Below are 144,179 nucleotides of genomic sequence, written 5' to 3'. Positions count from 1 at the left end.
GTACATGATTTTTCTATTGCTAGAATAATATTTTACGGCATATCTAAATATCAATTATTATATACAAGTTCTTTTGATGTATATGTAAAACCAAAATAAAAATAGCTTCAGGGTGCAATTTTCCTAGTCATAGCTTATTTTCACAAAGAATTGATATATAATGGCTTCAGGAGGGAGCGAAAGCCACATTTACACATTAACTGTGCTTTCCTAAACAAATATTTTCATATGTGTGTTAGCTGTACAAAAACTAGGGACACCGCCACATTTTTCCAGATATTTTCATTCTTTATTTTCTATTCCAATTCTACCTTCGCAGAAAGGCCTTCTCTGAACGGCCATCTAAAAGCATCCCACCATTATTGTTCTTCATAGTACTTGCTCCTAAGTGGCATTGTGCTATATAGTTTAGAGAAACTATCTCCTTCAATATATGCTTCATGAGGATGGGGCATTTGGTCACTGCTGTAACCCCGAAACCTAGAACAGAAAACAATCAATCTTTGTAGTGCAAGTGAATAAACAGGTGATTTAAGAGATCAATCTGTTAATTCAATGTTTTCCGAAGACAATTAAGTCAAACAACTAGAGATTTCAAGTGAAAATGCTGTCCTGAATATTTGTTTTCCATTTTTCTATTTTGTGTCTGAAAAAATAGGATATCAGATCTCCACGAACCCTAGAAATCCAACTTTATTCATTTTTCCATTTGAATGATGCCAGTGATCTGCTGCTTTTTATATCTGATTTTAATTCCTGTGCTTTTTTCCCCCCACAAAATTTGAAAAACAGTACTCAAAAATGGACTTCACTAAGAAGATAGGTATAAATGTGTGTGTGTGTGTGTGTGTGTGTGTGTGTGTGTGTGTGTGAAATAAAAAGAGTTTGAGATATAGAGAGAAGGAGAGAAAACACGGAGATTCAGGGGAGAATATTTGTGTAGAAATTCTGATGTGTTATTGAAAAGAGGAGAGTAAGTTCCTCGTAGATGAGCCAATCAAAGGGTAAGTGATAAAATCGATGGGATAAATGATAAAATGGATGAGATAAATGCAGAACCTGGATCCTACAGAATTCTTCACTTTCCTTTGTCACTTTCAGTTTTCAAGGCATAAGAAAATGTCTTCCCCAAACCACACGACGGTGACAGAATTCATTCTCTTGGGACTCACGGACGACCCAGCACTGGAGAAGATCCTGTTCGGGGTGTTTCTGGTGATCTACCTAATAACACTGGCAGGGAATCTGGGCATGATCGTGCTGATCAGGACCAGCCCCCACCTCCAAACTCCCATGTACTTCTTCCTTAGCCATCTCTCCTTTGTCGACATTTGCTACTCCTCCAACGTCACCCCAAATATGCTGCACAGTTTGCTCTGGGGCCACAAGGCCGTCTCCTACGCTGGGTGCTTCTCGCAGTGCCTCCTCTTCATCGCGCTGGTGATCACTGAGTTTTACCTCCTCGCTTCCATGGCCCTGGATCGCCACGCAGCCATCTGCAGCCCGTTGCACTACGGCACCAGGATGGCCAAGGACATTTGCGTCTCTCTGGTCGCCCTCTCTTACGCTTTTGGCTTCCTCAATGGACTGTCCCAGGCGCTGCTGACCTTTCGCTTGTCCTTCTGTGGCTCCCGTGAAATCAATCACTTCTACTGTGCCGACCCGCCTCTTATCATGCTCGCTTGCTCTGACGCCCACGTCAAGAAGGTGGCCATGTTCGCGGTGGCCGGGTTCACCCTCTCCAGCTCCCTCCTCCTCATTCTCCTCTCCTACCTTTCCATTCTTGCAGCCGTCTTGAGGATCCGCTCTACCCAGGGCAGGCGCAAAGCCTTCTCCACTTGCGGCTCCCACCTGACAACAGTCACTATCTTTTATGGGACCCTCTTCTGCATGTACTTGAAGGACCCATCCGAGAGGTTCATCGAGGAGTCCAAAATCCTTGCAGTCTTTTATACTTTCTTGAGCCCAATGCTGAACCCGTTGGTCTACAGTCTGAGGAACAAGCATGTGATCCACGCCATGCAGCGACTGGTCAAAGGGAATCTCTCCCATAAAAATGCGGTTGAGGCATCAGTTGATTTGAAATTAGCAGTGTCTGTGATAAAATAGTGATTAGAGCCTGGAAATGATTAAGAGAGGGATTCTAAATGTAATAGAGTTCCCCGTGCCAATTTCTTTATTTTAATTTTTATGGAATTTATTGGGGGTGACATTGGTTACTAAAACTATGCAGTTTTCGGGGGTACAATTCTATAACACATCATCTGTATATTATATTGTGTGTTCACCTCTCAAAGTCAAGTCTCCTTCAGTCACCATTTATCCCTCCTGTACCCTCTTCTACTTCCCTCCACTCTTCTTTCCCTCTGGGAATCACTAGACTCTTGTCTGTGTCTGAGTTTTGGGGTTTTTGTTTGTTTGTTTAATCCCTTCACCTTTTTCACCCAGCCCCAGCCCCCCAAACCCCTTCAGTGATTCCACTTCTGGAAATAAATCTGAAGAAAGCCACCTCAAAATTTCTTTAGAGATAGAGAGAACATAAATTAACATGTGTAAAAATAATATGTGACATCCTATTTTAGTTTAACGCTCATTTTTATATTACTACATTTGAATATTCACAAATGAGCTAGTAGGAAATTATCTTCATTTATGACACTTGGAGTCTTAGGCACAGAGAGATTAAATGACCACCCCAAAGTCCCCCTGCTGAGTGACTGAGGAGCACACGGGTGAATCCCTTGGTTCCCCCTGCTCTCTCTTTCCGACACACACTGCAGTGGTTAAACTTCTCAACACGCTGCAAATGCTGGATGGCATGTTGGGGACAGTGAGCTATACATGAAATCATGGTGATTATGGTGGCAGTAATGGAACTAATGCCTCTGATATTTCAGGTAAACATGATGATAATTTGTGTGCAATATAAGTAGGATGTAAATTAAAGCAGGCGATTTTGCTATATGGCAGACCTATTTAGATCGCATTTTATGAATAGATTGTCCAAATTGTAAAAGCACAGGGGTTGATTATAGATAACTAGAAAATATAGACAGGAAAAAAGAAGCAACATTTATCAATGGATAAGTTGTTTTCTTTTTTTGTACTTCTCAATAATTAATAAAACAAAATTGGAATCATTTGCCATATACATGTATGAACATTGATTTTCACTTGATAGTATATTGTTTGCATTTCATACAGACTAAATATTTTGATGAACACCATTTTAAATGTAGTGTAATTCTTAATAATTAATTCATATGGAGCTTAATTATAAAAATAATGCATATCAATTGTAGAAAATCAAACTGAAAAATACCAAAGGTTTAAGAAATGAAAGCAAAATTTACTTGTAATTTCCTACTTAGAGAGAGCGTCTCTCAGCATTTTGCTGTATTTTTTCTAGTTGGTTTATCTTGAGAAGTACTATTCCAACATGTTGACGTATCCTATTATTTTTAAGACTGACTAGAATCTACGTACATATCTCTCTGATAGTTCCTTTAGGATAGATTCCAAGGAGTGTAATTGCTGAGTTGAATATTTTGTACATTTTCAAAGCTCTTCCTACATTTTCCTATGGGTAAAATTTTCTCCAGAGAGTTTCTAACAATTTACACCTATGACTAGTAATATTTGAAAATAACCATTTAACTACACCATCATTTAAGATTATCTGCTCCTTTGTTGTCTCAACTGAAATTCTTCAGAAAGAATCCTGTTTTATTTTGACAGGAGAATTTTTGAAATGTATATTTGAAAATAAAGAAAATAATATGTTTTATGAGAGCCTTTCATGTTACTTCAGATGATTCTGCACATAAAAATATTTACACTTTTATTTAGAAAATGTTTATCAATTTTTTTGCTTTGTAGTTTTTCTCAATCCTCAATTTAACTAAACAAGCATCTATATTATGTTACTAATTTTTCAGCATATTTTGTAGGACTATCTTAAATTATTCTATGTACAATTTTGTTGTATATTGTAATGTTGTTTGTAACTTTTTAACATCACATTTTTAGCCCATTTCTTTCTATTGCTTATTAAGTAGCTCTTCGTTTACCGATTGATTTGTTATCTTCATTGTAGACGAAATAAATCTACTTCTGGACTAATTTTTCTATTCCTTTGAGTAATATATATATATTTTGTAAATCAAATTATTGCAAATAATGTAGATTTAAAATGTGTTAACTTCTATTAAAGAAATTCCATCTTCATTATTTTTCTTTCAAATTTATCTCAGAGGATGCATATTAGAAGCTTCTAGGTAGGCAAAGCTTCATTTGGTAGATTCTACCGTTACAGAGCCTGTTGTGTATTTATTCAGGTTCAGTGTTTTCCTCATTGATTACTTAGTCTCCAACAGCAACCAACCTCTCCCAGCCCCTTGGTGTTCTGTCCATCCCATCTCCTTTGTTCCAAATCAACAGCTGTCTTTTTAAGTTCATATGGTCACAGTGTTACATAACTACAAAGGAATATTTATTCACCTAATATACCCTTTGATCTCAGTAATCTCTTTTTATACCAATTGATTTCATCTTTCATTTATATATATTTCATATTCATATTTTAATTTATCTCATATCCTTGATTTCACACTTTATATTTAACCATCAAGAAGTCTTATCTGCTCTACTTTCAAATATTAAATATTGAATCTTACAAGAGCTTGTCAGCATTTCCTTTGCTACCAATAAGGTCTAAGACAATATTATATCTCACATCTTACCTCTTACACTACAATGAATTTCCTTCTTCCACAGCTGAAATCCTCTCTCTTCCAACACAAGCCAATGATCTTTTATAATCACATCACGTTACTGACTTGGTAAAACAGTCCAAGAATTTCCATCATACTTGTGCTAAAATTTAAACCTCTTACCAGAGTCTACAAGATCTTATGCGACAACTTCCTATCTCCTCTCTCCAAAGTCTTCAACCACTTTCTCTTCAGTCCTTCTTTTCCTACCACATTGACCTTGTAGATGTTTCTTGAACATTTTGAGAATGTCCTTACCTCAGGGCCTTTGCACATGCTGTTCCTTCTGCCTAAAATGTTTCTTCCACAGACCTTTAGGTGTCCCATTTTACCACTTCATTTAGATCTCTCTTATAATAACAACTACTTTGAAAAACACTGTCTGGCCACTTGTCTAAATTAGCTCCATTCCAAATAGCCTTTAATCATGAACCATGATTTATTTTTTTTCATATATTTTATTACTTCTGAGATTATTATTTCTTATGTGACTTTATTTATGATATATTTCTACTTCTAGTTCTGTATTGGCCAGGCAATGACAATTGTTACCAGAACCCAGTGAGAACTAGAACCAGGAAGAAAGTCCCTGTCCACCTCCTTCCCTGACACACATCAGAAATTTGCTTGGAACATAACTATATTACCTATGTATCCACAATGTTCCTGGGGCTATTTATTATTTTTCTATTAAGAAGGTAAATCACAAGGCTGAGAATCAGTAAATGACAAGGTCAACAAAAAGTTAGTTGATCTTCCAGTGGTTTTCCAGACTCCAAAACTTTTCTGCTATACTAAACACTATTTTATGTTACCTTTTGTAGACAAGAGAACTTAATATTTCCCCCAAGTCAAAAAATATTAACACTCAGGCATAAATTAAAATAAATAATGAATCCTATCACTTCATGTTTTGGGAGATTTGATTCTCTGATGATATCGGAGAGTGGGAAAAAAATTATGTCCTCACTGAGCTTAGGGTGTTCAAAGAAATAAAACCACAGTGATTGTTTATAGTCTGAATGACTTTCTGCTAGAAATAATTGAGCCATAGGGATTTGGTCCCTATATAACAATTCTGTTATAAACGCTTCAGGTTCTTTATGTCCATGCTGTCATTGGGAAATCACTCTTCTTTCACAGGTAAGATTAGCTATTGTAAAATATATTTTGGAACCTAGAAATATTTTATTCAATAAAATAAATTATGAGCTGAAACATATTCTGATGAATTAGTAGTTGTCTTGAATTAAATTCTACTATATCATACTATCCTCAGAATACAAGTATTTTAAATGTACACTGGAACATTACTTACAATGAGAAGATAACTAGACCAAAGAGAACATTTATTCCATCAGTAATCATTGATTGCCTCCATTTGGGAAAGCACTGGTCTAGGTGCCACTGAGGCTATAGCTAAAGAATAGATAAAGCCCTTGTTCTAAGGAGCTCACACTTTAATATTGAATCTTGTTTTAGAGCTGATCTGGATTTTTTTTCACCCAAAATTGTAGAGCTACAACATATTAAGTGCTTACTATATGTCAGACATATTTTTAGAGTTTTACCTTGATGAGCTCTCTGACATGGAGAAAGTTGCTATTAGTAAACCAAATTTTCTACCTGAGGAATCATGGGCTCAGAGAGATAAATAACTTGCTCCAGCCTCACTAGGAATTAGAGGAAAATGGACGTGCATGGCAGGGTGAGCACAACTTGAAAACAAACTTGAGTTTAGAGGGGCAGGTGGACAGATTCTCATTCTATAAAAATGTGTGCGATACATCAGTTCTACTTCCCTAAGGCCATTCAGCTGTGGAAAGCAGATGAGTTTCAATAACGATGCTTTAGATACTACAGAAGAAGGTAACTTGGGAAAAAAATGGAATTAAAATTTCCAAGAAAAGCAATGCTTAAAAATATCGTTTAAGAAAAATGTAAGTGAATAAATGTGATAAAGACTTACAGAAAAGAGAAAGGATTTTCAAATATGTCTAGACATGCAGAAAAGCATTTAACAATAAGATTTCCTTTCTATAGAAGTGCTCTGTGTTAATTTAGATATTCAAAAGATCAATCGCATGCTTACTAGGCTACTTCTTTATGCCACAGGTTTGAGAGAAGGGGAGGAAGTATCAGGTGGCACGATGGGGGGAGTGAATGGATGACAATAGACATGAATCTCCATTTCCTTTATTTAGACCTCACCTGAAGCCACGCAAACGCAATGTCAAGGAAGAACTACTCAGCGGTGACCGAGTTTATTCTGCTGGGACTGACGGACAGAGCAGAGCTGCAGTCTGTCCTTTTCGTGGTGTTCCTGGTCATCTACCTGATCACGGTGACCGGCAACGTGAGCATGATCTTGTTAATCAGGAGCTACTCAAAGCTTCACACCCCAATGTATTTCTTCCTCAGCCACCTCTCCTTCGTAGATCTCTGCTATGCCACCAACGTCACTCCTCAGATGCTGGTTAATTTCTTATCCAAGAGAAAAACCATTTCGGTCATTGGTTGCTTCGTACAGTTCCACTTTTTCATTGCCTTGGTGATCACAGATTATTATTTGCTCACAGTGATGGCTTACGACCGCTACATGGCCATCTGCAAACCCCTGCTCTATGCTAGCAAGATGTCCAGACGCGTGTGCATCTCGCTCGTTGTGATTCCTTATGCGTACGGCTTCGCCAATGGCCTGGGGCAGACCATCCTGATGCTTCGGCTCTCCTTCTGCGGCCCCAATGAAATCAACCACTTCTACTGCGCAGACCCTCCCCTCTTGGTCCTGGCCTGCTCGGACACTCATGTAAAAGAAACTGCCATGTTCGTGGTGGCCGGGTCCAACCTCACCTGCTCCCTCGCCATGATTTTCGTCTCCTACGTGCTCATCTTCACAGCCATTTTGCGTATTCGCTCAGCTGAGGGGAGGCGCAAGGCCTTCTCCACCTGCGGGGCCCACCTGACAGCTGTCACTGTCTTCTACGGGACGCTGTTTTGCATGTATCTGAGGCCCCCTTCGGAGGCGTCTGTAGAGCAGGGGAAAGTGGTAGCTGTGTTCTATATCTTCATGAGTCCTATGTTAAATCCTTTGATCTACAGTCTGAGGAACAAAGATGTGAAAGAAGCAATCAGGAAAGTTATCCGAAAGAAACTGTTTGCTAAATAAAGCAGACAGGTTGGTCACAGGTGTGCACTATAGCCTTATTATCTGACCAACCAGTGAGCACTTTCAATTAGCTAATCATTTTCTGTCACTGACTATGTTGTGTGTCCCATAATTAGCATCTGAAACTTGGAAGAAGGCTTGAAATTACTTGCTAGAGTTTATAGTATCATGTCAGTGAATTTCAAAAAACAAATGTGCATAGGAGTTCAAAGACCAGAAGGCACTATGATTACTCTTTAAAGTCAATAAAGAACAGATGATCCCATCCATGATACTCATACTGATACAAAGTTATAAGAAGCAGAATTAGCAAACGATGCTACGGCAATGACCGTCTGTTAAATTTTTATAGTGTTCAATAATTTTGAAACTATTTTCCAGAAACTTCTTAACCATGGCAGACGAGTTTTGTTTTCTTCTTCCCTTTATACAAATCATATAGAAACGAAGATCACTGGGTATCTGAAATTCTTCCTCTAAGATGAAAACGCCACATTTTCTTTAGAAGGTATTTTATTTTTATAATTTTATTTTATTTATTTTTTACCTACATGCATCCCCATCTGAAAACTGGTTTTGTGGTTTTACTTGTTAATTTTTTATTATGTTCTATTTCCAACATACAGTAAAAAAAATAATAATAATAGAAAGACCATCTGTGTGAGCCTAACTGATCATGATTAAGTCTTCACATGCTGCCTCTTCTGTTTCAAATATTTGAGATGCACATATTTTTAAAACTGAGTCTACATTATCTGATTCTGTTCTTCTCATTTGTTACATTAAACTCTAATATGAATTTAATGCTTCTTATTCTTATGTGAAGTTTTGTCATTTGTTCATACACAGAATTATGTTATTTTCTAGATTTAAAACTTGATATAAATAAAATCACTCTATGTATTCTTCTGCAATTTATTTTATTTTTCACTGCACATTGTTAGGCTTATCCGTGCTGAGTCATGCATTAGGCTTATCTGTGCTGAGTCATCAGCATTTTCCAAGTAGGGGCCAAAGTAGGTTTACAGTTGTGAGTACATGAAACACAGAGTTAATAAAGCTATTGTAATAGTCATAACCTACATGTCTTTCTCCATATGAACAACTGTAAACCTACTTTGCCTGTACTCTATGTCAATATATAAATTTGTCACAATATAAGTATCTACTCTACTATTGATGGACAATTACATTTTTCTATTTCATGATAATATGAAAATCTAGCAATAAATTTTCTTGTGAAATTCTGAATGTATTACAGTTCAAGAGTTAATCTCATGTATGTACCTAAGATGATAATTTCTAAGTCACGAGCATCTATAAATTTACTAGGTGTAGCCAAATTGTTTTATCGAATTACACCCCTGCCAATACTGTGTGAGGGTGCCCTTTACTCCACACGCTTGCCACACAATATATTGTCAGCCTTTTAAAATATTTTCCAGTTTGATGGTACAAACTGTATTCTTGTTCAAGTTTTTGAATTATGATTACAAGAGAAGTTAAGTATTTTTAAATGCTTGATGCTAATCGAATATTTTTTCTTTTTTTTAAAGTTGTATGTCCATATTCTTGTTCACTTTTGAGCTGGGTTATTTTATCTTTATTTTCTACATTTGTAATAACTCCTTATGTATTCTGTACTAGGTACTAATCTTTTAATGATCTATGCAATGCAAATATCTTCAACCTGTTTGTAGTTTGAATTTTATTTTTGTGCATGTTTGTATCTGGCAGCCCAGAAGTTTTTCATTTTAATGTAGTTCAGATTTACTGATCTTTTTTATGCTTGTGTTTTGAGTGTCTGGTCTAAACAATGCTTTCCTATTATAGAGATAGTCTTCTATAATTTTTTAAAGTTTTGCTTTTCCTTCTATCTTAAATATTGCAAAACGGACTCTAATCCTATTTTTAATAAAAACAATTTTCTAGGTTTTGAATACTTCATATTTTTCCATTAAATTTGTAGTGTAAACTCTGTCATATATCAAGTTTTTATTTATGTATCAGTCTATTTCTGGGTTCTTTATTCTAGGGCCAATTTATCAATCCCGTCATCACTACAAACTACTTTATAAGAATAAAGGGTTTACCAACCCCTATCTGGAAGATTGAAACATTAGAGTATTTTCTTAAAGGATCTATGACAGCAGATACCTTTAAAATGAATAGAAGTACCTATATTCTCTCCAGAGTCTATTTCCATCACTTCTTCAGAAGGCACGTGAAATCATCCTCATGGATGTAGTGTTGCCTGCGAGAATGAAAAATAAAAATATTTATAGTCTCTATTTAGTCCTCTATTTACCCTCTTATTTTGGTAGTCACTCTCACAAATATTCCTTAACTGTCATTTAACCTATTTTCCAAAGTGTTATTGGTTCTGAGTATCTCGATTATTCTGCCTTTCCTACCCAAACTGGGCCAATTCCCGAGCTGGAAGGTGCCATCTCCTGATTTGAGAATAGCTAAAGGAGCCCGGCGAGCATGGCTCAGCGGTTGAGCATTGGCCTAGGATCCAGGAGATCAAGGTTCAAATCCTGCTCAGGGCACATGCCCGGGTTGCGGGCTCCATCCCCAGTAGGGGGCGTGCAGGAGGCAGCCGATCAATGACCCTCTCATCATTGATGTTCCTATCTCTCTCTCTCCCTCTCCCTTCCTCTCTCTGAATCAATAAAGACATGTTTAAAGAAAAAAAAGAATAGCTAAAGAATATATATACATACTCCATGGACATGGACAATAATTCGGTAAAGACCAAGAGGGGGAGGAAGGGGAAGATGGAAGCAGGCAAAGGGGGAGGATGGGAACTCCTGCAATTATGTCAACATGAAAACTTTTTTTTTAAAATAAAAAAAAGAAAATTAAAAAAAAGAGTTCACAGGGGAAACAGCAGCAGCGAGGTGTTGCGGTGCTATTTTACTCTTCAGGCACTGCAGGTGGCACATTTCCTGCTGGGCAACTTGCACACCCATCCATGTCATGGCACCCTTCTGGTCATCTTTGGCATTTCCTCCTGAGACATGCACAATTCCCATCTTTAAAAGAAAAATAATAATTCTAACGACCCATGTTGCTGCGTGAGGATTAACTGAGCGAATGCTTGCAAAGTGCCAACTAAGCCTAACACCCGGTGTGTGTTAAGCACTCCATGCTCACTACCTTCAATAATTACCCACATTCTGTTTTCTTTGCTGTGGTTTCTTAAACATATTGCTCATCCCATTCATCTTCTTACATTTTGAGAGGTAAGGAAATGGACTCAATAAAATGCAAAGCTACCTGGGAGGGGGTAAGCAAGACTCGGTTTGTATTCACTGCATTAAGCACACACCGCACGCTGCATCCTCGAAGAAGAATTCAGCCGGGGCCCTTCCTACTGCCCAAAGCAGCTTGGTCCTGGTGAGAAGGAAAGCACTGCTGGGGGGAATCTAAGGGAATATTTAAAAATGACGAGGGAAGGGAGTGATAGGGGCACTTATAATGTCCAAAGATCGAGCACCTGAATTAACTTGAAATATAATTATATCATTTATAAAATTGTAGATCACATATACTCATGTGAACAGGGGTTTAAGTTTCTTTTTCCTTAAGTGTCTTTCTCCTAGGCCTTTACGCCCTGTACTCCCCTTGACTCTGGACAAAGCAATTAAGGGGGCGACGCAGCTGTGGCCAATGTGTCATTGAACCCGCGTGGTCAGGCCGATCCAACCAGGACTCAAGATATCATCATATTGAGACATCCCCAGGCGACCAAGATCAAAAGAATGACCTCCAGGACTGCTCGTAGCTGCATTCCGGTCCCAGCCCCCGTCTGCCCCATCCAGCCCTGTCCCTCAGGCCACTCCTGAGACAGGTTTTGGATGCTCACGTGCCCCGTCTTCTAGGTTGGTGGCCTTCTCAGTAAACGCCTTTCAGGATTCACCCCTGCCTCCTGAATTGGACACAGCGACGGGCAGCCCGAGCCCCACCGGGGTGTCCTGGTAACAGAAGGATAAACAGCTTGAGGAATGGCAACCACGTACAATTGATAAAGTAGTCAACTTAGTACGTGAAGGCAGGAATTCAAATCCTATCCTGCCACTTACTAGCTACGAGGCACTGGGTGAATTATTTTAATGGAGCCATTTATTTAGTCACTTATAGTGTTTATTTGGCTGAAAGTTCTAGATAGAGCCCCTACCTCTTAGGGTTATTTTGAGGACTCAATTAAATTACCTTGATGAAAGTTGTTCACATATAGCAAGTGCTCACCAAGGTGTTTGCCAAAGACCCTGTTTGTTTCATAATCCTGTTCACGGCAGACCCTACTCAAGATGTCAGTGTTCATGAGAGAGGATATTGCTCTGGATTTTAAGAAGAGACTGTTTGAAAAAAAAGACAAGAAAAAAAAACCATGTAAAATCAGACCATCTTCTACACCTTTGTAAACCCAGTGCTTGACCCATTCATCCACAGTCTTCGGAACAAAGATGTGAAGTGGGCACTGAAGAATGTCCTCAGACAAAATGTGGTCACTAAGATGGCAATGACTCCACTTTCCTCCAATAAACCATAACGCTAACCCTCTGGCCCCAGTGTCTTTGCGGACTGATGATGCGTTTGGGTCTCAAGTAGCTCATCTGTGAAGCTCGGTTGTGGGGAAAAATAGCTGAGCTACACCTGGTCTTCTAGGCTGTTGCCCTTCAAAGTGTGGTCTTTGGACCAGCAGCAACAGCGTTACCTTGGAGACGTTTAGAAATGCGGGGTCCCATTCTGCACCTCACATCTACCATATCCAGATCTGCGTTTTAACCAAACCTAGGTGATCTGTAAACACATTAAAGTCGAGGAGCAGAGCTCTAAGTGGAAATGCCCCCTGGGCCTGCCCTGGAATACTGGGCTTTTATTGTTTATAACGGTAGACAGGATAAACATGCTTTCAGTCCAGGTCCTTAAATTGATTCTGTTCTTATTACCATCTATTTTGAAGAAACACACCCTTCCACCCTGACTTGCTAAGTAAAATGATAAACGATGGTTCATAATAATGGTTCCTGTTTGTGTGCTTGTGAGCGGTCAGTACGTGCCTTGGCAGAGAGCAGGCTAGAATGAGCGTTCTTTCCTAGACGTGAGTTTGTGGGTCTAGTTTGTGGCCTCTGAGCTACAGGGTCCTGCTTCCTTCCTCTGACCTGCAACCCTGGATCCATAAACTCGGGAAGGAAAAGAATGAATGTTCTCTGCACCACTTGGATTTGAAAAAATGTAAAGCTTACCAAACTTTTCTTTTCTAGTTTTTTTTTAAATGAAAGTCTGGGTTATTGATTTCAGTCTCACTTTTTTTGTCACATAAGTTTTTGTACATTTCACCAAGACACTGTTTTAGCTGAAAGCCACTTTTTGTATAGTTCATTTTGCAATATTTTCTTATTTTTCCCAGTGACTTTTTCTTTAATCTACATGTTATTTAGCAGAGAGTGGTTGATGACCATACATTTTGGACTTCAAAAGATATATATCATTTTTATATATTTTTATTTTAGTCCTCTTGTCAAAGAACTAGCCTTATAATTTTATTCTAGAAAGTTTATTGACTAGTATTTTTTCCAGCTTTATTGAGATATAATTGACACATTGTTTAAGCTTATAAACATATATATTGGAAAATAATTATTACAATAAGGTTAGTTAACACACCTATCACCTCACATAATTACATTTTGTTATTATAGATAATTGGATACTTGGTAAATGAGAAGAAAAGGCAGATATACTATTTTCCCTTTACTCTGATTTCATGTGTGGCCAAATAAATCACATGTTGATAAATTACATGATCACCAGGTTTTTCATAATATATTACTTTCCAACTCCTGGACCTCGCACCTTGAACTAACTCTATTACAACTCATTATGATATCTTGTCCAAATGATTTTATTCACTGGGTTTTGTAATTTAACTACTTTATTCTAGAAATGAAAGTCTTTTCAGCAAACAGTAATTTTGTGGAAGGGACTGTACAAAACACTATTTCAACTGGGAAAACATCACAGAAGCATCAAAGGCAATGAATTATGTCAGTATTTTGAAACTTTATTAAAATTTTACTGATCTGATTGGAAAAAATGCTGATCCATAATGTAAGTATTTTATGAGAAGAAACTCCTGATCACCCATAGCAATCAGCTCAGAATGATTGCAAACTGGTGCAATCACATTGTGCATATCCCAAGACTAATGCGTGTGAGCTGACATAAATTACTGTTTCCCTGGGGTTTTCTCTTGTAGTAACATGGTAATTATTTTCTCAGGGTGTGTTGAAAAATACTTTAGGGATAAAGGTTCAAGTTGCAAGTGTATAAATCATTCCCAGCAACTCGTTCATTGGACCACTAGTGTCTCTGAGAAACTCTATCCTGGGTCAGGTAGGTATGAAAATTCTGACTTTTATGCTTGTACTTTCTCTTCATTTAGTTAATTTAAAAAATTTTAAATTGATTTTACAGAAAAGAAGGGAGAGAAAGAATTAGAAACATTGACCAGTTGCCTTCTGTAAGCACCCTGACCAGGGATAGAACCCACAACCTGATGGGGAGTTGAACCCACCGGTGTACAAGAGGATGCGCCAACCAGCTGAGCCACACAGGCCAGGCCTGTGCTTGCTCTTCTTGTTTCAGTTTTGAATCTTCATGAGTAGGAGTCCAGTGACAACAAAAGCAGTTTTGAATGTTAGCATAATTTCTCAGTATTTATTCTTTAGATTGGTCACTAGAAAATATAAAATTTTATTGGAATTATGTGTTTACATTAATCATTTTACTTTATAAATAGCTTTCCCTCCATTCATTTAATAATTTAGTGCACATTAAATAACCATATTGGAGTAAGCACTTGACAAACTAATAAATTTTTTAAGAATAATATCTATTGATGACAACAGTTTCCCCACCAATAAAACCTTGGCAAAATATTCCAAAGAGGGACAAATTCAAACATAATTATATTCATTCTAGCAAATATAAAACTTTCATAGGACTTTATAATTTTTTTAAATTATTGGAGAGAAACACTTTGGGGGCAAATTTAATATTAAAGAAAATACATGACTAGTAATGAGTGTGAGATTTGTGACTACATAAATGGTGAGTCAGAATGTTCCCAATGATGGACATTTTAGAAATTACTTAGTCAAAGTCTGATGCTGAGTAATGAGGACTCTGAAGTCTGTAGAAAGAAAGCCAGCATATTAAAGTAAAAGGACACCTTTCTAATGAGTTTTTCCTGACGTATGATTTACTAGTATGGCATGTGCAACATGATCTATAATTTAGGTTCATACATTGCAATCAGGCCCTTATATTTGTGAGACACTGGCCTGGAAAACTGGCAGAGCAGACAATGAAGATGCTTCACCCCGGGAAGCCGATATTCGCGTGAGATGCGTGACTCCACCAACTCCATGGCTCATTTGGCTTTTTCTTTATTTCCTACCTTAAAATATCATTCCTCTCAGCTATTCTTGAAAATTTATTTAAGTCTTAATGACTAGTTGTGGTAGTTTCTAGACTAAATTTCCCAAACTAAATTCAATAACCCTTATTTCTATATTCTGTGCTCCTTTCCTTGGCTTTAGTAGCTAGCCCCTGGTCTCTCACTCTGCCTGTCTTATGGGGCTACAGAAATGGTGACTTAGGGACACGAAACAGCAAATGTGACAGCAGTCCAATGTGGTCCTGCTCCCCTAGACATTTGCATTTTAACTGGAGCCTGAAGAGGACAAGCTTTTCCCTGGATCAATATTTCAACAGGTAGTATTTCAGGTACTAGTGACACTTGTAGAGGTGAGATTTGCACTTTTATTGATTGCTTTTCTTAAAGTGGCAGAATAGGAAACCCTTAGAACTCCAAATTTTCATCAAGTATTTATCACATTTACCAGTATACTACAAATGGCACCTGTGGCTTTTTTGTTTTTGTTTTTAATACTTTCTACTAAACTAGAAGTAATGCGTTTTGCCTCATATCTTTTCATAATAAATAGTAAACACATAGGTGTATCGACAGCCTTGCGGATCAAATTCACGGGCGTGAACAAATCCGTGTTGCCTCTGTTATCTAGTTTATTTGTGACCATTCCAATCAGGGGAAAACAATTTGACGTTATTGAGCCATTGAGACCGAATGTGGAGTTTTATTTCAGTTATATTTTTGGAGTTAAGGAACATAGACTTTAAAAACTCATTGCTACCTACACTTACTCTTGATGACCCAGCAATTTCAGAGTGGGTGCCAGTGTCATAAGGAAACCCATACTTAGCAGGATGTCTGGTTTCCCGCCTCACTGAAGTTTAATTAACTTTTGTGTGTGATGTTTCTTATACAGAAGCAAATTTTTCATGATTATTGTGAACTGGTTCAACAATCTCTCCAATAATTCAATATGAATTCCTTGGCATTCTATATTGGAACAGGAGTTGTTGGGAAATGATAAGAGTCACGGAGAATAAATTTTGCTCCTGCTTGCATAAATACCGCACAAATAATCTTTCTAACCACAGCGCACACTGGGTGCAGGAAAAATTAGATTGGAAACTGTCAAAGGTGGTTCCCACAGCCGTTAAGCATGAGCCTTTGGCATGTCCCGGCGGTGCAAGCTCTGTGAATTTGTTTACAAAAACTGAAATCCTCTTCAGTTGAGTTCCTATTAAGTATTCCAAAATCATTCAGATACTCACTTTCAGTGGAAAAAAGGCTTTAGCCTAAGGTGGCAAGTTTGAATTTATAAGAATTTACCAAAAATATTTTAAATTTGCCAACAGTATTTGCCACATGCACATCTCAGATCTCAAAGTAATTTTCTTTTGTTAGATTTTCTAAATGCTTATTTGTGCCCCATTTCCCCCATTTCTAATTGTACTCATTCTGTCAGGTGCAGGATTCTTCTAAAGGTGAAATAAAATAGACCAGCACAATTGCTTTGTAAAACTGAAGTGCCTGTGTATATGGGAGAAAATAGTATTATCAAAATATGGCCTTTTCTTCCTAAACTCTAGAGTGTGGATACTGAACCTATTTACAGGAAAAGGTAGGTGATAGGCAGATTAAATTTCAATTTAATTTTTAATATTTTTATTGTCTTTGCTTTTGTCTTTATTAGTTGTTTAATGTAATATAATGTCCCAACAGGTGCTACTATTTAGGATATGGTTGTACAGATTTAAAAATTAGATGAGTATCTTTATGTAAAAAAAAAATTAAAAGATTTATGTTACTAAGGTGAACATTTTCCAAATGGACTTATCCTTCTGCTGAGTGAGGAAAGAACACTTTTTCTATTGACATAAATTTTGACAGTCTAATTGCTGTAGTTTCCTCTCAAAAGCCAAAGTTGTATATTTAAGCCCTGCAAATTCTATTTCCAATTAACAGGGAATGTTGGTTCTAATTTAACTTGGGTGCACCCCCTGCCCCCCAACACATTCCAAAAAAGCATCAAAGACAGATTCAAAGACCTGCGGCCTTGTAGCTCTCAGGGTGTTCACCCCACGGCCTGCAACAGGGCCTCTCGGCTCGCTTGCGAGCTCGCACTGGAACTGCCTGGGGACACTCTCCAGGTCCCTTTGGCTCGCTCTAACCGACCACTCTCTTCATTCTTAGGATCTCAATGGCTCCCTCAGGCACTTGAGTTTTAATTCATTATCTTATTTAGTGTATCACTGATGCAATAATACATGAGGACATTAAGACTCTATAATGGAAATATATTCCCCAGACTCCTGACATTATAATTTCTCATTTCATTCTTGAATTGTAATTGACATTATCTGAACTGATATTGTCTGGATGTATAATTCTTTCATTATAATCAGCATCACCTAAACTCTGTGCTAAGAATAATAATAATTAGTAATTAGTTTTTGTTTTAGAACTTCTGGACATTATGGTTCTGTAATAAAGAAAGTTGAACTGTTTACATATGATTTTAGAAAGCTTAGAGTCATATTTGTGTCCCACCAGCAGCACAAATTTGCCAGATTTTGTTATTGGCTATCAACGCCTTAAACACTTTTCTTGTTAAATGAAAAAAGAGATGGGTAAGCAACCAAAACTGTGATCTAAGTTTTGACTACTTTTGTTTTCCCATCTATGCCTCTCTCTCTTTTATTCATTTAAACTCTCCTGAATGGAAATTTCTTCAACAGTAATTCATATAGGGCTTTATTTGCAAATTTGGGGTTCTTGTCTTAGACCTATTTGTGTATTTCATGGATAATGCAGGCAAACAGGGCCCGGAGAATTTGCCTCAAACCTCTATAATTTGGGGCTTTCTACTACAGCAGGGGGTGAGGTTCTCAGAGTACGAGCTTCTAAATACACACAGTTAATGACTGAAAAACCACTTTCAAACACGTCACCACGTTGTCCAGAACCATCGCTGGGTTCATTGACGAAGCCCCTGCTTTTACATTGAACTGCAAGTGGCAGTTGGTGGTTCAATCCATTTTTAGAAAAACTTTCGGTCATAATTCCCACATCGCCAAACCAACCTGGTGTCACAAGAGCCATTTTCCTTGGGAATCTTCTGAACATTATACACCTGGGTGACGGGGGCCATGACTTTCTTCTAAAAGTCTCCACTCCTACAGCCTCAGACCCCAATAATAGCTGTGTGAGGGTGACTGGGAGCAGAGGAGGAGCTGGAGGGAGAGAGAAAAGGAATCTATGACGGGCTTCTCATTCTCTTCTTAATTTATTTTCACTCATCTAAGCGAGCAATGCTGGCACCTAAGAAAATGGTCCGAGGAAATGCCACCTTGGTGAGCGAATTTATCCTTTTAGGATTAACGGATCGTCCAGAGCTTCAGCCCGTCCTCTTCGTGCTGTTCCTGGTGATCTACCTGATCACGGTTGGGGGGAACCTTGGCATGCTGGTGCTGATCAGGATAGATTCAGGCCTCCACACCCCTATGTACTTCTTTCTTGCCAGCCTGTCCTGCTTGGACTTGTGCTCTTCCACCAACGTGACTCCTAAGATGCTGGCCAACTTCTTATCAGAGAAGAAAACCATTTCCTACGCGGCTTGCTTAGCCCAGTGTTATTTTTTCATTGCCATGGTCATCACTGAATATCACATGCTAGCTGTGATGGCCTATGACAGGTACATGGCCATCTGCAGCCCTTTGCTTTACAGCAGCAGGATGTCCAGAGGCGTGTGCATCCGCCTGATTGCTGGTCCCTATGCCTATGGCTTCCTTAGTGGCCTGATGGAGACCCTGTGGACACACCGCTTGACCTTCTGCGGCTCCAACGTCATCAATCACTTCTACTGCGCCGACCCGCCCCTCATCCGCCTCTCCTGCTCCGACACGTTCATCAAGGAGACATCCATGTTTGTGGTGGCGGGGCTTAACCTCTCCAGCTCCCTCCTCCTCATCGGCGTCTCCTACACCTTCATCCTCGCCGCCATCCTGAGGATACGCTCTGCCCAGGGCAGGCAGAAGGCCTTCTCCACCTGTGGGGCCCATCTGGTGGCAGTGACCGTGTTTTACGGGACCCTGTTCTGCATGTACGTCAGGCCCCCCACGGACCAGTCAGTGGAGGAGTCCAAAATCGTCGCCGTGTTCTACACGTTTGTGAGCCCCATGTTGAACCCCATCATCTACAGCCTGCGGAACAAAGATGTGAAGCGAGCTCTGTGGAAACTGATGCGAAGGAATGTGCTTTTGAAGTAAAATTGCAGTGCGCCTTTCTTTATGAATTAAACGAGAGGGATATTTATAACAACTGGATCTTATTTTAATTGCATTTATAGTAACAAAATTTAAATTGACTCTGAAAAGCTCTAATCTAAGGACAAAACTTAAAATGCATGGGTATAGAAAATGTATAGTTTTCTATGAGACATGTGGGTGCATTGTGTGTGTAAAGGGGTGGGAGTTGCATTATATATCTAAGTGTGAGGCATACTTTCTTTTCCTTTACACATTTTATGCATTTTTACATTTATAAATTTAGATATTACTTTTAAATTATAAAATTACACATTCTTAGAGTTGTGATGTTTATCACAACTCTGGAAGAGTATAAAGTAAAAATAAAATGTTTTCTTTCTTTCTCTCTATTCTAGTATTCTATTCTCATTTCCTAAAATTCTCCTTAGTAAGTTTCTTATGTTTCCAGAAAAGTTCTCTATATCTACAAACCAATCTACGAACATACGTACACAAAATTGTTAATACCCATGTTGATTGTCATGAGCTAATTTTTAGTATTTTATAATTCTGTAGCATTTACAATGTAGGAGCTTTGATCCCATGGTTTAGAGAAAAGCGACCAAAATGCTGAGACTTGCTGTAACCTCTAGGAAAGAGAATTTACTATAACACCCCCACGTCCTTGTATGACATCATTTATTTCTCCCCACTTATGAGAGTTACTTTCAATAAAACACCTTCCTTCTTCTGCAATAACAGGAAACGAGAACCTCCAAACAATTATTTGTTTTAGATATAACTCCTGGACCAGGCTAAGAATGGCTCTTGCAAAAATATATGGCTTGTCTCAGAAGGAATTGTGATTTCTGTAGTTTATTAGTATCATTCTAGCCTCCTGGGGTCTGGGGTTTTATGCCTTCCCTCATCTCTGCTATTAATCTTTTTTTCATGAGGAGACAGATGTTTGCTATTTGTACCGTAGTTCAAATTTTACCCACAGTTGTCCTGTGCCACAATTAGTTTTATATATAACATATAATACATATTAGAAATTGTATATGATTACACATAACTTTAGAATGAAATGTTTACTGGTTTGTAAATATCAATGCTAAAGGATTCAAACTGCAAGGCAGTTCTTTGGAGATGTTAACATTTCAGGTGACTTTGCGACTACACAGCATAAGCAAAGTCGAGTGTTTACTGTGTATCTACAATAAGCCAAGTCCTGCTCTGAGGACCAAGGAGCGTTCGTGGGGTTCTAGGATTACAGAGTTTTCTAGAGTTCATGAAACTGTAAAGAGAAAAGTAAATACAATTTGTTAAGTGTTATTAGAAAATGGAAGTGCTGATGCAAAGGAGGAAAGAAGCCATTTATTCTGAGCAAGTTGAAGAGAGTCTCGTGGTTGTGAATGGTAAGAGCTTGTTCATCCTTGGTGCTCCTGTTACAACGTACCCCTAGCTCCTAATTCGACGTTAAGTCAGACCGGGCAGGTCTGAACAGTCAGTGTTAGATCCTCTCGGTGATCACATATATGAATGCTATTTCCAGTGACAAAGGATGTGTGGTTCTCTTCCAATGTCACCCCCAAAATGCTGGAGAACTTATTATCAGGGACAAAAACCATTTCCTACGTGGGGTGTTTGGTGCAGTGTTACTTTTTCATCGTCCTCGTCCACGTGGAGCTCTATGCCCTGGCCGGGATGGCCTTTGATCGGTGCATGGCCACCTGCAACCCGCTGCTTTATGGCGTCAAAATGTCCAAGAGTGTGCGCGACCCTCATCGCGGTGCCTTCTGTGTATGGAGCCCCCCCCCCGGGCTGGTGGAGACCATGTGGCCCCCCAGCCTAGTCTCCCGCGGCCCCACTTCCACTGTGCTGACCCAGCCCTCACTAAGCTGGCTTGTTCTGACACCAACATCAAAAAAGTCAATGTTTGTTGGTGCTGGAAGTGATCTTAACTTTTCCCTCCTCCTCATCTTGATTTCTTACCTTATATTTTTTCTGCCATCCTGAGGATTCGTTCAACAAAAGCAGGTGCAAAGCTTTCTCTCCCTGTGGCTCCCATTCGACAGCTGTCACCATAGTCTGTATAACTCTCTTCGCCGTGTATCTTAGACTCCCCTCAAAGGAAACTGTGGAACAGGGGAAAATAGTTGCTATGTTTTATACCACAGCACTACCCATGTTGAACTCCATGATTTATAGCCTTAGAAACAAAGATGTGAAAGAAGCATAACCAGACAGCTGTTAAGGAAAAAATATTTCCCTAAAATACATCAATATTCTTTTGGTTCCGAAACATTTTCTAGACATTTTCCCTAAGTTACAGGGCAAATTTTATAGTAAAATAAGAAATGTGGTATATCAATGGCAAACACTGCATTTTTAAAAAGTTTTAATGATTTTGTAAAATCCAAACACAAAAAGTAAAATTTTTATTACAAAAGTTTATTACTAGTTTTGTTACTAGTTCCGAGCAGTCTTTGTAACAGTGCATCGTCCTCGATATCCACTCATAATTATACATTACATTTGGGTAACAACTTAGAAGGATCTCCAATGCTGCTCAGGCAGAGAAGATGTTTGGTGGGAATCACAACAAAACAGGTATTTACTGAGGCCAGGAAGTTTGATTTGCAATATTGGAAAATGGTACACTCCTTTCATGTTCATTATATCCCTGTCTCACCAAGAAAGCGTGACTGTGGGCTTCTGGGCTTGGGGCCGCAGTTCATAAATTCCTTTAGATACAGTGAATAACAATTTTGTGTGATGCTCTTTTATTTCTAGCCACTTCAAGATTCATTCCACCTGTTAAAATATTCACTTCAACTTCTTGTTGCTGAAACAAACAAACAAATCATCTCTTCACATTGAGACAGACAGTGCGGTGGGAAAAGAAATGGTTTTGGGTTTTTCAGACCTGAGTCTAAAACTCATTTTTATTATTTACTTCTTAGTTGGGTAAGCTTAGAATAGCTACCCTGAAGGACCAGTCTATTCAACTGCAAACCCAGACAACAAGATTATTATGAATGTCAAATATTATTTTTAAGATACCTTTTCCTCAACTACATTTTGAGGCTACTGTGCTCTGACTTCAATTTTGGACTCACTTTTAGGAAACTTTTCCAAACATGGAAGGCATGATAGAAACAATAAATTAAATATAGCCCTTCATATATTTAACATATACTTATTAATTGTTGTTTATGTCAGGTACTGCTGTTGTCACTGGTAGTTACCAGTCTCTCACATTCCATGTTTTTCTTCTGGACACTAATCATTTGTACCTAGTATTATTTATTTGCGTATCCCATCAATGTGCAAACTCCTTTAGGGGATAAACATATTTTTCATATTTGCATTCTGAAGAGTGAGCACCACTGAAATTTGCACGAAGGACATATTTTGTGTGAGTTAGTTAATGGACAAACAATGTAGGAAATAAGTTAGAGAAGTTGAAATGATGAAGACAATGACCTGAATTCAGTTTTATGAGTTGTGTCCCCAGAGTATTGTAAATTCTTTTTCATTATTGTCATAAATATTGCCCTAGTACTCATAACAGACAAATTGTTTAAACTTCAATGAATTATAAAATGTAGATTTAAAAAATTTTTTAAGCTGAGAGAGTATAGTACTACCAATTAGTATTTCTCTCCATGGAAATGCTCTCCATTGGGATTTAATTTTTAATTGTTTCTTGAAACAGGGATTCTCCTGAGATAAATGCTGATGTCAATAAGTTGGGCATAAATCCTATAGCACTGGCAAGAATTTGACCTTTGTGGTCACTAAGAAGACACTCAAATTTTTACAGGTAGGAGAGGAAATGTGTTTGCATATTAGTTTTCAATATCTAGCAATTTATGTATTCGCTTCACTAAATTGCATACTTTTTAGATATTGGTATGTTGAAATAGAAAGTCTCACAGGAAATTTTCACAGACAATGCATTTTCTATGACAGGAAATCTATAAGGTGGTTACTCAGCTATCTTTCCCTTTATGTTACCAATGTTTTTGAATTATACGGGTAGAATTTCATACTATGGATCTCCAGCCAATGTTCCATTAAAATTAGATTCAAATAATATTTTTGGGGGGTTTTCCATTTACCTAATGTCTGGGTGTCTATTGTCATCAATTTCCACAAGAAAAAGAAAATTTGAGTTTAGATCCATGTAATTTATTAATGGTTTAAAATTTTTCTGACTTCTGAGAAGTATATGCTCTAATAGGCATTTTCTTGTGAGCATTAAACTTACAGAGAAGTTAGCTTCAGTACATGTAGCTATGAAGTTTAGACAAGAAGATCTCTAAGTCCTTTATGTTTCTCTTACTTATAAGGCTCTGGATTATTTCCCAATATCCTGTTTCTGTCTAAGGCAAGTTTTGTTTTGTTTTTTTACAAGCCATGCTTGTACTCCACAGAAGCTTTTTTATTTCCTAGAATTTTTTTTTCCCAACCAAGATACTTGAAATGTGAGTCAGTCTGATAATACTGAAAAAATTAAATTGGATCAAGGATCTTACAACAGGAAGCTGATGAGGGGAATTATCATTCTTTTTTGCCAGGTAGCACATGCAGTCGCTTGACTCACCATCAGAGTTTCTAACTGCATCTGAGTGTTTTCTGTGTTTCTTGATGTTTAGCAGCAGACTGAGAGATCTCTCCTGGGCTATGTCTTTATATTAGTTGTCTCTGCCATAGCCCCACAATTCTAAACTTAAAATATGGTTAGCAATAATGGTTTCTGCTAAAAAATGACATGTGCTTATGGCCAGTGAGATCTGAGCAAAATTGCAAAGTTCTTAGACACAAGTCAGCACTATAATCTAGATCTTGAACTGGAGAAGTTGCTCATGGACATAGAGTTAAAAGAAGAGCTCTTGGCTTCCTTCTTGCCAATTAAATCACAATACCTAGGCACTATCCTAGATTCTTGGAGCAAATTTCCTGTTTTTAAGTTAAGGCACTGATACATTAGCTGCCTGTCTTCTCACCCTTTCACCTCTTATCTTTGTTAGAATGTCTGGTCTGTCCCTATCATCTATACTAAAAAAAAAAAAAAAAAGCCAATTTTAGTTCAAGATCCTATTTTGTTCATATTTGATTTTTCCTGGTAGCCTACAGTGCAGTCATTGCTGCAGAATAAGGAGTAATAATATTAGACAGATTTGTTATCAGTGGAGTGCCCTCTGCATTCCCACCTGTTACAGGCGGAAGTGGAGTTCTTGCTGGATGGGAGGATGAATGATCTTTATTTCCATGGAATTAAAACCCTGGGTTTCCAATGTCCCATTCCCCTCCCTTCTGCCATGGAAAAAGTCCAATCTTGTCTTCAGCAGGGCAAGAATTAAGGCCACTACCCAGAGTCTCTGCTCCTTATTAAAGCACAGTCCAGTCTAGCATCCTGAGTGTCAAATCTGCACAGCCCTGGGCCATGCAGACCAGGTGGCGGACAAGTGCATGGGGCAAGTGAGGGTGAGGGAACAAGAGAGCGCAAGGGCAAGAGCAGAACAAGAGAGAGAACTCTTTGTCTAGGGGATTTTACCCTTCCAAGATATTGTGTACTTGCAGTGGTCTCACCCTTCTAGTCAGTTCATTGTTCCCCAGGCTAGACTGACAGGCAAGCACCTTCCCTACATCACCCCGCCTTCACTGCTCATGTGCTCATCTCCCCCTTTTTTTGGTCCCTTCCCCCAGTGATCTGCAGAGAATGGACCGGTGGTTCCCTGGGGAACATGAAGCTGAAGCTTCCTGGTGAAGCTGCTCAGATGACCTTGCTTACAATGTCTGGCCTCCCCTTTGCTTTCTTCCTAATATTAATATTAATAAGTGAGATAATTATGACAATAAATTGAATTTTAACATTTTGGGCAACAGTTATTATTGGTCCCCAAGCAGTCCATTCAGCTGAGAGGAAGTGATGGACTTTCTGGGGAAGAAGCATGGTGCAGAGGAAGAACACTAGACAGAGAACTCTAATATCTGACTCTTCCCCGGGTTTCTTCCATTTTTGAGCTGTGAGCCAGAATTGCTTACTATAAGCATGCATACATGAATAACTGGATGGCTTACAAGGTTTTATAAAGTGGCTGAAAGTGTTTTATGAACCAGAACACTGAATGCTAATAAGATGAGTACCATTATTGAAAGACCTCATAATATTTAATAGCTAAGAGTGTAAGATTTGAGATCAGAAGACACCGTCTGTGTTTCTGGACTGTAAAATGGTATGATATAGCATCTATTTCATTGGACTTTTAGAATTAAATAAAATAATAAATGGAAAGTGCTTTAATATGCTGCATGGATTGTAAGAACCCAACAATTATTACTGTTATTGTGTTGTTATGCCTTCAAGCAGCAAATTAACCACATCCATTAGGTTCACTTATAGACTGAGGGGAGGTGAGAAATGAAGCACTACTCACATAGATAGTCTAAGTCTGTCCAGAGTGTATGAGAAGTTTTACACAGCCTCGGACAAGTTCTCTGGTAATGACACTTACTAACGTCAATATTGTCCCGCAGAAAAGAATATTTAGGTATAAACTTCAACTTATGCAATTGCTAACATATAAAAATTTGTTTGTAAATTTGTATTTGGTGAGGTATATCGCCGAACTGGGAAATATGAGATGAAGGTCTGAAGGATAAGTCATCTCATCTCCCTACAATTCAATTTCTCAGTCTTCAGAATGAACTTTACTTTGTGGTCTTCAAAGTGCTTTCTAACCTTCCATGTATCTATGTATACATATGAAAGAATGCAGACAAGAATTCTAAGCCTTTCTAAATTTATATTATAGTATTTTCTTCTACAGATAAGTTATTTAGAGTTAAAAATTTTTTCAAAGTATCAGGATACTTAAATTTATAATATTATCTTTAGTTTCCAACTTAACTGCACAGTGTGATTACAAATACAACCTGAATGAAAGTCATTTGTTGAAAACTTTCAGACTTGCTTATGATATATCTGTTCATACTTAATTGCGGAAATGCTACTGAGATGACATAACTAAGGCCTTTTAAATCTTTTTACAATATTTAATCCGATACAGTATTCTGTGATTAAAAAACCCTTTTATATCTCTCCTTAGATAATCAAACCAATGCCTCTCTTATGAGACAAAAAATGTCCAGAAGAAACTACACTGAAGTGACAGAATTTATTCTCTTGGGCCTAACAAGCCGCCCAGAGCTGCAAGTTGCTTTCTTCGTGGTGTTCCTTGTGGTCTACATAGTCACTGTGATAGGCAACGTGGGCATGATTGTGTTAATCAAAATCGATTCTCGGCTCCACACTCCCATGTACTTCTTTCTCTCAAGTCTGTCTGTTCTAGATCTGTGTTTCTCCACAAATGTCACTCCCAAAATGCTAGAGAATTTCTTCTCGGAAAAGAAGGCCATCTCCTATGCAGGTTGCTTGGTGCAGTGCTATCTGGTCATCGCCGTGGTCCTCACAGAGCACTGCATGTTGGCGGTCATGGCATATGACCGCTACGTGGCTATCTGCACTCCACTGCTCTACGGCAGCAGGATGTCCAAGAGCGTCTGTGTCCGCCTGGTCATTGTCCCCTACGTCTACGGCTTCCTCCTTAGTGTGATGGAGACCTTGAGGACCTACAGCCTCTCCTTCTGCGGCGCTAATGAGATGAACCATTTCTATTGTGCCGATCCTCCCCTCATCAAGCCGGCGTGTTCTGACACCTACAGCAAGGAGCCGTCGATGTCCATTGTCGCTGGCTACAGAAACGCGCAGTCCCTGCTGATCATCCTCACGTCCTACATGCTCATCCTTGTCGCCATCCTTAGGAGCCGATCTGCGGAAGGAAGGAAAAGAGCCTTCTCCACATGTGGCTCCCACCTGACTGTGGTCACAATCTTCTACGGAACCCTCCTCTGCATGCACTTGAGACGCCCCACAGAGGAGTCTGTGGAGCAGGGGAAAGTGGTGGCTGTGTTTGACGCCACGGTGATCCCCATGCTGAACCCCATGATCTACGGCCTCAGGAACAAAGATGTGAAACAGGCACTGAGAAGAGCGATGGGGAGGCAAAAATTGGGGAAATAAAAGTGCCCAACTGTCATTAAAAATATTTGTAGACGTTGCAAGATACGATATTATTGGGTTAGACATCTCTTTTTAAGCTAGTTTTTCAGAATACATTTCTAACCTTTTGTGTCAGGTAGCTGCTGAGATTAAAACTCTCGAAATCAGTGGTTGAAAATGGTAACATTTAGGGAATTCATTCACAATCCTGAATCAGCTAGTGTCATTTCTTAAAAAAAATAATGGCTTGAACAAATCTGAATCTATTTGTTTCTTGTGTCTGTCAGAAAAAAGAAGCCTGGAGGTTAGCAGTCTCCAATTTGGGTGTCAGCTTTATTAGGCTTGGTCTCTGAGTCCCTTACAGCTTGGTTTACTTTAGCGACAGCTTACATTCCTAAGGTCACTTTATGATGCACAATGGCTGCTCAGAAGCCAGCCCACATGTGCAAATAATCTTCAAATGTTCTAAATGTTCCACATAACATGTTTTCTCATATGTCTTAGGCCAACTTAATCATATCTTCAAACCTCCCTGCAAAAGAGTTTAGGGAACTTTTATTCCAGGACACTGTGTCAGGCGAAAACATGAGGGTTCTGCCATCACCTCCTTGGTGAATAGCAATCTACCCTCCACTTTTAAAAATTACCTCACTTTCACTTATTACTCATTTAAGTAATGACTTTCTGACCCACTTCCAATGATTCCCAGGACTTTAAATTATTTCACGGGTGATGGGAAGATCTTAGATACCTGAAAAGGTCTGCACAAATGTTTTTGAGTGAAATCTCTTTTAAAATATTGTCACATAAACCTCCCCCTCCTCCAAAGTCTCAATATTACAACTAAGTAAGCTTTTTCTTGCAGCATCATAAAAATTCCTTATTGGATGTGTTTTCTAAGTGCATCTGGCTGTGTTAGAAATCAACATTTTATAGAAGATTGTGTTTCCTTTATGTAGGCTGATGGTACGTAGTATCTAATTTTTAAACTTCCTAACATTTTTATGCGTTCAGGGGCATTCTTTTAAAATCACAAACAAACCATTTTTAACAGTTATTTAACTGAAGTTGTTTTATAAATCATGATGCTCGGCTTAGTTTTGCTTAGATGTCAACATGGGCAGTGTGGCTGCCTCAGATGCACATGAGAGACTCACGCTCATTCTGACCTTCACCTCATTCCCTTCACCGTCCTAGTACATGGCATTTAAATTTTCAGCCAGATTACAATGTACCTTAATCCTTTGAGGTTGTCAGAGAATGGTCAAAGTTCCTAATATTTCATCAGTGAAGAGCTAGGGTGCACTATAATTTTCTTACTTAGCTCATTCATTGGTTAACACTATCCCTTAAAATGTCTTAGCAATAAAGGCAAAGAAGCAATTATCATCTGTGTCGGAGAAGAGTTCTTGTGGTTTTCATGGACCATTGTCATGACAGGATTTTTCATAAGTGTAAAACTATCTGGTGTCAATAAGTTCAAACTCAAGAAAGAGCTAGAATTGTGTTACTTGGCTGGTGTGAGATGCATATTCTCCAAACCTCTAAATATTGAAACATAACTTTTTGGGATCACAGGCTCAGTGAATTACTATGGGATGAGAGGAGTAATACCTAGCACAGGGATATGCCTGATATTCTAACTACTGGTCAAACATGATGGTGTTTCCTCTGACATCTAGCCCTGTTTTATAAAAGTTTAGGGAATGGGCACAACAGTAGTTTATATATAAAGATTATTATCATTTTGTTAACTTAATTTAATTAATAAAATCTAGCCATTAGTTCATTAAATAAGTCTTTGGCTTGAAAACAATTTTTCTGGTAGAGATAAAATTTATCAATATGCTGATTGTTATGCTTATGAGAAAATGAAAAATGGTTATCAGGGTTTTTGAACATTTATTAAAAACTTGTTGACTGGTAGATGGCCCAGTCTTGTTTTCTAGGTTATCACTGTTAAAAGTAATTCTATTCACTTAATGCTTAATGTTAGTTAATATTATACAATTATATATTACATACACATTAGGCAAGGAAAGGGGAACTCAGAAATAAATAATAAATGTGAATATTGAGTTTATTAAAACATCTAGAAAAATATTCTAATTTAGAGAAAGGGGAGAGACAAAGGGTAAGATAGAAGTTTTCAGATGTGTTTGCCTGAGAAACAGGGCAAGCTATGTCCTTTATCCAATTTCTCTGCATGAGATTTGGGAATAGAGGGTGTACATAACATTCTATTAGGTTTGTAGAACCAAGTACTAGCATGGCCTGTATTCTTTCTTTCCCAGTTGAACTACTGGGAGCTACAAGTTCCCTAAATAATAATGATGTGGCATGTGTCTAGAGAAGCAGGGCTTGTCTCCCAAGGCCTTCCATGGTCCAGCATAGTGTGGTAGCTACAAACGGTTCCCTGTTTACTGAAGGAGCAAAAAAGTATGTAAAACTGGCAAAAATTAAGACTTCACAGTGTTCTAAACATGGAAGACTCATCAGGCAGAATGAGGGTATTTCACTGGAACAGAAGCTCCCTGAGAGCAGGTATTATTTTTAACTGTATCCCAGGCACAGGGTAAATGGATAAATACATGAATAAATGAATACAAACATACAGAAAAAAGTCAATGTCAGTAGACAATGACACCAAGGTCAAGAATTGAGTTTCCCAATGTCTTGGAGTGCATTCATTTCCTAGAACTCAGGTGTAGCCCTATGGAAAGCAGAGAGAGAAATTAGTCAAGTTAAATGTCTTCTACTTTGAAAAATGGAGCCTCAAAATATTAATTAAGTTCAATTAGAGAGATAACATTTCATGCTTTATAATATAGAGATTGTGACCTGAAAATTATACTATCACATTTGTGAATAATTATCTTTAGCAATAAATTTTAAATCATATTTCTCAAACATGTTAATTTATTTTCTCTTTTATGTGGGTAGAAACTATAAATATGAGAATAGCTGTTAAAAGTCATCTTTTATCAACACAAATCATTTATTAAGAAATTTCTTTTTTTCACAGTGTTAAAAAATAAAACATACATAAACAACAATAAAAAACTATCTTGAGAATATTATGCTAAGTGAAATAAGTCTGTTCGAAGAAGCTAAGACCCATATGATTTCACTCATGTGTGGGATGTAAAACTGAAACTCATGGGCACAGACCATAGTGTGACGGTGACCAGAGGGAAGAGGGTGGGTGGTGGGTGGGGGTGGAGGGGTCCTAATATATGGCAGAAAAGAGTCTGTTTATTTTCACCAATGAAATGGAGTTTATCTTGTTACCTGCTCTTATCTTTCTTGGTCACTACCCAGTGACAACTATGGATAGTTTCCATCAAATTATAATTGACACCAAGGCCAATGGTAAAATCATGTTCATACTCTGAGTTTCCAAATTTTAAATTAATTTTCGAGTGACCTTGGAAAATTCCATTTTTATTAGTCATCTAGTTAATTTTTAGGTTTTAGTCTTTGATCTCCAAGGTCTCTTCTGGTTCATAATTTCCATGAGATGAACTTAAAGTAATTTTGCCATTAGCTGAAAATTCAGGATATTTCTGTAAAATATTTTTTAAAATAGATGTTATTGTTACATTTATTTCTATGTCTATCAACTTCATTATATTTAAGCATCTTCAATACTAAGTGTATTTTTTTCTCTGTGTCACTTCTCTTTCTTTAACACATGCACACACACACATACACACACACACACTTTCTTCTTTTCAAAGCTACATTTTCATAAAAAAGTGCTTATTGGTGCCAAAAGTTCATCTGCTGTATTTTCTTCATAATAAATGCCAAAGAACTCAGGAGTTCTGGGTACTTGGGCACTGAAAAATTCAGAAGAAAACTTTGCCTGAGCACAGTAATGTCCATGAATTTCCAGACTAAATTGAAACGGTATATAGTTTAGTTTGTGAATAGGCTAGGTTACCACTCTGGACTTTTAGCTTGCTAGCTATCTAAACTTGGTAGAAAAACTTAATCTCATAGTTACTTTCCACATTCATATTTTTATTCTACAACATAGGGATAATATTAGTCACAACTACAGAGGTGGTGAGATCAAACCTGTAAACTGTTTAGAGATGAAACCGCATAAGTAAGTTCAATTATTTGAGTGTGTCATGTAAGACAGGCATTGTGCTGAGAGTCATCCCTATGTCATCTGGGATCATCAAATCACACTACAAGATAGTTTCCCCACTCTACAGATGAGTATTGAGGCTGAGAAGTGTTACTTTTCCAAGGTCACATAGCTATAATGGTGGAGCCAAGGTATGATTCCTCATCTGTCTGACTTCAAAGTTGACGCTGTACTGACTCCCAGAATAGCTAAAACTCTATGAGTCAAATTGCTCTGCTCTAATTGACTGCTTCACCAGCACCTTTGCTTGTACCCATTCTCTCCAAATGTTTCCAAATGATCTATACTTTTGATGCAACTGACATCTGTAAAAACAACAACGATGAGATGCGTAGGGCATGAGATGCTGTAATCATGTATCCTGACAGACAGTATTTATTACTTATTAGACCTGTCACGCAACAGAAAAGAAAATGCTGGCTGAAATTTTGCAAGATGCAAACCAAGAATATTTTCCTGACATGCATAACTGCCAAGTGTGAATAAAAGAGGGCAGAACCCATGTGAAGGTGAGAGAAGTTTTACCATATCAAGAATTTTGATTTCTTAATTTTATTAAAATAATTATTCTTCCAATGAACACCCCTTCGCTTGTCCTACTCTTGAGATATTTCTAGAATTGGAATCATGATTCCTTTCACAATTACCTGGATGGTTCCTTGGGGAGATGCTCTCCATGTTCCAGATTCTATTATAAATAGTAAGACATTATCATCTGCTGATCTCGTCTGCTGAAGGTAGGTCTGCAAATTCGATACAGTATAGATGAATGCAACCAAATCTTTTATTTTTATCCATATTTTGAAGAGAAGATTGAGATCTTGTTTTTACGCTTTTTTGTTATTACAGTATTTAATTTTGTGAAATGATATTACTGGTAAATATTTTGATTTCTATTCAGAGTTTATTCTGAACTTCATAAGAATGACCTTGTTACAAGGAGGATTTAGAAAATGTTTATTACTTACTTTTTACCCATTCATTCTTCCCTGTAAGTTTCATTGATTTGTACATTGTTGTTTTAAAATATGTGTTACCGAAGTTTGAGGATATTGTGTCATTGAGGATGATTTGCACCATTTTTCTTCATGGAAAAATTTTAAAAGGTTAATAAAAGTGAATTTAGGTTTTGTGGGGGTTTTTTGTAAATTGCACATTCTATGCCCTCAGTTGTTTTTGTAGCTGGTGCACACTGTGTAACAAGTTGGCTCTACTTCAGAAGCGACTTGCTCCTCTGACCCTGGGTCATGGGATCCCCTAACGATGGAAAGGAGGGGGATCCAATAGATCCCCTACCTCTGTAGTTCAGCCTGCTCGAGCGTCACACAAAGCTCTGTCCATCAAGGATAAAATATTAAAATGATAAATTTGTTCCGTTTTGGAGGATACTCAAACAATTTAAAATGTGTAGAAACAGAATAATAGCTTATCCAAGAGTCAGCAGTATAAGGTTACTGAGGGCACCACACTGGAGTGAAATTAATTGGTTTGTACCCCAACCTGGTCAATCTGTAGATACTGAGGCTTTCCGAGCCTGTTAGTGCACCAGTGTCCTCATTTGCAAAGTGTCAGAGTTAATAGGTCCTAGTTCATAACCTCTGCATACAAAAGGCTTCATAAGCTTTCAGCAGAAGTTGACTATTCTTATTAATATTATAAAGTAGAGACACTTGTCGCTAGAACAATCTTTCTTAGAGAGTTTTAATAATATTGGAATATTGGAATATATTATATGAAGCGGATTGAGAGATTGGGATGCTTTTAAATAAATTTTATGTGTGACTATCTCTGAATATCTGTCCTATGTAACATCCAAGCTGGGCATTTTAAAGAATTCCAAGATGAGTGAGACAAACTGCTACCACAGAGCTAGGGATTATGGGGAAGAGAAATACACATATCACAGGGGGACTGAAACAAAATTGGACAAGTGGTATTTGTTCATGTTTTTAGACCGTTTGATGCTTTTCATATTTTTTATTGGAGGGGCCATGATATAATCATAGAGTTCATGCACTCATTTATATATATAGGAATGTCTCTAGTAACGCTCTTTTTCAACATGCCAAGCTAATATTCCCTCTTCTAAACTTTTGCATTTGCACCCACTCCTGCCTTCATATTTCTACACGGCTGGCTCCTTCTCACGGACTCAGAAGAGCCCTCCTCAGAGAGGTCCTTTTGATGGCCTGCCTGCACTCCTCCCATTATTTCTTATCTTACCAGCATGCTGTACTTTCGTCACAGCAATTTCACTCCCTAAGCGATCTCACTCCTATATTTATTACTATTCCTTTTCAACAGGAATGAAGTATAATGCAAGCCAGGATCTTGTATAGTTTGTTCACCCTCATATTTTCAGAATTAAATTCCTTCTAGGTGGATTAAATACATCTGACATGTAATTGGCTTTGATGTCTGTAAAATAATTTAATGTAAGCAATTACAAAGGCCCATTTATAGTTTAGTAATATACCCTTTAAATATTATTATGGAGACCTTAAATTCCCAGGAAAGTGCCAATCTTACAATTAGGTCCTCAAGAGCTCATGGCACACTTTTAGTTCTTAGAAGTAAACTGGAGAAGTGAAGTAAAACAGGAAAATAGTTTGGGAACCTTTCTCTGGCAGTGATGCCAAATTTGAATATGAATAAATAGGCACAGAATTGATTGGTTCTGAAAACTGGCGGAATCAGAAATGAGACATACAAGCTATTAAAACATGTTACCTAAACTTTACCTCATGGTATTTATCTATTGACATAATTTTGATAGTGAGTGCTGGGTGATTAAACCACTTGAAGTTTACTCTTCTGAGATAACTGTACAGCTGATAGAGTCCATGCTGCTTAGTTTCTCTCATCTCACCCCCTGCCAAGTAGTGGCAATCAAACAAGCACAATGTAAGTTAAACAAAATAAAATAAGACTAGAAAACTCATATGTTGAAAGCATATGGTATCATATGCTCCCATAGTGTAGGACAAATATGTTAATAGACTAGACTGTAACACCAGTGTGTTGAGACACTAGTTGAAGATCCTGAATACAATTTCATTTCCAGAAATCCATGTCCATAGGAATATAGGACACTTTTTGGTAAACCAGCCCATGTGGGATTGGACTTAGCCATTCTCTGACAACTCTCAGTCTGATTTTAGTCATATTTGTTCCCTCTGATCTTAACATTAGTGTCATAATCTAGCAAAATATAAATGTCTAATTTTAATAATATGTATTAGCAATGAACGTAATTTCCTCTTTTACAAATAAGAACCTGATAAATATTGATGGTAACTACTTATAATATCTATTAAACAATTACGCTTATATATTTTTATCTTGGACATTGTGTAAAATCTGCATTGATTTTTAAGTTACTGGAATTAGAATAAAAATAAATGTGACTCAAAATTTCAGGAATAAAAAATCCTTTTAAAAAAATTTCCCTATAGGCCATACAGGCTGGATCTACATAAAGACAATGCCAAATTTCACGGATGTGACAGAGTTTATTCTCCTGGGGCTGACCCGCCACCAGGAGCTCCAAGTCCTCTTGTTTGTGGTGTTCCTCGTAGTTTACATATTCACTCTGCTAGGGAACATTGGTATGATCATTTTAATCAGCGTCACTCCCCAGCTTCAGAGCCCTATGTACTTCTTCTTGAGTCATCTGTCTTTCGTGGATGTGTGGTTCTCTTCCAATGTCACCCCCAAAATGCTGGAGAACTTATTATCAGAGACAAAAACCATTTCCTACGTGGGGTGTTTGGTGCAGTGTTACTTTTTCATCGCCCTCGTCCACGTGGAGGTCTATATCTTGGCCGTGATGGCCTTTGATCGCTACATGGCCATCTGCAACCCTTTGCTCTATGGCAGTAAAATGTCCAGGGCTGCCTGTATTCGGCTCATTTCTGTGCCTTATGTCTACGGATTCTCTGTTAGTCTCATATGCACACTATGGACGTATGGCCTGTACTTCTGCGGAAACGTTGAAATCAACCACTTCTACTGTGCAGACCCTCCTCTCATCAAGATTGCCTGCGGGGGGGTCTACATCAAAGAATACACGATGATCGTGATTGCTGGGATCAACTTCACATACTCCCTCTCAGTGGTCACCCTCTCCTACACCCTCATTGTGGTCGCTGTGCTGCGCATGCCCTCTGCTGACGGGAGGAAGAAGGCCTTCTCCACATGCGGGTCCCACTTGACGGCTGTCACCATGTTTTATGGGACTCTCATATTCATGTATCTCAGGCGGCCCACTGAAGAGTCTGTGGAGCAGGGGAAAGTGGTGGCTGTGTTTTACACCACAGTGATCCCCATGCTGAACCCCATGATCTACAGCCTGAGAAACAAGGATGTGAAATTGGCAGTTAGCAAAGCAATCTCCAAGGCCAACCTGGGGCGGTGAAGCTGCCGTAGATGCGGGAGTGGGAGTAATACCACCGGAAAGATGGCCTAATTCCGAGACAGTATTGCTACTCAGGCTAATGTACCCGTTACCCAGGGGCCGCTTTCCCTCAGACTGGATCTGAGGAAGGCAGGTGGTGAAGGGAGGGGAGTTCTCCTTCATAACTTCATAGAGTCTGAGGAGGGGGAATGAGTACCATTGGTTGGCATTGAAAACTATGATAACAAAGGTTTCTAAAAAAATGTTTTTAGTCCAGCTGGTGTGGCTCAGTTGGCTGAGTGTCATCCCATGCACCAAGAGGTCATAGGTTCAGTTCAGACATGTTAGCCAATATACATCTTTAGCTATGGTTACTATGGGTTGAATTGTGTCCTCTAAAAAGATATGTTGAAGTCCTAAGCCCAAGTACCTCAGAATGACATGATTTGGAAATAGAGTTATTGTAGATGTGATTAGTTAAGATGAGGTCATATTGGAGCAGAGTGGGCCAGCCCTGCCCCGGTCCTACTTCTCGCTGGTCCTTGTGGTGTGGTGGATGGAAGGTGACCTTGTCTTCAAGCTGCCACTTCTTAGCATCTGTCTCCATCCCCCAAGCCTCCATGTTCCTCTGAGCCTCCAGGTCCTGATGTGTTAAGTAGGGTACTAGTAATAGTTTTGGAGTATCAAAAAAGGCATGCAGTGAAGGGTTAGGGATTATTAGGAATGTTTTGATCAGGAGCTATGAGAAGCATTTTTATGCCATGCCTAACCTTGTAAACCCACCCCAAAGGAGACAGCCAGCAGACTAGCCATCGAAGCTCCAGAGGGGCTCATGCTTCTGAAAGCTCTTGGTTCACCTCATTGTCAAACGTGGCCCACATTCCCCGTTGCCTTGAAAACACGAAGATTTGGAAGTTTCCATGGGTAGTAAAAACAAGTTGATGAAAATGCAATCTGTTTGTTTACATGGAATAAAAAGAAAATACAGCGAGAAAACTGTAACATGATAGAGAATAGTGTAGATTTCCATCCCACAACCAGTCTGATGAGCTGTAACTCCTGGGGACCTGGCTGTTATTGTGAAGCCTGCAGCTCATCATCAACAGAAAATGGATTTATAACACATTACCTAAATAAACTACTTTTAAGTCCAAGTGTTTCATATTCTTAGAGGTGATTTCCATTTTAAGAAATTTTCAACTTCTGACTTAATTCCTTTTCTCAAAGAGGTGTGATGTTCGTTTCCCACAGTTCCCCAGATGAAAGGGTGGTGACTGTGAGTGTGGAGGAGACAACCTGTGAGAAAGGCATTTGAATCCCCAGACCTGCTATAACTGAGACCCCCTGGGCCCTGGACCCTGGGTCGTGGCAGGTGCTGAGTATGTCAGTCCGAGTTAATTTGATAAAAAATATATTAAGCAAAAAATAAATGTAATATTCCAATGTAAGAGAAATCATAACAAAAGCCTGATGATAACCAGAGTTATAAAACAGCTAACTTTATGACAAGTCACCACAATCACACACACATCTATCATATATATGTATAAATAATATATATAGTTACTGTATATATATTACACAGTATTATATATATACAGCAACTCTGTGTATCAGACACTACTTTCCATGGGGTTTAAATATACCTCACTATTTTAATTTTTTTCAGTTCAATAATTTCTGCAGTGTTTAAGACAATGAAGTGGTTCTAGTAAGACAGAATCCAGTGTCTGTTGTGAGAGTCTCTGTTGTTATGACATTGGTTAATTTTAGTCATATAATACTCAAATAGAATTGGAGGGAACTTGGGGATCCAATGTGCTTCCCAGTGTTTAATGGATTGTAACTCTAGGACAGAGCCAGGCCTGAATCCTGAGCTTTATAAGCACCCCTTACCCAGAACTCAGTAAGGTTAAAGCAACTTTTCATCTTTTCCCACCACGAAGAGTAGGTTTTGAGGAGCCTGTTTGATAGACGCCAGAGATATTACCCAATGTCACTGAGCTAGACTTGCTAAAACTTAGGTTTGAACCCAAGACCATGAGATTCCAAGAACAAACTTCATTTTTTACTGAGATGCCATAGCTCGAATGCAGAAAGATTTTGGTTACTGATCATGCCTGGGTTTTAAGCATGAGCCTTTGGGGAGATGAAAGCAGGAATGACAATAAAAAGGTAATGCTGTTTTTAGGTATCTCGCTCCTTCACCCCTGGACACTTTCACAGAGGTGACATGTGAACGCAGGAGCTGGATTAGCTGCGTCCAGATTCTGGCTCTGCCCTATGTGCCATTACAGTACTTTGTCACATAATACCCTGTGTCTAGTTTCTACCATCTTTAAAATAAAAACAGGCACAGTAGCTGCCTCAAGTGCTGCTCTGAGGATTAAATGAGTTGAAGTGTGTAAAGATCTAGCATCATGTCTGGACTATCATGAGTGCTCTAAAGTATTAATTACTGTTATTGCTGCCTCTCTCCCTGGATTTCATTTTTGCCCTTCAATATCATTTACACGTATATTTTACTTGCTTAGTTTGTGATCTCTGTTTATTATTGTGTGGGCAAGGGTTTTAGTTTCTTCATAGTGGCTTTATCTGTTGACCATCCTGACACAAATTGGGGACTCAGTAAATCACTGTTAACAAGAAATGAATCTCTGAAGAAGCTTTTGGCAATTTACTTCCAACAGTGCTGCATGAGCTTTCCTTTTTCTGCATTAACTTTAATCACTATACATATTTCCCTTTGTCAAGCTCATTCTTTAAAAATGGTGTTTTCTCTTTTATATGTATTTATTTAATCATTAGTAAAATATATATTGTTAGTAGAATTTATATTTTATTAATGATTAAATATATACATAATTTATGTGTGTATACATATATGTACTATATTGTTTATATGTATACACACATATAATTTATATACATAAAAATAAAATTTTAAATTTATATTTTACTAATGATTAACTAAATATACATAAAAGAGGAAACCATTTAAAAATAATCGACATGGCACTGTTGGGAGTCAAATTACCAAAAACTTTCTGTGAGATTCACTTATTTTTCAACAATAATTTACTGAGTCCCCAGTCTGTGTCAGGAAACACAGATAAAGTGGCTAATGATAAATTTATATTTAGTTATTTTTCCTTTTATTTTGAATTCCTGACTCAATTTACATAAGGTTTTTTTTCTTTACTTAAATTTTGGTACCTAATTCCCAAGTCTATGCATGAAAAATCCTATGCAGATGCCTTCATTTGTATTCCTCTAGGTTTATTTACACACACACATGTGCAATTACTTCCTTGATGCTTTCAAATTGCAAATTTGATTTAATTCTTCAAGCAAGTTTATTTTATTTGTTTTTTGTGGAGTAACTTACATTGATATCTTTTAATATAATGCTTGTATTGTGATGAAACTTTTGTGTCCTAGCCTATTTCTAGAAAATGAACAAACCAGTCATAAGCACTCTATCATAGCTCAGTTCATAATCTGCATCCTGAAGGTTTTCAGAAACCAATACTTTGCCTAACTATTGCAAATCACAAACCATCACTTTCATGCAGACTGTGCACATGTGGCGTGTGCCACCTTTATTGCTAGGATATCTACCTCATATTTGAGTAGGACTTGAACTAGCTGACTCTTTTGGATTTCTTTTTCAGGGAAGAATTAAACATCCATTCGTATCCTTAGATATCTTAGAATGCATTAGCATTCTAGCAAGGCCTTGGGGTCATAGCATATGTAAAAAGTAGTAGTTTGACACTGTATTTGAAAAAAATTAATGGGTGATTATATTCTCCAGTTATTTGATACTGGCTTATATGCAGTATGTTGTCACAGAATTTAGAAGATTCCGAGTGCTTACTGCTTACCCATACTATATAACATGACAACATTTGGGTCAGTGTTTCCCTTACTAGTTCAGGCTGCAAAAGTTCAGAGTATCTGGGAAAATTAAGAAAAATGTCATTTCCCACAGCTACCATTCTTCATCTATTGACTTTAATTAAATAAAATGCTGATCATTAAGTAAAGAGAAACTGAAGTCAGAGTTGGCCTAAGCATTGATGATGAAACTGTCTCTCTGGGTCTTATTATAAAACTCTGTATTGCAAACAAGATTCCCTACCGTAATTGCTAAAAGTAGGTTTACTTGCTAATCGGTTTCAAAGGGCCTTATTAAAAAGACGTTTCTCAGTTTCTTCGTGGGGACATATTAACTGAAACCAATCTCAACAGACAAAAGTTTCAGCTGAAGATTAATGAATATGCAGCTTAGTTTGAGTGCTATGAGATAATTAGCTGATTCCTCAGGGCTCGCTGGGTCCTCTACTGTGAAGCACCTCCCTGTGGGAGGCAAAATAGTGGAGTGCGAAGAGAAGAGGGTTTGAAGCCAGGTCTAGGTCTGTGCTCTGGCTCTTCAACCATCTATCCATGTCCTCCTGGGAAAGTCATAAACTCTGAGCCTCAATTAAGAAATAAAACTATTACAGCCCAGAGCAGTTTTGAGGAGTAAATCTATAATGGACATGAAGTCACTTTGCAAACTGCAAACTGATGATACTCTCATGATTATGAGTAGAATGATAGTGAAAACAATAATAATAACAGTAACTAAAATGTACTGGTGATTATTATGTGCCAGGCCAGGTACTAAAAAGGTCTGTGTACATTATATTATTATACACTGTGGTGCAGGATAAGTTGTTCTCACCTTTTCCATAAGGGAGGCTCAGAGAATTTAAATAATTTGCCTCAAGTCCCACCTGATAAATGTGTATCTTTAAACTATATATCTGATAGGTGGTTAATGTCCGAAATATATGTGACTCCTATAACTCAGGGGCAACAGAGCCCATGTGATCCAATTAAGGACTTGAATAGCCATTTCTCCAAAGGCTGCAAATGGCAAACAGGTGGCCAATGAAAATGTGGCCAATATCACTAATCAGGGGGAAATGCAAGTCAAAGTCACAATGACACAGCTCCTCACACCAGTCAGTATGGCTGTTATTTTACAATTGGAAATGTAGATGAAGATGTGGAGAAACTGAAATTTTTGTAGTGTCGGTGGAACTATAAATTGGCATAACCACTACTGAAAACACTATGGAGTTTCCTCAAAACATTAAAAATAGAACTACCATGGCACCATCTTTCCACTCTCCACTTCTGAGCATAAACCCAGAAGCCCTGAACTCAGGGCCTGAGGGGCCCGCAGGCCCAGCGCCTGCAGCACCGCCCGGCAGCCAGAAACGCGAACAAGCGCCCGGCCACAGCGGCGGGGCCAGAACGCGCGGATTACCCGCCGCGGAATATCACTCAGCTCTGAAAAAGGAAGGAATTATGCTGTATGTGACAGCACGGGTAAATGCTAAGTAAAGGAAGCCAGTCACAGTAGATAAATACTGTATTATGCCGCTTATATGAAGTATCTAAAGTTGTCCAAGTCTTAGACCCAGAGTAGAACGGTGGTTGCCTGGGCCTGGGGGCCGGGAAGGGGCAAGAGAGTTGTTCATGGACAAAGGGGTCAGTTATATATGACGAGTAAGTTTGAGAGATCTGCTCTACAACATGTTGTCTGTGGTTAACAATACTTTATTTTGTACTTAAAATTTTATGAAACGGTAAATCTCATGTTAAAAGTTCTTACCACCATTTGAAAAAAAACAACCAAGAAAGAAAGCGTGGTATCACAAATGACAAGAGATGAGACAATGGACATTTTCAAGTTTCAGAGGAAATCTAACATTTTTAACATGCTCATTGTGTTTATCAATGGTGTAACAGTCAGACTAGCTATAAAGAACTGGCTTCGGTGGTGGAGGGAAACGTTGAATTGGAAAGAGCAAAATTGGAAGCAGTAGACAACTATTTAAAGAATGTTGTCTCTAGTATATATGATATATGTTATATTTTAAAATGGTTTTCTAGTCTGAAATTTAAGGAGAAACTGGATTTTACTATTAATAAACACACAGTTCCTTTTTTATGTAGATTCACCAAGACAGAATCTAAAACCATGGTAGAAACAGGTCTGTTTTTAGGTAGGTTTTTGACTTTATCTATGTTTCTGATTTGTCTTACTTTATTTTTTCTTTTTAATTTTTTAAAATAATATATCTTTATTAATTTCAGAGAGAGGAAGGAAGAGGGAGAGATAGAAACATCAATGATGAGAGAGTCATTGATCAGCTGCCTCCTGCACGCCCCCTACTGGGGATCAAGCCTGCAACCCGGGCGTGTGCCCTGACTGGAAATCGAACTGCGATCTTCTGGATCTTAGGTCGATGCTTAACCTCTGAGCCATGCCCAGCCGGGCTTGTCTTACTTTTTAAAGCAAATGTCTTTTGAAACTTACTATTTACCATAGAGTTTACAGAGTTCCTCACATCTATTAATTCATTTGATATTCCCCAAAACATAAAAGATGTACCATTTTTATGATACATAAAACTTGATTTTACAGTTGAGGAAACTGAGGCTTAGAAAAGTGCAGACACTGCCCATGGCCTCATAAGTATGTTACTCAGGATTTAAGCGCTAATCTTATCCTTTCACAAAGCTCAAGATCTTATTGAAGCGAACCAGGGTTTGTGGCCTTTTTATGTTGTTTCCAGTCCTGTAGCCTACCTTGGCCTTCATGGAAACAGTCTGATTGGTACACTTGAAGTACGGTGCCTTCAGAAATACAGATAATTAAAAGATTTTTGTAATCCTCAATATAATTTGTCCAGCTCATCACACTTAGAGAAAAACAGGAAAGAAAACACCACAATTTTCAGCTATCTCTAGAGGTTCAGTTTTAGACCCAAAGGAATCGAGGAACTAATAAATCACCCAGACAACTACAGAACGAGCTCACAGGGAGCCAGGGCCGCGGCTGAGCAGGTGAGTCTGTGTGCAGAGTTGGTACCCTGAGTGCATCGCCAGCCCTCCACCCTGACCGGCCTTCCCATTAGGAACCTCTCTCCTTGGTGAGCTGAGTTATTAAATGGAATCAGTCTGCTTTAGAGATAACACCTCTAATATCTTAACTACCTTTTTCACTCTCATCCTCTGCTTTTTAGTACTTTATAAAGGATATCTATTTGTATTTTTACTACTCCATCAGTCTTCATTTCTCTCAATTTCCAATGAATTGTTTTAGCTTATAGAGCATAAAGTACTTAATCTATATGTAAGTGGGAATGGGGTGTCGGAAATGGGGTATAGGAAGTGGGTAAGTCATAGTAGATTATTTTGATATATTTTAAAGCTGTGGAACATGCACAAAATTGAAATACAAGGAAATAACATAGTGTCATTTATGAATTACACATTTTTGTGCTCCATATTTACATACGCATAATAAAGATAGTGGCAACAAGAACACTGAAGTATTAGTGTTAGTTGCCTCAAGATATTTTTTGCAGATAATATTTAACTTTTAACAAACATCCTCCTTTCCTTTCTAAAATTACAAAGCGAAAGAGCTCTTAAGAAGACTATTTAGAGTGTAAAAGACTCCTCTCCCTGGGCAAGTATTGCATAGCATTAGAGAGCTCAGGTGCACCTTTTACCCTAAACAAGATGACGTGATTCAGGAGAGAAGACACCAGAGATCACCTGTCCCCAACCCTGGCAGGGGCCCTGAAAAGTGTCATTTTTATTCTTCAACTTGCAACAGAATCCACCAGAATAAATGGCTGGTGTCAATGTCACGTACGTCACTGAGTTTATTCTCAAGGGAATTACGGACCGGCCAGAGCTTCAGGCCCCGTGCTTTGTGGTGTTCCTAGTCATCTACCTGGTCACTGTGCTGGGTAACCTTGGACTGATAACCTTAATCAGGATCGATGGCCGACTCCACACGCCTATGTATTATTTCCTCAGCCACTTGGCCTTTGTTGACCTTTGCTACTCCTCTGCCATCACGCCCAAGATGATGGTGAATTTCGTGGTGGAACATAACACCATTGCTTTCCATGCCTGCGCAGTACAACTGGGGTGTTTTCTCACCTTCATGATCACCGAGTGCTTCCTTTTGGCTTCCATGGCCTATGACTGCTACGTGGCCATCTGCAGTCCCCTGCATTACTCAACCGTGATGTCAACGCGAGTCTGCGTTCAGCTGGTGGCAGTTCCATACACATACAGCTTTCTGGTTGCTCTGTTCCATACCATTATCACCTTCCGTCTCACTTACTGTGGCCCCAATGTCATCAACCATTTCTACTGTGATGACATCCCCCTCTTGGCCCTGTCCTGCTCAGACACACACATGAAGGAGATTCTGATCTTCGCCTTCGCCGGCTTTGATATGATCTGTTCCTCTTCCATTGTCCTTACCTCCTACATCTTTATCGTCGCCGCCATCCTCAGGATCCGCTCCACCCAGGGGCGGCGCAAGGCCATTTCCACCTGTGGCTCCCACATGGTGGCTGTTACTATTTTCTACGGCACCCTGATCTTTATGTACCTGCAGCCCAAGTCAAACCACTCCCTGGACACAGACAAAATGGCATCTGTATTTTACACAGTGGTGATCCCCATGTTGAACCCCCTCATCTATAGTCTAAGGAACAAAGAAGTGAAAGATGCATCCAAAAAAGTCTTGGATAAAGGTTTTGAGACCTTAAAGATCTTAAAATGAAGAAAATAATGATATTAAGCGCTTTATTAAATACAAAACTGAAAGAAATCAAGCTTTCTTTTCCATTTCATGCGATTCTTTCCTAATCAATTGAAAGTGTGACTGTTACTTCAACAGAACTTGACAATTTTTACAAGGACCTGGGCCAGTCCTGGAAAGTGAGTATGATCTAGGATCCTGTTCAGCTGTTAGAGACCACTGAAGTTATATTCAAGCATAAACACAAACACACTTGCACACTGAAGTTATATTCAAGCACAAACACAAACACACTTTCAAACATACACACATGTGTATCCCAAGCAAAGTCAGCAGCTTCCTTTTGTTAGGACGACTCTGGAAACAAGACTCCCTGAGTTTGAATTCCATCTCCTTCCTCTATTAGCTGCGCAGCCTTGGACAATTGGCCTCAACTCTGCAACTCTTCCCAATTTTAGAAAATAATAGGACCCGACTCACTGGTTTTTTTTGAAGGCTAAACAAGTTAACATTTATGAAATACTTAGAAAAATGTCCTGTGATAATAAGTGCTAAATAAATGCTTGTTATATAAATGTATGTTATATGTAATTAAAGATTAATCCATTGAGTACTCAAAAGCTTATCGGTCTTTAAGTAGAGACAAACCTGGTTAGGTTTTCATTACGCGCCAGGCACTTAATCAAGTAGTCTTACTTAATAAAATTAAACAAACCAAGAAGTGTGTGAGGTTTCACCTCTAAGTTTCAATTATTTATAAGTTGCCTAAGGTCACATAACTAGTTATATGAAAATTCTAAACGCAAATTCAAGGTTTTGTTTTCCTAACACTGTGGGTGTTAAAAATAAGAGTAATACAATATAGATTATATAGACTTAAATCTGATAGTCAGTATCAGATTTTTAAATAAAATTTGAAGAACATGGTTTATAATATATTGTGTTTTTAAATGAAAAAATTCAATGTATTTGAATATTTCTCCAAATAGAAATAACTTTAGGAGTCTGCTATTTAGTCAGTCACCCTTATAGGATCATGACATGAAATTTAAAAATCAGTGATTTGATACACTTTTATTTTAACATGTCATAAAAATGATTCAATTAGTGATTTAATATTGTGTTATTATTTTAGAAGGAGATTGCGGTAGTTGCAGTCATTGCATAGAGGATAGTTTGAGGTAATTATTTCCTCTTCTGCACTTACTTTGTAAATAACTCAGACATGCTGCCAGAAGGTACTTTTAGGACCTTGTGAATTGTATAAATTCTCAGGTTTTTAAAGAAGTTTTGACAGAGAAACATGATGCTTCTATGTGCCACAGTTTGTCTTTTGAATGTACATTCATATGGACAGATACACACGCCTAGTCTCACTTTTACATACAAGACACATAGAAGCATCATAGGCAGTCTCTCTCTTTTTTTTAAATCCTCACCCGAGGATATTTTTTTCATTGCTTTTCAGAGAGAGTGGAAGGGAGAGAGAGAGAGGGGGGGAGAGAGAGAGAGAGAGAGAGAGAGGGAGGGAGAGAAACATCGATGTGAGAGAGACACATCGATCGGTTGACTCCCGCATGCGCCTGACCAGGGCCGGGGATGGACCCTGCAACCAGGTACGTGCCTTTGGGAATCGAACCTGGGACCCTTCAGTCCACAGGCCGATGTTCTAACCACTCAGCAAAACGGCCAGGGCCAGTCTCTGTTTTTACAGGTAAAGAAATTCACGCCTGTGCATCTTGGATCCTCACCTGAAAAACATGACTCTTCTGGGGTTTCTCTGCGTCTTTCTGCTTCATAAAATGAATTACAACAGCAATGCTTAGACATTAATTAAATAGAAGTTTTCACATCTTCACTCTATTTTTTATTATAAGTCTTTTTTAAAAAAATATATCTTTATTGATTTTAGAGAGAGGAAGGGAGAGGGAGAGGAGAGAAACATCAATGATGAGAGTCATTGATGGGCTGCCTCCTGCACGCCCCCTGCTGGGGACCAAGCCCGCAACCCGGGCCTGTGCCCTGAGCCGGAATCGAACCCCGATCTCCTGGATCCTAGGTTGATGCTCAACCGCTGAGGCATGCCTGGCCAGGCTTCACTCAACTTTAATTCCTTAATATCAGCAATCACTTCTTAAGGTAAACCTAGCTTTTCTCAGGGACCCAAAAATTCAAGCGTCCTTGACAGCCATGCTGCTCAGCTTCTTCCCGGGCAGGTCACAGCCACCGCTCTAAGTGGCGGGGCTCCTCTCTTGAAACCAGTCCCTCAGTCAAAATGTCAAAATCAGCATCCTTTTGTCTGCAAGTATATTGAAATAAAATGATTGTATTTTCACCCCTCCTTCTGTGATCTCCATAATGTTTTTGTATCTGGATATAGAATCATCTTGAAGACATTTTCTTGTAAATGAAAGGGGTTTTTTTTGTACCTGCAACTAATTTGTGGTCTACTTTGGATAAAAATCCAAGCAGTTATTTTTGTTGATGCTAAAAGCTTCAGACTTTGTGTTATATTCTCTTTGATTTAGCTTCTCTTCAATTCTTTTCAGCTTGTTGAGTAAAGACTAAATTGTTCTTAAAAGAACAGCACCCTGTCTGTATAACTTGGGTTTTTGTTTTGTTTTGCTTTTTTCTTATTTATTTTTTATTCAAATTTATCTTTATTGTTGAAAGTATTACAGATGTCCCCTTTTCCCCCATTGACCCCCTCCACCCTGCACCCACCCGGTCCCCAGGCCTTCCCCACAGTATTGTCTGTGTCCAGGGGTTATGCGCATACGCATATTAAGTTCTTTGGTTAATCTCTTTTAAATATTTTATTTGAATAAAAGACCATCACCCAATACTAAGATTTCTGCACTACCGTTAACAATAAGAGAAAGAAGAAAAGTAGCTGAAATTTATTGAATATGGGCTATCATTTGGCTTAACTCTATATGTTTAGCATTTATTAACTCATTCAGTCCTCTCATCAATACTAGCAGATAAGTCACACTCAGTCAAGTTTAATGTGAAAATCAAGATTTACAAGATAGACAGATTAAGTGGTCTTTAACCCATTCTACCTTAGAAAAAAGATAATTTAAAAATCCATTCAATTAATATTCCTTGAAAACGTACTTTGATTTAATTTAAAATACCAATTGTTCTGGGGGCACAAGATTTTAAAAAATTCATCTAGAATGTAACTATTCTAATACATTTAATTTATACTTTTTTGTATGCCTACTTACAATTCCCTTATATTCTCTCAATTACATTTCTCATTTATGTACTAGTTGGAAGGAGCCCATATTTTTTCTTCTACATATTTTGACCTCAGCAAGTAAATTAGAGTGTAATCTATGAAGAACTACCAGTGATTATATATTTATAGAACTCTTTTTTTCCTCAGGTTTTCCTGGTACTAAATTTGGTCTGTAAGTAAGTAAATGAAACATAGGGTGTTGGCATTTTGTTATACAAATAATCACACAGGTTTAGGCTCATTCGAGATAATTTCTTCAACAGTCTCAACTTATGTGAGAAAATTATGTCCCCAGAGTTGGTAAGGTTTATTCCTTGGATTTTAAACTGAAACAATTATGTAATAGCAAAGGGGACCTGGTGACATGAAAGTGTCAAAGAGAAATATAGTTAAGCTTTATAGGAACAACTAAGAATCTGGCTTTGAGGGGAGAGGGGAGATTCTCAGAAACATTAGAAATTATTATCACTGATGGTCAAAGAGACGATAAAGGCAGAGGGGCCTCTGCCCCCATGTGGTACCTTTCCCTTTACTTTCTTTTTCAGAGTATAAAAGCAACGTGGGGGATCCATTTGTGTGTCAGACTCAGGCTCACAGATCTTTCTAATTATATTTATAACTTCTGAGAAATTCAGTTTAAATCTAGTGTTCAGGTGACAATTTGTGAATTGCCTTTCAGTTTCATTTTTTTTAAATCCCAGTGTTGTATATCTATAGTTGGAAATATAAGATAATCACTAAAATTTAAGCTTTATAACTGGACAAAATCAAACTCTTGTTTTTCCAGTTATTAGGTACCTGTGTGTTAATGAATTACATTAACTGTTTTGGGTTTCTGTATCCTAAAAATATTCACCTATGAAGGGTGTTAATAAAAATTAAGTGAGACAGTCCATTTAAAGCACTTCTTCCAGTATCTGACACACAAAAATATTTAATAGATCTTAGCTTTATTTTTACTTTGAAAAGTTTAGAACTAAATAAATTCATAATTTATTAAATACAATCTTTACTACAGGTAATAAAAGTGATTTCTTTTTTCAAGAAAAAAAAAATGATGCTTGTTTTAATAGCAGTAATGGAGGAAACTAAAAAGTTCAGTTTAAAATATGTTCAAAAATACACACACACATAAAAAGTTAAAAGAATTAAATTGCTTTAAAGATCGCCGTAAAAGAATTCCTTACCTCTATATTTTTAGTTTGTTAATTTTCAAACGAGGCATATCATGTTGCCAACTATTTTTTGAAAAGCTATTACCCAATTTCCTGAGACCAAAAAAGGATCATTGATACAATAACAAATCTCTGTACCTCTTTTTCAATTTTGTTGTAAACTAAGCAGCTCTAAAAAAATAAAGTCTTAGAAAAAATGTTCAATCATATCAGTAGGGACATTGTAAAGTGAAAAGCAAGGTCTCTTTCCTGGCATTTTAAAATCAAAACCCTTCAACTGAGCACCATGTTATTTTTTTCCCTGTTCAACCATGGAAGAAAATCTTTCCTGGTACTTGCGATATTATTTGCATAGTTCACCTCTCTCAAGACAGCTTAAAATTCTCGATATCACAGTGAAATCAGATAAAGGGATAATTTTAAGGTGCTTTATTCTTTATTTCTGTTGTTGAAACATCTCGCGGTCAAAAAGAGCAGATAATTCTTATATCTTTTTATTGTTCAGCAACTAAATGAACAAACATTGATTGCTTACTGTGTGTAAGCAAAACCAATAAAATACCTATTTTCAAGGAAACAGAGATCAGGAAACTAAGTCCCAGAGGACAAAGGCCCCTGGGCTTACTGGCACTGGACCACTGGACCGGCCTTGATGTAGAGTTTCCTTCCTCCATATCAAGCACTTCTATTAGTAACAACACAACTCAATCTTAATTACGAGAATACACCTTTTCAATCATTTTTTTCAAAGCGTGTTTCACCTCCTGATTCCTCAAGCTGGAGATCAATGGGTTGAGCATGGGAAACACCACGGCATAGCACACGGAGGCAAATTTGTCTTTATCTAGCGAGTGGCTTGACTTGGGCTGGGGGTACATAAAGCTGAGGGTCCCATGACACAGAGAAACAGAGAAGAGGCGAGAGGCACCGGCGGAGACGGCTTTCCTCCTCCTGGCAGCAGAGCGGACCCTTCCGACGGCCAAGGCGATGAGCACGTAGGGTACGAGGACCACGGCAAGAGAGCAGAGCACGCTGAACCCGGCAACGACGAGCGGCATCAGCTCTTTGGCCCGGGTGTCAGAGCAGGCGAGAGCAATCAGGGGAACGTCATCGCAGTACAACTGGTTGACCACGATGGAGTCACAGGAAGGCATGTGGAACGTGGCCGCTGCTTGTATGAGTCCCACGGGGAACCCATAGACGTCAGAGCCAGTGGCCATCTGAATGCAGAGGTTCCTGGGCGTGAGAGCTACATGGAGCAGGGGGCGGCAGACGACCCCGGAGCGCTCGCACGCCGTGGCTGAGCACGAACAGGTCCCAGACTGAGAACGTGATGAAGCAGCACCCTTGGGTGGCACGTGCGTAGAAGGACATGCTTTTATATTTCACGAAATGAGTTCACAAGGGTGTTCGGTGTGACGGCGGAGGTACCGTAGAAATCAACAAAAGCCAGGTGACAGAGGAAAAAACACATGGGTATGTGAAGCTGAGGACTGACCCGAATTAGCACAATCAAACCCAGGTTACCCAAGGCCGTCACTAAGTAAATCAGCAGGAATGCACAAAAGAGGATGGCTTGCAGCTCTGGATTATCGGTTAGGCCCAAGAGGATGAACTCTGTGACTGCTGAATGGTTGCCTTTTGCCATGAAATAAATAAGCAATTCCATGATAAACTCCTCCAGAGCACACGCCCTGAATAATCTTGACTCTGTGAGATATAATCAGTTAAATGTGTGAAGATGCTCTGGATCACGAGGGTGTTATGTTAAATTCAGTCAAAGCAGACTCCCAACAGGCACTCTGAATTATGTGTGGGTTTTACTTATGCTTTCATTGTGAAAGGATTTGGTCCCGGCAGAAATCCCAAGGTAGAAAATCTACTGTCAAAAAAGAAAAAAAGTATTTCTATTAAAATTTTACAATCAATACAGTAGTAATGACTGTGTTGTACTTTTCTTTAAATATAAAGGAAAAAGGAACACTAAGAATGTGTTTTTGACAGCATATATAAAAGTGATTTCTTAAGTTGTAAGCTTATCTCATAAAATTATCATTTCATCACTTCATAAGAACATTAAAAATTACCAAAATTAGGTGCGAAAGATGTAAAGTAAAAGTCATAATAAACAGTTCCAAGAAGGAGTTAATACCCAAAATATATAAAGAGCTCATACAGCTCAACACCAAACAAACAAGCAATCCAATTAAAAAAATAGGAAAAGGGCCTGAACAGATATACAAATGGCCAACAGATACACGAAAAGATGCTCAACTTGACTATCTATTCAAAACTACAATGTGATACCACCTCACACCTGTTAGAATGGCCATTGTCAACAAGACAGATGATAACAAGGGTTGGAGAGGCTGTGGAGGAAAATGAGCCCTCATTCACTGCTGGTGGGACTGCAAACTGGTACAGCCACTATGGAAAGCAGCAAGAGGTTCCTCAAAAATTAAGAATAGAGTTACCATATGACCCAGTAATGACTCTTCCAAAAAATTTGAAAACACTGATTCCAAAAGACATATGCATCCCTTATGTTCATTGCAACACCATTCACAGTGGTCAAGACACAGGAACAACCGAAGGCTCCTTCATTAGATGACTGGCTGAAGAAGGTGTGGTGCATGTACAATGGAACACTACTCAGCCACAGAAAAGACCAAACACTGTGACAACACGGATGGATCTTGAGAGTATCATACTAAACAAAATAAGTCAGACAGAAAAAGTAAAAAACCATATGCTTTCACTCACATGTGGGCTATAAAACTGAAAGCAACAAATGAACAAACAAAACAAACAAACAAACAAACAAAAACATAGACACAGACCACAGTGTGGTGGTTACCAGAGGGAAGGGGGGTGGGGGGTAGTAAAGGGCAAAGGGGGTCAAATATATGGTGACGGAAGAAGATTTGACTTTGGGTGGTGGACGCACAATACAATGTACAGGTGATGTACCATAGACTTGTGCACTTGAAACCTGTATAATCTTATTAACCAATGTCACCCCAATAGATTCAATGAAAAATGTTAGTACTATTTATCTTTAGGCATACTGTTTGTTATAATTTAATTTTTTTTATTTCTTGCTCATCTCCATTTTCTATTTTTTTTTTAATTCACATATACTATTGATACTGAAGAAAAATAGGATTGTGAATTTTCTGGCTATGTCTTTCGGCAAAATACACACCAGTGAATGATTTTTCATACTGTAAAACAACTTTAAATGACAAAGAGACATCATTTTAGCTTCTATCCTTAAGTATCTAAATGGTTCAAAGTGAATAGCATTTGGGCAACATTTAAAAGAACTAAATTTAGCAGAACATTTTTATAAATTCAAACTGGATTTGCAGTATTTAAAAGCTAGTGGAATTGAAACGATGCTCTCCTTTCCTAAACAGAGCAGAAGATGAGTTTACTTGATTTTCCTTTATCACTACATTGTCTCAGGTAACTTCACATGCACATTGTAGATGGTCAGGATGGTCAAGGTAAAACATAATAAAATATAAAAAGCACATCCCTTTTATTTTGATTGACATCTCTTTGGAAAGTTTATCTTGGTTATTCCTTTCTCTTTTCTCTCGCATTCACCACATTTTAACCAAACATCTCAGAACAGACATTGATCCCCAATTTCTCAATCATATTTATAACTTAACCAAGTACATTGCACTTTACTTTCCCATAGTTTACTATCAACTTGCCTATTCCCAAATCCAATAAGGCCTCTTTTTCTTTGGCAGCTCTGCAGCATTGGGCGCTATTGAATACACTTTTGGTTTCCAGAACATGGCAGCCTCTGAGTCTATTGCTTGACCACTTAATTCTCTACCTGGGGGGATCTGCTTTTATCGCCCATGCATTAGAGATGTTCTTCAAGCTCTTTCCAAGGCCCCCACTGCTTCTGCCTTACAACTTCTGGTTCAGTGATCTTATCCAGTCCTCAATAGGTACCTATATGCTGATTATGCATGAATATATATATTTCTACCCCAGATTTTTTATCTAGTCCAGATTTATACATCTAAATGCCTCCCAGAAATTACCACTTAGATATTCTACATGTCCATCAAAAGTATCACATTATCACATACACAAAAGAACTTGGTATCTCCACTGGACCTAATACAGAAGACCAGGAGTGTATGTTTTCTATCTCAATGAACAGTTTTTCAAGTCAGAGTCCAATGATCTTTTACTGTGTTTTCCTGTTTCTCATGCCAATATACAATTTGTTCCCAATTTCTAACAATTTTATACCTTATATACTTTTCAAATGTGTTCATTTTTATTGTTTCCTTGAACCAATCGCAAGGACTGTTTTGTTTTGTTTTGCAACTGACACTAACTTTCATTCCTGCCTCCAATCTTTCCTACTGCTCTCTGTTCCTTGTATTTATAAACTTCTACAGATGAAGACTTCATTCTTACATTCGTCTGATTAAATCCTTCTATGTCTTCCTATTATCCTTAAGATAAATACCAAGTTCTTTAACGAGGTTGACATAACTCCTGAAAATTTAGTTCCCTCATTTCAGATCAGGCCAGTCTCTTTTCATATTCTTCATATAGTTTCCATGTTGCAGAAATTTCAAATTACTGAAATTATTCAAATGTGAGCCAGAATTTTATGCATGTTTTATTCTCTGCCCAGAACACTTTTATTCTGCTATCGTGTCCTCTGCTGGACTCTCCTTCTGCCTAACTTTCTGTGATCTGTTCAATCACTCCCTCTTGGAGCCTTTCATTAACTGTCAGCCAGGTTAAGAGCCCCTCATATGAACATTTTTGTACCCCTGGTTCCTTTGCCATAGCACTTGCTACGCTATGTTGCAACCAATTAGCATGCCTGTAATACACTTGAAACTGGAAACTTATTGTTAAGCAATAATATTTCTATTGTATACCCAATTTAATCACCTACCTCTAATAGTATCCAGTACACAGAAGATGCTCAATAGCTCTCTGTTAGTTATTAAATGAATAAAATTAATAGTAATATACTATGTTATATATAATATTAGACATTTTAACTCAACTGAGGATTCAGACAATCATGATACTGACTGGAAAAGTTCACATGATAGCAAGTTAAAAAGAGCAGCATGGCCCTGCAGGGTGTGGCTCAGCGGTTGGGCATCGACCTAGGACCCAAGAGATCCCTGTTCGATTCCTGGTCAGGGCACAGGCCCTGGTTGCGGGCTCGATCCCCTTCGGGGGCGTGCAGGAGGCAGCCGATCAATGGCAACTCTCCCATCATTGATGTTTCTCTCTCTCTCCCTTCCTTTCTCTGAAATCAATAAAAATATATTTTTTTAAAAAAGAAATATTTTTATTTTGAATGTTATCTCTCTCCAGGCATTAGTAGAATATTTATACTCTTTTGTCATTAGCATTCAAATGACCTTTAGATAACAAATTATTAAATTTTATGAATGAGTCACAAACTCAAAACCATTTTATGGGAACTTGAAAATTGTAAAATTATCATTGCATTTATTTAAAACATATACTCAAATATCTGCAGCTATAACTCTATCTATATCACAATTATCAGTTGTGTATGGTAATTCTCATTTATCAATTGTTCCCTCAAGTTCATTTGGAGAGATGGGATGAAGAACTCAGGTCTTTAGGCTCATAGAAAGAAAAAAATGTTATGCAAGTGTTTATAATTTACTATTACCTTTTTCATGTTGTTTAACCTTTAAAAAGACTCCACGTTTAGTTACATTGTTATTTAATTGATAAATAAACTTGTGGGAGCCTACCCTCACTACAGAGCCATTCTTTGACAACAAACATATGTTCTTTTCACTAGGCTACATTGCCTGCTGGGTTCATTGTGTTATAAGCTATAACATAATCAACAGTAACCAACTTACCCAAGGTTTGCCCAGTGTAACTGCCTATGATCCTTGTTATTGGCAAAATATTTCAATTATTTCGAGTATATTTGTTTAGGATGTATGATGCCCCTCTGGGATTCTATCCTTGAATTAGATTATTATTATTTAAGATAACTAGAAAAAATATAATGAGGTCTCATAGGCATGAAAAAAAACAATTCTCTCAGAGTCTTTCGAGACCAAACCAGACTTCCAGGTAAGTAGAAAAGCATGTTAAATTAATGATATAAATAAAGTTAGGATGCAGTACTATTCCCTTTAATAAAGTGAACTTGGTAAGTGTATAAATATGAAAACATTTTATATTTTTAAAATTTTTTTAAGATATTAACAAATCAGGAAAAATTATTTAGGCTATGCATCTTTGCTTTTAATGTGGGATATTGTTAATGCAACCAGAGAATCTTGAACTGGGGGTTTTGGAGGGGTGAGGAGTCTGAACTTTAGTCTCCCTTTGACTTGTAACTATATATTTACGTAATGGCTTTCCAGGAATTTTTTAATTTGAGAAATGGGGAAATTGGTATACATTTTTATGAACGAAAGAATTATTTTTAGTACACTTTTCATTTGAAAAATGAGATAATGGTGGTAAATTCGTATGGTTACTTTTACTTTTAGAAATTTCATTCTAAGTGAACATATTTAGAAATTTTCATTATTCATTGAACAAATAAATAGAAATCCTCTATTAAGACTAGGCATGGACAACCAAATTGTCCCTTGATAAGTGATTGGATAAAAAAAATGTGGTACATGTACAATAGAATACTACTCAGACATAGAAAAGATGAAACACTGCCATTTGTGACAACATGGATGGATCTTGAGAGAATCATGCTAAAAAAAATAAGTCAGACAGAAAAAGTAAAAAAATCACATGATTGCACTTATATCTGGGTTATAAAATTTAAAGCAACAAATGAAAAAACAAGAAAAACAAACAAACAAAAATCTCATAGACACAGACAACATTGTGGTGGTTACCAGAGGGAAGGGGGTGGGGGGGTAGTAAAGGGCAAAGGGGTGAAATATATGGTGATGGGAGAAGATTTGACTTTGGGTGGTGGACACACAATACAATGTACAGATGCTGTATCATAGAAACGTGCACTTGAAACCTATATAACCTTACTAACCAATGTCATCCCAATAAACTTTTTAAAAAGACTAGGCATTCTGATAGTTTTTTAAGAGGGACAAAAATCAGACCATAAAGATAAAATCTATTTTATTTGTTTAAGTCACTTTCTTAATTTCAACAGAAAAACTCGGTTTCTAATGACAACTTTCTTCAGGGCGTCTTTCACCTGCTTGTTCCTAAGGCTGTAGATCAAGGGGTTCAGCATGGGAATGATCACTGTGTAGAAGACAGAGGCGGTCTTATCAGTGTCAAGGGAATGGTTAGAGCTTGGCTGTAAGTACATAAAGATCAGGGTCCCGTAGAATATGGTGACTGCCAGCATGTGGGAGCCACAGGTGGAGAAGGCCTTGCGCCTGCCCTCGGCTGAGCGCATCCTCAGGATGGCAGAAATAATGTGCACGTAGGAGACAAAGACAATCAGAACAGAGGAAATGAACGTGACACCAGCGCAGGCAAAGATCCACAGCTGTTTGGAGTGAGTGTCTGAGCAAGTCAGCCTGAGGAGAGGCATGTCGTCGCAGTAGAAATGATTGATGACATTAGAGTGGCAATAGGAGAGGCGAAAGGTGAGGATGGTGTGAAACAGTGCCATCAGGAAGCTATAGCAATAAGGGACAGCCACCAGCTGAATGCAGATCCCTGGGGACATTATGACCCTATAGAGAAGAGGGTTACAAATGGCCACGTATCGGTCATAGGCCATGGAAGCGAGCAGCAAGCACTCAGATACCATGAAAGTGAGGAAACAGCCTAATTGAGCGGCACAGGCATTGAAGGAGATAACATTCTGCTTGTACAAGAAATTCCCAAGCATTTTGGGTGTAATAACAGAAGCATAACAGAAATCGACAAAAGCCAGGTTGCTAAGAAAGAAGTACATTGGTGTGTTGAGTCTCGCATCCGCTCTAATGACCAGGATCAGACCCAGGTTGCCTCCTACTGTGAAGAGGTAGATGGATAAGAAAACCGCAAGGAGAGGCACCTTCAAGTCCTGGCGACCTGTGAGGCCCAGGAGAATGAACTCCTTCACCTGGGTGCGGTTAACCGGGGCCATGTCTCTTCAAGGCGTCTGCAGGAGGAAGCAGAGAACAGAGGGAAATTCAAGTTGTGATTCCCATAAGTGGTGTTTTTATACTTGAGTGTCTTGTAAAGAGGTTTCGTTGCTAAGAGAGGTTGTTAGATGCTGGGATACTGGGAACTGGATGGATCACAGGTAAGGGTAATGTAGTACAGGCGCATGTCTCTTCTCCCAAATCTATTGTGTATAAAAAGATGGGTGCTGGGGAACAGTCCACATTGCCTTGCTTTCTATTCAAAGGTCTTATTCATTAAGCTCTTTAAGACTAAGCTGCCTTGTTAAAATGGTTAAGCTATTTTTTTTTTATTGGAAAAAAATGTTAACATAAATAGCATAAAGGAAAACAAATCTGCTGTGTCATCACTGTGACTGATGTCACTGTACCTGTGCAGACACAGCTTCACATTGTCCCAATGCTGTCAGAAACATAGTTTAAAAAAATGTTTTATGGTAATAATTTATCACTTAAAGCTCACTACAGTTTGCAAAATAATCTTTATAGTTATGTTAATAATGCAAATACTAAAAATGGTAAGTATGGAAGGTGCAATAAAGCAATTATTTACATGACTTTATCTCACTGAACTTTAAGTAAAATCCACATTGTTATGCCCATTTTACAGATGAGGAGGAGATTGGAAAAGAAACACCTGAAACAAAATCAGAGGGCTGGTGTAAGTGCAGCTAGTTGTGATCCAAATGCATGTGTTTCTGACTCAAGGGCACAAGCCTCATCACTATGCTATCAGTGTCGCATATCTTGTTTATTCTGTTGTTAGAAACTTAAATTATTTCTAGGTCTTGATTGCTGTAGTATTGCACAAACATCTTTATCTCTAAAGGATGAACTTACATGATCAAAGAGAATAAATCCTCATGCAATTTTACAATATACTGTAATTTAGAATAAAATTAATATATTTTTTTCTAAAAATTTGGAAATTTATGTCTGTTTAAAGCCGATTTCTAAATTTCTTTCAACCTTTCATTAAAGAAATATTTCTGTGGTTTGTGGTAAAAACAGTTTGAGTCTGAAAGCATGGAGCTAGTAATATACCCAGAATAATACTCTCATTATCTGGCATACACTTATCTTGTATGTTCTTTTGTGCTCTACTACAATCTGTTCTATCTTATTCAAATAAAATAACACTGATCAAGGTTCTAAAAGGTGAATTTATGATCTACTGGTAATTACAAACACAGTTTCAAAAGCAACTCCTTACCCACAGAACACCATCAAGCTTTCACCAACACAAGGCGATCAGCAATTTACCTATAAACAGCTCCAAGAGACACTTCCCACTCTGACCTGCTTATTCTGTCCTTCACATTTGTCTTGATCATGTCTAGCTGAGGTCTCCTTAGGAACCTCTTTCAATTCACTTATTCCCTCAGTCATGACTGTATTTTGGGAACTATTAATTTCCAGACACTAGAGTCTGAAGACAGAGCATTGTAAAAACAGACAATATAGTAGACTGGAAAGAAAGAAAGCTTTATCTAAATTTTCTTGTCTCTTTTCCTCTCTTTTTTTTTCTTCTACTTCAAAACCAAAGAAACCCTGACATTTGTACATACAAACCATTTTACTTTATAAAAATAAAGTGTGAATTATATTTGGAAGCATATGTGACTTTTCACCATCTTTTCCTTAAAAAATGTTATAATCCCAACTCCATTCATCTCTTTCAACACTGGTGGCCATCCATAGGTACCATTAATATAACTGGTCTCCTTTTGTCAATAACAGCATTCCCTTCTGCGCTTCTCTACTTTTGTCCTTGCCATTCCTAGCCCCTTTCTCCACCAAAAAAATAAAAATGTGTGCACACTTTCACACCTGATTTCTATTACATTTTGAAAATGAAATCTATTTTATAAACACTGCCTTTATAATTATTCCAAGTGTGTATACATTTTTTGGGACACCCTATATATATGAGCAAATAAATCAGTATATAATTTTTGAAATTTTGTATGCATTAAAAATCTTGATTGACTGCCCATTATGTATTAAACATCTCTCTAGGTTTTGAGGTCATGACAAATAATGGTCAGAGTTCAGCAATCTGGGAGGTTAGGGTATAAAGACAGGAAGATAGTAATCGAGCAGATTGAGAACAGTGAGTTATAATCACCTGATGGAGTTAAGTGCTGGATACAAAGGGAATGTATGAGAGGAGACCCTGTTACTTGAAGACTTTAAGGGGAGGTGGTGGAGATAATGTTTCCCTGGGTAAATATTATAAAAAACATTAGGGAAAGAATTAAGGCAAAGAAGGTTTCAAGCAGAGGGCTTGCAAAAAATGGAATTAAGTACATGTATAATTTCCACAAATCCTAAATATATGAGCCATAATGCCTACTCAACCTTACCTTCTAGACATGGTTTTGATTTTAATGAACTACATGAGCTTGGGAAAATCACTTGAACATTTTGAAACTCAACTTACTCATCTATACATGTAAAAATAGTGATTCAAGTAGGTTATCCTTTCACTTCCCCCCAGCCCTTCTATTGCTCTTGTCCATTTCAAATGCAAATAATCTGTGTACTTTTATCAAAATGGATATAAAAGCAGAAAAAACATTGTTTATCTTTAGTTTACAAAATGTATTTCAAACTTTTTTATTCTAGCCCATTGTATTTACTCTTTAATTAAAAAAAACTTTTTATCTTGAGCTACTATAGCAATGTTATTACACATCAGTGAATTAAAACCACCATTTTAAGTTAGACTCACTAACCTACCTGGGTAAAGGGCGCTCCTATTTCTTCTCATAATGGTTCTGGCCAGCAGACGACTGCAGGGTTTTGTCAGTGTCTCCATCCCAGAGGACCTTATCTCAAAGCATGATGCAAGCAAAATTATCAGAAAAATTACCGTCCATGCTCAGTTGGGATGCTAAGGAAAGGTGAAGAGTTATGGATGTGATTCTCTGTTTTTGAAGTATTGCGTATCTAAAGCTCTGCCTTTGGTATATGATTGCTCTAAGGTTCTCTTAACTCTTAAAATGTTACGATTATTTTTATGTTTTTTTAAAATTATTTTTATTGTTGTAGATTATTAGTGTCAGTCTTCAAATTTCACTTTTAAAAGCAGGCAGGGATTTCCTTTTAAAATTTTTGACAAATAGCTCTCTGTGATGGGTGCATCCAGTTCCTCAAGGACCACCCCCCAGTACTGCACGCACAGGACAGTTGGTAACAGCTTTGTGCCTTAGCTGCCATCCTAGCCATTCTGAGCTGGGTGATGACTAGGAAAGATTGCCAAATTAGTGTGTGGGGAGAAGGAGTGGACTTGTGCTTTTATATACTGACGGTGAATTTAAAATTTGCCCTTAGTTTCCACTTAAATAAACCTTTCATTGTAATAGTGAATTCTTTGTCTCAAAGCTGTGGTCATGATAGATGATATAAAACTTTTCACTCTTAGCTTTTTTATTATCTTCCTGTTTTAGGAATTGTGATGACATTTGACCCCAGTTTAGAAATTGTTTCAACTTTGCTTTTCCGTGGTTCATAACCTTATCATTTTCCAAGTGAATTTACTGGGGTGACATTGGTTCACAAAACCATACAGGTTTCAAGTGTACAACTCAACAAAACATCATCTGCTCCCTGCATCGTGGGCCCATGCCTCCAAGCAAAGTTCCTTTCCTTCCCCAACTCCCCCTTTGCCCACCTCCACCAATCCCCACCCCCTTTCCCTCTGGCCACCACCACGCTGTTCTCTCTGTGTGTGTGTATGTGCATAGATAGATAGATAGATAGATAGATAGATAGATAGATAGATGATATGTTTGCTTTCTTTTGTTTAATCCCTTCACCTTCTTTCATCCAGCCCCCCAACTCCCCTGCCCTGATAGCTGTGAGTCTGCTCCATGCATCCATGCCTCTGTTTCTCTTTTCAGAAACAAAGATTAGGTTCAACATATAAGTGAGATCACACGGTATTTGTCTTTCTCTGGCTTATTTCACTTAGCGCGATAATCTCCAGGTCCACTTACCGGTAGTGTGTATTTCTTGATTCAAATGATATTAAGAAAGAGTTAGAAAGTTTTATTTCAAATACACTTGTAAGTTTAATTTTGTTAACTGTAAAAAGGTTTTTAGTCATCTGCAATCACAGTTCTTCAAGATGAAACAATCCATTATGCCCAAAGAAACATGGACATGAGAGAGAACATTGATCAGTTACCCCCCTTACACACCCCGACAGGGACTGAGCCTGCAACCTGGGTGTGTGCCCTGACCGGGAATCAAACAGGTGACCTTTCGGTGCAAGGGTCAACCTCAACCCACTGAACACGCTGGCCAGGGCAATAACGCTTAGTTTCTATATTAACCGCATACCTACAAGAGCCCCAGTTTGTTTTGTAATCCCTAATCCTAGCTCCTTGGGTTCCCAGGATTACTTGGCACCCTGCAGGCCGGCCGCCCGACCTTCGCTTTCCCTGACACACAGGCGCCCCCCTGCCCGGCTCTTCACTCACCGCAGTTGTGCAGTTATTTTGATTTAAAGGAACAGCACAGGCTTGTGAGCAACCTCTCCGAGGCCGCCCTCATGTCCCTACTCCTGAGGCTGTAGATCATGGGGTTCAGCATGGGGATCACCAGTGTATAAAACACAGAAGCCATTTTATCAGTGTCCAGCGAATGGCTGCCCCGAGGCTGCAAATACATGAAGAGCAGTGTCCCATAGAAAACGGTGACAGCCACCAGATGCGAAGCACACGTGGAGAAGGCCTTTTTCCTTCCTTCTGATGAACGTAGCCTTAAAACGGACAGAACGATGTTGAAATACGATACTAGCACTACAGTCATGGAGCAGACCAAATTTGTAGTTGCAGATACAAAAATGACTGTCTCGGGGAGGTAGGTGTCAGAGCAGGACAAGGCTAGCAGAGGGACACTGTCACAGTAGAAATGATCGATCACATTGCAAGAGCAGTAGGACACAGAGAATACAGACAATGACGTCACGAGAGCCGTGGACAAGCTATAGACGTAGGTGAGGGATACGAGCAGAAGGCACTTGTGGGGAGATAAAGCCACCAAGTAGAGCAGGGGGTTACAGATGGCCACGTAGCGGTCGTAGGCCATCGCGGCCAGCAGGGACACCTCAGCCACGATGCACACCAAAAACGCCCCCAGCTGGGCGGCGCATTCATAGTAGGAGATGCTTTTCTTCGCTACGAAAAAGTTGATCAGCATCTTAGGGGCAATGACAGTCGAGTTGCCGAGGTTGATGAGAGCCAAGTGCTGGAGGAAGAAGTACATGGGGGTGCGAAGCCGGGAGTCGACGCAGGTGAGCGTGATGATGCTGAGGTTCCCTGTCACCGTCAGCCCGTAGATGGCCAGGAAGACAAGGAACAGGGGCACCCGGAGCTCCGGGCGGCCCGAGACACCTGCGAGAACAAACTCGGTGACCAGGGAGAGGTTCGCAGGAGCCATGACTGGGTTTGGCAATTCATCTGCCTGGGAGAAAAGAAGTGGTTAGAAGGCTTAGGAGCTGTCTCCTGGGGCTGCCATTAGATGGCAGGGGCGACTCCTTGGCTGAGAGTCCCCGGACCATCTATTATTCTAGCTCAGTTATTAAAGTCCTGTGCTGGGTCTAACAAGTAAACTTTCCAGTCGTTTGAGACAGAGAAAAAACAGGCACGGCAATTTAAACAGGTGGTCCAGCGTCATGAATTTTGAGGATGTGCTTCCTACAAGCTTATTGAATTGTGACTATGTCATAGCTTGGAAGGGAACATTTGAAGCCATGATTCATCTGATGTCGCTTGTACTGAGTGGGGGAAAGACTTGAGGAACTATATGTCCCCAAATACTTGAATGTCTTCTTATGACAGTCATAGTAATAGTTTAGTCTTCTTATGACAGTCATAATAATAGTTTCTTAAAAATAGGTGTAGAAATACTTCCAAGTACTTAGAATATTTTTATTATAAAATTCTAGGGCTAAATATAAAAAAAAAAAAAGAATTTATTTTTGAATATTCTCTTTTAGGTTAGTGGATTTGAGGGCAACCCTGTAAATGAACATTTTCTTCCTGGGTTTTATTTTCTCCTTGTGAATAGTATAAAGGTTCTGTCCTATCGAGCAGAAATCTGGGGTCTGCAGTTTCTTCAAGTCTTGCTCCTGCTTATGTAGTGTCTCTCCTCAAATCAAAGTCCTTTTTGAGGTCTCTCATCTAAAATGTTTGCAGATTTATTTTACTATTAAATAGATGGTTTACCTAAATAGGTGTCATTATTGCATTAACTACATATTATGCTTCTCTAGATATAGTTGCCTGTGTGTTATCAGATTTCATGGAAAATTTTCTTGAGAAAAATTTGTGATGGATTGTTATAGTCTCAAAATGGAGTATCATTTGGCATCTGGGTAGTTGTATATCTAGTATTCTCACAGGTTATCCTGTGAAACATGCAGTTTTCATTTTAGCTAATACTACAGAAACAGGACTATGATATAAATCATCTCAGTGAACAAAAATCTATTGCTTTAGTAATGATATAATTTATCTAACTATGTAAGCCATAATGATGTCAGCTCTCATTTGGAAACATAAATAGCTAGATCATATTGCTTTCCCAAAACAAGCTTTTTGTAAATCTTGGAAACAAACCTTACTTTGAATATTGTATTACTTGATTATACATGATGTCCAGTTCTTTCCCAAATGAAAGTTGGGTGGCTCAGTTTGAGGAATAGTTGGGATCTTTTAAGGGCCATTATACAAAAATAAGATAAGTATTTTCTACCCACCTGTAATGCAGAGTCTGCTTCAGGTTCTTAGTGGAATCTCTGCCTGGCTGTGGCAGTAGGAACTTATGGGGCTCTCTAAACCTTTGAGACCCTAACTCTGAGGCACGGATGATTCTAGGATCCCCAAGTTGCCTTTTACCTCCTTGGGGAAGATGCCACTAGGGATTGGCTCCTTAACCAGATTTCCCTCTAAGAGTTCAAACAGGCACCCCTTGAATCTCCCTTGTGGCAGTCAGGACTTACGTCATTGAAGTTACTCATCTATTATTGCCATTTTGATATTTTGTCATCACACCATGAAAATGATGTCAGTAAATGTTAATATCCTTTCTTGGGAACAAAAAAGAAAATACTATGTTTAAAAAAGTCCCATTGCATAGCTCTTTCTTAGTGTTTTATTTTTTATTTCAAATTGCTATGCATGTGTGTAAAACATTTATCTAACAACACATTATTATTATGTGAAAAAACCCTTATTGTTTATTTTAGAAATAAAAAGTAATACTGCAATCATGCTATGAGCACAAGGCTACTGTTACAGCATTTCTTATAGTGGCAAAAGAAGGAAAAACCTACAAAAAACAAAATTATATCAATCAAAGGGTGGCTAAATACAAACTGACCTGCACTCCATAATTGAATGTTGATATTAACACTAAAACAATAAAATAATGTTCCTTGGCCAAGAAGGATGCTGATGATGAATTTTCAAATAAGAAAGGGTGGCAGGGAACAGGATGTATTACAGGTTGTTTGTGTGTGTTTTTCCTGAATAACAGAATTTTACTTGCTTGCTTAGCTGTTACCCATTTTGTTCAAGCCTGGCCCCTTTGCTTTCAGACAGAGCATGAATGCAGAGCTTGAGGTCCAAAGTTACACCACAGATGATTGTCCAAATATGTGCATATCTAAATCTCAAATCAAACACTCATGGAATATTTGGTACAAAATAACCCAAATGCCATTCAATTTTGTGAATGAGAAATCCTGCAATATCTCACTTTCTCCCAGGTTTAAATGTGCATTATTTTCAAGCATATTTACAGCTCTGCTATTTTCCTGTGACAACCATATCTCGCGAACCTATTTGCAGTTGACATTCTCATTGATACAAGTTCAAACAAGCTAGAAGAATGTAAGCTAAGCAGTGAAAGTGCACCCTCACCTCCACTGTTCCCCCGTCCCCAAAGGTCACTGCCATTATCAGTTTGGTATTTGCTCTTCCAGGCTTCGTTCTTATGTGTATTGCAAGTTTTTAAAGCCCTTTCTTTATGGATGATACTGGAGAATGCTATTAATATTATTTAACTTTACCCTTAGATTGTGAAAAGTAACGGAAATAATAGAATTTGGAAATATATATGTGACAAAGTTTTTGCTGTATGGTATAACATGTTGCTCTAAAAAATAAAATTCATTCAAAACAATAAATATGCTTGGGGACAGGATCTGTAGCCAACATGGTAACACAATTGATGTGATTTTGTATTTCTTTTTGTTTGTTCAGTTTGCTTTATTTAATTTTTTTATTTTTAAAAATTAAAAAATTTAAGCTTTATTGGTGTTACAACTGATAAATAAAAACTGTATATATTCCAGGTGTACAACGTAATATTTTGATATATGTATATATTACGAAATGATTACAGTAATCAAGCTATTTACCACACCCATCACCTCACATTTTTTATTTTATTTTTTGTGGCGAGAATACTTAAGATCAACTCTTAATAAAGTAAATTCCAGTTCATGAATAATGTGGCAAAATTAAACAAAACGCATGGGTCTGAGAGAAAGAGGCCCTGGTTCATGTGCTTAGTAAAATTCCCCACAATTTTTACTTGGAACACGAGGGCAGATTGCAACAAGCTTTATTGGGTAGTGTGTGTATTTTAAAAATCTAAGAAATGCTGATTTGAAGAGGAGAATACTAAAGCATAAGGAATCTGTGCATTTACTGAGTGGGTCGCAATGCGAATGTAGCATTGTGTTAGCAGAGTCCACGCAAAACATTGTCTCCCCGAACACAAGCTCACGAAGGAGTAAAACCAGACAAGAGTGAAATGCAATTCACCCTGGGCTGCATCAGGCATCAACCTTTGTTGCCACTGCTATAGATTTTTCAAAATATTGGTGTCATTCCAGCAGATGACCGGTTAACTCATTTATCTTGAGTTTGCCAATCCAAAGTCAACTTGTTTATCATAAATCAAAGTTAACCACAGTGTGAGGATCTGTCAAGAGGGACCTGGAAATAGCCAGCCTTTGTATTTTTATTTTTATGGTTCCTAGTGAAAAATTCTTCCCATATGCCCACTCTATCCTTGAGAGAAAAATTAATCTGATTTGAAAATTTTATTCTGAGATGGCATGCTTTATTTCCTATATAGCCTAGAGTCCTTTTAAATTAAATGTATTGGAGTGAGAATAGTTAATAAGCCTAGATTCTTGAAACAGTTGGCTCATGCAGTGTTATCCTCAATCACACATTTACTTACTTTCTTGTCTCCTGCCTTGCCTACATATTCTTCCCGGTTTAACTTTATTTATCTTTAATACACAATAACTATTATAAAATTTATACTACTAATTTTCTAGTTAATTTTATAGCGTTTTAAATACTTAAGACTGTTTTTGTGATGTTTACGTCTGCATGCCTGAGTTCAACCAAAACTCTCGTGTGATTTGCCTTATTTCTAAATAACATAACTTCCAATCTGACCTTGAAAAATAACTCAGAACTTAGATGATCTGGCTACAATATTTATCTATCTAACTGAAGGAAGAAGACTACAGGGAGGTAGCAGAGAAAATGTTTTATCCAGAAGCAGGACACTTAGCCTGTAAAACGCTTCCACCCTTCGGTGCTGCAGTGGGACCGCCAGAGTATTAAACAAAGGCCCACGTCTGCAACCGACTATCCGGATGTTAAGCAGAGCTTCTGCAGCGCTTAGTTAAAGTCCTTTTCAGCGCATCTTTGACTTCTCTGTTCCTCAGGCTGTAGATAAACGGGTTCAGCATGGGGATCACCAGCGTGTAAAACACAGAGGCCGCTTGGTCGGCGTGGGCAGCCCGGCTGGCCCTGGGCCGCAGGTAGATGGACAGCAGGGTCCCGTAGAACACGACCACCACCGTCAGGTGCGCGCTGCACGTGGAGAAGGCCCTGCGCCTCCCCTCCGGGGACTTCATCCTGACAAGGGCCACGACGATGAAGCCGTAGGACACGAGCACCACCGAGAGGGAAGAGAGCAGGTTACAGCCCGAAAAGATGAACACGATCAGCTCCAGCTCGCGCGCGTCGGAGCAGAGCAGGGACAGCAGGGGCAGGCAGTCACAGTAAAAGTAGCTGATGGCGTTAGGGCCACAGAAGGGCAGGCGAAACAACTTGACAGTGAGAAAGAGCGACACGAATGTGCCGTAGGCATAGGGGGCGAGAACCAGCGCCCAGCGCACCCTCTGGGCCATGATGACCGCGTAGACGAGGGGCTTGCAGATGGCAGCGTGGCGGTCGTAGGCCATCGCCGACAGGATGAAGAACTCGGCGATGATGAAAACCTCCAGCGAGGCCAGCTGCGCCGCGCAGCAGCCGGAGGAAATGGTGTTTCTCTGCACCACAAAGCCGGCCAGCATTTTGGGGCCGATGGCGGTGGAGTAGCCAAGATCCGTGATTGCCAGATGTCTAAGGAAAAAGTACATGGGAGTATGCAGCTTGGCGTCCAAATGGGTCAAGATGACCGTGCCCAGGTTGCCCATCACTGTGACCAAGTATAGGACCAGGAACACTCCAAAGAGAGGCGCCTGCAGCTTAGGGTTGTCGGTGATCCCCATGAGAATAAATTCAGTCACCGTGGTCACTGCGCTATGATTGTGTGTCTCCATGTGGTTCTTCTAGGGGACTTGTGTAAGGTATAAAAGCAATACTTACGTTTGAGATGCTGTGTTCTAAGAGAATGGGATACGTAATGGATGAGATACAAAGACATTTTCTTTGTCTTAAATTATAAATAGAGACTCCTCTTCCCATCAGGCCAGAGCTATACATACCTACATTCACATTGTAGGGTCGGTGCCTGGAAACTAGCCATTTTGATTGTACTATAAGTTTCTGACAATAATTTTTTGATTGTGGAGGCATACATTTTAATGACACCCATCTTGAATAAATGTGGCGCAGCTACACGATTAGAGAAAGAGCCAGGCTGCCTCACCTCTAAAGTTCCCTTTTAAAAAGCTGGGCATCTGTATTGTTTTGAACAACAAAAAAGCCGTGGGGGACGTAGGTAACTGACTGTTTGAATAACTCTGCTTTGGCCTTCCTGCACTTTGCCACAACATTGGCTTTGGTAGGGAACTGTTGGGTGGCGGGAGGGGGCTGCAATAAGTATCAAGGCCCAGGTGTGTGTCCTCAAGCATTCCTAGCTGATAACATCCCTATTGATAGTCTGAGACCAATACAACACACACATTCATTGAAACTTCGGTAAAGTATGCTTTAAAGGGGCAAGATATTTTGAAGTGGTTGCTTTGATACAGCTATTATGACCTCCTTTTTTGATCCAAAGTCATCTGAAGTATGCCAAAAGACCTATTTTATTTCAGCTTTTTCAATATTTGAAGTAATTTGTGAACAAACATAGACACCTAAACTATATACCTTACATTATTGACAATCATCATGTCTGTTTAAAGTAGCAAGACAAAAGACTTTCTAAACTGTTGGTAGAGTGATCAAGAAAAATCAATATATATATCAGTACTTCTCACTGTAAGTTCATCTTGTTTACCCAATACAAAATCTAAGGCCATGATACGTTAATTTTAGGATTTTGTTATTAATATCTCAGTCCTTATTTGGCACATCTGTTGTTTCTGCCTATGGAGTCAGTTCTCCTAATGATTTTCCAATCATACATCCCTCTTCTGCATAAAGAACACTTGGCCATTCTGATTATTCATGAATTCTTAGTGGAGAGGCTTGGAAAAAAGAATACAAATGACTGTCGAGCACCGATAAAGAACGCCAGTCATTGTTCTGAGCACTTTACATATATTAACTCATATGATCCACACAATAGCTGTAGGAAGTAGAGAGTATAATCATATTCATTTGAGAGTCAAGGAAACTGAAGCACAGGGAGTGAAATAAATTAACCATGGTCACACAGGGAATAGATAGTGGAGTCAGGATTCAAATAAAATCATTATGTCTTCGGAATATAGTTTTATAAACACAGTGCTTCCTTTATATTAAGGTCTTCCTGGATAGATAGGAAATTGAAAGCAAGATTGAAGGGACCCTTTGTAAATAGAGATAGACAAAAACCCTTGTTACCATAGATGATTAAAGCAGTAAGTTCATTTGAAAACCAAGATGGTCTAAATGTATAGAGCAGAGTGTCAGGTCTGTCTTACCCATTGATTCTATTGATGACAGTAATGTATATTGCAAAGGAAAACAACAGTTTTGCAGAGCATAATGCTCTTCAAGATCTTTGGTGATAATCCAGTTTAAGCTGTCTACCCTGAGAAATTTTCAAACCAGTATTTTCTACTCACCTGAGTGGAGAACCCACTTTGACTTCCTACTGTCTTAATCGCTGGTTGTTGGAGAATGTATTTAAGGGTTTTTTTTCTACCCTCTTGACACTCATTTTGTTAAAGTTTTAATCTGATAAAAGGATTGCATGTACTTACCCAGGGGAGAGAGTGCCCTGGATTTCTGTTAATTATTCTCAGAACGTCCCATTAGGAAAAGGTAAAAATATTTCTTATGTGGGTCTAACTGAAAAAATAAAATTCTACAATATTACTAAACACTGGAATTATAAATATGCTTTTATCACTATCTCAGTTACACAATAATCATGTAATTATTAAGTACATCATACACACATACACACAATGTGTGAGTAAATGAAACTGACCTCTTAAAAAAATTATGCAACTTTCAGTTGACCTAAAGCAATGTCTTCTGACTTGTATTATATCTGCCAATAAATCAGTAGTAAGTCTTCATCTTTTTATAAAGTACCTTTCATCTCTATCTGTTTTTAAGGATTTTTCTTTATCATTGGTTTTCAAAATTTAATTGTGACATGCTTTGGTTTAATTTCTTTTCTGTTTATTTTTCTTAGAATTACCTTAGTTCCTTATATTTTTGGGAGTATAGGGGTTTTTGTTCATTTTGTTTTAAAAAAAATAAATTTGGAAGAAATGTTGGCCACATTTCTTCCAATGGCTTTTCTGTACCATGTAGTTCATTTTCTCAACTTGGACACACATATAAATGTACAGCATGTAGCTTGTTAATCTACAGATCACTGCCACTATTTTCATGGTGTTTATTTAGTATTTTGCTTTCTCTGTGGCTTCATTTTGAGTAGTGTCTGTTGTGATATGTTTAACTTATCATGTCTTTTTCAGTGTATAATCTGCTATTACTCTCGTTCAATAAATATTTGTTCATATCTAATATTGTATAACCTCTAGAAGTTGCATTTGGTTACTTTTTAATCTTTCCTTTGTCTCCTCAAAAGGTTAGTGTTATTCTTAAATCATTCAATTATATTGAACATTGTTTTGTACTGGTCTCAGCCTATCAATATTCAGTGTTGTGATGGATGAGCCCTTGTAGTTCTAATTATGATCACAAGATTCCCTTCAGCAATAACCACCACGAAACTTTAAAGAGATACAGGTTTATTACTTACAAGACCTGGAAATTACACAGCATATCTGAGCCAAACATCAGTGGGAGGAGGTAATCTGGCTCTTTATCTAGTTCTGTGGACCTCCTCCCCTCTGGCAACCATCAGCTTGATCTCTGTATCTATGAGCCTGTTTCTATTTTGTTTGATCGTTTATTTTGCTCTTTAGATTCTACATATAAGTGAAATAATATAGTATTTGTTTTTGTCTGACTTATTTTACTTAGCATAATAATCCCTAGGTCCATCCATGCTGTTGCAAATGGTAAGATTCCATTCTTTTTTATGGCTGAGTACTATTCCATTGTGTATATAAACCACAGCTGTTTTATCCACTTGTCTGTTGATGGGCACTTGGGTTGCTTCCATAGTTTGACTATTGGAAATAACACTGCAATGAACATAGAGGTGCATATAATTTTTTGAATTGTTTTGGGTTTCTTTTGATATATACCCAGAAGTGGAATTGCTGGATCATAGGCAGTTCCAGTTTTAAGTTTTTGAAGAACCTCCATACTGTTTTCCATCATGACAGCACCAATCTACATTCTCACCAACAGTGCACAAGGCTTCCATGAAAAAGGTGGAAGGCGTAAGAAGCACAAATTGGTAGTCACAAAATAGTCACCATGATGCAAAGTACAGCATAGGCTCTACAGTCAATAATATTGCAGTAACTATGTATGGTGCCAAGTGGGTGCTTGAAATATCAGGGGGACCACTTTGTAAAGTATATGATTATCTAATCACTATGCTCTACACCTGAAACTAAACTGTATTTGAAAAAAGAAGGTAGTCTTTGAAGAGGTGCCCCTTTGAAATTGATGCCTGGGCATCCAAAACCTAAGCCAGGAACTTGCATTACAAAAAGAAGACAAAAAAACAAACACAAAAGTCAGGACTTACACCACAAACATATATATGCTTTAAAGTCTTTGTCTGATAGTTCTATCATCACTGTTATTTCAAGATCTATGTTAATCATCTCCTGGGTGTGGTCACATGTTCCTGCTTTCACATATATCTAGTATTTGTGATTGCATGGTGAATTTTGAAAGTTTTATGTTAATGAGTGCTTTAATATTCTCCTGTCTTCCTAAAAAAAAAACTTCAATGTTTTAAACAAGGATTGGATAGCTCTTTTTGAGGCTTATTTTCAAACTATATGCGTGGTAGTCTTAAGGAACATTTGTTTCTGAGATCTCTACTGGATGCCTGGGTGTTGAACAAGGACTCTATTCTTTGGATTTTGGAACTTTAATGTCTACCTGTGCTGTGTGATCTCTGGAATTGTTCACCTTACAATTCCCCGATAATTCTTTCAACAGCCTTGTGGATTTTCACTGTAGGTAGGCCCCATTTAGTGTTCAGCCACAAACTCAAGGAGACCTTGCAATGGAGGAAAAGATGAACTAGAGAGAGAGATGATGGATGGGGAACAAAGAGCAACATGCCAGAAGTATGTCACCATTATCTGTAATTAATTTAAATGTAAATGGATTAAATTCTACAAAGGCAGAGATCGGCAGAATAGATTTTTTAAAAAAATCATGATCCAACTATATTCTATCTGCAAGAGACTTACTGTATTTACACTGCTGTATTTGGTTAAGAAAACAGAATAAAAACACAAGTGAAACGATCCCTGACCTAAAAAATAATAACAATGAAAAGACAGAAAGAAACACATAGCTTACTGAGGTAGAATTTGGTGTTTCAACTGGGAAAAATGTCAGGTTCTATGGAATTACTAAAAGAAACACTGATTCTCAAAAGCAAAAAATGCTGAGGAGGATGTGTCATTTAATTGAGATCTAAAGTATGAAGATTAATTTGGCTGAATATTAGGGAAACAATCTATTAGTGCATTATAATTAGGTTTTGCTCAAAAGTAAAAAAGAATGTAATTATATCTATTAGACATATTAAGTGACATTTGCTTTTATCAGAGTTTATTAGAACAATATTCCAAATTGATTATTAAATACAAAGTTTGCATGGATTCTTAAAAACCCTATGGAAGGCATTTTTTACCTCTTTGTTCCTTAAGCTGTATATCAAGGGATTAAGCATAGGGATCACTAAAGTGTAGAACACAGAGGCGATTTTATCAGTATCAAAGGAGTGAGCGGATTTGGGCTGTGTGTACATAAATAATAGGGACCCATAGAATATAACCACCACTGTCAGGTGAGAACCACATGTGGAAAAAGCTTTTCTCCTGCCCTCTGCAGAATGCATGCGAAATATGGTGATCAGAATCAGAGTGTAGGATACCAAAACTACCAGCAGGGAGGAGAGCAAATTAAATGCTGAAAATAGTATGATCAAGAATTCTATTTCTTGTGCATTTGAGCAGAGCAAAAGTATCAAGGGAACATCATCACAGTAGAAATGATTTATGACATTAGAGCCACAAAAGGTCAATGTAAAAATCTTAATAGTGAACAGAAGAGCCTGAAAGGTACCGTAGAGGTACGGAATGCCCACCAACACATGACAGCGTCTCTGGGACATAATCACATTGTAGAGCAAAGGGTTACAGATGGCGGAACAGCGGTCATAGGCCATGGCAGACAAGATGAAAAATTCACTGATAATAAACATAAGGAAGAAAGCCAACTGGGTGGCACATGCGTAATATGAAATGACATTTTGATTCACAATAAAATTTACCAGCATCTTCGGACAAATAACAGTAGAATTACCAAGATCAATGAGAGCTAGGTGTTTGATAAAAAAATACATAGGTGTGTGTAGGTGGGAGTCCACCTGGGTTAAAAGGATCATGCCCAGGTTGCCTACCACTGTGACGGTGTAGATGGTGAGGAAGACCAGGAAAAGTGGAACCTGCAGCTCAGGCTGCCTTGTGACTCCCATCAGAATGAATTCAGACAATTCTGTTAGATTCTGTTGGCCCACTGAGTCCAGATAGCTCTGGAAAGAAACAGAGGGGTTATTTTTAGCTTTCATGTAGTGCCATTTAAACAATCTTTGTAGACAGGTTGAAGAAAAGCCTTTTTCATAATAGGGGATAGAAAATAATTCACACATCTGATTTTAAAATTACATTGAGTGATATAATCTTTTACTTCCCAAGAGAAGAGATACAGATGAAACACAAGCACTGTTATGACAGATTAAACTCTGACTGGAGTTAACAACGTCTGGAACATAGCCATTAATTTTTTAAAGCCATATAAATATATATATATTTTTAAAATATATCTTTATTCATTTCAGGGAGAGGAAGGGAGAGGAAGAGACAGAGATAGAAACATCAATGATGAGAGAGTCATTGATTGGCTGCAGCCCGCAACCCGGGCATGTGCCCTGACCGGGAATCGAACCCTGATCTCCTGGATCCTAGGTCGATGCTCAACCGCTGAGCCACACCCGGCTGGGCTAAAGCCATGTAAATATTAGAAATATTTATTTCATCTACACAATGGCATCATAATTTTTCTTTAGTACACTTACATTTCTGTCTGAGAATTCTTGTGGCATTTTGATTTTCTAGAAGAGAGACAGATAATATAATGTTAATGAAGTTTAAGATGTTGGGTCCCTCATTCTCACAAGGTGGGGCCTTATCCATACACTCATGAAGTGATAGATCTTTGTAAAAGTTGCAAATGTAGGCTATTTTACCCTCAGTCAAACCCTCTCTCTTACTCTGAGTCCACCATATTCAACTAGTATCATAGCACATCGGCACGTGCACAGACGTTTGTGGGGTCCAGCTAAGGAGACAGAGCTAATAATACTTAGATGTTTAGTGGGTATATTTATAAGAGTCAAGTTCATTGTTGAGAAATGCTATCCTGGAGCTGGAGTGGCTTCTAAGAACTCTCTTACCACCCAATATGCTGAGATGTGTCTGAAATTTCAGTAATTAAAATATTACACTTATAATTTTATGGTATTTGTGACTAATTGTTCATTGACAGCTGAAATTTTAAAAATTCTTTTTCCATTCTAAATAAATATTCATATTAATGCCTTAATTTATATGTATAACCTTTGGTCTTTTTTATAAAAAGAAAATCTTCAAATTAGTATAAGCTTCAAGAGGCATAAGAGCTGGATCCATTTCTACTAAAATATGTGGTTTATATCAATATTGAGGCATTTTAAACATTCAATTTTATATGCTTTCTTTCCTCTAATGTGCTATTTATATGCATTAATTTATTCCCCCATTGTGAACATGATAAAGCATTTAAAATATTTATTTGAGCATTTATTATATCTCATATTACTGTCAATTTATTTCTTGAATTGTACAATGGAGTAGATATAGAGTATAACACTGTGATTTTAAAATGTTTCAGTGATAAGTCCTGACCTCTTCATTTCACAAAATTTACATGGGGAGTCAGGAAAACAAAGTGGAACTGCTCTGCTTGAAGACAGTGAAGCTGCTTTAGCTCCGTGCCCCCGTGTGCCCTTCCTCTCATATTGAGGGTCTCCTCAGTGCAAATCTTGAACTCGTAAGTATGATTTTCAATTGCAGGAGTAATTGGAATTCAAAATTTTCAGCCAGTTAAAATACAAAATAGAATTATGTAATGTAATGCTCAGCTTTAGACTGGACAACTATCAGGTAGAAACTTCTGGGAGCCCAGCCCAAAGTCCAAACCTAGTTTTGAGCAGCTGAGTCAGGAGCCACCCTATGGCTGCTGGCAGAATTCTAGGGATAATTTTCTGCTATCCATGCAGCCGGTCTGATCCAAGGAATAGGGGATGGCAGGGGCGGGAGAGCAGGGTGGTGGTGGCAACGTGGACACTCATGAGCCACTTCTATCCCTCTTCCCTACATGAAATTGTCTGCGGTTTCTCCCTTGATCCCACTCTGCGTTCAGGTTCTTTCCTCTTTCACAAATAAGAACAAGTGTTGCAGGGCCTGCTATGGTGGGTTTTCCTATAGACTGGGAGATGCACTGGACTAAGCAAAGGATCCAGAATTCCAGTACCAATCCTACCATGTTGAAGTCTTCGATGCTTTGCTAAGAATTAGTCCAGTGTTATTTGAATTTTTCCCCATGTCTAGATTCTTTTACCCTGCTCATTTTTTTTTTGACATTTACATTTTAATTTTATTGCAGTAAAAATACTTAATGTGAAATATACCCCTGTTAAAGATTTTTAGTGTACAATACAGTTTGTAAAGCCTATTCTGAAAAAAACAAACCGAGTAGTAAGCAGCCAATAGGGGGAAAAAAGCAAAGAACTAAAAACATATGCAAGTTCATCATGGGAGTTTATCCTTATATATAAGATATATATCCTTATAGTAAAATTATTTGCAGTTTCTAAAATATTGTATGGGTAATATATATATCAAAATATTTTTTCCAAAATCACATTGAATATTTTTATATAAAATAATATTTATAAAATATTACATACCATATTAAAATTATTTGTTGTTTATCTGAAAAGCAAGTGTAATTGGGAACCCTGTATTTTATTTGGAAATCCTAACCCCCTCCTCACTAGCAATATCCAAATGCCCCTAGTGACTTTCATAAATCAAATGAATCTCTGATATCTAGTTAATTCATAGAATGTAATGCCCTAAAAATGCCATTCCACATCAGAGAACGCCAGCTAACAAAGGAGATAATGAATTTCTGTGGTATTTTAGAATCAGCTGTCAGTGACCACGAGAGTGTCCATAGTCAGAAGGCAGGCGTAAAGGTGGCAATCAAAACACAGCTTCTATCCACTCACCTTTAATGAAGAATTGAACTTTCTTCTCCTAAATTCCTCTCACTTTTTCTTTAGGTAGGGAGAATTTATGATGCTTGTGCCTGAAGAAGTCGCATGTAATTTATGTTCAAATCATCTGAGAGATTTTTAAAAATTGCTTCCCGGTGCCTGTTAATTACCCAGGACACCCTACACATTCCCCAGTGAAAAAACCTGGGGCAATTCAAGGAAAGAAAGGAAACAATGGAAATGATCTGCAGAGTCCCTGCAGACCTGCGCGATATAAAGGCACTCACAGAGTCAGTGATTGAAGCAACTGTGGAAAATCCTTGGACATCAACTTAATCCGCGTAAAACCGGCACAGTTCCCAAAATCGTGATAAACTTATAAATGACATTACATAAGATTCCTTTTTTAATTCATTATCGAAGTAAAAATATGTAGCAGCACTAGGTGAAAAATATGTCACTGACGTGTGTGAGAGAGATATACTATTCTCACATTCAGAGGACGGGGAGCTCAGATAAACCATGTAATTTGCCCAAAGCCACATGGCTGATAGCCAGGAGATTTGAAAATAATGCCTTATCTTTAAATGAGTCATATATGTGCTTTGTCCTTTCTCGTGACAAATCTGTAACAATTACTGTAATGCAGTGAGTTCCCACAATGATTACCTCCATTGTGGTGTTTCCCGAGTTGAGAGCTCATGACTCTCGGGTAATGGTCAGTCCAGCCCCTGAGATCAAGATCTAATGGGATAGTATGACCGTCTCTCCTAAATGCCACTCGCGCCTTCCTCCCCGTGACTTTCGCGTGTGTAAGAACCGAGGGCAGTCTGCGTGCAGTTGAGCGCAGATCTAACTGTGGAAGCGTCTGGCTCCCTAACAATATATCCCGGCTTCCAGGGTGTCCCAGCTGCGGCCCTCCGTGCCTTAGGCTTCCCGTGATCAACAGTCAGCTGCGTCCCCTGTGACTCTCATAGCATCCACGTAGGCGACCACGAAAATATGGGAAAGCTTTTATTACCTTCTTCCTTCAGACATTTCCTTTTCCCCCTCTTCTTTTTAGGTTGCATTTTTAAAATGTTTGCGAATCACAGCACTTCCCCTGTGCGTGGTGGGAGCTGGGCTGGCCACACTCGGTGTCGGAGTCGGGGCGGTGAAGTGGGCGATGGCACTGCCAGGAGGACTGAGAGAAACGCGCCTGCCCGCCGGCACTGAGCCCAAGTTCACGAGCCCGGCAGGCCCAGGGCGTACCTCACGAGGCAGGAAAACGAGCTGGGGGGAACCGAGGCTGGGAGCCAATTTAAAGAATGAGGTGAGGAAGGGCCGTGCAAACCCTCCAAGCCTAATTCGGGGGTCCGGTGGGGCAGCCTTGGAACTAAGCAGCGTAGGGGAGGGAGTGAGAAGGAGGCCTAGAGGGGGCGAAGGAATTCAGCCCCGGTTTCATGGGTCAGTCCTATGTGGGCCCACGTTTGCTCTGGGCACTGGTTCTTCCTGATTAGTGGCAGACCTCCTTCGTGGCAGGCAGACCTCCTTCATGGCAGGCAGACCTCCTTCGTGGCAGACCTCCTTCGTGGCAGGCCTCCTTAGTGGCAGGCAGACCTCCTTCGTGGCAGACCTCCTTCATGGCAGACCTCCTTCGTGGCAGGCAGACCTCCTTCGTGGCAGACCTCCTTAGTGGCAGGCAGACCTCCTTCGTGGCAGGCCTCCTTAGTGGCAGGCAGACCTCCTTCGTGGCAGACCTCCTTCATGGCAGACCTCCTTCGTGGCAGGCAGACCTCCTTCGTGGCAGACCTCCTTAGTGGCAGGCAGACCTCCTTCGTGGCAGACCTCCTTCGTGGCAGACCTCCTTCGTGGCAGGCAGACCTCCTTCGTGGCAGGCCTCCTTAGTGGCAGGCAGACCTCCTTCGTGGCAGGCCTCCTTAGTGGCAGGCAGACCTCCTTCGTGGCAGACCTCCTTCGTGGCAGACCTCCTTCGTGGCAGGCAGACCTCCTTCGTGGCAGGCCTCCTTAGTGGCAGGCAGACCTCCTTCGTGGCAGACCTCCTTCGTGGCAGACCTCCTTCGTGGCAGGCCTCCTTAGCGGCAGGCAGGCCTCCTTAGCAGCAGGCCTCTCGCTTTCTCCCAGGCCCCAGATGGCAGCAGCCGCACCTCTTTTACTTGAGTTCCGTGGCTCCCTGCGCTCTGGAGGCAGCTGAGGTTCATCTGGCTGCCACTCACAGGCTCGGGTCCCACAGGTGCCAGCTGCTGGTGGGCACTTGCAGGGGTGGAGAACCCTTCCTGTGCTCTGCAGGCTACTTAGAGAAATGCAGTAGCTGGCTGCAACGTGACTTCCTCAGAATTGTTCCTTGTTATGACCTCACCCCCCTGCAACAGTGGGTTCTATCTGTTTCCCACACGAAGACACAACTTCTTTGTGACTAGCTAGATTTTTTCACAGGTATTTTCATTCATTCATTCATTCATTCATTCATTCATTCATTCATTCTTCCTGACTCCTTGCTTAGGCCACTGTCAGTAAGTCAGCCTATAACCTTGGTCTTTGGGGTAAAGGTTTACCCATTTTGCCTTTTTCCCTTTTATTCGTTTGACTTTTATGTTTAAAAACATTTTAAATGTATTTATTGCCTTCTAGAGTCTTGATTATGGAGATGCTCTTTCTCATTATGGTTTGCATTTCTAACAGGACTTCTCTGTGACAATCCTGGAAGGTGACTTCTGGTAGCCACAGTGCTACAGACTCAGACCATTGTATGTTAATTTTTCAGCTTGAAGCTTCCTCATTTGTGCAGACGGCAAAATCCAAATTTCAACCCCTGTGAGGAAAGGCTGCGCTTACTAATTGTCAGAGGAGGCTTCTTTTTTTCCTAACAAGATGCCTGATCATGGTGGGCAAGTGTGTTTATAATGCTTGCTGATAAGCAAATGTTTTTAGTTAGAATTTTAGTGAGAATGCCAGTTTTTTCAGGTAGCAGATTTATCTGTGGGCTTTAGTGGAACTCTGTGCTGCTCCAGGGAGCAAAGGCTTAGTACTTTTTTGAACAATTTGAATCTCACTTCTAAAGTTTTTGCAGATGCTCCTAGGAGAGCCATGGTGTCAGAGTTCATGTTTACTTTTCATTTTCTTCCTTTTCAGAACAATAACAGATTTATTTATTTATGTGTTATCTACAATTGTTATAGTATGTTTTACTTTATTATTCAATATTTCAATGTATTCTGTTTTAAAATATTTTTGGGGGGAAGATGGAGTTACATCTAGTCTTCCATTGGCTAGAGATCCTTCCCTTTCTAGTGCAGAGCACGGTGTCTAGCTTGGCCTTGCTCTTCAAGGGGTATTCACTGAGTGAATGAAAATGTTAGCGCTGAATATGATATCTGGCAGAAGGAACACATGGCTGCTCTTCTTACTCCAAATCACTCCCAAGCTCCACACCCATGTACTTTTTCCTCAGCTGCCTTCCTTTTGTGGATTCCTGCTTTGCATCTGCCATTGCACCCCAAATGCGGATAGGCCTCCTGGCTGTGCAGGCAACCATCTCTTTTTTGGCTTGCATGGCACAGCATTTGTGTTTTGGGGTGTTTGTCACCACAGATAGATAGATATAGATGATATAGATAGATATACAGGTATATAAATATATAGGTATAGATACACTCTCTGGGGAATGCAATGGTTCCTTTCTCTAATAACAAACCACAGACACAATTTTACACTTGGGAATATTATGGTAATTGTGAATCATTAAAAATTTAATGAATCACAGATCATTTTTTATTCTAAAGATAATAATACTTTACTTTCATACTCATACTTCTCAATTAGCATTCTCTTGTATTTCAGGAGCTCTTTCAATGACAAACTGTATATGTTGATTAGTGAAGACTTGCCTCATAGGATTGGTGTATGTTCCTGAGAGGTCTGTTCTTCCCTTTATCAGTCTAACCACGGTAATGGGCCGTTGTTGAGTGTGTACACGAATCAGGACAATACTCTATAAATTGTACATCTTTGGGTAGGAGTTTTTCCCATCTTCATCCATATGAATGGCACCCCCCTAAATAACATAGTTTTCAACCTTCACAACTGCATGTGGTGCTCCACTGTTTTCATTATATCGTCTAGGAATGTTTTTCCCGTGCATGTAATAGGTCAGGAAACAAACACTGGCTCAAGCAAGAGGGCTTAATTAAAATTTTTAAATGATGACATGTTGGGCCTCAGGGCTTTTTTGGTTCAGTAGCTTAACAATATCAGGGTCAATATATTCTATTGTCCTTAAATTAATTTCCCAATCGTAGGGAGTGCTCATAGTAAAGAATAAATATTCCCCTCATAGGCCTCTTTTTTGGGAAAGAACGTTTATCTTTTATATTGTCCCTGGAAGAATTCCTTCTACAAATCATTAGCAAGAACCATTTGGCTTTTTTGGAATTCTGCTTCTCAATCTTCATGTCTCAGACTATGTCCTGCTGGTAGTGTTGTAATAACCTGGTTATTAACTAATAACTGGGAAAGAGCATAGGGAAGCTGCAATTTAGACACATGCTCAGTAAGGTCTGGGTGACATGCATAGCCCCCCTCCCCATTAACAAATGTAAGTACTACATTTGCTATAACCCATGAACCTACACTGGCACATCATGTCCACCCAAACTCCACGGTTTACATTTGGCTCATTCTTGGCGTTGTACATTCTATGGGTTGAACATATATTTAATGACTTGTGTCCGTGGTTAGAGTTTCATGCAAAGTATTTTCCCTGCACTAAAAATCCAACAAGCTCCTCCTGTTCATCCCTCTCTGTGCCCTAACCCCTGGCAACCCCTGGAATTTTATTCCAACGAAAAACCAAAATTGTATCCCAACGAAATATTTTTATTAAATGCTAAACACAGAATTTTAATTGCATGATAGTGAACAAAGAAAATGCTACAGACAAAAAGCTTTAATAAAACCGTAGTAATATTAAAAAGAATGAAAGTAAACAATAGAAAAATAAAAAATAAAAGTAAGCACATGGGAAGATGTGGAGAGTGACATGGAGCAGCTGTATACAAAAGGCAAGATAAGTATGTCCTTGCCATGTCTCAGGCTTCACTTACATTAGAAACATGGCACCGTGCAGGCAACAGGGTTCTTCCCCTTTGATTCACCAGATAATCAATCAGTGCAGTGAAACACGGCGCATAATCGGTATTGATCACAATGGGGAAATAACCCGAGCGAAGAGAGGCAGCACAGTCGGTTTTTCACAGGATAGGTCTCTTCCCCAAGGACACTAAAAATAGCTTTTGAACATGGAAAATTACTTTCTTTTTTCAGAGAGGCAAGGAAATACCACAACCTCAAAAACCAAGCAGCCAGTTATTAAGCAAGAACAACTCGTCGGGGGGGAACAGGACAGACCTAGAAATGTATGTGAATTTGAAGGTCACCCGATATCAACCAGAGGGACTGATGGAGAAAAACTCAGGTGCCAGCCGGAACCTACGGGCAGCTGAGTTGCAAAGTGTGTTCGGAGAAGAGGCTCAGATGCGGAGCAGAGGCCGCGACGGGGGACAGTGGGATCCCGATGTCCGGGAGGGGCATCTGAGCAAAGCCATGTGGCTGAGCGCTCCAGATCACCAGGTGACACAGGCACAGCCATCAGTAAACACGACCCTAACACACCAGGGGAGATTACTAGGGCTGAAACCAAAGGAAAGGAGAGGGCACATGCACATGCACACACATGCACACATACACACAGACACACACAGGCACATGCTCACACACACATATGCATACACACAGATACACTCACACACACACACACACACACACTCATACACATTCAAACACACTCACAGACACACACACACACAAGCTGTGATTTTATTCTAATAGATGAAACACCAGAATCCTTGACAGCTTTTTTCTATATCCACATAACACATGCCACTGTAACACAGCATTTATGTAATTTAAGTATACAATCCCTCTTCCCCCTCAAGAACGGCAAATATTTTTACTCTTTTGTTCATTAATCTATTTGTAGGAGTCAGAAGTGCCTGGAGTCTATAAGACAGGCCATACAAAACCTTGAACTCATCTGTGCTTGCTGTTTCTCTAGGAGGCACATAGAGCAAAATTTGAAGTCCACAGCCTAGTTTATAAGGATCGCACTGTATGTAAACCTTAAGAAAAAGTATGACATAGTTTCCCCCACACCCTTTGTAGCGCACATTTTACATCTTTGTTCCTCAAGCTATAGATCAAGGGATTCAGCATTGGGATCACCAGGGTGTAAAGGATGGAAGCCACTTTATCACTGTCGAAGGAGTGGCTGGACTCAGGCTGCACGTACATAAATATCAAAGTCCCGTAGAACACGGTGACCACCGTCAGGTGGGACCCGCAGGTAGAAAAAGCCTTGTGCCTGCCCTCGGCAGAGCGCATCCTGAGAATGGACCCAAGAATGAAGAGGTAGGACACAAGGACTACCAGCAGGGAGGAAAGCAAATCGAAACCCGCCAAAATCAGAATAATCATTTCAACTTCACGAGTATCCGAGCAGAGCAAAGATAACAAGGGGAGGCTGTCACAGTAGAAATGACTGACAACGTTGTAGCCACAGAAGGACAAACTGAAGATCTTTATGGTGACGAGAAGCGAGACAAATGTGCTGTAGAGGTAGGGGACAGCCACCAGCAGCTGGCAGAGCCTGTGTGACATGATGACTGGGTAGAGCAGAGGCTGACAGATGGCCACGTAGCGGTCGTACGACATTGCGGAGAGAATAAAAATCTCACTAACGATAAACACAAGGAAAAAAGCCAGCTGCACGGCGCAAAAATGATAGGAGATTGTGTTTTGATCCACAACAAAACTCACTAGCATTTTGGGCCCGACAGTCGTTGAATAGCCAAGATCAGTGACAGCCAGGTGCCTGAGGAAGAAGTACATGGGCGTGTGGAGCCTGGAGTCCACCTTGGTGAGGATGACCAAGCCCAGGTTGGCCACCACGGAGACCCCGTAGATGAGCAGGAAGAGCCCGAATAACGGCGCCTGCAGCCCAGGGCGGCCTGTGAGCCCCGTGAGGATGAACTCGCTCAGCACGGTCAGGTTTCCTGTGTCCATGCAGGGTTCCAGGAAACCTATTCTGCAAAGACACATCAGCATAGTCAACAGGTCGCATACGGTATGCCTGGGAGGTCTTTAGTATGAAGAGCTCGTATAAATAAGATACGTCAGCCTTCCCAGTTTATAACACGTGCTTCTCAGTGGGGGTGAGCGATGCAGGCCGGGACACAACACAACTGGCAGAAACTAGACAGGTGCATACATAAGAAAACGGCAACAGGCTGAAGTGAGAATTACTTGCCTTTACATGGAGAAGCATGATATATAGATATACAAAAATTTGGTCAAAAATTTAACTTATCCAAAACTCTTTATTCTCATATACGAAACCAATACTTTGGATCATTTAATCTTCACTTATCTCTCCCAGCAACCCTGTAAGCAAGTATTGGCATTGTTTTCACATAATGAAGATGTATAAAAATTCCCTTTGAATAGAGAAATACTATAGTCTTTAATATAAAGACTATAATACTATAGTCTTTAAAGGTGTGTGCAATCGAATATAGTAGTTTAAAGTCACTGTGTTACACAGTACTATGGAGGTGAAATAAAATACACTGAAGATGAGATATCCATGGATTATTGTATATTACTTTAAATTCTACCTTAAGGCCACAGGCATGCCCCCTAACTGTGATATAATACAAAACACAGATAAACATGTTGTATAATCAAATAAAAATGTATTTGAATACCCCTAATAATACACAGATTAAGGATATACCAGGTAAGTGGTAAATGGCAGGTTAAGGTAAAATAATTATTAGATTTAAAATATTGTGAGTGCCCGGCCGGCCGTGCCTCAGCGGTTGAGCATCGACCTAGGATCCAGGCGATCGGGGTTCGATTCCCGGTCAGGGCACATGCCCGGGTTGTGGGCTCGATCAATGACTCTCTCATCATTGATGTTTCTATCTCTCTCTCTCCCTCTCGTTTCCTCTCTCGGAAATCAATAAAGATATATTTTTTAAAAATAAATAAATAAATAAAAAATAAAAATAAAATATTGTGAGCATGAATGCTGCCTTTAAACAATAGAAATAATACTGATTACAATAAAAATCACCAGTCTCTGAGTGGTCAAAAAAATAAATAAAAACATAATTTCATAACATGAAATATACAATGATGACATTAAATTTGCATTTAAATCACTTAAGATTTTGCTTATAATTTTGTGACCTCCAGATAGTCTACCCTGCTTTGATGACCATACCTTTCTCACATCAGAAATGGGGAAATATGCATTAGTAGATAGTAATTTTAGAAAAATATCTTCAGTAAATTTAATGAGAAGCAGTATAAATCTTGTTCTTGTGTGTTTTGTTCTGTTTTGCAAACGTGAAAGACTGAGGAAAATTGTATTTGCTAAATTCCAATTTTTATGTGTGGTAAGGAAACATAAGAGTGTTTGTGTGTTTTTTCTCACAAGCCTAGTGTTGCAGGGAAAGAACCAAATTGCTTCTTCGTAGTTTAACATCTTTGTTAAATACTGACTTACTTTTTTTTAAGCTATACTCTGAGATAATTACATGTGCTTGCCGTCAGATTCCACTTGAAATTTGAAAAAGTGCTGAATATTTTGCTATTATCTTAAAACAGGGTACTTAAAAGTCTTCTAATACCCACATAATGCTTTTCACATCTCAATGTGACATGGAAAGAATCCTATTTATGTATTTATTTAAACAATGATTTAATATTAAATTATATCGAGGGTGTCACAAAAAAGAGCCTACAGCCATTAAATAACCAAGTCTGAAAGGACATCAAAATTATAGATTTAAAGAATGATAGACTGAATATGTGCAGCTTCATAATTTTGCCAGTTTTTAAAAATTCATGTCTCTTTAGTTACACTTCATCTACACTCGGTTTTGGCCTTCATTACAGATATAATTATTCATATAAAACAATATGTTATAAGAAATAGCATGATGATATTTCAGAGATGCTTTTGAACATGTAGTCCATCAACTCGGGAAAATACTCAAAAACACTAACATGAGATAAGGAGAGGGGTCCCACTCCTGCTCAGGCATCATGGAGCAGGAGAAAGCAGAAACAACGAAATCAGAAATGGAAACCTTTTTCTAGAACTTTGACATTGAATTAAAGTGAAACTTTGCAACTATCGATCCCTGAAACATTGTCAGTATTGGCAGCAGAAGACACCACATGAAATGTTCTGTCTTTTTACCTGTAATGAAGCCTCTCTCTTGACTCCCTCATGTGTTTCCAACATGGCTCAGTGAGAACAATTTATGGATTTTTTTTCACCCTTTGAGACTGTCCCTGAGGAGATACCAAGCAATTTATCGATTGTCCCTATAGCATTTAATAGCACAATTAAATGCCTGGAGGTTGTCTTTTAATTGTCATGGACAATTTGTATTTGCCATGTTTTCCCTCCCTCCCTCCCACCCTTCCTTTCTTCCTTCCATTTGTACCACACAGGATTCTTGACGAAAATATTGCATCAGCAGACATGCCCATCAAGAGTCTGCATTTACACAGTGGTCTCCTCAAATGAGTGACAATGTAGAAATGTTTAAATACTGTTCTACTATTTTAAATAGATCTTTATTGATTTCAGAGACAGAAAGGGAGAGGGAGAGAGAGAGAGAAACACCAGTGATGAGAGAGTCACTGATCGGCTGCCTCCTGCAAGCCCTCCCCACTGGGGATCGAGCCCGAGACCCAGGCATGTGCCCTGACTGGGAATTGAACCCTGATCTCCTGGATCCTAGGTCCATGCTCAACAGCTGAGCCATGCCAGCTGGGCTAATATGTTGCCTTCTTGATTTGTTGCTCATGTTGTTACTGGTCCAAAGTCCATGTGTCCAACACTTCAAAAAGCCAAAACTCAAAACATCAGAGTTTGGAGTAAGGGAAGTTTTATTATTGAGAAGGTGCCAACTGAGAAGATAGGTGCCCTAATCCTCAAGTCCATCTTAAGAAAATACAGAGTTCAGTCTTCTTTTATGTCAAGGGATGGGGGGAAATGGGAGGGGCTGTTTTTGGAAAACTCCAGCTTCAAGCAGGATTCCTCTAATGATTAGCATGTCCATATGCAAGACAAAGCAGGAGCAATTAGCCTGAAGGCCTTGGGAACAAAGCAGGCTTGGATAAGATTAAGTCACAGAGACTGCATTTCACAGTAATCAGTAGTTTAAAATTTTATTTTAATATGTTTCTTTACTAGTATATAGGAAATTGACATTTTATATGTTGACCTTACATCCACCAACCTGGCAAAATTCACTTATTGTTTCTAATGTTTCAGGTTGAGAATTTTTTTGGATTTTTAATGTACACAGTAATGCGACTTGAAAATAATTACACTATTATTCCTACTTCCCCAAGCAGATACCTGTTTGCATTTGCTTTCAAAGGAATCTGAAGTGCCACCCAGCAAAAAGAAGACAGCGGAAAAGTGTCATTGAGGCAAATTTTTTTAATGTATTATTCATTGCTGTATATATGTAACTGGCGTTTCTACATGTCGCTAAGCCAGTACGATGGGCACCTGTATTTTCATGGTGTGCAAGACACAAGTTACTAAGGACTTGGCAATGTAAGAACAGTTATCAGGGCTTCAGTCTCTTACAGTAAAATCTGAGGACAAATCAGAGGATAATCACTACTTGAACACCTATAAGTTGAAAACAAGAAAAATATTTCTAGTTTCCCATGCCTTTTACACATCACTGCTTTCTAAGGCCTATCATAAATCATAAACAGCTTCTATAACCTAATTTATGGCATATAAATTCTATATTAACCTTTTTCTGGGGCGTTTGCTCAGATTTTCCCATACCCTATGCAGGGCACCTTTCACTTCTTTGTTTCTCAAGCTGTAGATCAAGGGATTCAGCATGGGGATGATCAAAGTATAAAACACAGAGGCCATTTTATCACTGTCGAAGGAGTGACTGGACTTGGGCTGCACATACATGAAGAACAGCGTCGCATACAGCACAAGCACCACTGTCAGGTGAGAGCCGCAGGTGGAGAAGGCCTTGTGCCTGCCCTCTGCAGAGTTCATCCTGAGGACGGCCAGGAGGATCAGCGTGTAGGACACAAGGACCACCAGGAGAGACGAAACCAGGTTAAACACCGAAAAGATCAGTATTATCAACTCAATCTCACGGGAGCTCGAGCAGAGCAATGTCAACAAGGGAAGACTGTCACAGTAGAAATGATTAATGACATTATGGCCACAGAAAGATGAAATAAAAATCTTTACGGTGGTTATCAGAGAGAGAAAGGCACTGTAGAGATAGGGGACTGCTACCAGCACCCAGCACACCCTTGGCGACATGATGACCGTGTAGAGCAGAGGGTTACAGATGGCCACATAGCGGTCATAGGCCATGGCCGACAGGAGGAAGAGCTCGCTGATGATGAACAAGATGAAGAACGCCAGCTGGGCCGCACACCAGTCGTAGGGGATAGTCTTTTGTTTAGTTACAATGTTTACCAACGTTTTGGGTCCCACGGCTGTTGAATACCCAAGATCAGTGACAGCCAGGTGCCTGAGGAAGAAGTACATGGGCGTGTGGAACCTGGAGTCCACCTTGGTGAGGATGACCATGCCCAGGTTGGCCACCACGGAGACCCCGTAGACGAAGAGCAACACCCCGCAGAAGGTGGCCTGCAGCTCAGGCTTGTCTGTGACTCCTGTCAGAATGAATTCTTTTAGCGCTGTTAGGTTTTGTGTGTCCATCCGGCTTTATCAGAAAACCTATCCTGAATGGAGACATTCACGTGTTCAATAGCTTGTATGTGGTATCATCTAGTAATTTTTTAGTATACAAAGTTGGTATAAATAAAATCAATCCAAATATAGCAGTTAGGCTATGTTAAAACAACCCACTTCCCACAAATAGAACATATATATTTAGTAATAAGAACAGAGTCAAGGATTGAGTTGGAGATAGAAAGAGATTTGTGGTTTCCACTGGGGAAAATTTGTCCCTTCCAAACATCCGATAAAATTGGAAGCATTTTGATTGTGACACTGGAGGAGATGTGCTCCGGGCGCACAGGGGTGGGGTCCAGCGAGGCCACTGATTACTCTGCTGTGCTGGTGCTTACCCAGTAAAGAAGTGTTCAGCCCCGAATGCCAGGAAGCCCAATGCTGGCAGACGCTGTTATATGGAACAATATCGGTATAAACAGAAACAAACATAGAAAAAGGAAGTAAAACGGTGAAAACTTTAGGCATTAGTTTTGTAGGTCATTGTTAAACATTTCTGTTGTCTTTATACAATGACAATTATGCGATTGTTCTTGCAAAATTGCAATCACATTTTGTGACATAATTCATCTGTTAATTACATAATAGAATTTTTAAAATCCAAATTCCAATTATGTGTAGAAACATTTAGAATGTCCTCCTTTAAAACATATTCCTTTGATTTAGTTTACTAAAACTCATCTTTGACTTGTCCTACTAAAGTAATGCCTGCAATAATTTCAGATGCCATTTATTAATGTTTGTTTCAGAATCTTATATTCAAATATTTGTAAGTATTCTGTAATATAGATATTGCAATTTCATTTATAATACACAGCTGTTAATTTTAAAGGGTTCAAAATAAATATTATTAAACTTTGTGGTCAAATTTTTAAAAAAAATTCTTTGAAAGTTGTTATGCCTGCAGGTGGTACAGGAAGACAAATTAGCACACCACTGATATTGGACAAATGTGTACCTTATGGAAACTCTAAAAGGTCATAGTTGATATTATTTATCTGTGTATAAAAATGTACATACGTAGATATAGTCTCTGTTATACTTATATTTGTGGCATATACAAAGGAGTACTTTGGGCAAATGATGTAAGTTTTCTAAATTTCTATACACATCAGCAACATCAACTGTTCCTTATAGTACTGTTGGGAAGGTAAGTGAGAATTAAATGTTTCAATAGGTTTATAGTACTTGGAAATTTTCCTCTAATATAAGTATATATGGCTTATTTTATGGGTATTTTTATTTTTAAGTGTAGACAGTATGTTGCTAAAATGGATTATATTTAGTATATATAAATTCTTTATGTGTGACTTAACTTCTTTGTCTGGAGTGTGCTAATAAAGAGACTGAGCAGTCTGTTATCCAGGTAACTGTCCCCAGCGAGCCCCTGTCCCCTTCCACCATGTCCCATCTCCATGACTACAACTGGAACATAAATGTGTTATTAGGATATTCTACCTTACTTAAAACATTTTTTAAATTTACTTTATTGTTGAAAGTATTACAGATGTCTCCAATTTTCTCCCCTTTACATAAAAATTCACCTAAAACCTAACACGTTTCCTTTTTCCCAGGTGCATTATAATTGGCATACATTATGTTGTTTGTAACATAAAAGGTACATTTTGTCGCGGTGAAACCTAGGCTAGTATGAGGAACCTGAGGAAACAGCAAACTGAGAGACAGGAAGGTCACTGAAATTGGTTTTATGTAATGAACTTTTATAAACACTTCTTTTGGATGAAGACATTCTCTACTGAAAAAACATGTAAATTCACTATATCACACAACAGTATATTGGCAAGATAAATTTCAAAATATAAATATAGATTCCCTAATGTTAGTTTAAGTCTGCGTGCACATTAAGGCCACAAGGGAGTCCCTCATAGTATAAAAAAGCTTTTAATGCAGACATAAATAATTATAATGAAACAAAGACGTAGAGAAATAGCCCTGATAAGCCATCAATTTAAAAATATCAGAGTAATGCCAGAGTAAAATGAGGATGGCTTCTACGGTTAAATAAATAATAGTTCAAAAAATGGTATATATGCTTTCTTTAAAAAAAAAAGAAATACAATTGATCATGGCTACAATAAAAATAGGATCAGGGGTCACTGAACTAGGTATAAAAAAGCCAATAGAAAAATACAGAATTTAAAGCATGAAATTTTAAGTGTGTTTACAGGATATCCATATTTCCCCCCCATAAAACATTGCTTATAAGGTTGTGAGCCTCTGACATCCTATCCTGTTCCCATGTACATTCCATTTTATGTCAGAAATACTGAACTACTGTTAAGAAAAAATTTTAAATAAATAGACTAAGAAGCAAAATAAGTTTTACTAAAGTGCAATGAAAGCTAAAGAAAACATATTACATTGGTAGGTGCTGATTTTCCTGTAAGATAAGGGAAGGTAGAAGGGCTTCCTCTCACGAGTTTTAGACTTCTATAGAAAGCACCAAATTAGTTTTTTATAGTTTTCTGTCTGTGTTATCAGATTATTATTTTTTGAAGCTATACTTGGTGAGAAAATTATATGTGATTTCTGACCAGTTTCGCTGGAAATGGAACACATTGTACCATCACCATAAAACATAAAAAACTTCTACCATCCAAAAATTGCTTTTCAGATCTCAATATAAGGTGGAAACACCCTTTTTGCTCATCAAGATTATCAGAAAAAATTTACATTTAGGCATTGATTTGTATATTCATAAATTATTACTGTATCTTTGAGAACAAGAGCCTAGAGTCACTAAATGACTAAGGATTTAGAAGGACATCAAACTAGACACTGAAGACCTTCGGGCCTGTAATTCTGCCAGAGTTTTTAGCTTTCCATTCCTGACTCTTCTGTCAGGTTTCTTGTCTCTGGGTTTTGTCTTCTGTTTTTCATATGATTAAGTATTTACATGAAACATAAATTGTATGTAAGCAGTATGGCACTAGCATTTCAAAGATATTTTTTTAGCATCTGTGAAAATATTTGAAGAATTAATCTGAGTTGAAAGGAGAGCGGTTCTAGTTTGCTCGTGCATTCAGAACAGCAAAATATGCACAGAAGCGAATCAGAAACCCCGATATTTTGGTTTTGTTTGCCATAGAGTGAAGGCGTTATCTTGCAAATGTCACCCACACTATTTGGATATTGGTATAATCTGGCACCACATAAAATATTCTATTTACCTGCAACGAAACCACTCTCTTGCTTTCCTCGTGCGTGCTTCATGACATGAAATAGTGAGTGAGATTTATAGATTTTTCTCCACTCTCTGATCCGCTCCCTGAAGGTATGCCGAGCAATTTCTTAGTTGTCCCTGAAGAATTGGAAAGTTTAACAGAAATACTAGGGTGGGGACTTACTAATTGTGTTCATCAGGGAGCCGGATTTACTTGTTTGTTTTTCTGTTACATTCTTACCCTTTACTCTTGACTCGATTTCTCTTTTTTGTCTGATTTGATGGTTAATTTTCATGTCTAGTGGCTAGGTTAGGGTGTCCAGTTCTTTGGTCAAAAATCAGTCTAGATGTTGTTGAGAAGATTTTTTTAGGCATGGTTAACACTTAAAATCAATAGCCTTTGACTACAGCCAGTTACCCTCCAGAAGGTGGGTGGGCCTCACTCAATCAGCTGAAGGTCTTTCAAGAGCAAAGACTGGGGTTATTTTCCTCTACTAGAGTAAGACCTTCTTGTTTACTCTACATAAAACCCCAAGAACTAGGAGTTTTTCTACTCTCTGTGTAACAGGTTGGCTCAATTCCTGCCTCTGTTTGAGTTCTGGGCACTCCTGTCTTTAATCCCTTTGTTTGATTCTTTCTTTAGCCTTAGGTGGTTCCCACTTTCCTGGGCTGATCTGTCCTCGATTGAGTAACTGAGGATTACCTGCAGATGCCCACTTTCCTTCCTCTGTGAAGCTCCTTGTCATTGGTACCCTGTCTTGTGAGCTCTAGCTCCCTGGTTTTACTCAACTGTCAAATCTCCCTCTTCTAGGTATTGCCCGTTTGGCGGTGTGGCCTAGCAACTCCCTTCAGACAGGAAGGATGGGTCATCGTAGTTCACCTGGCTTGTTTATCTCTCAGGGAAACAGTCCTTCGTTTATATATTCTAAATACAGGTTTCCTATTGGATAGCTGTTGAAGCAAATATGTTGTACAAGTCTGTGTGCTTTTTTTAATTCATAAAGATGGGCTGGGGCTCAGGTGTGGAAATAGCTCAACCTGCCCACCAAGTACCGACTCTCTGAATTGTGCTTGTCTTTTGTCATTTTGGAGTGTAAGTGTCATCTTCATAAGTGCCAATGCATAGTCTCTATTCTGTGAGCGATTAAAGAATGGGTTTTGTATTCATGCTCTGGATGAAATAATGAAAGGGAGAGAAATAAATCAGCATAGTGATGACACCAGAAATTTAAGCGCACCTGTGGTCTCTGAGCTACACATTGCTGCCAAGACATAGATCCAAGGATGGAGCACAGTGCTTTCAACTGGAGTCTAAACCAATGATTCCATGGAAAGCGGTCTGGAAAGTCTATCTTATACATTTTAAAGCAAAGATTAAGTGCATCAGTGACTGTGTGTGTAAATACATATGTACTGTATACCAATATTCATGTTAATATTCTGACCTCAAAATGTGACTGTATTTGGTGATAGGCTCTTTGTAAAAATGATTAAATTAACATGAGGTTTTTAGTTTGGCCCTTAATCCAATATGATTGGTGTCTTTATAAGAACAGGAGCAAAGTCACAGAAATACTCAGGGAAAAGATGATGTGAAGGGAGAGGGAGAAGGTGGCTGCCTACAAGGGACGGAAAAGGGCCTCAGAAAAATCAGCCCTGCCTTTAATTTTATCTAAGATTCCTAGATTCCAGAATGGTGAAGAATAAATTTCTGCTGTTTAAGCCACCAGTCTGTGGTGCTTTGCTATGGCAGCCCTGACAAGATCATACCATCAGTATCAGTGTGTGTGTGTGTGTGTGTGTGTGCGCGCGCATCTGAGAATGAATTGAGAAGCAAACGGATGTCATAGTTTTCCTGCATGTGTGGAAACGGCACAGGTGGAGGTGTGACTATGATCTTTATATAGAAAGGTCTGAGAAGAATAGAAGGACATTAACATACTAAAATTAATAAATTTTCTCATTTTTTGCTATTAAGACAATGAACATTAGTCTTAATTTGTTTTAATTTAGTGTTTAGGGTGAAACTATCCTTTACTCACACACCCGCTTCTCCCCAGCACTCGCTTCATTGCCTCTTTCACGTCTCTGTTCCTCAGGCTGTAGATGACGGGGTTCAGCATGGGAATCACCACGGTATAAAACAACGACACTATCATGTCGTGGTCCAAAGCGTAGCTGGAGCTGGGCCTCACGTACATGAAGAGGATGGTCCCGTGATAAATGGCCACTCCGGCGAGGTGGGAGCCGCACGTAGAGAAGACTTTCCTCCTGCCTTCGCCGGAATGCACCCTCAGAATGGCCAGCAGGATGAAGCCGTAGGACACCAGCACGACCAGGATGGTGACCGTCTCAATAGAGCCCACGAAGTAGAAGAGCAGCAGCTGGTTGGTGTGGGTGTCGGAACAAGAGATGGCAAGGAGGGGGGGGATGTCACAGAAGACGTGCCTAATTTCATTGGAAGCGCAGAAGGACAGGCTAAATGTGGCCGCCGTGTGCACAGAGGCATGCAAAAGGCCACCAACATAGGAAGCGGCGACGAGGGACACGCAGACCCTGGGTGACATGCTCACTGGATACAGGAGGGGGCTGTAGATGGCTACGTAGCGATCATAGGCCATCGCGGCCAGGAGGAAGCATTCCGTGGTCCCAAAAGCAACAAAGAGAAACATTTGTGCCGCGCACCCAACGTACGAAATGGCCTTTTTCTCTTCCAGGAAACTGACCAACATCTTTGGGGTGACAACGGAAGAATAACAGGCGTCCAAGAACGATAACACACTAATAAAATAGTACATAGGGTTGTGGAGCCGGGAGTCCCTACTGACCAACAAAACCATCCCCAAATTTCCTACCAGAGTAAACAGATAGATTTCTAGAAATAGCAAAAACAGGAAGACTTGCATCTCAAAATTATTTGTGAAGCCCATCAGTATAAACACAGTGACCTCAGTCACATTTTTCGTCTGAATCCCGTGTACGTCTAAGTCTGAGGTCGACTGTGACATTTTCATTTTTATTTATAGATTTTAAAGCAGTATTTTTGGAAATAGAATCCACCCTATCATATCTTCTTACTTATTTCTTAGAAGGGCATATTGAAATCCTTGGCTATGAACAACTAAGCAGTAATGAAGAAGCTGGAGCCAATGAATGCATTACCCTGTTAAATTAAAGAAAATTTTATTAAATGGTTGGCTAAATTCGTCGTGTTAAAAAATATGTCAATTCATGTGGTTTAATTTCTAATTTATTCTCTGTTAAATTTACTACCACCTAGTTTCATATCCCATTATCTTAAAATTTACAAAGACAAATAAATATAGAAATGTTTGTCCTCAAATATCATAATAGAAAGTACACATCTGAATACTAATTCTAAGTTTTCTGCAGTGTGCATGAAATGCCCTTCCTTAATGCTTACAACTGTTAAAACGAAAGCAACCATGCTTATATGACAAGATTGTGTATAAGTGAGACTTGTATTTAAATGAGAAAAACAATGTAAAAGTTATTTAGTTTTAAATTGCCCTCAGATGACTAGAAAATGGGCTAAGTGAGATTTACATTTCACCTTGTTACATGGGGCAACTTTTCCCAAGCAAACCCTTGATGACCTCCCGTGGCTAGTCCCCCTGCCACCAGCACTTCCAGAACGCTGGTGAACAGAGTCAACAGATATAATTCTGGATGTACCTTGTATGCAAATTATAAGAGTATTTATTTTGTTTTTCAGTTTTCTTTCTTGATACACCTATCATTAAGTTTTCTGTTTAAGCCTACACAATGTATTATACTGTTAATGTTTTTCCAAATCTAATTTAATGTCGATGTAAAATTTTTTTTCTATTTATATACTTATTATACTTGCAAAATCCTCTGGTGTATTTTTAAGACTTAAGTACGTCAAAATAAATAGTGGTCATTTCTTTAATATATTGTAGTTTCTTAAGGAGTCACTAAAATTATTATAAAAGAAAAATTACCCAATAATAGATGTATATAATTTAGAGAAACTGTTGTTAAAAGAGTATACTTACAATATAAGCCACCAAGTGGCATTTTATTTCTGGTATTATTTTCCTATGCCTCCAGACTGTTTCTCACTCAGTGAAGTATGAAAAAAGGAAAGTATATAAAAAAGTTGAAGAGTCACCTGTATCTAGACTGAGAGGCTTCATGATTTAAACAAAATGAAATATTGCATCTACCGTACTTAGGAGCAAGATTTCAGGACTGTGATTCTTGTTTTTCCTTCAGTGTGTCACAGACTGGAGGAGTGAAAAATCTGCAATGCATAGGGCAAAGGACATATCAAGGATTTACATTTGTGACATGAAAAACACTACATGTTTGTCATATTGAGATGTTCATACATCAGGAAGAAATGAGAACATCTGCTTAAGCCTATTCTTATAAGAAGAAGAAAGCTATATGTCTTTATTTTCCCAGAATTGTCTTCCCAGACATATGTGGAAGACTTTTTAAATACAGAGAATAAACAGCTTTTCAAATGTGGGGATACCAATGCTCACGAACAAAATGCTCACTTAATCCTTGAGTTAAAAAAATAGGATTAAGACATTTACACCACGGAATACTATGCAGCTGTAACGAAGGATCTCGTACCCTTTGGGACAGCATGGATGGACCTGGAGAGTATTCTGCTAAGTGAAATAAGCCAGGCAGCGAAAGACAAATATCACATGATCTCACTTATATGTGGAATCTAAAGAACTTAATAAACTGATGGCAGAAATGATTCAGTGACATGGAAGCATAGATGAGACTAACAAATGTCAGAAGGATGGAGGGGGCAGGTAGGTGGAGGGGGAGAGAGTAACCAAAGAACTTATATGCACATATGCACAACCCAAGGACATGGACAACGGTGGGGAGAGGGACTGGGAGGGGGTGGGACGGGGTGGAACGGTCATTGGGGAGAAAAAGGGACATCTGTAATATTTTGAAGAAGAAAAAATATATGTGATTAAGCTAAATTTCAACTTCTGTGTAAATACAGTCAACTCACAGTACTCCTGAGAACACACAAATGTCTTATAATAATTTTCAGTTTAGTTTGAGTAGTTACATTAATAAAATAACATAAAATAATCAATTGATAATATAAATATGTATTGATGTATTTTGGGGGCATCACAAGGAATTTATTTCTGTTTAACAATTTTCTCATTCTCTGTGTCCCTCCATTCTCTCTCTCTCTCTCTCATCCACGGGTTACACACAAAAAAATACTTATGAAAGCGACTCAGGGACAAAACAGGAATTAGGCAGATCAGAAGAAGCACAGCGAAAACAACAAAAACATATGCAAGCAACTTTAGAAAATTACACTAATCTGTAGTCTACTAAAGGTGTCCACTACAAGATACATGTTGACTGTAATACACAGGAGAAATTTCAGCAACATTATAGCTCTAATTTTTACTCAGTAGATGTGTCTGAAATAATACAATTGTGGAAGATTAAGAACATTATATTTGTACTCTAAAACCCTGTATTAAAATCTCAGATTTAGCACCTCATGACAGTGTAACCTTGAAAAAGTAACTTTTTCTTTTCAAGCCATAGAAGAACTCAGAATAACCAAATTTTCAGGCATATCTTGTTCAACTACGTGAACATGGTGTGACTGCAGAGCGCTTATTTATGAAATGGATTAAAATGTTTATTAAAGTGTTTTACTTATATGTGAAGGATACATCTGTATGATATATGACTTCCAAATTTTATTAACTATAAAATATGAGTAGGGAGTTATAGAACAGTTTCTTCTTCAGAGCATTGATCAATGAATGAACATCAGAAGTATTATTCTTTTAATTATACATGTTTGTGATATGACTCTTAAGATATATTTAAATACCTTTCTCATGAGATTAAACCCAGTGAATCCAGATATTTACAGTATCAAGAACCTAACAAAAAGTCTTAAAAATACATTTCTGTCATTGCACTTTGACTCTGGGCATAACAGTAAAATAATAACATGCTTGTATAAATTCTTCTGATAATTTTGACCACAGTAATTTTCTCATAGCTCTTGATTTCTCTGATTTTATCTGTAGTGCAAGAAAGTAGTTTATGAATGAAGGTATATTTTAATTCAAATTATGTCCCATTAGAGCAATTATCTACTTTACTGTAGGGAACTGGAGGAGTGATAGACAAAATGCATGGGGTCCATCTACTTCATTTAAGATGCTCTTCTAACAAGCTTTCTATCAGCTAATATTTAAGGACGTTAGAACCGAATGTGTTTACATCTAACCAATTTCACTTTAAGAGACAGAAATTAGAAAGACACATATTAGATTTCAAAATTTACCCAAACATGATCATTCTGGAAAACTAAAATCCAATGACTTCCTCAAATCTCATACAGTCAGAGGACATAAAGCACCATACATCCCTGAAAACTGTAATACAAACACTAAGCTTGCCGTGAAGGAAAGCTATGATAGCAGCTAAGACGTGTTATTAATAGCTCCTAGGTGTTAGAAAATGTGTGTACATTATCATGTGAACCAGCCTGAACTGTAACTTGACCAAGGTCACCTAATTACTAGCAGAGCCAGGATTCAAGTCCAGGTTTCTCTGTCTCCAAACTAAGCTCTTTTCACTTGGCCGTATCACAGACTCACTGTGACATGCCATCAATTTGGAAATGTTATCCCTTAGAAACAACACAAAATAACATTCTCATGTAACTGAATTCTTTTACAAAGCCACAAACTTAATTGGACCATTATATATATTTTAAAAACAAATTAAAGTAGCTTCTAGATCTATTAGCTACCTAGTAAAATACATTTAAAAGTCGTTTATATGCTTTCATGAGAAAAAAGTTATGATTTCAAAATGGCATATACCCAATGGTTGGTTGGTAGTTAATTTTCTCTTCAGTTAATTTTCCTAAATTTGAAATATAGTCTCTTATTTCTACTACCTTTATTCTACTATCGTCCATCAAGGAAATTAAATCAAATTTTTATAAATCTATTAACGTAAATATGTTATCGTTGTTATTATTCCTGCTATTTCCCTTGAATTCTCTCATTCAATTGTTAATTCAAGTCTAAGTTAACTAGAAATTTCTATCTCAGATTTAAATATTAAAGCATATACTCTCATTCGAGATTCAAGATTATGATATCTGATACTTTTTAGTGATGAAAACCCTTTCCTCTTACCTGGGAAATGAACTGCTCTCTCAGTTAAGATATGCCATGACCAGAGCATTTGGACTCTTATACCAGGTGCTCGAGCTCTTCTTGAAGTCCACAGGGATACTCCAAGAAGAAAACACACTAATTCTCTTCTGGGACAGAAGAAGTAGCAAGATGACTGTTTTTCCGTAGCAAACAAGAGAATGATTCTGGAGCAATAAACAATAAGATAAAGTTGATTACACGAATGCACTTTGGCCTCTGGTTTAAAATGACATTTCAGTGGAAAAAGAATTTGAGCAAGACTAGAAAAGAAATTTAATGACACAGAACATAGATCTCTGACTCTAAATAACTATGTGCCATGGGTTGATAGGTTGAGTAAGAAATTTTCAAAAATCCAGTTTCCTCTTCCTGAGAATTTAACCTGTTTACATCTCTCAAAATCCTCTAACCATGTATATAGTGAAATAATATGAAAGCATAAGCTATGACAGAATTTGTAGTAATTTAATAAATATTACTCTACTTATTTAAATTTAAATGTACTACACTTTTCAGTGGTATGAGAGATATAGTTAAGCTCACTAAGTATTTAATAGAGGAGGTAAGATATGAATACTGAAGGGGAATTATTGACAGCAAGGATGGAACAGTGTACAGAAAATGGCAACATTCAATGTATTACATAGAATAACATTAGAATACCAGCCATCTGGCAGAAATAAAGGTCAAAATTTGAGTTGCCTAGGGTCTCGCCTGGTCTTGTCTTGGAGAACACATACAACAATCTATAGGTCAGTGTCTAGGTTCTTCACATCCTTTACTTCTAAGTATTTTATTCTTTTTGTTGCCATTGCAAACGGAATTTTTTTTCCATTTTTCCCCCTGAAATTTCATTGTTAGTTTATAGGAATGCAGTGGATTTTGTATATTGATTTTGTATCCTGCAACTTTATACTGTATTTGTTTATTGTTTCTAATAGTTTTTTGGTGGAGTCTTTAGGGTTTTCTATACAAAGAGTCATGTCATGTGCAAAAAGTGACAATTTTACTACTTGATTCACAATCCGGATGCCTTTTATTTATTTCTCTTTCCTGATTGCTCTGGCTGGGACTTCCAGTAAAATGTTGAATAAGAGTGGGGAGAGTGGACACGCTTGTCTTGTTCCTGATTTTGGAGGAAAAGCTCTGTTTTTCACCATTGAGTAAGATATTAGCTAAGGGTTTGTCATATATGGCCTTTATTATGATGAGGTACTTTCTTTCTCACTCATTTTATAGAGTGTCTTAATCATAAATGGATGTTGTATCTTGTCAAGTGCTTTTTCTGTATCTCTTAATGATCATGTGATTTTTTTACCCTTTATTTTGTTAATGTGGTGTATTACATAGAAATGGATCAAAGACCTAAATATAAGACCTGAAACATTTTATGAATTTGACCCCAAAGGCAAGGGAAGTAAAGGCAAAAGTAAATGAATGGGACTATATCAGACTAAAAAGCATCTGCACAACAAAAGAAACCACCAAACAAACAAAAAGGCAATCAGCTAAATGGGAGAAAATATATGCAAACAACAGCTCCGAAAAGGGGTTAATATCCAAAATATATAAAGACCTCATACAGCTCAACTCCAAACAAATAATCCTACATCTTCCAGAAGCTCCCTCCCTGCTGAAACTTTGCCTTCCTAGTGAGCCCGCCCTACTCAATCGATGTTCTTCTCAGCACTGTTTTTTCTTCAGGGGAAGCCCTCTCCTTTTTAAAGGGAGTACATGCTGCACGCGGCTGAGATCCTCAGTGACCCATAACACTGTATTAGTCTCTCACAGTCCTTCTGGGACACTGTGATTAAGCCTGGACTAGGGTAGGGAGATTCTGGAAAACTGACTAAAAAAAATGTTGACTGGGCCACCTTGTATACCAATACTAAATTTTTCTATTTTGGTCTTAGGTACACCTATCCCTTGCATGTGTTTTTTGTTTATGTGTATTGCTATTGATTGATAAAAATATGTTTTGTACTTAATCCAAGTAAACTACAGATAGTAGTCAGGATTCACAAAATTACATGACTTATAAAGTCCTACAGAGATTAAATTTTTTGGTGTTTCCTTCACATTTCTATGCCATTTGGGGGTCTTATCAATTTGAATAATAATTTTCTAATAAGCTCAATATAAACTTTATTCATCTAAATCATAGCACTGTATAATTTGAGCAGAGTAAAAGTGAAATGAATTTGATTGACTGTAAATCTACCTGCTAAATTCTGCAAGAGACATATAGAGGTTTTATATTATTATACTTTACCGTAAGTGCTGATTGTTGCAATAGAAAATGGCTTATTTTGCCAAGATAAGGACATTAGTTCTCAGAGAAGTTAGTGCTAACCCAGCGTCAGAGCTATGACGTGAGTATGCCTCATATCTTAAGGTTGCTTATCTAGTGTTAAAATATCTGGGTTTTTACTGTGCTGTTGTATGTGCCTATGAGTTTGTCCCCTCACCTTTTTCACCCAGGCCCCCAACCCCCCTCCCCTCTAAAGCTGTCAGTCTGTTCTCTGTATCTATGAGTCTGTTTCTATTTTGTTTATTTATTTTGTTCATTAGATTCCACATGTAAGTGAGATCATATGGTGTTTGTCTTTCTCTGACTGCCTTATTTCACTGAGCAGAATGCTCTTCAGGTCCATCTATGCTTTCGCCAAAGGTAAGATTGCCTTCTTTTGTATAGCATAGTCGTATTCCACTGTGTAAATGCACGGAAGGGGGATGGGGAGAGGGAGCAGAGGGGAAAGGGGGGATAGTAGAGGGGAAAGGTGATGGAAAGAGACTTGACTTTGGATGGTGAACACAATACAATATACAGATGATGTATTATGGAATTGCACACCTGAAACCTATATAATTTTATTAACCAATGTCACCCCAATAAATTCAATTAAAAATATATATATATATGTATGGGTGTTTTATAAAGCATCATTTTAAACCAGAGACCAAATAACTTTATTCATTTTCTAAATATCAACATTATTCCAGAACCGCTTACCTTTTGTTGTTCTCGAATAAGTCATCATGTTACTATTTTAAGCCAGAAGGTAATTGGGGCATATTCCCCTTGGGGCATCCCCTGTGGGCTTTATCAAAGTTGAATAAGTGGATATAAGCAATCTAAAGGAGCCATAATTGTAACGTACCTAGACATGCATTACAGGTAAGAGTGCATTTTCAGGTAATTTACAGGATATTTTAATAGGCGAGACCTAAAATACCAAGGTCAAATGTGTGTTATGAACCCTCCAGTCCTAACCCCTTTGGTTGCTGCCGGTTGCACAGGGGAATTCATCACAGTCCCTTCACCTTTTTATGCCCTGTGCCCAAGAACTGGGAAGCGATGCCTCCTGGAATAAGGGGCAGAAGGAATTACTGAATTTATGTTTCAAGGCAAAACGAGACAGCCCCAAATAGAGCGAACGTTTTCCTTTTCCTGATGGAAGGAGACAGAGCAGCCTAACTACAGCAATCGGGAGACCTGCTCACAGAGGGTGGGAAAGCGTGTGACCGACTCCGCTGGCTGGGGCTATGTTCATTTAAGTAGGAAAAGCTCTGTCAGGGTTATTTGGCTACCTATGGAACGCAGGAGCCGCTTCAGATTGCTATTTATTTCATAATGTTTCACTACTCTTAACAGCATAAAAAATCCAAATACATCCAAGCTGGTGTTTCGTTCGTGTCTGTGGGCGGGAGTGGGGGGGGGGAGTCCACTGAGGGCAACAGGAGGTGAAGGACCCTGGGCCCTGGAGCCTGCTGCAAGGTGACATGCAGCAACGTGTGCAGCTCAGGGGTGCTGCTGGTCTCCCCCGCCTCCTTTGCAAACCCACTGTTTCAATATCGGGCCCAAGGTTTGGGGGTATTCTGCCCACTGTTAAACATATTTTTGGAAGTGCGTTTACATTAATTATAACAGTCGATTCTATATTATTCTATATTGCTAATTTTTTAGCTACACAGTCATTTTCTCTTTATAGCGCTGAGTCCTTTCAGTATGTCCTAATAAAATTTAGTTATATCTATCTAACAGAAATGACGGTTTTAAGAGAAATTTAACCAAAGTGTTTAACACCATAATTTTTCATTATTTTATTTACTCAAAGCGAATTAAGCTCACTGCAATGTGGCAAATGAGATTGTGGTGATATGTGTGTGTGTGTGTGTGTGTGTGTGTGTGTGTGTGTGTGTGTGTGTGTGTGTATGTCTAACAACAGATTATACAACTCACAAAACTTCTTTATTTTCCAATCCAGACACATGAGGAGTGCACAGAGAAAAAACGAGGGTCATAACATAATACGATGGATTTAATCTGATAGAAAAATGTTTAAGTTCAAATTAATTATCACAAAATGAATATATTACATGTAGATAAAGAGTGAGATGCCTAGTTTAAGGCTCCGGTCAGCTATGTCTTTCAGTGACATAGTTGTAACGTTAGTGTTGTGGCCCAATATTTGCTATTTTTAAAAATATATACATGCAATGACAAAAGTTCACTTACGTGGGCAACTTAAATTTATAACAGAACGGACATATTTAAAAGAAGTTACTTTAAATATTGTTTTACATATTTAATGCCCAGCTGTGCCTTACTGTGTCTGCTTTGCCCTTTACATTTACTGCTCCTTGAAAGAAGAGCACACTTCGGAGGGCTCGCCTGATGTCACGCACGGCTTTAACCATGGAGCTGAGCACACGCTGTCAGATGCCAGACATTGCCATTTTCCTTTTCCAGGTGTATCATTGAACTAATGGCAAGAACTGGAGTGAGGCTGAGCTTTTTCCTGTGATTCCTAATTGCATTAAACCAGATTGATTTCGTCGTGTTTATCAAAGTTTGTTTCTCTCATTTTTGTTTGGACCTCATCGACATAAATTCTTTTGTCTGAGCCTCCCTTTAATTTATTGTCATGTCATGCTTCCCCACGGCATTTAAAAAATTATATGTATATATCAATTTAAGATTTTTTAAATGAAATGATATACATATTTAAAGCATTTTATTACGTTAGAGCAGCTCAAAAATGTGCAGTTAATGAGAATAAGTGGTTAAAGTGTCCAGACTTGTTTTGTTGGAACTTTTATTTCCAATACGTAGGATTCAACCTAATTCTGCCTTCTCCGACATGACATATGAGTAGTCTTGTTTTTTCTGCCTTTAATCTTCCCAATAATTCCATTAAATGTTTTCTCCTGATATTGGCAATTCTTCTAGGTAATCCTGACCTTGCCCTTCCCAGAAGATTGTTTTGTTCTTTATTTCTAATCCAATGGTTCTCTCTCACTGATGGAATCATGTTAATTATTGAAACTGGAGCTTGACTTGCATTATGAATTAAAATAATGTACAAAATATTATTTGCAGCAGATTATGTGCCCTTAAGACTGACTCAAATTTTCTATGGGTGGATATATATAAAAAATTAAATGACTGTGATGACTAACTTGAATAGAATCTATCCAACAAGTCTTATGTGACAGGCTCATGATGAAACTCTGAATGCAGGTTCACGTACCACTTTGATTCCTAATTTAAATGACCGTGGGGCTATGCAGGAAAGATGTTTTTCTATAACTGTTAATTGATTTATTGCTGGTTATTTATTCTTAAATGTTAAGTTTATGTTTAGGTGCAATGATTATTTCTTGCTCTTGTTATATTTTTAATGACAGTTTTTTATGCACTTGTCACTTTTTACCTAGTTGTTATCACAATGAATCCAAAATCAGCAATATATCATCAATTAAGTGTAATAATCTGAGAGAAAATTACTTTTCTTATCATTCTCCCTTTTTCACCACAGAATTTTGAGTAGAAACACATATATTATCAAGAATTTAGAATTCCAAAAATAAAACAAATGACCAAATATTAGCCCCAAAATACAATATATTGCTGAGCTTTTAAATAACAAATTGAATGGAACATAAACTGTCATACATTAATTTTATATTAATCCTAATGCATGTTCTTAAAAAAATCTCAATTAGCTTTTTTTCAATAACCTAATGGAGTTGGAAAATTTTTGGAGCGATTAACTCATAAATTATTACAACTCATTAGACTGTTAGTCTGTCAGACAAACCTGATTCAGCACATTCTATACAAAAAGCTATTTTAAAGGTTTAATTTTATTAATATATTTTCCCCTTCAATATTTTATTTTGTTTTGATATAAAAATTAATGCCTTAATTATATAAGGAAATGGTTTTTAGCTGTTTATTTGTGTTTAATGTGACTTAATAGGAAAACAACTAATAGAATTCAGTGGTAAATTAACTATTTGACTTCATGGTTTTGTAAATAACATGAGTTGAAACTGAAATTTTCCGTTTGGTTCTGCAGTGAGTGGCATCAACCTTTGACCCGTGGTCATGTTCCCGGCTCCTGAATTGCAGCTGACAAATCATTCATTGAAAAGGAATATAGGTGAAGACATAGTTTACTTTAACTGAATCACAATATTGCTCGTTTTGGTTAGGGAAATAGAAATTACTTTATGAATACCTTTAAGCTCGTGTCATGAGGTTTCAACATGGAGAACGTGACGGCAGTTACTGTGTTTGTACTGAAGGGCCTCACAGACGAGCTTGAACAGCAGAGCCTCTTATTTCTCCTGTTCCTAGCAATCTATCTGTTTACTCTGACGGGAAATTTAGGGCTGGTTCTACTGGTCATTGGGGACGCCCAGCTCCGCAACCCCATGTACTATTTTCTGAGTGTGTTGTCATCTGTGGATGCCTGCTTTTCCTCGGTAATTACACCAAATATGTTAGTAGATCTCCTTTCAAAGAATAAAGTCATTTCATTCCTTGAGTGTGCAACTCAGATGTTTTTCGCTGTTGCTTTTGGGACCACGGAATGCTTCCTCCTGGCCGCGATGGCCTATGATCGCTACGTAGCCATCTACAACCCCCTCCTGTATCCAGTGAGCATGTCACCCAGAGTCTACGTGTCCCTCATCGCTGCTTCCTATGTTGGTGGCCTTTTGCATGCCTCTGTGCACACGGCGGCCACATTTAGCCTGTCCTTCTGCGCTTCCAATGAAATTAGGCACGTCTTCTGTGACATCCCCCCCCTCCTTGCCATCTCTTGTTCCGACACCCACACCAACCAGCTGTTGCTCTTCTACTTTGTGGGCTCTATTGAGACGGTCACCATCCTGGTCGTGCTGGTGTCCTACGGCTTCATCCTGCTGGCCATTCTGAGGGTGCATTCCGGCGAAGGCAGGAGGAAAGTCTTCTCTACGTGCGGCTCCCACCTCGCCGGAGTGGCCATTTATCACGGGACCATCCTCTTCATGTACGTGAGGCCCAGCTCCAGCTACGCTTTGGACCACGACATGATAGTGTCGTTGTTTTACAGCGTCGTGATTCCCATGCTGAACCCCGTCATCTACAGCCTGAGGAACAGAGACGTGAAAGAGGCAATGAAACGAGTGCTGGGGAGAAGTGGGTGTGTGAGTAAAGGATAGTTTCACCCTAAACATTAAAGTAAGAAGAATGATGTTTGTGTCTCCATATCAAAAAGTTATAATAAAAACACTTCCTTTTAGTGTATTAGTGTCTTTCTATTCTTGTTAGACCTTTTGATGTAAAGATCATAGTCACACCTCCAACTGTGCCATTTCCACACATGCAGGAAAACTGTGTCTTCCATTTGCTTCTTACTTACTTCATTCTCAGATACATGCACCCACCCCTCCACACACATACATATATTTACATATATGCTGACAGTGATTGTATTAGTTTGTCAGGGCTGCCACAGCTCAGCGCAACAGAATAGTTCGTGGCTTATACAACAGAAATGTAGTTGTCAGTGTTCTGTAATCTGGAAGCCTGAGGTCAAGTTAATGACAGCGTTGATTTCTTGAGGCCTTTCTCCTTGGCTTGTAGATAGCAGCCTTCCCCCGTGTCTGCTTTTCTCTCTAAGTGTCTGTGTCCTAATATCTTCTTATAAAGATGTCGGTCATTGGATTAGGGCCCACCCAAAAGACCTCACTTTAACTTAATTACCTTCACAAAGCCCTTATTTCCAAATAGAGTCACATTCTGCAGTACAGGTGTCAGGATTTCAACAGGAATGCTATATTATATGTATATTAACACACACACATAGTCACATACACAGGTAATCTTTTCTTTACAACGAACAGTGTTCACCTTCATCTCAGTATGTCTAGAATTAGATAGGACTCCAGGTTGCAGTTACAAGCAACTTGATTATATCCGACAAGCTTGAGCAAATACTACTTAATTGATACCAAAAAACTATAGCTCACATCTTCCCATACTCCTTTCCATGGAATCACTAGCATCTGACTCCAGCTCAAAGCATTCTGCTCCTTCCTGAGGTCTACGCATTGGCAGCAATCTAAGTAACAGCTTGTGGTTTCGAGCCCACGACAATGTTTTCGAATTCATAGTGTCATTACAGTGCTGTCCATGAGGGTACATTTCACCCCCTTTTGTCACTTCATCCAGAACACAAATCCAAAATCCGTTCTTTCATTTCTCACAATACACAGAGAGTAGGCCTTAATGTTTATAAAGATCACGGTTAAACTCAAGAATGACAAAAGACAAGCACAATTTGGAGAGTGAGCTTGGCTGGCAGGTTGGGCTCCTCCCACAGCTGAGCCCCAGCCCATCTTTCCCCTTCCCCTGGAGGCTGGTCCTGACTCAGCTTTGATCCTGTTTTAGTTTGACCCCTCCTACCCTGTGATGCCCTTGCAGGTGCTACCACTCCTCAGTCCCCAGGCCCCCAAACCAAGGTACAGAAAAGCATGGCCACTATGCTCATGTTCAGCCCGCTTCCAGCACACCTCAGTTTCATTTCAGTACCTGTGTCTTTCAAGAATAATTTTAAGTGGCAATGGCCCTTCTTTCTTTCCTTCCTTACGTCTATTATCATTATTACTATTATTTTGTGAACACCTTTTTTATTCCAACCAAAAAACCTCCTTAGAACATAGAGTACTAAGAATATTTCCCTACAGTGGGATTATTAAGTTTAAATAACACCTCAGCAGTACAAACACAGAGCCTCTCTTATTACAATATATCCCCCCAACAATTTTTCTGCATTTCTTTTCCCCTGTTTTGAATTCTCTCCCCTCTGCCATTCACTTAATTTCTTCCTCAAAATGTCTATTCTTAGTGAGGTCTCATTTGCTACATTATGATTTTTTCCACAATTCTTTCTTTCTTTAACTTTTATTTTTTTTAATAACTACAGTTTACATTCAATATTATTCTGTGTTAGTTTCAGATGTACAGAAAAGGGGTTAGAAAATCATATACTTTACAGAGTGGTCCCCCAGCTGCTTCAAGTACCCACCTAGCCCCACACCTATTTCTCTTGATATTATTAATTGTATTTCCTCCACTGTAATCTATATCTCTGTGGCTGTTCAGCAGCTACACATTTCTACTGCTCAACTCATTCACCTTTTTCATCCAGACCCTCAACCTCCCTCCCCTCTGTCAACTGTCACTCTGTTTGCAAAGGCAGGTATGGTATGTTTTGAGGAAGCAGTTGCCTTTTCCCTAGATGCCACACAATGAAGAGCCTGCTTTGGTCTTCTTTTGTGATCCTCTAAATTTTTAAGTGGCTTGGTAGAGAAGTCATTATAGACATATACTTAAATTCTCTATGACTGAGACCATCAAGGACGGATTAATACATTTTTCACAGGGAAACATTTTTATGTTTAAAGTTTGATACTACCCAAGAACACATTCATCTCAGATTTTAATGACAAACATTATACTTGCAAGTATGCAGACAAAGCTGAAAAAAAGTAAATAGAAAAATATAAATTTTCCCTCTATATGTAATATATACACATACATACATAACCAGTGATCTAGAAGTATACATACAAAACTGTTAATAATTGTTTTATTTTTGTTAATTTTATTTTATTGTTCAAAATATTACAGATGTCCCCTTTTTCCCCATTGACTCCTTCTACCCCACACCCACACCCTGCCCCAGACACTCACCACACTATTGCCTGTGTCCATGGGTTATCCATCTATGCATATAAATTCTTGGTTATACTCTCCCCACCCACCCACCCCCACCTTCCCTCTGAGATTCATCAGCTTGTTCCATATTTCTATGTCATTGCACCTGTTCTGTTCATCACTTTATTTTAAGATTGCACATATAAGTGAGATCCTGTGATATTTGTCTTTCTCTGCCTGCTTATTTTACTTAGCATGATGTTGTCCAGGTCCTCCATGTGTCCCAAAAGGTAAGAGGTCCTTCTTCTTTACAGCTGTGTAGTATTCCATGGTGTAAATCTCCCACAGCTTTTTCATCCACTCATCTACTGATGGGCACTTGGGCTGTTTCCAGATCTTAGCTATTGTAAACTGTGCTGCTATGAACATAGGGGTGTATATATTCTTTCTGATTAGTTTCAGGATTCTTAGGGTATATTCCTAGAAGTGGGATCACTGGGTCAAAAGGCAGCTCCCTTTTTAATTTTTTGAGGAACCTCCATACTGTTTTCCATTGTGGCTGCACCAGTCTGCATTACCACCAGCACTGAACCAGGGTTTCCTTTTCTCCAGGTCCTTGCCAGCACTTGTGTTTTGATGATTTGTTGCTGGTAGTCATTCTGATAAGTATGAAGTGATACCTCACTGTGGGTTTAATTTGCATCTCTCTGATGATGAGTGACACTGAGCATTTTCTCATATGTCCCTTGGCCATCTGTGTGTCCACTTTGGAGAAGTGTCTATTCAGGTCCTTTGCCCATTTTTAAATTGGATCGACTGGTTTCCTCTTGTTGAGTTGTATAAGTTCTTTGTGTATTTTGGAAATTAGTCCCTTAGCAGATGGATCTTTAGCAAATACGTTCTCCCATAATGTAGGGTTTCTTTGTATATTTAAGATTATTTCTTTTTCAGTGCAGAAGTTTTTTAGTTCCATTTCTTTATTTTTTCAGTTTTATCCAAATTCTCTTCAATGTTAACATATACCATTCTAAATCCAAAATACTGAAATGCTGAACTTTTCATAGACAACCAATTGAATTAATGAAAAGTATTTACAAAACCCAAGTGGATATTCTGTAAGAGAAAGCCATTGTGCATTAAAACTTTGCAGAAATAGTTTAACGCTAATGGCTAGCATTTGTTAGTGTTGCCTTAAAGGCTTTGTATCCATCATCCGACTCAAGCTTCCTTGTATCTCTATGGATGGGGAATTATTAATTATCTTGAGCAGATGAGGAAACTGGACCTTTAAAGTTTCCATGACTTATTAGGGGTTATACAGCTAAAAGGGTAAGAGATCTAGAATCTAAATCTTAGAATGTTTTGTTGAAAAGCCAGTGCTCATAATCACTCTTCTACATTTCTTCTCTAAACAATAGATGAAATGATTTATAAAACGACTATCATTGTGCCAAAAATGGAGCTCTTTGCATAATAAAATTCTCTCTCATAGGAGTATGCATGGTAATTTGATTGGTATAGTTTAAAAGACAATATCCCTATTTTCTTATTTTGTTCATCAATTGCCCTTAAAAACACATATATATGGAACATGGTTTAACACATATTGTATGATTTGCTATGACAATGTGGATTTGAAAAGACAAATTCCTGCAAATGTCCAGCAGTACATCTGATTAATAAAGGATGGCTCAACAGAAACAAAAACAAATGAAAAAAAATCCCTGTTTTGGAGACAGCAAAGAAATACCCAACAGGCAAGAGAGCACAGAGAGGTGGACAGGTTAGCATCACAGTTACTGTAGCAGCCGGGAGCCCTCTCTCTGCAGGATTCTAATGAGAGCCTTTTTCACGTCCTGATTTCTCAGACTGTAGATGAGTGGATTCAGCATGGGGATCACAATAGTGTAAAATACAGACGCCACTTGATCCTTGCCAAAGGAGTAGGACTTTTGTGGTCTTAAGTAAGTAAAAATCAGAGTGCCATAAAAGACGGTGACTCCCAGGAGATGGGAGGCACACGTGGAAAAGGCTTTTCTCCTCCCTGAAGTGGAGGAAATTTTCAGCACAGTGGACAGAATGGACAGATAAGACCCACATATTATGGTAAGAGATCCCATTAGGTTGGAGACAGCAAAAACAAATATCATGATTTCTATGCTTTGTGTGTCAGTGCAGGACAGGGCTAGGATTGGGGAAATGTCACAGAAAAAGTGATGGATTATGTTGGAGTCACAGAAATGCAGTCTGCTCATGCAAAGCACATTGATAATCGAGTCCAAAAAGCCTTTCCCATAGGACCCAAAGATGAGGGAGCAGCAGAGTCTTGAGGACATGACAACTGGGTAGTGTAGAGGTTTGCAGATAGCTACATAGCGATCATAGGCCATTGAGGAGAGAAGTAAGCATTCAGTGGTACCCAAGAAGATAAAGAAGTACAGCTGGCTGAAGCAGCTCACGTATGAAATGTGCTTGGTGGAAGTCAGTAAGTTCTCTAAGGTTTTAGGTGTGATGATGTTGGAGTAACTGAGGTCAAGAAATGACAGGTGACTGAGGAAAAAGTACATGGGGGTGTGAAGCTGGAGATCCAGGCGGATTAGCAGGATCATGCCCGCGTTTCCCAGCACACTAGTCAGGTATATCAGGAGAAACAGGATGAAGAGGGCCCGCCCGAGCCCCTCAGAGCCCGTCAGCCCCACGAGCACGAAGTGAGACACGTCTGTGCTGTTCCTTCTATCCATTGAGGTCACTGCTCAGCCTGTTGGGAATCAAGGTGACACTTGGCAGGAGTGGGTTCAAAGGGGTTACTTATATTAGTTTAACATTTCTAAAAACTGATGATATGAGTGATTTACAGAATGTGATGGGAAAACTGAATTTGATTGCCAAATACAGAAGTAGACATAAATTGATACTTGGGAATGATGTAATAAAAATCAACATATTGCATAATTAGAATGAACCTTAGAGTGTTCTAAATGCTTCCCTTTATTCATATGTCTACTCCACATGATAATATTATACCACAGGTGCTACTATTAGCCACATTTTTTAAATGAGAAAAAGGGCACAGACAGTTTAAGTCACTTATTCAGTCAGAGCTATTAAATGCTGGCTCTGACATTCTACCAAGATAGACTGACTCCAGAGAACATGCTCATTATACTCTAGTCCTGTTAATAATTGGAGCAAACCTGGGGGAAAATACTAGATATATCATAAATAATGATAGAAAAATAGTTTCAATGAATCATTTACTGTCCTTTGGTTTTCAAAATTATTTAATAATAACCACCAATAAATTTTAAACTTGGGGATGAAAATTATAAACCAAAATTATTAATTTCCAAAACATATGATTTCCTAGGTTGACTTTTCAAACTCAGATTTCTCCCAAAAATCATATTTCTAAAAGATACACCTTGCTTGTAGACCATAAATCCATCAACTCTATACTTTGGGTTTCACAAACCCTGACCTTCCCTAGGTGAGGTCTTGGTGTGTGTGTGTGTGTATGCATACTTTTCTGAAAATGCCCCCATTATATTTGATGCTAACCAAAAGTCTCTCATTTTGAGAGTAATACTTACCAAGAGCCAAATGCAGTGGGAAAACAAAACAAAATCTTTCTTCCGATCTCATCTGTCTAGAAATTTGTCAACTTCAAGTTTTTCTCACAAAATATGAAAACCATTTGAGTCAAAACTTTCCGGAATGTGTTCTTTTCTTTGACATAATTTCTTTGAAAATGTATATCCTTTCATCTTGTTTTATTATCAGGTAAAAAAAGCAACAGAAATTCTGCTAAGATCCTGGTCCAAAGGAACAGTCGCAGGAAGGCAGGTCTAAAGGAGCAGCGGGGAGCTGCTGGAGCATGAGCGGGGCAGAGCGAGTCTCGTCTCTCTTCCAGGGCGCCTCATATCCTGGGACTGAGGATGATGCAACACCTACGGGTCATCCCTGGAGACAGGTTTCCAAGGAACGGTGTTTGGCTTGTTCCAAGGACAGACGCTCAGGGACTAAGGCAGGTATGTTTTGAGGAAGCAGTTGCCTTTTCCCCAAATGCCACAGGGAGAGAGCCTGCTTTGGCCTCCTTTCCTGACCCTGTATGGCTGGGCCATCCAGGATGGATTAATACAATTTCCACAAGAAAACATTTTTATGTTTGAAGTTTGATACTATCCAAGGAATACAGCACGTTCATTGAAAAGAAATCTTAGAATGCAACAAAATTCAACGAACAAAATGAGAACAAGTCAATAACGTTACAACATTTTGATGAATTTCTCCCAGTTATTTTCTTAGGCTCATTAATACTTATTTTTGTAGTTATACATTTGCATGATCATTATTTAGCATCCAATCCTCATTTATGACCAAAATTGCATAATACAGCATGACCAATGTTACGTTAGCCTTTGATAAAACCCACCAGTTTTTGCATTATGCATTGACTTCTGATCCATAACTAATTTCCCTCTAAATGTGTTTATCACCTCATGAATATTTTAAGGCATCACAAGAAACCATGGTATAGGCTTCCCTTTCTGATTTGACAATCACCTAATTCATCAATGTAGCAATAGTTTTGTAAATTGTTCTGCCACTTATATAAATATGTCAAGTATCTGCTTAAATATGAATGAAAAAAATTTAAATATGGAAAGAAAGCTGTAATATTTTATTGAGAATTATTTTTCTAAGATGAAGAATTAAAAGAATGATCTGAAAAGGGGTAGACTGAGAATAAAAGTGTCCTTGTGAATCTTGCATTAATTCATGCTAATAAAATCAATTTCCATTTCGATTTAAAAGTGACTCTTCCAGGAAAATCTGTTCATAACTCCATATTAACATAGAATGAAGTAAATCCAAAATTGTGAAATGTTCAGTTCTTCCTTAGTTGTTTGTATGTTGGTCAATTAAGTTAACCAAATGTAATTTATAAAAGACAAGTGGATATTCTATAAGAGAAAGCCATTGTGCATTAAAAATATTGCAGGAAAAGAAGTCATCCAATGATAATGTCCAGCATTTACTAAAACTACCTGAAATGTTTTACATCCATCATCTGAATTAATCTTCATTATAACTCTACTGACCTGGAATTATTAATTATCTTGTGCCACTGAAGAAACTAAAATTTTAAAGTTGCCATGACTTATTAGGGGTTACACAGCTAAAAGGATAAGAGATCTAGAATCTAAATCTTAGAATGTCTGGTTCCAAAGCCAGTGCTCAAAATCACTCTTCTACATTCCTTGTCTAAACAATAGATGAAATGATTTATAAACCACTATCATTGTGCCAAAAATGGAGTTATTTGCATATAAAATTCAGTCTTATTCGAGTATGCATGGTAATTTGTTTGGTATAGTTTAAAAGACAATATCCCTATTATCTTATTTTGTTCATCAGTTGTCCTTAAAAACACATATATATGGAACATAGTTTAACACATATTCTATGATTTACATTGCAATGTGGATTTGAAAAGACGAATTCCTGCAAATGTCCAAGAGTGCATCTGATTAATAAAGGATGGCTCAACAGAATCAAAAACAAATGAAAAGACTTCATTGTTTTTGGAGACAGCAAAGAAATACCCAACAGGCAAGAGAGCACAGAGAGGTGGACAGGTTAGCATCACAGTTACTGTAGCAGCCGGGAGCCCTCTCTCTGCAGGACTCTAACGAGAGCCTTTTTCACGTCCTGATTTCTCAGACTGTAGATGAGTGGATTCAGCATGGGGATCACAATAGTGTAAAACACAGACGCCACTTGATCCTTTCCCAAGGAGTAGGACTTTCGTGGTCTTAAGTAAGTAAAAATCAGAGTGCCATAAAAGACGGTAACTCCCAGGAGATGGGAGGCACACGTGGAGAAGGCTTTTCTCTTTCCTGAAGTGGAGGAAATTTTCAGGACAGTAGACAGAATGGACAGATAAGACACACATATTATGATAAGAGATCCCATTAGGGTGGAGCCAGCAAAAACCAATATCATGATTTCGATGTCATGTGTGTCAGTGCAGGACAGGGCTAGGATTGGGGAAGTGTCACAGAAAAAGTGATGGATTATGTTGGAGTCACAGAAATGCAGTCTGCTCATGCAAAGCACATTGATAACCGAGTCCAAAAAACCTTTCCCATAGGACCCAAAGATGAGGGAGCAGCAGAGTCTTGAGGACATGACAACTGGGTAGTGTAGAGGTTTGCAGATAGCTACGTAGCGATCATAGGCCATTGAGGAGAGAAGTAAGCATTCAGTGGTACCCAAGAAGATAAAGAAGTACATCTGGCTGAAGCAGCTCACGTATGAAATGTGCTTGGTAGAAGTCAGTAAGTTCTCTAAGGTTTTAGGTGTGATGACGTTGGAGTAACTGAGGTCAAGAAATGACAGGTGACTGAGGAAAAAGTACATGGGGGTGTGAAGCTGGAGATCCAGGCGGATTAGCAGGATCATGCCCGCGTTTCCCAGCACACTAGTCAGGTATATCAGGAGAAACAGGGTGAACAGGGCCCGCCCGAGCCCCTCAGAGCCCGTCAGCCCCACGAGCACGAAGTGAGACACGTCTGTGCTGTTCCTTCTATCCATTGAGGTCACTGCTCAGCCTGTTGGGAATCAAGGTGACACTTGGCAGGAGTGGGTTCAAAGGGGTTACTTATATTAGTTTAACATTTCTAAAAACTGATGATATGAGTGATTTACAGAATGTGATGGGAAAACTGAATTTGATTGCCAAATACAGAAGTAGGCATAAATTGATACATGGGAATGATGTAATAAAAATCAACATATTATATAATTAGAATGAACCTTAGAGTGTTCTAAATGCTTCCCTTTATTCACATGCCTAGTCCACGTGATAATATTATACCACACGTGCTACTATTAGCCACATTTTTTAAATGAGAAAAAGGGCACAGACAGTTTAAGTCACTTATTCAGTCAGAGCTATTAAATGTTAGCTCTGTCATTCTACCAAGATAGACTGACACTACAGGAGATGCTAATTATACTATATTCCTGATAATAATTAGCGCAAACGTAGGGGAAAATACTAGATATATCAAAAATAATGACAGAAAAACACTTTCTATTAATCATTTACTGTTCTTTTGTTTTGAAAATTACATAATTTTTCATAAATAGATTTGAAACTTAGGGTAGAAAATTATAGAATGCATATTAGTATTAATTTCCAAAGGATATGTTTTTCTAAGATGAACATTGAAAATCTGATTCCTTTCAACAATCCTATTTCGAAAACAGTCACCTTGCTTGTAGACCATAACTCCATCAACTCTCTACTTCAGGTTTCACAAACCCTGACTTCCCTAGGATGAGGTCTTAGAGTGTGTGTATGCATACTTCTCTGGAAATGCCCCCATTATATTTGATCCTAATTAAAATGCTCTAATTTTGAGAGTAAGACTTACCAAGACCCAAAGTCGGTGGGAAAAGAAAACCCTTCTTCGAAATATTATCTGTCTTGAAATTTTTTAACTTCAAGTTTTTTCACAAATTAAATATGAAAACCATTTGAGTCAAAAATTTCTGTAACATGTCCTTTTCTTTGACATAATTTCTTTGAAAATTTATATCCTTTCATCTTGTTTTATTCTCAGGTAAAAAAAAAATCAACAGAAATTCTGCTAAGGCCCGGGTCCAATGGCACAGTCGCGGAAAGGCAGGTCTAAAGGAGCAGCGGGGAGCTGCTGGAGCAGGAGCGGGGCAGAGCGAGTCCCGTCTCGCCTCCAGGGCGCCTCATATCCTGGGACTGAGGATGACGCAACACCTACGGGTCATCCCTGGAGACTGGTTTCCAAGGAAGGGTGTTTGGCTTGTTCCAAGGACAGACGCTCAGGGACTAAGGCAGGTATGTTTTGAGGAAGCAGTTCCTTTTCCCCAGATGCCACACGGAGAGAGCCTGCTTTGGCCTCCTTTCCTGACCCTCTATGGCTGGGCCATCCAGGGTGGATTATTACATTTTCCACAAGGAAACGTTTTTATGATTAAAGTCTGATACTACCGAAAAACACATTCATCTCAGATTTTAATGACAAACATTATACTTGCAAGTATGTAGACAAAGCTGAAAAAAAGGAAATAGAGGGAACAAACAAGGTGGCGGTGTAATTAGCAGTTACACCCGCCGCCTCCCGCAGCCACATCAAAATCACAACTAAAACCCAGAACCACCATCACTCAGAGCCTCCTGGAACCTGGCTGCACAGAAGCCCCACAGCCAGGGAGCTGAAGCAGCACCGAGACCCGGAGGAGGGGCGGAGACGCGGGGGATCAGGGCTGGATCCAGACGAGGCCACGGGCCCACACCCGGTGCCGCGCGGCAAACCCGGGAGGGAATCTCGGCGGTGGGGGTTTCCCAGAGGAGAGAGGGGTCCCAGCCCCACAGCAGGCCCCCAGCCCAAGGCTCCAGGCCGGGAAGAGACGTCCCCACAACTCCGGGCTGTGAAACCAGCGGGGACTGTCCTGAGGGTCGCGGAGGCTGCGGGAGCCCAGCAGCTCCTCTAAAGGGCCCGGCACGGACTCACTCGGACGCTCCCTCTGAGCCCAGCGCCGGGAGCAGCGGCCTGAAGGGACCTGGGACACTCGGGAGGAACTGACCTGCCTGAGATCCGGGCGAGAGGCGGAGGGCGGCTTCCTCCCGGGCAGAAGGGCTGGCGGAGGCCATGGCTCCTTGGCGAGTCCTCCCCGCACACAGCCGGCAGGCAGGCGCCATGTTTGAGTCGCCAGCACCTGACTCACCTTTGACCCCGCCCCGTGATTCCCAGAGGCCCCGCCCCTCCCCACCTGCAGCTCATCCAGGCCATTTCCAGGGGCTTTTCTGTGCAAGGGGCTTCTCGGGCCTCATGCTTAGGACTCTCCTAAAATCTCTCAAACAAGCAGCAGCTGCCCCATACGGCTTGATAAGCGGCCCCAGGCCTGGCACTAGCGGCAGCTGCGTTGGCTCATAGCTGGGCCTCTCCTGGGCACCGCCAAGCCCAGCACAAGTAGGAGCCAACTACGGTTTGCTGTGTAGCCCATGCTGGGGGGCCCTGGGCAAGGCACTGGCACAGGCTGACTTTGCACCTCCCGGGAGGCCCCAGAGACAGTGCGCCTGGTGGTCAGACTCGACCACGCTGGATTACAACCCTACCACATCCACGAGTGACACACTCAAGGGGCGCACTTGGTGAACACCAAAGCTCCACTGAAGTAAATCCTGCTCCATAGGGGTGTCTCCAGCACAGCAGCTCTCTGGCTGTAGGTGCAGCTGGTCCCCACAGCTGATTGGCCTGGGGGTCGGTTCCTCCCAGTGACGCCAACAGCAACCAAGGCTCCACTACAACAGGACAGTGCACACAGCCCACACAGGGGGGCACCTGGAAGGCCCAGCTCAGGTGACTGGGGAGGCTGAGCCACTGGGCCCTACAGGACACCTACTACACAAAGCCACTCTACAAATTCCAGGACACATAGCAGCTCTACTTAATACATAGAAACAAACACCTGGAAGCAGCCAAAATGTGGAGGCAAAGAAACATGTCACCAAGGAAAGAACAGAAGAAATCTCTAGAAGAGGAACTAAATGAAATGGAGCCAAGCAACCTAACAGATACAGAGTTCAGAATAATGGTTATAAGGATGCTCAAGGATATTAGTAAGAGTACTAAGGAAACTAGTGAGATCATCAATGATATAATAAAGGACCAATTTGAAATGAAGGCTACACGAAATTGAAATGAAGAATAATTTACAGGGAATCAACAGTAGAGGACACTGAGAACCAAATCAGCAGTTTGGAACATGAGGAAACAAAAAACACCCAACCAGAAGAGCAAAAAGAAAAAAGAATCCAGAAATATGAAGATAGGGTAAGTAGCCTGAGGGACAACTTCAAGAGGCCCAACATTCATATTATTGCTGTGCCAGAAGGAGAGGAGAGAGAGCAAAAAATTAAAAACCTATTTGAAAAAATAATTACAGAAAACTTTCCCTACCTGGGGAAAGAAATAGACTTACAAGTCCAGGAAGCACAAAGGGCCCCAAACAAGAGGAACCTAAAGAGGCCCACAGCAAGACACATCATAAGTAAAATGCCAAAGGTTAAAGACAAAGAGAGAATATTAAAAGCAGCAAGAGAAAAGCACTTAATTACATACAAGGGAGCACCCATGCAACTGTCAGCTGATTTCTCAACAGAAAATTTGCAAGCCAGAAGGGAGTGGCAAGAAATATTCAAAGTGATGAAAAACATGGAACTACAACCAAGATTACTCTACCCAGCAAAGCTATCATTTAGAATTGAAGGTCAGATAAAGAGCTTCTCAGACAAGGAAAAGCTAAAGGAGTTCATCACCACCAGACCAGTACTATAGGACATATTGAAGGGTCTTCTTTAAGAAGAAGCTAATGAACAAAAGAATCTGACGAACTAAATAGATCCAGAGACATTGACGTATGTAACAGACGATTATATTTCTGAGGAAAGAGGGAAGGGGGTGGAGGCTGGGAAGAGATTAACCAAATAAGTTATATGCATATAAGTATAACCCATGGACACAGACAATGACTGTGTGAAGGCCTGGGGAGGGGTGAAAGCGAGGTGGAGGGGGTCAATTGGGGGGAAAAACATGGGACACCTGTAATACTTTCAACATTAAAGATAAATTTTTTAAAAAAGTAACTAGAAAGATATAAATTTTGCCTCTATATGTAATATATACACATACATACATAACCAGTGATCTAGAAGTATACATACAAAACTGTTAATAATTATTTTTTTATTTTACTTTATTGTTCAAAATATTACAGATGTCCCCTTTTTCCCCATTGACCCCTTCTACTCACATCCACACCCTGCCCCAGACACTCACCACACTATTGCCTGTGCCCAAGGGTTATGCATCTATGCATATAAAGTCTTCGTTACACTCTCTCACCCACCCCTAACTTCCCTCTGAGACTCATCAGCCTGTTCCATGCTTCTATGTCACTGGATCTATTCTGTTCATCATTTTACTTTAAGATTCCACATATAAGTGAGATCCTGTGATATTTGTCCTTCTCTGCCTGCTTATTTTACTTAGCATGATGTTGTCCAGGTCCACCCATGTGTCCCAAAAGGTAAGAGGTCCTTCTTCTTTACAGCTGTGTAGTATTCCATGGTGTAAATCTCCCACAGCTTTTTCATCCACTCATCTACTGATGGGCACTTGGGCTGTTTCCAGATCTTAGCTATTGTAAACTGTGCTGCTATGAACATAGGGGTGCTTATATTCTTTCTGATTAGTTTCAGGATTCTTAGGGTATATTTCTAGAAGAGGAATCACTAGATCAAAAGGAAGCTCCCTTTTTAATTTTTTGAAGAACCTCCATAATGCTTTTCATAGTGGCTGCACCAGTCTGCATTCCCACCAGCAGTGCACTAAGGCTCCCCTTTCTCCACACCCTCACCAGCACATGTCATTTGTTGATTTGTTGATGGCAGCCAATCTGACCGCTGTGAGGTGATACCTCATTGTGGTTTTAATTTGTATCTCTCTGATGATTAGTGACACTGAGCATTTTTTCATATCCCTTGGCCATCTGTGTGTCCACTTTGGAGAACTGTCTATTCAGGTCCTTTGCACATTTTTTAATTGGATCGATTGTTTTCCTCCTGTTGAGTTGTATGAGTTCTTTGTATATTCTGGAAATTAGTCCCTTATCAGATGTATTTTTGGCAAACATGTTCTCCCATACCATGGGATTCCTTTGTATATTTAGGATGATTCCATTTCCTTATTTTTTTTCAATTTTTTCCAAATTTTCTTCAATCTTAACATATACCATTCTAAATCCAAAATACTGAAATGCTGAACTTTTCATAGACAACGAATTGAATTAATGAAAAGTATTTATAAAACGCAAGTGGATATTCTATAGGAGAAAGCCATTGTGCATTAAAAATTTGCAGGAATAGTAGTCGTGTAATGCTAATGCCTACTATTTGTTAGTGTTGAATTAAAGGCTTTGTATCCATCATCCGACTCAAGCTTCCTTGTATCTCTATGGATAGGGAATTATTAATTATCTTGAGCAGATGAGGAAACTGCACCTTTAAAGTTTCCATGATTTATTAGGGGTTATACACCTAAAAGGGTTAGAGATCTAGAATCTAAAACTCAGAATGTTTGATTCCAAAGCCACTGCACATAACCACTCTTCTACATTTCTTCTCTAAACAATAGATGAAATGATTTATAAAACCACTATCATTGTGCCAAAAATGGAGCTATTTGCATAATGAAATTGTCTCTCATTTGAGTATGCATGGTCATTTGTATGCAATAGCTTAAAAAAATGACATCCATATTTTCTTATTTTGTTCATCAGTTGCCCTTAAAAACACATATATATAAAACATGGTTTAACACATATTCTATGATTTGCTATGACAATGTGGATTTGAAAAGACAAATTCCTGCAAATGTCCAGCAGTACATCTCTGATTAATAAAGGATGGTTCAACAGAATCAAAAACAAATGAAAAGACTTCATTGTTTTTGGAGACAGCAAAGAAATACCCAACAGGCAAGAGAGCACAGAGAGGTGGACAGGTTAGCATCACAGTTACTGTAGCAGCCGGGAGCCCTCTCTCTGCAGGACTCTAATGAGAGCCTTTTTCACGTCCTGATTTCTCAGACTGTAGATGAGTGGATTCAGCATGGGGATCACAATAGTGTAAAACACAGACGCCACTTGATCCTTTCCCAAGGAGTAGGACTTTCGTGGTCTTAAGTAAGTAAAAATCAGAGTGCCATAAAAGACGGTGACTCCCAGGAGATGGGAGGCACACGTGGAGAAGGCTTTTCTCTTTCCTGAAGTGGAGGAAATTTTCAGGACAGTGGACAGAATGGACAGATAAGACACACATATTATGGTAAGAGATCCCATTAGGGTGGAGCCAGCAAAAACGAATATCATGATTTCTATGCTTTGTGTGTCAGTGCAGGACAGGGCTAGGATTGGGGAAATGTCACAGAAAAAGTGATGGATTACATTGGAGTCACAGAAATGCAGTCTGCTCATGCAAAGCACATTGATAATCGAGTCCAAAAAGCCTTTGCCATAGGACCCAAAGATGAGGGAGCAGCAGAGTCTTGAGGACATGACAACTGGGTAGTGTAGAGGTTTGCAGATAGCTACGTAGCGATCATAGGCCATTGAGGAGAGAAGAAAACATTCAGTGGCACCAAAGAAAACAAAAAAGTACATCTGGCTGAAGCAGCTCACGTATGAAATGTGCTTGTTGGAAGTCAGTAAGTTCTCTAAGGTTTTAGGTGTGATGACGTTGGAGTAACTGAGGTCAAGAAATGACAGGTGACTGAGGAAAAAGTACATGGGGGTGTGAAGCTGGAGATCCAGGCGGATTAGCAGGATCATGCCCGCGTTTCCCAGCACACTAGTCAGGTATATCAGGAGAAACAGGGTGAACAGGGCCCGCCCAAGCCCCTCAGAGCCCGTCAGCCCCACGAGCACGAAGTGAGACACGTCTGTGCTGTTCCTTCTCTCCATTGAGGTCACTGCTCAGCCTGTTGGGAATCAAGGTGACACTTGGCAGGAATGGGTTCAAAGGGGTTACTTATATTAGTTTAACATTTCTAAAAACTGATGATATGAGTGATTTACAGAATGTGATGGGAAAACTGAATTTGATTGCCAAATACAGAAGTAGGCATAAATTGATACTTGGGAATGATGTAATAAAAATCAACATATTGCATAATTAGAATGAACCTTAGAGTGTTCTAAATGCTTCCCTTTATTCATATATCTACTCCACGTGATAATATTATACTACACGTGCTACTATTAGCCACATTTTTTTAAATGAAAACAGGGCACAGACAGTTTAAGTCACTTATTCAGTCAGAGCTATTAAATGCTGGCTCTGACATTCTACCAAGATAGACTGACTCCAGAGAACATGCTCATTATACTCTATTCCTGTTAATAATTGGAGCAAACCTGGGGGAAAATACTAGATATATCATAAATAATGATAGAAAAATAGTTTCAATGAATCATTTACTGTCCTTTGGTTTTCAAAATTATTTAATAATAACCACCAATAAATTTTAAACTTGGGGATGAAAATTATAGACCACATATTAGTATTATTAATTTCCAAAAGATATGATTTCCTAGGTTGACTTTTCAAACTCAGATTTCTCCCAAAAATTATATTTCCAAAAGATACACCTTGCTTGTAGACCATAAATCCATCAACTCTATACTTTGGGTTTCACAAACCCTGACCTTCCCTAGGTGAGGTCTTGGTGTGTGTGTGTGTATGCATACTTTTCTGAAAATGCCCCCATTATATTTGATGCTAACCAAAAGTCTCTCATTTTGAGAGTAATACTTACCAAGAGCCAAATGCAGTGGGAAAACAAAACAAAACCTTTCTTCCAATCTCATCTGTCTAGAAATTTGTCAACTTCAAGTTTTTCTCACAAAATATGAAAACCATTTGAGTCAAAACTTTCCGGAATGTGTTCTTTTCTTTGACATAATTTCTTTGAAAATGTATATCCTTTCATCTTGTTTTATTATCAGGTAAAAAAAGCAACAGAAATTCTGCTAAGGCCCTGGTCCAATGGCACAGTCGCGGGAAGGCAGGTCTAAAGGAGCAGCGGGGAGCTGCTGGAGCAGGAGCGGGGCAGAGCGAGTCCCGTCTCGCCTCCAGGGCGCCTCATATCCTGGGACTGAGGATGACGCAACACCTACGGGTCATCCCTGGAGACGGGTTTCCAAGGAAGGGTGTTTGGCTTGTTCCAAGGACAGACGCTCAGGGACTAAGGCAGGTATGTTTTGAGGAAGCAGTTGCCTTTTCCCCAGATGCCACAGGGAGAGAGCCTGCTTTGGCCTCCTTTCCTGACCCTCTATGGCTGGGCCATCCAGGGTGGATTAATACAATTTCCACAAGAAAACATTTTTATGTTTGAAGTTTGATACTATCCAAGGAATACAGCACGTTCATTGAAAAGAAATCTTAGCATGCAACAAAATTCAACGAACAAAATGAGAACAAGTCAATAACGTTACAACATTTTGATGAATTTCTCCCAGTTATTTTCTTAGGCTCATTAATACTTATTTTTGTAGTTATACATTTGCATGATCATTATTTAGCATCCAATCCTCATTTATGACCAAAATTGCATAATACAGCATGACCAATGTTACGTTAGCCTTTGATAAAACCCACCAGTTTTTGCATTATGCATTGACTTCTGATCCATAACTAATTTCCCTCTAAATGTGTTTATCACCTCATGAATATTTTAAGGCATCACAAGAAACCATGGTGTAGGCTTCCCTTTCTGGTTTGATAATCACCTAATTCATCAATGTAGCAATAGTTTTGTAAATTGTTCTGCCACTTATATAAATATGTCAAGTATCTGCTTAAATATGAATGAAAAAAATTTAAATATGGAAAGAAAGCTGTAATATTTTATTGAGAATTATTTTTCTAAGATGAAGAATTAAAAGAATGATCTGAAAAGGGGTAGACTGAGAATAAAAGTGTCCTTGTGAATCTTGCATTAATTCATGCTAATAAAATCAATTTCCATTTCGATTTAAAAGTGACTCTTCCAGGAAAATCTGTTCATAACTCCATATTAACATAGAATGAAGTAAATCCAAAATTGTGAAATGTTCAGTTCTTCCTTAGTTGTTTGTATGTTGGTCAATTAAGTTAACCAAATGTAATTTATAAAAGACAAGTGGATATTCTATAAGAGAAAGCCATTGTGCATTAAAAATATTGCAGGAAAAGAAGTCATCCAATGATAATGTCCAGCATTTACTAAAACTACCTGAAATGTTTTACATCCATCATCTGAATTAATCTTCATTATAACTCTACTGACCTGGAATTATTAATTATCTTGTGCCACTGAAGAAACTAAAATTTTAAAGTTGCCATGACTTATTAGGGGTTACACAGCTAAAAGGATAAGAGATCTAGAATCTAAATCTTAGAATGTCTGGTTCCAAAGCCAGTGCTCAAAATCACTCTTCTACATTCCTTGTCTAAACAATAGATGAAATGATTTATAAAACCACTATCATTGTGCCAAAAATGGAGTTATTTGCATATAAAATTCAGTCTTATTCGAGTATGCATGGTAATTTGTTTGGTATAGTTTAAAAGACAATATCCCTATTATCTTATTTTGTTCATCAGTTGTCCTTAAAAACACATATATATGGAACATAGTTTAACACATATTCTATGATTTACATTGCAATGTGGATTTGAAAAGACGAATTCCTGCAAATGTCCAAGAGTGCATCTGAATAATAAAGGATGGCTCAACAGAATCAAAAACAAATGAAAAGACTTTATTGTTTTTGGAGACAGCAAAGAAATACCCAACAGGCAAGAGAGCACAGAGAGGTGGACAGGTTAGCATCACAGTTACTGTAGCAGCCGGGAGCCCTCTCTCTGCAGGACTCTAACGAGAGCCTTTTTCACGTCCTGATTTCTCAGACTGTAGATGAGTGGATTCAGCATGGGGATCACAATAGTGTAAAATACAGACGCCACTTGATCCTTTCCCAAGGAGTAGGACTTTCGTGGTCTTAAGTAAGTAAAAATTGTAGTTCCATAAAAGACGGTGACTCCCAGGAGATGGGAGGCACATGTAGAGAAGGCTTTTCTCTTTCCTGAAGTGGAGGAAATTTTCAGGACAGTGGACAGAATGGACAGATAAGACCCACATATTGTGAAAACAGATATCATTAGGGTGGAGCCAGCAAAAATGAATATCATGATTTCAATGTCATGTGTGTCAGTGCAGGACAGGGCTAGGATTGGGGAAGTGTCACAGAAAAAATGATGGATTATGTTGGAGTCACAGAAATGCAGTCTGCTCATGCAAAGCACATTGATAACCGAGTCCAAAAAGCCTTTGCCATAGGACCCAAAGATGAGGGAGCAGCAGAGTCTTGAGGACATGACAACTGGGTAGTGTAGAGGTTTGCAGATAGCTACGTAGCGATCATAGGCCATTGAGGAGAGAAGTAAGCATTCAGTGGTACCCAAGAAGATAAAGAAGTACATCTGGCTGAAGCAGCTCACGTATGAAATGTGCTTGGTGGAAGTCAGTAAGTTCTCTAAGGTTTTAGGTGTGATGACGTTGGAGTAACTGAGATCAAGAAATGACAGGTGACTGAGGAAAAAGTACATGGGGGTGTGAAGCTGGAGATCCAGGCGGATTAGCAGGATCATGCCCGCGTTTCCCAGCACACTAGTCAGGTATATCAGGAGAAACAGGGTGAACAGGGCCCGCCCGAGCCCCTCAGAGCCCGTCAGCCCCACAAGCACGAAGTGAGACACGTCTGTGCTGTTCCTTCTCTCCATTGAGGTCACTGCTCAGCCTGTTGGGAATCAAGGTGACACTTGGCAGGAATGGGTTCAAAGGGGTTACTTATATTAGTTTAACATTTCTAAAAACTGATGATATGAGTGATTTACAGAATGTGATGGGAAAACTGAATTTGATTGCCAAATACAGAAGTAGGCATAAATTGATACTTGGGAATGATGCAATAAAAATCAACATATTGCATAATTAGAATGAACCTTAGAGTGTTCTAAATGCTTCCCTTTATTCATATATCTACTCCACGTGATAATATTATACCACACGTGCTACTATTAGCCACATTTTTTTAAATGAAAAAAGGGCACAGACAGTTTAAGTCACTTATTCAGTCAGAGCTATTAAATAATGACAGAAAAACACTTTCTATTAATCATTTACTGTTCTTTTGTTTTGAAAATTATATAATTTTTCATAAATAGATTTGAAACCTAGGGAAGAAAATTATAGAATGCATATTAGTATTAATTTCCAAAGGATATGTTTTTCTAAGATGAACATTGAAAATCTGATTTCTTTCAACAATCCTATTTCGAAAACAGTCACCTTGCTTGTAGACCATAACTCCATCAACTCTCTACTTCAGGTTTCACAAACCCTGACTTCCCTAGGATGAGGTCTTAGAGTGTGTGTATGCATACTTCTCTGGAAATGCCCCCATTATATTTGATCCTAATTAAAACGCTCTAATTTTGAGAGTAAGACTTACCAAGACCCAAAGTTGGTGGGAAAAGAAAACCCTTCTTCGAAATATTATCTGTCTAGAAATTTGTCAACTTCAAGTTTTTTCACAAGTAAAATACGAAAACCATTTGAGTCAAAAATTTTTGTAACATGTCCTTTTCTTTGACATAATTTCTTTGAAAATTTATATCCTTTCATCTTGTTTTATTCACAGGTAAAAAAATCAACAGAAATTCTGCTAAGGCCCTGATCCAATGGAACAGTCGCGGGAAGGCAGGTCTAAAGGAGCAGCGGGGAGCTGCTGGAGCAGGAGCGGGGCAGAGCGAGTCCCGTCTCGCCTCCAGGGCGCCTCATATCCTGGGACTGAGGATGACGCAACACCTACGGGTCATCCCTGGAGACTGGTTTCCAAGGAAGGGTGTTTGGCTTGTTCCAAGGACAGACGCTCAGGGACTAAGGCAGGTATGTTTTGAGGAAGCAGTTGCCTTTTTCCCAGATGCCACACGGAGAGAGCCTGCTTTGGCCTCCTTTCCTGACCCTCTATGGCTGGGCCATCCAGGGTGGATTATTACATTTTCCACAAGGAAACGTTTTTATGATTAAAGTCTGATACTACCGAAAAACACATTCATCTCAGATTTTAATGACAATCATTATACTTGCAAGTATGTAGACAAAGCTGAAAAAAAGTAAATAGAAAACTATAAATTTTGCCTCTATATGTAATATATACACATACATACATAACCAGTGATCTAGAAGTATACATACAAAAGTGTTAATAATTGTATTTTGTTTTTGTTAATTTTATTTTATTGTTCAAAATATTACAGATGTCCCCTTTTTCCCCATTGACTCCTTCTACCCCACACCCACACCCTGCCCCAGACACTCACCACACTATTGCCTGTGTCCAAGGTTTATGCATCTATGCATATAAATTCTTGGCTATACTCTCCCCACCCAACCTCAACTTCCCTCTGAGATTCATCAGCCTGTTCCATATTTCTATGTCATTGGATCTGTTTTGTTCATCACTTTATTTTAAGATTGCACATATAAGTGAGATCCTGTGATATTTGTCTTTCTCTGCCTGCTTATTTTACTTAGCATGATGTTGTCTAGGTCCATCCATGCTGTCCCAAAAGGTAAGAGGTCCTTCTTCTTTACAGCTGCGTAGTATCCCATGGTGTGAATCTCCCACAGCTTTTTCATCCACTCATCTACTGATGGGCACTTGGGCTGTTTCCACATCTTAGCTATTGTAAACTGCGCGGCCATGAACATAGGGGTGCATATATTCTTTCTAGTTTGTTTCAGGATTCTTAGGGTATATTCTTAGAAGTGGGATCACTGGGTCAAAAGGCAGCTCCCTTTTTAATTTTTTGAGGAACCTCCACAATGCTTTTCATAGTGGCTGCACCAGTCTGCATTCCCACCAGCAGTGTACTAGGGCTCCCCTTTCTCCACACCCTCACCAGCACATGTCATTTGTTGATTTGTTGATGGCAGCCATTCTTACCGCTGTGAGGTGACACCTCATTGTGGTTTTAATTTGCATCTCTCTGATAATCAGTGACACTGAGCATTTTCCCATGTGTCTCTTGGCCATCTGTGTGTCCACTTTGGAGAAGTGTCTATTCAGGTCCTTTGCCCATTTTTTAATTGGATCATTTGTTTTCCTCTTTTTGAGTTGTATGAGTTCTTTGTATATTTTGGAAATTAATCCATTATCAGATGTATTTTTGGCAAACATGTTCTCCCATACCATGGGGTTCCTTTGTATATTTAGGATGATTTCTTTTGCTGTGCGGAAGAAGCTTTTTAGTTCCATTACCTTATTTTTTTTTCAATTTTTTCCAAATTCTCTTCAATGTTAACATATACCATTCTAAACCAAAATACTGAAATGCTGAACTTTTCATAGACAACCAATTGAATTAATGAAAAGTATTTACAAAACACAAGTGGGCATTCTATATGAGAAAGCCAGTGTGCATTAAAACTTTGCAGGAATAGTTCTCTAATGCTAATGGCTAGCATTTGTTAGTGTTGCCTTAAAGGCTTTGTATCCATCATCCGACTCAAGCTTCCTTGTATCTCTACAGATGGAGAATTATTAATTATCTTGAGCAGATGAGGAAACTGGACCTTTAAAGTTTCCATGATTTATTAGGGGTTATACAGCTAAAAGGGTAAGAGATCTAGAATCTAAATCTTAGAATGTTTGGTTCCAAAGCCAGTGCTCATAATCACTCTTCTACATTTTTTCTCTAAACAATAGATGAAATGATTTATAAAACCACTATCATTGTGCCAAAAATGGAGCTATTTGCATATAAAATTCAGTCTTATTCGAGTATGCATGGTAATTTGTTTAGAATAGCTTAAAAGACGATATCCCTATTTTCTTATTTTGTTCATCAGTTGCCCTTAAAAACACATATATATGGAACATGGTTTAACACATATTCTATGATTTGCTATGACAATGTGGATTTGAAAAGACAAATTCCTGCAAATGTCCAACAGCACATCTGATTAATAAAGGATGGCTCAACAGAATCAAAAACAAATGAAAAGACTTCATTGTTTTTGGAGACAGCAAAGAAATACCCAACAGGCAAGAGAGCACAGAGAGGTGGACAGGTTAGCATCACAGTTACTGTAGTAGCCGGGAGCCCTCTCTCTGCAGGACTCTAATGAGAGCCTTTTTCACGTCCTGATTTCTCAGACTGTAGATGAGTGGATTCAGCATGGGGATCACAATAGTGTAAAATACAGACGCCACTTGATCCTTTCCAAAGGAGTAGGACTTTTGTGGTCTTAAGTAAGTAAAAATCAGAGTGCCATAAAAGACAGTGACTCCCAGGAGATGGGAGGCACACGTGGAGAAGGCTTTTCTCTTTCCTGAAGTGGAGGAAATTTTCAGGACAGTGGACAGAATGGACAGATAAGACACACATATTATGATAAGAGATCCCATTAGGGTGGAGCCAGCAAAAACGAATATCATGATTTCTATGCTTTGTGTGTCAGTGCAGGACAGGGCTAGGATTGGGGAAGTGTCACAGAAAAAGTGATGGATTACATTGGAGTCACAGAAATGCAGTCTGCTCATGCAAAGCACATGGATAACCGAGTCCAAAAAGCCTTTCCCATAGGACCCAAAGATGAGGGAGCAGCAGAGTCTTGAGGACATGACAACTGGGTAGTGTAGAGGTTTGCAGATAGCTACGTAGCGATCATAGGCCATTGAGGAGAGAAGAAAACATTCAGTGGCACCAAAGAAAACAAAAAAGTACATCTGGCTGAAGCAGCTCACGTATGAAATGTGCTTGTTGGAAGTCAGTAAGTTCTCTAAGGTTTTAGGTGTGATGACGTTGGAGTAACTGAGGTCAAGAAATGACAGGTGACTGAGGAAAAAGTACATGGGGGTGTGAAGCTGGAGATCCAGGCGGATTAGCAGGATCATGCCCGCGTTTCCCAGCACACTAGTCAGGTATATCAGGAGAAACAGGGTGAACAGGGCCCGCCCGAGCCCCTCAGAGCCCGTCAGCCCCACGAGCACGAAGTGAGACACGTCTGTGCTGTTCCTTCTCTCCATTGAGGTCACTGCTCAGCCTGCTGGGAATCAAGGTGACACTTGGCAGGAATGGGTTCAAAGGGGTTACTTATATTAGTTTAACATTTCTAAAAACTGATGATATGAGTGATTTACAGAATGTGATGGGAAAACTGAATTTGATTGCCAAATACAGAAGTAGGCATAAATTGATACTTGGGAATGATGTAATAAAAATCAACATATTGCATAATTAGAATGAACCTTAGAGTGTTCTAAATGCTTCCCTTTATTCATATATCTACTCCACGTGATAATATTATACCACACGTGCTACTATTAGCCACATTTTTTTTAATGAAAAAAGTGCACAGTTTAAGTCACTTATTCAGTCAGAGCTATTAAATGCTGGCTCTGACATTCTACCAAGATAGACTGACTCCAGAGAACATGGTTAGTATACTCTATTCCTGTTAATAATTGGAGGAAACCTGGGGGAAAATACTAGATATATCATAAGTAATGATAGAAAAATAGTTTCAATGAATCATTTACTGTCCTTTGGTTTTCAAAATTATTTAATAGTAATCACCAATAAATTTTAAACTTGGGGATGAACATTATCGACCACATATAGTATTATTAATTTCCAAAAGATATGATTTCTTAGGTTGACCTTTCAAACTCAGATTTCTCCCAAAAATTATATTTCCAAAAGATACACCTTGCTTGTAGGCCATAAATCCATCAACTCTATACTTTGGGTTTCACAAACCCTGACCTTCCCTAGGTGAGGTCTTGGTGTGTGTGTGTGTATGCATACTTTTCTGAAAATGCCCCCATTATATTTGATTCTAACCAAAAGTCTCTCATTTTGAGAGTAATACTTACCAAGAGCCAAATGCAGTGGGAAAACAAAACAAAACCTTTCTTCCAATCTCATCTGTCTAGAAATTTGTCAACTTCAAGTTTTTCTCACAAAATATGAAAACCATTTGAGTCAAAACTTTCCGGAATGTGTTCTTTTCGTTAAGTCCTTCGTAAATTTTCGTGCATTCATCTTTTTTTATTCTCAGGTAAAAAAAAGCAACGGAAATTCTGCTAAGGCCCGGGTCCAATGGCACAGTCGCGGGAAGGCAGGTCTAAAGGAGCAGCGGGGAGCTGCTGGAGCAGGAGCGGGGCAGAGCGAGTCCCGTCTCGCCTCCAGGGCGCCTCATATCCTGGGACTGAGGATGACGCAACACCTACGGGTCATCCCTGGAGACGGGTTTCCAAGGAAGGGTGTTTGGCTTGTTCCAAGGACAGACGCTCAGGGACTAAGGCAGGTATGTTTTGAGGAAGCAGTTCCTTTTCCCCAGATGCCACACGGAGAGAGCCTGCTTTGGCCTCCTTTCCTGACCCTCTATGGCTGGGCCATCCAGGGTGGATTATTACATTTTCCACAAGGGAACGTTTTTATGATTAAAGTTTGATACTATCCTTGGAATAAAGTATGTTCATTCGAAAAAAATTAGAGTGCAACAAAATTCAACGAACAAAATGAGAACAAGTTAATAATGTTATAGCATTTTGATGAATTTCTTCCAATTATTTTGTCATTAATACTTATTTGTGTATCCAAAGATTTGCATAATTATTATTATACTCTATATTTAGCATCCAATCCTCATTTTATCACCAAAATTTCTAACACGCCATTACCAATGTTACATTAGCCTTTGATAAAAGCCACAATTTTTTGTATTTTGAATTGACCTCTGCCCCATAACTAACTTCCCCGTAAATATGTTCATCAGCTGAGAGCTATTTTAAGGCATCACAAGGAAAATAGGGTGTAGGCTCCCCCTTCTGGTTTGACAATCACCTAATTTATCTAAGTAGCAATATTTTGTTTCACTATTTCAGTATACTCTGTATATAATTAAGTCAAGTGTTTTCTTAAATATGAATGGAAAAATTTAAGTGTAAAAAAAACAAATATTTTATTGAGAATTATTTGTCCGAGATGTAGAGGCAAAGGAATAATCTGAAAAGAGGTAGACTGAGAGTATGATTAAAGCATTGTTGTGAATCTTGCATTAATTCATGATGAGATCGATTTCCAGGTCGATTTAAAAGTGGCTCTTACATGAAAGTCTCTTTATACTTCAGAATTTCAGAAGATAATTTGTTGGTGTGGATAAAGGAGCTACCTTTGCATGTGTTACATCTTTGATGAATTTGTGAAAGGCCAATTCTGTTCACAAAAATTTAGTGCTGCTAAGACAGGCTTATTTAGAAATTTAAAAACCAGCGTGAAACTGCTTGACAGTAGGTAACCTTGGGAGTTAAGGCAAAGGAGAGACAAGGGGTGACTTTCAATGTCAACACCACCTCAATAGCCATGGTAATTGCAAAATTAACAGGAGCAAGTCTTTTTGCTGAATGTTTTCCCAGTGTTGAAACCCATTGCAGTTATTTATGATCACAGGGCTATCCTTGTATCACTTATCGTCATGGCCCAAATCAGATTCTGGTCAGAGGTTTTAAATCTCTTTTGGCTTCATGATCATATAATTTCATTTCTTAGCTCATCACAGTTTTAACTATAAATTTTATATCATTTTTTCTCTTTCTCTCCTAGATTATCCTACTATTATTTTTATATTTCCTTTCTTCTTTGACTGATAAAAGAATTGCTCTATTTGCATTTTGGATAAATGTTGTTCAATGATTTCTTATTTTTAATTCATTAATTGTTTCCTAAGTTTTATCATTTTATATCATTTTGAATTTGGTGTTTTTTTCCTGAGCATCTAGTACCAAGTCCTTGTTTTATTTACTTTTTGTCTAATAACACAGGAATTTCATATTTGCATTACCCATCTGAGTGCCACTTTATTTTTAACCTGTGTGTAGTGATATTAATTATTTCTATTGTGGTACATTATATAGATAGAAAAGTTGATTTTTAAAATTTCTACTTAATTAAAAATAACAGATTATTTTTTAATTTTATGTGTTTGATTTTCAAATTTAAAACCACTTACTACATACAGAATCCATAGTATGTGGCTAGAGAATGGAAAGGCAACAGGAGTGGATGTAAAATCTAAATAAAAGTATAAGCAGCCCAAAGGATTTGGATTTCTTATTGTAGGAGAGAAAATACGTGGCACTACAAAAAGCATCATGATTGTAAAAATGGAGATGCTCCAAAGGGGAACCAGGAAGGCAGCAATGGAAGACGTTAGGAGGCTCTGCGAAGAGTTAGGAGTAAAGAAAATGCAGATCTGAGCTGAGGCAGCAGCAATTGATGGGGCACTTACAATGTCCAAAGATCGAGCGCCTGAATTAATCTGAAATGTAATTATATCACTTATAAAATTGTAGATCACATATACTTAGGTGAGCGGGGATTTAAGTTTCTTTTTCCTTAAGTGTCTTTCTCCTAGGCCTTTACGCCCTGCACTCCCCTTGACTCCGGACAAAGCAATTAAGGGGGCGACGCAGCTGTGGCCAATGCGTCATTGAACCCGCGTGGTCAGGCCGATCCAACCAGGACTCAAGATCCCATCATATTGAGACATCGCCAGGCGACCAGGAACAGCAGCTAAGGCCTGTGGGCCCTGGGGCTGCACAATAGCTGCGTCCGTTCCCAGCCCCCGTCTGCCCCACACAGCCCTGTCCCTCAGGCCACTCCTGAGACAGGTTTTGGATGCTCGTGTGCCCCCTGTCTTCTTGGTCGGCGGCCTTCTCAATAAACGCCTTACAGGACTCACCCCGGCCTCCTAAACTGGACACAGCGACAGGCAGCCCGAGCCCGCCGGGACCCTCCTCTGAGCCCTAAGGTGAGCCGCCGTGTAACGGGGGGACCTTCCTGAGGCGCCCCGAGCTCCCCGCCACCTGCTGCTTGGCTCGGCTCTGTCTGCGCGCCTGCCCCCATCTGACCTGTGCCACCCGAGCACCGTAGGCCAGGCTGGCATATTTAAGGCACCTTCTGTGTGTGTTGTTTGGGGGGTTGTAGAACTCGAAAAGCATGGGAAAGGCATGGCAACCCCACCCGGCAGCCCCCCGGATCAGCATCCTGGCTGACCCATCCCCTTAGGCTCTGTAACCCTGGAAGGAGGGGCACCTGTTGTCTGCAGCCTGCTGTGGACCCCACCTGGGGTGCGCTTGGCCAGCTCCTGGTTGCAAGTGGCCTCTCTGGGTCCCTGCCTGGTCTCGCACCCCAGCCTGATCAGCCTGGGGCCCAGACGTGGCCCTGCGCGGCGCAGGCATCCGGCCTGGTGCTGTCTGGCTGTGCGGGGAAGCCGCAAGTGCTTGTCTGACTGCTGCATGTTGTCTGTCTGTGGCGCGCGTTTGAAAATATCGTGTATTAGGGTCGTTTTGCCTTGCGTGCCTTGCCTGTAATCTTGCTTAGAATGTGGTTAAAGATGGGAGCATACCCCGCTTTGCTGGACTCCCCAGCTGCTTGTTGGGGCTGAGCCCAGGGAGGAGGGGACTGAGGGAGCTTGCGGCCCTGCTCTCCTCTCAAGGCATCAGCGGCCCGAAACGCTTAACTAGCGGGAGTTTTGTCTGGCTGGCTGCAATGTGACTTTGGTTGCAGATGTCCTTTGCTTGCTTTTGTCTTTTGAGGGACTTGGTCTGCTCTGTGCCGTTCGTGGACACTGGGAATCCTGCCTGCTGTCTGGGCTTCGCGCCGCTTAGACGGAAGGTCTTTTGCTGCGCTGGGTTCGAGAGAAAGATGCTAAGGCTGCGGTCCCAGCCCCTCCTTTGGAGAGCACTCACTCATTTACTTTAGCAGTTGTTTTGTTTCTGTTTAAAATAGGATAGGATCTCTCCTTATGTACAAGATTTCATATTATATTCTACTCAGAAAGAAAAATATGGGAAATAAATCTTTTAAACCCCCCAAGTTTTTCTCCCAGTAGGGCAAGAGCTGCTGAAATGCCCTCGGGCAGAGGGAGGGGCCACACTCACTCTGTAAAGAGAAAAAAAAAGATATTTTCACTTTAAGGCCGCTTGAGGCCCAGGAGTTACAAAATTTGCCAAGAAAATGCCTTGGGAAATAATAATTGGCTTTAAAATCTCATAAGGTTGTTAAGACATAAAAACTAGATTTAACTAAAATGAAGGGTCCTTATAAGGCATTTCAGTAATAATTATGTATATCTAAACAGTTTTCCAAAGTCTTTGGGATCTTACGACTGGAGTTTTGCTGGTTTAAATAATAAAAATTATTAAATATCTAGATATTTTGAAATAACAGGATTCTGAATTGTTAATCTGAGTTGCCTACTTTTGGCTTCTTATTACAGCGAATTTAGAGGATGAATTTGAGTCTGTTAATGAATCTGTCTTGCATTTTATTTGAAATATATCTTTAAAAAATGTGAATGTATTTCTAACCTGAGGAATGTTAATTAATTACCTGTCACCTAAAAATTAAGGTTTCTAAGAGTTAAGAATCCTAATTAACTAGAAAGAAATTGTATAGTTTTAGTAAAAGGAGGCATGAGGTATAGAGATCATTTTAAAGGAAAAAGGAAAGTCAGTTACTCTATTTCTGAATGGGTAAGAAGTTTGTGAAAGTTGTAGGAGGGTTGTAAAGAGAAATCTTAAGAGGAAATTATAGGTAATCTGAATAATAAATTTAATTAGATAAATGACTCTAAAGTGAACTAATACAGAATTTGTTTAGCCCTTTACTAGCCTGTTAAAAGGGGAAAAGTCTTTCCTGTACTTAATTATATATTATGTTATATTAATCAGGTACTTGATTACTTTAAAAAAGTCATCTTCTTAACATGGGAACTGAAGTTTTACTAGCCTATGTTTGTGTTTAATATCTCGTATCACTTTGGATAAATAAATACTCTAATACTGTTTTGTAATAGTAATAATGATATAGGATCTTTTGGTCAAATAAGTTTGACAACCTTCCCAGGGTTTGAATTTTAAGAAACTTTTTCTTGACCCAGAATTGGCTTTAGGTCCCACCAATAGGCCCTAGAATGCCTTAAGGACTTTGTTTTCTCTCCTTGTGAAGGAAAAACTTATACTTAAGGTACATGGAAGCTTTGTCAAGTAAAAATATAATAACTATATTCTATTTATATATACATGTTCTCCAAATAGATGTAAAAATCTCCAGGAGTCTATCAATTCTAATATACTTTCATTTATAACTTTGTTATTCTGGAATATTGTGTTTTGCAGAAAGGACGGGATTCCGTGTCAATTGCATTATAATCAAATCCATAACTGTGTCATTTTAAATTTCTTCTTGTTATATAGAGACAGTCACTGTTTTGTTGTAATGCATTTGCAGAAATGCCATGTCTTCTGAGGGATCCATGGAAAGGACTCTGACTTTTATTTTAAATTACATCCCCTTTGAACTGAGTGAGAATTATTGGAACTCTACAGAGTATCTGGATTTATAGAAGTACTGGCAAGAAAAATCAGGAGAAACAAAAATTGATTATGGGACTGAATGAACTGAAAATAATTATTGTTTTTGTAACTTTATTAAAAGTATTTCTGATTTCTAATCTTTCTGTTTTTCAGGCATAAGGAAACTTGTTTCTTTTTTTTAAAGCAATTAGGTAAATTATATTTTTCTCCCTACTTGATCCCTCCGGAATTTGGCAATTTCTTAATGAGTGAGTCCTGGCAATACATTTCTTTGCATGAATTCAGTAAGACTAGTTTTCAATTGTGGTTTTATTAACCAAGACTTGGACTGTAATGTCATATTTGAGAGAGACATGCCTGGACTCTGGAAGTCGCCAGGAAGCCTCAAGAAAATGAAGGCTGACTCTGAAGCCAATAAGAGTCCCTTGGAGAAAGCCTGGTACCTTGCTTGGTCACGTGGTTCATGGCTCTCTTTCCATGAGAGGGACGAAGGTTGCTTTCCTGGGAGATGGCAAGGAAAGAACCTCAAGACATTTTGGGGACCTCAGGAACTTGAGGAATTCACCTGAGTCTGTACGTATTGCAGGCAAAACCTGATGGCAACGAGGTAGCCGGCTTCTTGCCCCTGAGGGGCTAATTAAAGCTCAATCATGAGATTCCAGCAAAGCAGATTTTAAAAAGCCTATATGGTCAAGTGCTGTTCTTATTGGGTTCATACAAACAGGCCAAATTGAAACTGAATAATAAAGAGATTGGTCTTAATTTGGCTCTTTAATGAAATGAGGGTGGCTTTAGATGGGAAAATGGTTTCAGTAGGTAAACATTAGAACTGGAATGTTTTGTTTTTCCTTCTACCAGGCCATTTGTCATAATTCTTGTTGTTCTAGCTTTGCCCCAATAATACTAAAATTTATAACACAGTTTGTGTCCACCAGGTTACAAGCCCTACTCGTACTCAGGGAAAACCACCTCTAGATACCACAGCCACCTCCCTTTGTGGCCAGGCCTCACTGTCCCTCTGAGCAAGGATCGCTTGGCTCTGACTGAAAACTTCACCCCTCTTCAGCAAGAACTAGCTATAAGAAGAGACTGCACCCCTCTTCTCTGAAATAATTCAGAGCCAAGATCCTTGAAGGGGTACAGTAGGCAGTCAGACAGACAGGAGCCGAGCAATGACAAGGGGCCAGGTACAGAAGGTCATCAGGGTGGAAAGCCCCAGGTGCCTAGCAAGGAACAATTGTAGGGTAGGGTGGGGCCTCCCCGGCTGGAGGGCCTGTCTTAGCATATCACTGGTCCTGCGGTTTGGACCCCCTGACCTTTCCTCTGTAGAGATAACACCTGGCCTCAGGAAAGGTCTAGAGCCAAAGCTATGCCAGGAGACTCATCTGCATTGGGACCAGATGCTTCCAATTGCCCTGTTGTTGAAAGGGATTGTACTATGTTTTCTATTAAAGTAGCGGGGGGGGGGGGGGGGGGGGGGGGGGGGGGGGTCCTATAGGAGAGTGTGTATACTTTACAGGATGTCCAGGAAACTGTTTGTCTTTGAAAAACCAGCAGCAGTTGAACTGTTCAAAGGAAAACGCCTCTATATCTTCTGGAAATGGGCATGTTTGCCTCCCCCCTGGCTGTTTCCTGCTCTGTGGTTTATCAGCATATCTTGTGTACCTATGAGTAGTGCTGGAGGCCTTGCACCATTGGACGCTTGACTGTAATATTGCCACAGATGCCTCATCCTCAGTGAGTGCGCCCTGAGCTCCCACTAGAGGAGAACTGCGATGGTGAAGTCCATCTGTTCAGCCAGGCTGAATCTATGTCTGTGACTGTATTTGTCGCTCCAGTGATGGTCGGACTATTGAATACTGAATTACTAATTTGACTTATGCTATGGCAAAAGCTCTAAATTCTACCTCCCAAGCTATAGCGGCGATGGGTCAGGAACTAGGGCAATAAGAGAAGCCATCCTAGAAAATCCAGCCACCACTGATAACCTATTTATTACTCAGGCACAATCAGGGGTGTGAAGATTTTAAGGGTAGGCGCTGTTTTATTCTAACTGATAACTCTGGACTCATAGAGCATAAGCTACAGAAAGTCAAAGACACTCTTTCCCATGTCACTGTTACTAAGGAGCTCACTGTCATGGCCACTTGCTTACCCAGCCGGACTGGGATAAAGGAAGCATTCCTGGTCTTTTTACTTTTCATATTCATTTGTCTTATTTCGCGTTGTTGTCTACAATGTGTGCCTCTCTTCTCCAGCCTCTGCCGGTTTATCCACCCCAAGCCGGACAGGTGCTGTGCGGCAGAAGCAAAGATTTTAGCCCTACAGCAATATGACAGATTTAAGAATAAGATTTAGTATAGTAGGAGGTTGATAGATACCAACTAATTTACCTAATCAGAGGGGGAGTGATAGGGGCATTTATAATGTCCAAAGACTGAGCACCTGAATTAATCTGAGATATAATTATATTACTTATAAATTGTAGATCACATATACTTAGGTGAGCGGGGATTTAAGTTTCTTTTTCCTTAAGTGTCTTTCTCCTAGGCCTTTAGGCCCTATACTCCCCTTGATCCCAGACAAAGCAGTTAAGGAGGAGACGCAGCTGTGGCCAATGTGGCATTGAACAGGCGTGGTCAGGCCAATCCAACCAGGACTCAAGAAATCATCTTATCGAGACATCGCCTGATGACCAAAACAACAGCTGACGCCTGTGGACCTCCAGGCTGCACAATAGCTGTATTCCATTCCCAGCCTCAGTTTACCCCATTCCCTATACAGTCCTGTCCTTCAGGCCACTCCTGAGACAGGTTTTGGATGCTTGGGGGCCCCCTGTCTTCTCGGTCAGCAGCCTTCTCAATAAAGGCCTTACAGGTTTCACCCCCCCTCCGCTGAACTGGACACAGCGACAGGCAGCCAAGCCCCGCAAGGGTGTCCCAATAACACAAAGATGATAACAAAAGAAGAGGAAACTTATTTCAAGGTTATTTAGGAAACAGAATCAACAATAACTAATCCAGTAAGTATTTGGGTAAAGTAAAAGAGATGAATCATGGCAGATGAGAGTATTTTTAGAGAGTATTCAATATCAAATTAGGGTCAGCCTGCTCTCTCCACGAGCCTGCCTCTATTTTGCTTGCTAGTTCATTCTGTTCATTACGTTCCACATATGGTTCGGTGATTATTTCAGTATTTAAAACAAACTCCAAAAATTCAACTTAATTTTATTTATAAATGAAGATATTCTCTAGAATACTGTTGTTGTTTTCCAGATAGGACATTTGATAGCACCTTAGGGGAAAGAGATCACTGTGAAACACTCTGTAGTTATGGGCTGATTTTACTGTGATGCACCTGTACATATGATTGGAATCAAAGGGGAAACAACTGGCTTCACGTGTTTTCCCTACCTAGCAATCCTTCAGGAAATTTTCTGTTTAATGTCTGAAGAATATGTTGGAAGATCCTTAAAGAAAAGGGGGAAGTGGGTCTGATTATTAATGATTCCCTGATTATCATGGAGGCATCCTTTCTTAAATTCTTCAGGGTACGTTTCCTCTGAGTCTTAGTGGCCTTTCCGTGTGAAGTAGTAATAAAACTCTCATTCCATCCTGTTCAGTTCCATGTGTAGTAATGGAAACTGGGTCCAGAATAAGGAAATGGTTTAGACTAACCACTGTGAGGGCTCAGGGAGTCTAGGACTAAGTTAAGTTCTCTTTCTGATTATTTTTGAATGTGTGTATTTCTTTTGAAGACTATCTGACTATAAATAGCCCAAGATAATTTCAGGAACATGGATCTGTTTGTTTTATTGGACAACTCAAGTACAGATACATTTTGCTTTTGAAAAGCATTTTATTTTTTTCTGTGCAACAAAGAGACCAAGTTAAGAGATATTTTACTATTTATGAATTTTATGTCAGTATCTGTGTGTTTTTGTGTCTATATAGCTATATGTATATGTTTATTTCTACCAATATGCAAGAATTAAAATGTCAACAATTGTCCAGAGATAACTAACCGAGACCTTCCTATGGTTTTTAGCTTAGTTTACACAATAACCAGCCGTAGGTACTATAACATGGATTCTTCTCGGCCTTTTTCTCCCACTGTAAAACAGAGGGTTCCAGTTAGATAAACTCTAAGATTCCTTTGGGATCAAAGTTTTAATAAATTCATATAGATATCATTATCCAAAGCACTTGTTTGTACGTTATTTTAGGGCACGTGTGGTATAAAATTAACAAGGAAAATATTTCATTTGTATAGCCCTTTTCACAGCACCCTTCACCTCCTTGTTTCTCAGGCTATAGATCAGTGGGTTTAACATAGGAATCACGAGGGTATAAAGCACAGACACCACCTTTTCTTGTTCTAAGGAATATTGGGAGCTTGGTTGAATGTAACTAAAGCTTATGGAGCCGTAGAATAAAGTCACAGCTGTGAGGTGGGACGCGCATGTGGAGAAGGCCTTGCGTCTCCCCGCGGCCGAGCGGATCCTCAGGATGGCGGCGACAATGAAGGAGTAGGAGGTCATCACCGTCAAGAAGGTGATCATGGCAATAACGCCAGAGAAGATCAAAAGCAACAACTCGTTCATGGACGTGTCGGAGCAGGACAGCTTCAACAGTGGGGGAAGGTCGCAGAAGAAGTGGCTGATGACATTGGGGCCACAGAAAGACAGTTTCATCAAGCCAATCGTGTGTGTCAGCGAGTTGATCAAACCTCCCGCGCATGACGCGACGACCAGGGCAACGCAAACCATTCTGGTCATCGCCACTGTGTAAAGTAAAGGGCTCGCGATGGCCACGTAGCGGTCATACGCCATGGCTGCCAGCAAGAAGCCCTCGGTGGTAAGGAGCGACACGAATAAAAAGTACTGCACAATGCACGCCCAAAATGAGATCCTCTCTCGTTCGACAAAGAAGTTGAGCAGCATTTTGGGGGCAAAGACTGAGGAGTAGCAGGCGTCAACCAGGGCCAGGCAGCTGAGGAGATGGTACATGGGCGTCTGCAGCTGGGGACTGATGCGGATTAGGAGGACCATCCCCAGGTTCCCCACCAAAGAAACGGCGTAGACGAGCAGGAACAGCAGGAAGAGGGCCGCCTTCAGCTCGGCACGGTCCGTCAGCCCCAGCAGGATGAACTCAGTAACCAGAGTAACATTGACAAGGGCCATGCGCTTGCTCCCCTGGAACCTGCCGATGACAAGGCTGGAATAAGCTGAGAATGATCATTCCGCCCTCGCCAGGCTACTTATCATCCCCCACGAGCTGTGTGACGTGTGTTCATTGATTGCTCTGCTCTGTGTTTTGGTTTTTTTTAGTTATTAAATTAGAAATGTTTAACTAGAAAGTCTTTAGTCTTTTCAATCACTGTTTATTTGCCTGTCTCATCAGGAAATTCCATGGGGAAAAATGAAAACACTAGGGTTTTAGCTTCAGGATGCATTCAAAGTGCTGGTCGTAGTGTGAAGGGGAAAAAAAATTGAGTGAATTTCATTCTAAAATAGGTAAAGGAATCCAGCTTGTAAAGCATAATAATAAAAGTTGAAATTTTAATCTATGGTACCACGAAACTTTTTTCAACTTCTCGTTTCGGATTTAATAGTAGTAACTTCAAATATATCAAGATGTAAGAATAAACTGTCCTGTGGCCCTGGCTGGGTGGCACCGTTGGTTGGGGCGTCATCCCAAACACCAAAAGGTTGCCGGTTCGACTCCAGGTCAGGGCACATGCGGGAGGCAACCAACTGATGTGTCTCTCACATTGATATTTCTCTTTTTCTCTCTCCCTTCCACTCTCCCTGGAAAAGCAATGGGAAAAATATCCTCCGGTAAGGATTAAAAAAAGAAAAAGAAAAAGAAAGAAATTGCATAACAATTTTGATGTTAATGGAGAAAATGAAATTTAAGTGTAGGGTATGGAGTAGGAAAAGCGGCCAAATTGCAAATTGCTCCCACCCCTATAATTTGAAGTGTTTCTCTGATTAAAATCTGAACATCAGTTTTTTTCTTCTTTCCATATTTTTTGTACTTTTAACTGATTTGCAGGATATGTATGTATATGGGATATTCAAATAAGTGAATTTAACTTACCAATGGAAGAAAAAATGTCCAACACCTTAGCTCATGTAGGAATCTCATGATCACTCATTGCCACGGTTTATTTCTCTACATTACCCCCCAAACAAAAACAAAACAAAAATAATAGTTCAATTTGTCTGACCTTTAGTGATTCATAAACTAGGTAAATGACAGAAGTTGTAGGTAGTAGGATTGAAATTCCAATTTCTCCCTTATTATGTGAGAAGCAAAGGCAAAGCCTGCAGGGTGTGAAAGCAAGAGCGAGGTGATTAAAACACAATCATCTCAGAAAATAGGCTTGGATGAAACATTCAGTTTTATATTTTCTTAGTTCAAATGGGAATAAGGTCCCTGGAGTTCATCTTCTGATTAAAAGGATATACTGAATGTATTATTTAAAGTTCCTCTGTTTCTTGAGGGATTTAGGAAATTCTCAAGAATTTAATGACTCCCTTAAGGCACTTAACTTTTTGATTGTTATGATAAGTAGAAGAATATGTGGGGCAAGGAGAGGGGGAAAAAAACAGAATATATGATCTCTGAAAAAAATGCAATACGATTGAAAGTGATGCCCGCTTAGTGCTTTAGCAAGGGGAGCTTTTCAGAACACGTTATCTGGGCCTACTTGTCACACACACACACACACACACACACACACACACACACACACACACACACCCCCACCCCCACCCACCCACCCACCCCCACCCCCACCACCACCACCACCACCACCACCACCACCACCCACCCACCCCCCCCACCCCACCCCACCCCACCCCACCCCCAAATTCAAACATAAGTAGGATTTCAGGTAGTAGAGTAAGACCTGATAAAAAGCAATTCTGTTCTTTCATTTCCTTGAATTATGAGAATGGCTTCAAAGAAAATCAAAACTACTGCTCTTTCAAAGTCTGCCTTGAAACAAACCTGGCCCATCTCTTGAATGTTTACTTCCGTCCAGCTTACATCACTGATAGAAAATCTGGGTGTTTTTTGCCTTTACCTTAAAATA

The 144,179-nt window shown here is 39.1% G+C and overlaps 17 protein-coding genes across 18 annotated transcripts; 6 read left to right on the top strand and 11 right to left on the bottom strand.

Moving 5' to 3' along the window:
• Positions 1-1,119: 1,119 nt before the first annotated feature.
• LOC308565578 (uncharacterized protein) lies at positions 1,120-7,941 on the top strand (the record flags this gene model as incomplete). The annotated part of the gene is made up of 3 exons (XM_081154893.1): positions 1,120-2,061; positions 5,869-5,915; positions 6,990-7,941. 3 exons carry the CDS (start codon positions 1,120-1,122, stop codon positions 7,939-7,941), a joined length of 1,941 nt encoding a protein of 646 aa, XP_081011019.1.
• Positions 7,942-18,696: 10,755 nt separating this feature from the next.
• On the top strand, positions 18,697-19,653 carry LOC308565747 (olfactory receptor 5M5; the record flags this gene model as incomplete). The annotated part of the gene is made up of 1 exon (XM_081155337.1): positions 18,697-19,653. One exon carries the CDS (start codon positions 18,697-18,699, stop codon positions 19,651-19,653), a length of 957 nt encoding a protein of 318 aa, XP_081011463.1.
• Positions 19,654-26,788: 7,135 nt separating this feature from the next.
• On the top strand, positions 26,789-27,727 carry LOC308565770 (olfactory receptor 5M5-like; the record flags this gene model as incomplete). The annotated part of the gene is made up of 1 exon (XM_081155373.1): positions 26,789-27,727. The coding sequence occupies one exon, from the start codon at positions 26,789-26,791 to the stop codon at positions 27,725-27,727; it is 939 nt and encodes a 312-aa protein (XP_081011499.1).
• A 7,622-nt stretch (positions 27,728-35,349) lies between these two features.
• On the top strand, positions 35,350-36,282 carry LOC308565577 (olfactory receptor 5M9; the record flags this gene model as incomplete). Its single annotated transcript, XM_081154892.1, has 1 exon — positions 35,350-36,282. One exon carries the CDS (start codon positions 35,350-35,352, stop codon positions 36,280-36,282), a length of 933 nt encoding a protein of 310 aa, XP_081011018.1.
• A 7,678-nt stretch (positions 36,283-43,960) lies between these two features.
• Positions 43,961-44,911, top strand: OR8U3 (olfactory receptor family 8 subfamily U member 3; the record flags this gene model as incomplete). Its single annotated transcript, XM_081155354.1, has 1 exon — positions 43,961-44,911. The coding sequence occupies one exon, from the start codon at positions 43,961-43,963 to the stop codon at positions 44,909-44,911; it is 951 nt and encodes a 316-aa protein (XP_081011480.1).
• Positions 44,912-50,022: 5,111 nt separating this feature from the next.
• LOC308565772 (olfactory receptor 5AL1-like) lies at positions 50,023-50,960 on the bottom strand (the record flags this gene model as incomplete). Its single annotated transcript, XM_081155375.1, is given in 3 exon segments — positions 50,023-50,611; positions 50,613-50,692; positions 50,694-50,960. Coding segments are annotated over 3 exon segments (936 nt in total).
• A 5,526-nt stretch (positions 50,961-56,486) lies between these two features.
• Positions 56,487-57,440, bottom strand: LOC308565751 (olfactory receptor 8U1; the record flags this gene model as incomplete). The annotated part of the gene is made up of 1 exon (XM_081155352.1): positions 56,487-57,440. One exon carries the CDS (start codon positions 57,438-57,440, stop codon positions 56,487-56,489), a length of 954 nt encoding a protein of 317 aa, XP_081011478.1.
• A 4,537-nt stretch (positions 57,441-61,977) lies between these two features.
• LOC308565576 (uncharacterized protein) lies at positions 61,978-94,762 on the bottom strand (the record flags this gene model as incomplete). The annotated part of the gene is made up of 3 exons (XM_081154891.1): positions 61,978-62,949; positions 73,759-73,890; positions 93,791-94,762. 3 exons carry the CDS (start codon positions 94,760-94,762, stop codon positions 61,978-61,980), a joined length of 2,076 nt encoding a protein of 691 aa, XP_081011017.1.
• LOC308565754 (olfactory receptor 8K1-like) lies at positions 67,175-68,125 on the bottom strand (the record flags this gene model as incomplete). The annotated part of the gene is made up of 1 exon (XM_081155355.1): positions 67,175-68,125. One exon carries the CDS (start codon positions 68,123-68,125, stop codon positions 67,175-67,177), a length of 951 nt encoding a protein of 316 aa, XP_081011481.1.
• Positions 82,855-88,531, bottom strand: LOC308565763 (olfactory receptor 8K3-like; the record flags this gene model as incomplete). 2 transcript variants are annotated; one of them, XM_081155365.1, is made up of 2 exons in its annotated part: positions 82,855-83,724; positions 88,460-88,531. In XM_081155365.1, 2 exons carry the CDS (start codon positions 88,529-88,531, stop codon positions 82,855-82,857), a joined length of 942 nt encoding a protein of 313 aa, XP_081011491.1. The 2 variants fall into 2 exon arrangements, with proteins under 2 accessions (XP_081011491.1, XP_081011490.1); XM_081155364.1 differs by lacking the exon at positions 88,460-88,531 and having other exon boundaries at positions 82,855-83,796.
• A 10,740-nt stretch (positions 94,763-105,502) lies between the features above and the next one.
• On the top strand, positions 105,503-106,477 carry LOC308565575 (olfactory receptor 5T2-like; the record flags this gene model as incomplete). Its single annotated transcript, XM_081154890.1, is given in 2 exon segments — positions 105,503-105,526; positions 105,530-106,477. Coding segments are annotated over 2 exon segments (972 nt in total).
• A 4,296-nt stretch (positions 106,478-110,773) lies between these two features.
• LOC308565574 (olfactory receptor 8H1-like) lies at positions 110,774-111,718 on the bottom strand (the record flags this gene model as incomplete). The annotated part of the gene is made up of 1 exon (XM_081154889.1): positions 110,774-111,718. The coding sequence occupies one exon, from the start codon at positions 111,716-111,718 to the stop codon at positions 110,774-110,776; it is 945 nt and encodes a 314-aa protein (XP_081011015.1).
• Positions 111,719-114,629: 2,911 nt separating this feature from the next.
• On the bottom strand, positions 114,630-115,574 carry LOC308565573 (olfactory receptor 8H1-like; the record flags this gene model as incomplete). The annotated part of the gene is made up of 1 exon (XM_081154888.1): positions 114,630-115,574. The coding sequence occupies one exon, from the start codon at positions 115,572-115,574 to the stop codon at positions 114,630-114,632; it is 945 nt and encodes a 314-aa protein (XP_081011014.1).
• A 6,027-nt stretch (positions 115,575-121,601) lies between these two features.
• Positions 121,602-122,546, bottom strand: LOC308565572 (olfactory receptor 8H1-like; the record flags this gene model as incomplete). Its single annotated transcript, XM_081154887.1, has 1 exon — positions 121,602-122,546. One exon carries the CDS (start codon positions 122,544-122,546, stop codon positions 121,602-121,604), a length of 945 nt encoding a protein of 314 aa, XP_081011013.1.
• Positions 122,547-125,463: 2,917 nt separating this feature from the next.
• Positions 125,464-126,408, bottom strand: LOC308565571 (olfactory receptor 8H1-like; the record flags this gene model as incomplete). The annotated part of the gene is made up of 1 exon (XM_081154886.1): positions 125,464-126,408. The coding sequence occupies one exon, from the start codon at positions 126,406-126,408 to the stop codon at positions 125,464-125,466; it is 945 nt and encodes a 314-aa protein (XP_081011012.1).
• A 3,368-nt stretch (positions 126,409-129,776) lies between these two features.
• Positions 129,777-130,721, bottom strand: LOC308565570 (olfactory receptor 8H1-like; the record flags this gene model as incomplete). Its single annotated transcript, XM_081154885.1, has 1 exon — positions 129,777-130,721. The coding sequence occupies one exon, from the start codon at positions 130,719-130,721 to the stop codon at positions 129,777-129,779; it is 945 nt and encodes a 314-aa protein (XP_081011011.1).
• Positions 130,722-141,321: 10,600 nt separating this feature from the next.
• On the bottom strand, positions 141,322-142,260 carry LOC308565767 (olfactory receptor 5J3-like; the record flags this gene model as incomplete). Its single annotated transcript, XM_081155370.1, has 1 exon — positions 141,322-142,260. The coding sequence occupies one exon, from the start codon at positions 142,258-142,260 to the stop codon at positions 141,322-141,324; it is 939 nt and encodes a 312-aa protein (XP_081011496.1).
• Between the last annotated feature and the right edge of the window lie 1,919 nt (positions 142,261-144,179).

This window comes from Miniopterus schreibersii (assembly GCF_964146895.1).
Source record: "Miniopterus schreibersii genome assembly, chromosome: 12".
In the NCBI taxonomy this organism is placed as follows: domain Eukaryota; kingdom Metazoa; phylum Chordata; class Mammalia; order Chiroptera; family Miniopteridae; genus Miniopterus; species Miniopterus schreibersii.
The sequence above is the reverse complement of the archived record's forward strand: the minus strand, read 5'-3'. Positions and strand labels throughout refer to the sequence as shown.